The 121,896-nt window shown below is 42.5% G+C and overlaps 1 protein-coding gene and 2 long non-coding RNA genes across 4 annotated transcripts; 1 reads left to right on the forward strand and 2 right to left on the reverse strand.

Annotated features, from left to right (window-relative positions):
• Positions 1–12,800: 12,800 nt before the first annotated feature.
• Positions 12,801–14,564, reverse strand: LOC120740132. Its single transcript, XR_005697322.1, has 3 exons — positions 14,420–14,564; positions 13,424–13,539; positions 12,801–12,876 (listed from the first exon to the last, which is right to left on the reverse strand). It is a non-coding gene; the product is annotated as an uncharacterized LOC120740132 (long non-coding RNA).
• Positions 14,565–38,439: 23,875 nt separating this feature from the next.
• On the forward strand, positions 38,440–53,401 carry LOC120738458. Its single transcript, XR_005696981.1, has 4 exons — positions 38,440–38,529; positions 38,676–38,740; positions 39,710–39,756; positions 50,944–53,401. It is a non-coding gene; the product is annotated as an uncharacterized LOC120738458 (long non-coding RNA).
• On the reverse strand, positions 42,443–114,282 carry grin2ca (glutamate receptor, ionotropic, N-methyl D-aspartate 2Ca). Of its 2 annotated transcripts, XM_040039558.1 has the most exons (13): positions 112,447–114,282; positions 91,904–92,345; positions 76,865–77,466; positions 72,470–72,584; positions 65,562–65,773; positions 55,837–56,005; positions 54,091–54,244; positions 53,274–53,399; positions 50,929–51,158; positions 47,401–47,561; positions 47,096–47,283; positions 45,069–45,301; positions 42,613–44,235 (listed from the first exon to the last, which is right to left on the reverse strand). In XM_040039558.1, exons 2-13 carry the CDS (start codon positions 92,327–92,329, stop codon positions 42,613–42,615), a joined length of 4,239 nt encoding a protein of 1,412 aa, XP_039895492.1. In that variant the 5' UTR covers positions 92,330–92,345; positions 112,447–114,282. The 2 variants fall into 2 exon arrangements, with proteins under 2 accessions (XP_039895501.1, XP_039895492.1); XM_040039567.1 differs by lacking the exon at positions 112,447–114,282 and having other exon boundaries at positions 42,443–44,235; positions 91,904–92,329.
• Between the last annotated feature and the right edge of the window lie 7,614 nt (positions 114,283–121,896).

The raw sequence follows: 121,896 nt of genomic DNA on the forward strand, positions 1-121,896 counted from the left end.
AGACACATGACACAATATTTGTCCCCCTGTCTCCTGCCTCTGAAAGTGTCCTCAGATTTACACTTGTCCTTCTCCTCTGGCTACCTTGTTTCTCTCACGGGCGAATCGTCTCCCCCCTCTGAGGGACGCAGGGAACAGCGTGGTTAAATCTCCGTTAATGCGTCTTGACATATATGAGACTCTTTTTTTCCTTTCATGGCCGTGAGAACATTGGTGCTCAGCTGCAGGTTGGACGACTTCTGGATTCAACCTGAGCTTTTTTAACTCCCCTTGTTCATACTGACTCCTAATTGGTGTTGGACGCCGTCTTTGGTCACCAATTAAAAAGGGCGAGAATAGCACCGGAAGGTGGGCAGATTAGTCGGGAAGTGTGGGAACATTTTCCCAGCACTGTCAGAGCATAAACAAAAATCCCGACAGAGATCATTACCTGCATCTTCTGGATGCAGGATTTATGAAGTTTAACGGAGTCTGAAGCTAGCAGGAAGTTAGCTCGCTAATTTCCACCTAAACATGATGTAGCATGTTCTGACTGAGAGATTTATGAAAAAATTCAAACGTACAGCTCTGCTACCACTTCCAACATAAATGAAGACAGAAAAATAAACTGCAGTGACGTTTGTAAGATTACTGAAGTTGGACTAGCTGGTATATAATGATGTGCTACGTGCTGGCTAGCTAGCAGCTATGTTAGCATGATATAAACAGTGAAGCTGGAGGATGAACGCTAACTTTTTTCCACTCGATAAAAGTTAACGTGAGGGTTCCCGATGGTTAGGGACAAATGCAATTGCATGGCAGGATGCTGTAAATGGACCAAACTTCAGTCAGGAGAACAACTGAGATAACCGACTCACAATACCAGGTAAGTCATTAATATACTGCTGCAGGGGCTGGGCTGTAGTTACATCGGAAGGTTTTAGGCGCCCCAGGGCAGCTGTGGCTACAATGTAGCTTACCATCACCAGTGTGTGAATGGGTGGATGACTGAATGTGTAAAGCGCTTTGGGGTCCTTAGGGACTATGTAAAGCGCTATACAAATACAGGCCATTTACCATTTACAGGCCATTTAAAAATTGAGCTTTAAAATGAACAGTGGTAATAAAAACAGAGGGAGGCTGACAGTGATCACTGACTGTTTTTAGGGGCTTGTTCAGATTAAATAGAACAAGATACAAAGACCGGACTGTCACTATACAGATGTATTCACTATCCGGTTGTTCAGTCTGACGTCACTAGCCGTGTCTGGACCTAAACTCCGCTGCAGGTCCATATATCAAACGATCACTATGGCATTACTGAGAGTTGAAAAACTGTCTAAAGTCTTTCATCTTTAATAAAATGATCAGCGTTCTGCTCTACCAGGTGTAACAATTGAGTTTAACATCCAGGCATCCATGAAAACGGAATTTATGACATTTAACGGAGTTAGAAGTTAGCAGGGAGTTAGCTCGCTAGCTTCTATCTAAATACAATATAGCATGTCCTGACTGCAGGGTTTTGGAAACAAATTAAAACGTACAGCTCTGTTATCACTTCCAACATAAATGAAGACAGAAAACTAAACAGCAGTGACGTTTGTAGGGTTACTGAAGTTTGGCTAGCTGGTATATAATGATGTGCTACGTGACCGCTAGCGACACAGCTATGTTAGCATAATATAAACAAGCTAACTTTTTTTCCACTTGATAAAAGTTAACGTGAGTGTTCTCGGTGGTCAGGAACAAATGTAATCACATGGCAGGATGCTGTAAAAGGACCAAACTTCAGCCAGGAGAACAACTGAGATAATCCATCCACAATACGAGGTTAGTCATTCATATACTGCTGCATGGGCTGGGCTGTAGTTACATCCTAAGGTTTTAAAAACTGAGCTTAAATAAATGATTAGCGGTAATAAAAGCTGAGGGAGGTCAACAGTGATCACTGACTGTTTTAGGAGCTTTTTGAGATTAAATAGAAGAAAATACAAAACATTAAACATGTTAACAACACAAAAACCATATTAAACGCAGACTACTTTAGGCCCGGAAGTAGGATTCGTCATGTCATCACTTAACATCCGAATACTGAATCAGGATTATATCGCAGGCTGCAAAGTGAGGCCAGCAGCAAAAACTGTTAGACTCCTTGGACAATGTTCAGGATTTTCTACGAGTCTGTTGTGGCCAGTACGATCCTCTATGCCGTTGCATGCTGGGGGAGCAGGCTGAGGGTCGCTGATGCCAACAGACTCCATAAACTGATCTGTAAGGCCAGTAATGTTGTGGGGATGGAGCTGGACTCCCTTAAGGTGGTGTCGGAGAAGCGGATGTTGTCCAAAATAAAGACAATGTTGGATAATGCCTCCCACCCACTCCATGACACACTGGTCAGTCACAGGAGCACGTTCAGTGAGAGACTGAGATTACCAAAAAGCACCACTGAACGACACAGGACATCATTCCTGCCTCATCCACTTAGCACACTGTATACTGCAATAGCTACACCCTTTTTGCACACGCTCTCCTCTTATTCAGCTATTTATCAATAAGTGACTTATATGTATATAAGTCATGTACATATTGTGTCTATTTCTTACTTAGTGTATTGTCTGTCTTTGTTACTGTTTATACTGGAGCACTGTAACCAAAATAATTTCCCTTAGGGATCAATAAAGTATTCTGATTCTGATTCAAACATGTTAGCACAACAATAGTAAATATTAAAGGACACCTGATGGATGAACTGAGTTTTTATATCATAGTGTCTGCTTTACCGAAGTTTTAAAGTTGCACAAAAAGACTCAAATGATTTCAAAATAAAATAAATTTTCAGTTTTATTTTGAAATCACTGGTTTTATCGTTGGTTTTTGTTGCATGCCAGTTGTTTGTAGCTGTCGTGGTAATTAAGCCTTTTACTTGTTTTTGGATTTTTGGCTCGTTCACATGTTTGCACTGTAGTTTTTAACCTGGGTTAACACTTTCAGAGTTTGGATCCTCATCCTTTTTAATTTGTGACACGGAGTGAAGATAATAACTGATCGCGTGATATTTAAATTTTGCTCCACACGGACAAATGTTGTTTTTAGTAAAGCTACTAAATAATATGAATGATTCAAAGTGTTACCGTGAACCACAGATGTCTCTGTAACAGCCATTTACTCTCTTTTTTCTTTGTTGTAATGCACATTTAGACACTAGGGGGCAGTGGGCTTTTCAAGTCTACACTTTAAAAAATCCACACAGTGCAGGTGAAGTATCAGAGGCACCACAGACTGTATAAGAAAAAATAATTGGTGAAATCCTGTTTGATTTGAAGCCTTGATTTTACTGCTTTAGCTGTCACCATTTTTAAAAATAATAATTGTAATAAAAGGCAACGACAGCACAGAGGTGAAGCCTAGCAAACAGTTAGCAGCTGTGTTAGCACACACGTGACATTCAACGTGAATGGATAAAAACAAATTCTGCTCTAAGCAGTTATCATGAAGTAAATGAGCCACGGCGGTCGTTGTAGCAGCCTCTAAACACCGGACTCTTTGGGAAGTGATTCTCCTTTGGAGCCAAAAGCACAGGTTGTTACGAACATATAACAATAATAATAATAACAATAATAATAATAATAACGCCTGAAATTTTATTCCACATCTGCTCGCCCACCACGAGCTCTAAATCCACTGTATTGTTCTGCTAATAGCCGGAGGAGGACCGTCATTAGGGCTGCTTGGAATGGCTCATCGCTCCGCTAACTGACCGAAGTCATTTGGAAAAAGAACAAAAGACAAACAAATTATTTCCTTTCAGTTTAAACCGAGTGAAGGAAAACCTGTGAAACACACGGTGCCTCTCATCGAACCGTCACAGCTCCCGGTGGTTAAACTGCTGATCTGCAGGAATGTGACAGATGCGAGCCTCTAATTTACTGGGAGAGCGATCACTGTGGGACAAACATCCACTGGTGCTAAGTGGGATTCATTAAGGCTGTGATTGGTATCATCAGCTGCTTCAACCAGGTAGCGTCATGCTGTAATGATCAATGCTAATGTATGACTGGACCCCGGTCTGTGCAGTAATTATGGGATATTTGCCCAGCACGTTATGGATGAGCACATTAATGCTCGTCTTGTTTGTGTTCCTCATCCGTTCTCTCGCAGGCATGTGAGCATCACACATGCAGGAAACTCTGCCCAGAGGACCGGGCTGTCGAGAGGCGTCTCCACTTGGCTCAAACTAGTCGTGCAAATTGAACACGACGATGAATCGAGAGCTGTTCGGTTGTCATGAGGATAATGTGCAAATTGCTCCTTTGTTTAAACAATATTGGTGTGGCTAAAAGCGAAGATGGATACGAGGAAGCCAGCAGCTTCCTTCACCCTCACCTCCCAGTCTGAACACCGAGCAGCAGAAGTGTCCTTAACCAAATGTGGGCTTTCCAGGTTTGTGTTATAATAAAGCTACTTAACTTCAGTAAGGATGATCTCCATTCCTTTTCTTCACCTTCTCCAGTCCGATGAGCTCTTAGCTCCTGCTCTGTAAATGCTTCGTGCTCTGCCACGCTGCCTTTCAGCCCCTCCATCATTGTTCCTTCACGGTGTGATTACAAGCAAAGTCTGCAACCTGCTTCTAGACTTCAGGAAGGTCCTGTCACCATCTCTTCCCTTCATCTGCAGGTTTGCTCCATTATTTTGCTTCTCAGTGGAGTCTAGCTGTTTGTATGTTTTGCTCTTTTCATAAAAAAATATGTATCTATGAGAAAAGACAAAAAAATCTGTAGCTACCTAAAGTGACGATAAAGATTATTGTTTATAAATTACTACATAAACGTGTGTTAAAAACAGTATATATATATGTAAGAATAGGACTGATACAGAAAGGTTTTCTGTGATGAAGTGGTATCCAGTGCTTTGAGAAGTTCTGACAAACTGAATCTATTGTTTCTGTCCTCGTGTTTGGAGACGGTTTGCATCCCCGGGCCCTCGGGAGCAGCTCGGTTTGTTAGCTGCTGGCTCTGGAAGCGCGTCTGCCTGGTGTTTTGAGGCTACACAGCAGCAGAAACAGAGGGAAGAAACTACTGTGCACGAGTGTTCGTCATCCTGGACGGAGCGGGGAGCAGACAGACGGCAGCACAGCGCTGTCGAGCCTCCGCTGGGAGCTTTGGCGCTAATTGTGTAGGAGAAGAAGATTGTTTTGGCTGTAATGAAGGATCTGTTTGTTAACCCTGTGCCCTTGCAGTAGATTGTGAGTCTGTCCACTCACTGTGCTCATGCCAGCTGAACGCTGTTTAGCACTACGAGTGTTTACAGCTCTGATTATGGAGAGAGCAACCTTGAATAAATGTAAATGCGGCCTGTGTGAGCCACATTAGTAGGCTTATGGATTTTCTAATGTTGTAGTAGAAGCAGTTATCACTGTTAGTGTTTTTTCATCATTGCCTCTTGGATTGGAAATGAGGCTGAAGAGCATCTGTGATGATCCCAGCGTCAGGGTTTCCACTTCCACAAATCCTTCGTCCATGCATATGCAGTCGGACCTGCAGGTAAATAATAATTCTTCCTCCAGGTCCTCCATCATGGAATCATTTGCGGAAGCAGCATCCAAGCTTCAGTGCCGAGCTTTGACACAAACAAACGTTTGAGAGTTTGAGATATGTTTTCATGTTTACATTTGAATTCAATTTTAGATAAGAAGACGAAGCAGCGAAGGCTGTAAGCTCCTTAAAGTGGGACTGAGAGGTCACGATCACACAGGTCCACAGACGGGTTTGCAAACATCTGGCAACTATTGGTTGTAAAACAAAACCAAGTGTATTCCCACACCGCTATAGCAGCACATGAAGCTTCCTGATGTAGATGTTGGCATTTCCTGCTTCCTGAAGGTCGGTCTTAATTTTAATGAATGAATTTTGCTTTTACTGGAAGTTGTAGATAATCTTATTTTATTTTTGCATGTGAATGCATGGCTCATTACAGCCTTCCATTAATTTTATTATATATGTAAATTCCAGTTTGCATGCACAAGGAGTGACTCTATCAGCGTCTATTAGCGCCTCTCTGACTGTTCGTCTCCACGCACTACATGAAATAAAAAGCAAGAGAGTCCCGGAGCTCTGAGGAAGCAGAGTGTGTAAATCTGAGCAAACCGGCTAAACGAGCACACGGGAAAATGTGGCAGGAAGCTTCAGGGAAGTTCACCGTGACAAGAATAAAACTAATATGAGTCTTTGGGGCTGAGAGAGACAGACTCATTCCCAGCTGATAAAACGGCCATTCCTGCTCGCTGCTCTCAGCTGTCCTTTTTATTGCATCACATAAAGCAGCACAAAAAAGTGTTTCCGGGAGAGCAGAGGAGCGGGCGTCTCATTTTTATTGGCCATTAGTTTATTTTTTCCACTCATCCAAAATTACTCTTTACTTCTGCTTGCTTGCCTCCCGTCTCCCTCCTTCCTCTCCTCCTCTCCTCATCCTCCCACACCTCCATCTCCTTTGCTCAGCGTCTTTGACATTCCAGGAATTACACTGGATCAATATGATGTTATTTATCTGTCTGTGTTTTGTAAGGAGTGAAATGTAGCCGCCCTCCTACGCAGCCATCAAAACCCAGCGCTCTCGTCACACTGGATGTCATAATTTATGACACGCTGGCATCATTTTTAGTCACAGCAGGCCGTCTGCGTGTGGAGAAGAATAACGTCACGTGATTTCATGACTTGCTGCACAAACGATCCCTTTGTGCTACTTTCATGTAAGTGCATGAAATCTTTCACATTATTAGTTCTTAATTGCAATAAAATAACATTGTTCAACTTTCTGAAGCACAGTTAACGTCAGATTGAACAGATCTGCCCAAAATCTGTTACTATAAGAGACAGACGTAGCCACTCTGACATCACATTAGTTATTAGTGGATCTGCATTATTTTCATTCTTATTAAGCTTCAGCTTCTTCCACCACAGAGACAGTGGAGGGCCAGCTTGGTGTGCTGCATGAATACCTGCTAATTATTAGCAAACCCTAATGACTTGAACCACATCTGGACTCAACTGCAACCACCAGAATAAAAATTTAACACATTTACTGCAGTTCTGACTGAATTAGCAGGCAAAAATGCAAAAATGCAGAGTTTTGTTTTCATTTTTCTCCGCAGGTTTCAGACATGAGGGAGGCATCTGCACACGAGAAGAACAGGATCCACGAGCAAATACACAAACACAAGGAAAACAACAAGAAGCACCACCAGTGCACAGCGGGGGAACTTTAAGTAGCAGGTAAGCGATTGTTTCCAGTAGGAGCAGGAACGCTGGAGGAAGCTCCGCCTCTGAAACACACAAGCCGGCCAGGTGAAAAGAAAAGAAGTCTGCACAGGAGGTCACATGATGCATGCAAATAAAACACTAGACTTCAAGCAGCAGCACGGTGACGCTACTCAGATTACCGCTCACGTGCAGAAATCATCAGCTTACATCTCGAAACCTTAAAAAATTATGTGAGCTACACAAAAACAGGCTGCGAACATGTTGATTTCTGCCTTAACATGCGAGTCTGCCAGGATTGATCCACCTCTGAAGTCACCCCCATGTGGTCATTAGAGGAACTACAGTTTTGGTTTCAGCAAAGGTCTTTTGGTAGTGAGAGCAGGTGCACTCATTTTCTATCAGACACATGTCCACAGGTGAAAGATTGTACAGCAAACTTTCTTTAAATGCACTTGAGGTGACTTCAGCCATTATCTACGTCGTAAACTACTTTCTGCTGTTAGTCACAAAATGTGCCACTAATCAGAGTATCACACTTACAGATAGGAGTTTGGAGACAAGCCCACGAGTCTTTGCAATAAGAGGAGCCGGTCAAGGTTGTTTGGGGCACCTTTGGAGGTTTTCTGCACGCGCTTAACTGGACAGAAACTTTGAGGCAGACCTACAATATGCTGGAGAGCTTATACATCTCATTCGGCTCGGTAACTGTTCGGGATTCCCCGAAGAGGGACTACCTTACTTACCCTTCTGCCGCGAGCTCAGGCTCCAGATAAGCAACAGAAAACAGATGAATCAGAGCGGCACAGAATACAGCGGAGTGGTACACAAGCACAAAACACATCTTTCACCGGCAGATAAGCAAAAGGCTTCCCAGAGTCAGCGATATAATGTGGTCCCTAAGGACAAAACACATACTGTACAAGGGAAAAGCACAAGCATATATGGGAAAAAGCTTCAAATGTTTAAAATGCAACAAGTAAAAATGCAAACAGAGAAAAGCACATGCAAAGAGAATGACGCTTCAAAGGTGGGAGTGATGGTTGGTGTGGGGAAAAGATTTTAACATAAGCTTCACATATCAAACCGAGCAGGCAGAGACCAAACACAGCGTTTCATATCAAAGGAACATGTTGGTTACTTCATGAGTGTGACCCTGACAGTGAGATCAGCTCTCTCAGCCGTCCCTGTTCCCAGCATAAAGCTGATCCTGCAGATCGTGCACGACTCCTCCACAACCTTCACTTTAGCTCTATTTATGACTGTTATTCATGCTTTTATTTTGAAGTATCCCACATTTCTGTATTCATTAGATGTAGATCCACTTTATTTTTAGTTTTTAATTCCACCTCGTTGAAATCTACACGAGCGTTTTCTGTTAATCGTGTTAACCCTATTTTTAAATGTTGTTTTTTTTGCAGACAAAGTCATCATTAATGATCCCAAATCTGCAGTGTACACGCACTCAGGTGCATCATGTCCTGCTCCAAATCAAGCGCTTGAGGTGAACCTCGTATATTCGGTCTTGCAGATGATCGTCTCTTGTCTCTGACCTTATGAAGTAATCATTACTGTCCTTTTAAATCTCCTTAGCCTCAGACCTCACCGTTCTGACTGCATGCATGCAAACACAGTTATTCGATTGATTGTGTTACATTTCAGTCCCTGTCCCTGCGTAGCACTGTGACGACTCTGCACTGTGATGCACACACAACGCATAATAAAGACATATGAATATGTATTCATCATCGTGATTACACTCGTGGCATGTAGTCTTTGAAATAGATGTAACTTATTAAGTCTGTGCACTTAATCAGAGTTTTTCCTTCTGCACAAATTCACAACTAGACTGAAATTATTTTCTTATTTTAATCAACACAAGGTCAGTGTAGATTAGAATTACATATTAGTCGTTTGATTTGCTTGGGAGGATTTTCTAACCCCTGATTAGAGTACGGCTCTTTGGTTTAAATTTGGTTGGCTGAATATTGGGGAAGTTGGTTGCATGTAAGAGGCGTTTTCTCCTTTAGGAGCGCCTCTTTTGCTATTTTTACCCTCAAGTTAACCAGATGACCCCAGCGCTGCTCAGGAGGGTGACTGACGCCGTGGAGTCGATAAGATCGATGACCTGAAATGTTATAAAAAGAGTCAAAGGTCAGTTCTCCTTCCTGTTAAACACGACTGGGGTAATTAGATATTGGAAGCAGACCTCCTCCTCATTGGTCCATGAAGATGTAATTTGGTGACGGATGGATGAACGAGAGGCCAATTTCCTGTGGAACTTTCCGTCTTCATTGACCAACAAGCTTCATCTTCTCCGGTGATTGCTTTTCAGCAGAAAAAGATCTGCTTCATGGGCAGTGAATTGATGAGGTAACAAGTCACGGCAGGAATCATTAGACGGGTGCCGGACACTGTACCAGAGGACAAACACGAGACACCGTACAGTAACCTCACAGCGGCAAAGACAGAATCCAAACTAATGTTTACCAAAAGAAGAACTTTAAATGTTCAAGTTAAACCAATTATTTACTTTTAAATTATGAACCTGAATCATATCACCTGTCGTGGATACGCCTGCGTGTTTGTTTTTTCTCTCCTTCTTTTCTACCATTTGACACAAGCGTGGCCTTCCTGTGTTTCCTGCTCTCTGCCTGCTGACACACGTGCAATCCATCTTAGCCCAAACTTATCCGCCCGGTCGTCTTCGTTCCTCTTGTGTGGTAGTGATGCTCAGCTTTAGATCCTATTCTGTGTTGTTGACTTCGACTGGCCTTGTTTTTCTTCCCTTCCGTCGCAGAGTCGCCCCCGTGTTCGTCTTCAGTGGCTTTTCGAATCCCACTCCCCCTCTCTCACTGCTGAATGTTTACCTTTGCGATATCTACCTGCATCCTTCTGTTGCATATTCCCTGCCCTTTGTAAATAAACCTTTTTACCTGTTGTTACATTCTGTGGGCGCTGATGTTTTAAAATATACACTATATTCATTCTGCTGTCTAATTATTGTCTAGCTCAGTGGGGGGGGGGGACGAGGAATACAGAGTTCGTCGCACAACGTCAAATGTGCCTTTTTTCACGTCACGCTGTGGCCACGTTATTGTTTACATGAGATGAATTGCAGAATGGCAGATAGAGACAAAATACTGTTAATCTGACTGTCTGCAGGTTTTACACGCAGTTACTGTCCCTCCATTTACAAAGGCAGAGGCGTCACGGTGTCATTATTTTACTGTATGTGTAATAATATTCAACATTGCTGTCAATGCATTTTTCAAAAAATGCCTCTCTGTGCAAAATGGGTCCAAAAACATGAACAGCTGTGGGATCCTGTTTGTCCGTGGTTTAAACAGCCCAGCGCTGCTCCCGACGCAGGGGAAACCAGTCCTGCAGGGGGACCTACCTCGGCACTTGTGCAGGTGAAACCAAAGGGAAGATTTGCTTCACCATATTTTCTAGTCTTTGGCTTAGAATGAAGCTGGTTTGGAAACATATTCAGTGATGCTTCATCTCCTGCTTTGCGTTTGTGTGGGCGCCCCGTGCTAGCAGTGTCCAAGCGTTTGTTTGTTCCCCCCCCCTGCAATGGCTGTGCCCCACACTTTGGGAAGCTCTGGTCTAGCTGAACATGAGTTAATACACTGTAACAGCCTGAGGACCTTTTCATCTTTGCTCTGTGAACAAAGAAACTACATGTTTACATGTTTCCTGATGATTCAGCAGCTATGAAATGAACTGGCCCTCTACTGACCAATCAGTTCTCCAGAAAAGTAGCCTCATCATTCCTGGACACTCCTTGAGCCTTTGTGTGCAGACAGTAAAGGGGTCTAAAGTTTGTCACTTGTATCTGAAGTGTTTGTGTTTCCCTGCTGAGCATCAGTACGAAATGCAGATTCTTATTCTGCAAACAATTTTACAACAGTTTATTGTTCTCTAAGTATTAGTATATGACCTTAAAGCAGGACACCTAGTTGTACTAAGTGTTACGTTCTTTCCTGGCTTCATGTATGTTTATTGATGTAGTAACTCTTTCCCAGTCTTTCTGGCCAAAGCAGTTAAAGTGCTCACATATTACCGTACAGAGTTTTTTCTCTCTGCTTAATTTTCTGCAGCAGCTGCTCTAAGACTGTGTTCTTTTTTCAACCTCTTCATATTTTTCTCATGGTACATTTTTATCTTATCTAAGGTGCAGAAAACCAGCGCTTCCTGTACGCCTCACAGATATCCATAAATCTGATTGGTCAGAGGCTGCTGGGCCGTCCCTCTAATGTGAACCCAGTTTGCTAAGTTAACCACGGGAAACGCTGGTTAACTTGGAGAACTGATAACCAGCTATATGTCCTGATGTAGAGAGGATGTCTGCACTGTTTTGTGCGGCGGTCTTTCTTCTGCTCTTCCATCTGTGTAGATGGATGTGTGGCGAGGTGACAGGACACTAACTGCACGTCTAATGGCCACTTTAAGCTTCCAAAGTGAGTGAAGTTTACAGCAGAAATAAACATTTTTATAACCTGGTACAAAACCTTAAAAACCATACAGGGTGAATATTTTCACAACTTATATATTTAACTTGCCAAATGTCTTCAAGTGGTCTCCAAAGTGTCCGTACTCGACCTCCAGATTTGAAACACTTTTTAGTGTTTCTATATGACAGCTCAGTCATCCGCTCTGTAGTTAATTGTTAAAAACATATCTATGAGTCTGTGTAGGTGTTTGTGTTTCTGCACAACAGTCTGTGGATGTCGCTAGCATTAGCTGATACCTGATCACATGACCCTCTGCTCCAAAACCCAAACAAGAAGCTTCAGCATTCTTCTACCACAGAGGCACCTTGTCTCCGTCCTCTTCAGATAATACCGATCCCACTTTGCAGTCTGACTTTTATGAGCGGGAAGTTGCATTCAGGGACTTCCATCCAGCTTTTAATCAAAGCAGCAGCTGTGGTTAGTTTGTGGAGGAGGGAGGGCAGGTCTGGGCTTCCCCTGGGTAATCAGTTTGCAAAGGCAGATGCTCAGCGGGGCACAAACTTCTGTGGCTTACAACAGCTGTTCAAAGAAATACTTATCACGAAACAGTCTTTCTTTTTCTGGTATCATTTATCATTTATTCACAGTGAAAGTCACAAACACCAGCAAAGGTCAGGATGGCATATTAATGACAGATTAGCCCAGTGCATCGCTGCATAATTCAACACATATTTGTAGCTGTTGCTCTATTATAATTTGCAGCTATTAGCCTGCACCTTGCGCCTTCATCTGGTTCTCTTGCAGATGAGCTTAGGCGCCTGAAGTCCATTTCTCATGCCGCACCTCCAGTTATTGGACAGGTGGAGACAGATGGCGCGATGCTGGCGGCCAGTCAGAAAAAGTTTCCTGGATCTTGGACACTGATGAATGAAGCAAACAAAGCATCTGCAAGCGAACAGAAGAATCCGCGGCTTCATCAAAGAGTCAAAGAGGGAGCGCCGAGGAACAAGAAGTCAAGTCATTAGAGTAAATGACCAGATTTAATGTGCTGAAACATTCATCAGCACACAGAGGGCCATCTGTCCGTACCTGTGTGACACTCCAGCGCCTCACATCCCTCCAGCTCCCCGTTTACCAGGCTGAAGCGCCACTTTTACGCTGTTTCATTACACTCAGTTTAGAAACTGATGAAGTAAAACAAAAAAGAAAGAAAAAAAGCAATTATGGAATGTGTTGGAATTTAAATAAGGCATTAAATCTCAGGATGACCTCATGAATTTTGTTGTACTTTGTATTATTTAAGAAAAGGATTAATCTACCTGTTATTTGAATATCTTGATAAATAGCTGTTGTTTAATGTTAATGGCAAACCCTTTTACTTTATTCTGTTTCTATTCTTAGAATAGAAACAGGAGTGCAGGGGAAGGGGCTGAAAGACTTTCTATGAGCCCATAGAAGTGGGCTGTAGGGGCTTTGCAGGACGATCACTCTGCAAAGTCCTCGGCCGGCTGGGCAGCCAAGAAGAGGGCCATCCAGGCTGTGAGTGAAGCGGCAGAGAAAGCCACATGGTGGCTGTGGATGAAGAGGGCTGATCCGTGGGTAGCTACTGGTGCGCAAGTCGGGGCCTGATCACCCCCGGCTGGGTCGCCTTTGTGATTCATAGCTCTAAATGATCTTTATTTATCTCACTGTGTGTGAAACGAGCCATTTAAGGCCTCCCATTAAACATACTTGCATCAGATTGGCTGCCGCTCCCAGAAGGCTTGAACAGGAGGTGGGAGGGGCTTCACAGCCAGAGCTGAGTACTAAGGATGACCATATTAGGGATATCCCCTCTCTGCAACGTACTGAAGAGCCAATAGTAGAAAAAACTGTATGAGAGTGATGCAGAGATTACCTGTACAGACAGTGACCTCATTATTTGAAACCTGAAAATAAATAAATAAAAATAATACATGTAACATGTAAATGTACTGAAGAATTTCTGATGGGCAGGCCATAAACAGGGAGACAAGGGTGTAGACCAGGGGTGGGCAATCGCAGTCCACGAGGGCCGGTGTCCTGCAGGTTTTCGATCTCACCTTGGGTCAACACACCTGAATCAAATGATAAGTTCATTACCAGGCCTCTGGAGAACTTCAAGACATGTTGAGGAGGTAATTTAGCCATTTAAATCAGCTGTGTTGGTTCGAGGACACATCTAAAACCTGCAGGGACACCGGCCCTCGAGGCCTGGAGTTGCCCACCCCTGGTGTAGACTATTAGTTACTAAATAAAAGGGATTAAATAAGCTCAGTCTCCTTCCCACTCCTGTTTGAACATGTAAGTAATTTATAATTATTATTGCTTTGTTTTCCTTTTGCTTTGCTTTGTTTATTTGTCTCTTTTTTCTCTGTTGTTGTTTTTATTCTATTTTAACGCGTTCAAAGATTCAACACAATTACAAGATGCAGCACTAAAATAATGTGAAGTTTAAAACAGTTCTTGTGAGAATAAACTCTGATCAGCTGGCAAAGTGAGCAACGGTGGGCTCGCCTCTTCGTTAACGCAACACAGCGTAACCGCGGCAACAACACCGTGTGACTGTGTGTTCATATGATGTGTTTTTGAACATGAGGACGGCCTGCATGATCTTAATCCGGTTATTTGACTGTTGTGGCAGATTGGTGTTCGTTTGCATTTAAAAGGAAGCGTTCACACCGTCAAACTTTCGCTCTGCTTGCTCACCTTCCTGCTCTCGTTTGTTGCCTCTGTTTGTTGGTGTCTGTGCCTTCTGGATTGTCGGTGATGTAACAGCGTTCGTTGTTGTCTGCGGTGCTAATTGTCTGCTCGATAATGTCCTGCATCAGTTGCACACGTTGTACTCGTTCATGCTTGGACTCCTGTTTTGGTTTGCCTTCTTGTGTACTAATAAAAACGCCGCAGCTTTATTGTTGTTTTAATGTTTCAACATCTGGCCAAGCGGGGGGGAATTAGAACATTTGCAGTTTACTGTTGATTAATGTTCATTGTCCCTGAAAAATAAATGAAGGAAAACTATCTGCACTGAGTAAGAAAACAACTAATTTATACCAAGAACACTCAGATATGGATGTTTGAGTTTGCAAATCATCTCTTGAGTAGATCAAAGCTGCACGGTACATTTGCTCTTAACTCAGATCCTCTAATATACTGTTAGAAAGCTGAGTACATGCCTTTCCTCAGAGTACCCATGCAGAAACTGTTAAAATTAGTCATCCTATTGCTATTTTAATGTGACCCCTCCTTGTTAGCCTGCTTGGTAACTGCAGATAACTCTCCTGGGTTGCAGGGAGCGAGCAGGACTCAGGAGAATTATCTTTGCGTTCTCTAAAAAGTAAAAATCCTCAGAGTTTTGTGACGCGATATAAAGAAAACCTCTGACCTCGTCTGCAGTGACTTTCAAATGTTTCTACTTCCTCTGCAAAAAATAAATAATGAATAAAATCCGAGTTAGTGGGGAAAGAGTCAAGAGGGCGAGCGAGGAGGGAAGGAATTTGTGTAGAAAGAAAGACCTGTGGGACCGAAGGTGCAGCAGAGGGCAAAGTGTCAGGACACACTCGGCTGCTTTTGTCAGAGGACGCACACACACACAAACAAACAAATGCACACACCGACACCAGAGATCTATTTAAGTGTCAGCCCCACAAGATGGAGATTAAACACCCAGCTCCTCTGTTTGCTGATAAAAAAAACCCTCGCTCTTTCAGTCTCTCCCTCCTCATTCTGCTGAGGGAAATTGCTGTTTGAGTGCTTATTGTTTTGCTCATTGAGCTGTCTGCTTCCCTTATCTGTCTGCTGACCACTCTGAGAGGTAAACAGAAACACTGACTGCAGTGTCTTCCTCTATCGGATCATCGCCGGGACTCAGTGTTAACCGAACCCATTACTGAACTTTAAGTTGTCGACACAACACTAAGTGCTGCGGTACTTGTGCAGAAGTTCCATCCGACTGATGGGGAAGTATATTTAACAGAACACGTGCACGTCAGGATAATAACGATTTTTGTTTACCCTGATCTAGGGAAGAATTTGTGTTGTAAGGAGCTGTTGTGTTATGTGCATGTGTGTATAGTTCCTATGTGTATATGTGAAAGTGTAAAGATCACTGACCCCAGGAAGAACAGATGCTACATGGCTGCATTTAATGGGTACCTTAACCCTTTAAGACCTACCATAGAACCAAGTCCGCCAGAGCTTATATTATATTTTTACATGCTGTAGTGCCAAGTTGCTATACATCAATACAACCATTACAGCCTAAATTATAATAATATGTCTGCATTAAGTGCATAGTAATTACATAAATTGCAAAAAAGTGCAATAAATTACAAAAAAGTCGTTTTTGCTTTTTTAACATATATTTCTAGTTAGAGAAATTTAAGAGGCTTATCCCTCAAAACTGTAAATACAAAAAAGTTGCACAAAATAGTTTCCCACCACAGGAAATTTATTTTGAGTGTCTTCATAGTTTTATTTCTGAAATACACCAATTTTTTATACACTGCAGGAAAAATGAAAATAAATATTATAATGCAGATTTGCAAAAAAGCAGCATATGCATCAAAATAAACTATTTCCAGCTGTGCAATATGAGTCCTAAGCATCCCAGAAACTATTCAGAAAAGCATAAAGTCAAAGATAACTTTTAAAAACACCAGAATAGGCTCATAAGGCCCTGATGGTAAAAAAAAAAAAAAAAAAAAAACTACATTTCCGCTAAAATGACGTCACTTCCGGTTTCGAGCAGGTAATGGCGGACATGCAAAAGTTCGCGCTGACGTCTATTCCAACGTAGGAAGTGTTATGAACAGCTGATCGGATCGGCAAAGCATGTTTCTGGAATATTATGTTTTTGTTGCTGCAAGTGCTTTTTATGCAGTTTTTGCAAAGCTGTACGTGGAAGGAAACTGTGACCGAGGACAAGCTGATGGCATAAGATGTAAGTACAACTCCTCTGGTTTCATATGCAAAAAAAATTATTGCGCTAGCTTAAGTGGTTGCAGAGCTACCAGGATTTAAAAATAGTTGCAAAACAGAGCGTGCCCGCTCTGACCGGCTTTAAAGGTTGGCTTGTGAACCACTTACAGTTAAAGATATCAGCCAGTAAGGCCACCAGCTGGTTGGTGAGTGAAATCAGTTTAACTGGATGCTGCACCAAAAACCTTCCTTTCATTATCATGACAGCAGCAGATTGGTTTGCATGGAAGATGTCAGCTTGCCTGTAAACACCATCACCAAATAACCAACGAGCAGAGGAACTCAAACCAGAAATGGAAACTGTTTGCTTAAAAAATAAAAGCTCTGTTTTCCTGCTGAAACCAACACATTTTAAAAGGTGGATTTGACGGGCAGGTGGGTGCAGCTGGCTGTCAGCTGTTGGTGATATTTGGAGAAGTTTCTCACAATTATCTGTCAAAAAAATCTGGTTAGCTGTTCGATCATCTGTCTTCTCGTTTTTGTCTGTAAAATTCTAATATTATTCTCTGACGGGCTAACTAGCATTAGCTGATAATTTAGGGGGACATCCTCCACGTCTGGCCTAAAAAAATAAAATAAAAATCCCACTAACAGAACATTTCAGAGTTGTTACTGCCATCTTTTATATACAGCCTATGATGGTGTGGTGGCATGAGGCAATTGCACTGTGCTGCAAGAGGCAAACCAGCGATGTAATATAACATTTTAATATAAATAATGTAAAAGTTTTCCTCCAAATAGCTACTTCGTACCACTAAAACAAACTTTGCAAGCTCCTGCACGGACATATCTACAAACTCTGTTTACAAACACAAATTTATTTAAAATGTTTTAATTTGTTTCCAGTTTCGACGCCGATTAAATGCGACACTCTAATTAAACAACATCCAGAGAACAATTTACGCCTCGGGGGCTCTACAGCCAAACAACACAAAGTGAAAAAATCACTGTGTTTGGAAATAATGTGTTGTTTTCTCAGATTATTATTGTAAAGCATAACAGATCAGCAGGTAATCTGTGCAGTCGCAGTAAGAGCCTGGCTGTGTGCAAACTTTCTACAAGTAAATGAGGAAACAATTTGCTCTGTGTTTCACTTTAAATAAAAGGAGCTAGATTTATTTACTGTTTTATGCTTTACACTCATGGATGCCCTCTTACTTATTGACTCGGGGTTGGGTTTTGAGGGTGTGGGCTCTCTTTTGCCTGTGACAGTTTGTTTTTCCCCAGAACATCATGGCTCATATCATTCTCCGATGCTTGAGCTCGCTCCACTTTTATATCCAGCACAAAATGGGCTGCAAATTGAAAGGCTTTACAGGTAGTGTGTGGTGAAGGTCAGGGTACCTGAGCTCTCAGAGATGTGGGGGTTTGTACGGGATAATTTCTTTGCAATAGGGAGGACTGAACACATAAATGGTTTCTACTTTCTCGCTGATTTCCTCTGGGGAAATTTCCACTTCAGAGAAGAGTGGCCATAAACCTACAACTCCTTACCTCTCTCGTGCAAACTATTCATCTCTGGTTTGATGTGTGGGCGTCTTTTTATGTGTTTTTTCTTTTTGCTGTTGTTGCTTTTTTGTATTTTATTGTTTCTTTTGTTGCACACAGTAATGTGAAGCATGTGATGTACAGCATAAATGTATGCTTTTCTTTTCTGTGTGAGGAAGAAGATTAATGTTTGCCCTTGGAGAAGAAGGTTGGCCGTTTGGGGTGAATTTTACAGCAAGCATAAAGGAGAAACCATTTAAATGTTTTATGCAAATGTAAGCAGGGGAAACTGTTTTCTTCTTAGAAACAAGATCACACAGTAGTCCAGAGATAAACGACACAAAAAAGCCGTGCTTGTTCTTTTATACTGTTTTATTTTATGCAACAAATGCAATATTATAAATAAAACCACGACAATCAGATGAGCCAGAGCATTCTCATTCCCGACACGTAACACACCAACGATTTGTCACGTCCCGAGGTGTCCCATGGAAATGCAAAAGGTAACCTTCCACGTCCCCATGATACGCCCGATTGTGGATGGAATCCAATAGAATGACGCTCCCGGCGGTAACACGCATTCCAGCCGTGTATTCGAGCCCTAACCTTAATCCCAACCTTAACCACAACCTTAATTGTGTTAGATTTGTGCTTTCCAAAGCGATTCATAATGAGAACGTAAAATAAATGTACGTGTGTAGATTCAGTCCAAACGGTTCTCATGTTTCCTCCTGTTTCCGAACGCATAACATAGGAAAGTGTTGGGTGGCCAAAAGCGTAACATACTGACAATTTGTCACATAGCACATATGTTACACTTTGGGGGTAAGAACATGTTGGATGAGCCCATATGAGCAAGCGCTTTGGCGACAGTGGAAAGGAAAAACTCCCTTTTAACAGGAAGAAAACATTTTGGTCCCAGAATGAAATAAATGATAAAGCAGGGTATGATTTAAGGCAGGGGTCCCCCAATCCCAGTCCACGAGGGCCGGTGTCCCTGCAGGTTTTAGACATGTCCTTGATCCATCACAGCTGATTTAAATGGATAAATGACCTTCTCAACATGTCTTGAAGTTCTCCAGAGGCCTGGTAATGAACTAATCATGTGATGCAGGTGTGTTGACCCAGGGTGAGATCTAAAACCTGCAGGGACACCGGCCCTCGTGGACTGAGATTGGGGACCCCTGATTTAAGGTGTGGCTGTATTGGATACTCCCCCCTCACTTTTCATGTCGAGCTTTAAAAATCCAAGATGGCCACAAACGAATGGGTGACATGACTGTACCTATGTCTTTTAGCCTATGGTTGCAAATTTTGCTGATTTCCAGGGAAAATTAGGAAATGATGTTGCTTTTGTGGTGAAGGGAAATATTAAAGTAAAGTAATCAGAAATATCAATTATAAACCTGCCGTGTCGTTTTTAGTCTGAATCTACTTTTTGAAGCAGCTTTGCCTGAAACTGTCTGAAGGAACCTCGCTGGCTGTTTGAAGCAGACCAAATACTTCGTCCTGCATGAATCACAACGGATTTATGTGGTCATTTTTCCTGTGTCTTGGCTGCACCGCATTTGGCCTTGTAAAAAAGAAAAAAATCAATAACAAAAATGATCAGGAGTCAACCATCTGTAATGTGTGTGATGGTGAAATCCATCGGCGAGCATCGGGATGAGTCGATTCCTTGTTGCCAGACTGCGGCCTCATTAACTCGGAAGTAGAAAACAATTCATGGATCAAGCCCTGCTGATGGATGACTTTGTCTGGAGGCAGAGGAAGCTGAGAATATGCTTTATGACATAAGTACTTTAACTACATTTTCTGGCCTTGGAGATGGTTTTGAGATGTTGCGGGTACTTTATGATGTTGACACAAAGCGGCTGATGGATATCTGCTGAAATGACTGTTGTTGGTTCACGTTCCGCTTTGTTTATCAAGGGAAGATTTGCTGAGCTTGAATGAGCTTTTTTAGCAAACACAAACAGTCACACTGCCACAAAGTCACACAGATACATGCAGACACATCTGGGATCTGTCAGTTTGACTGTAGTGTGTGAGTGGTGATTCTGTAAGAGCGAGAGGGAAATACGGTCTTGACTTTATCAGGAGGGGATTTCAATGGACTTATAGATTGCTTGTGGATTTTACTACTACTACTGTTTCCTCCCACAGTCCAAAGACATGCACTTATTTGGTTTGGTTAACCATTGGTGATTCTATATTGCCCACACAGTGTGATGGCTTGCCGGTCTCTCTGCATTGGCCCTGCTACAAACCGCCGACCTGTCCTCTTGTCCTGGGATAGGCCCCCTGGAGTCTGCATTTAAACAAACTGGACTGCCTACAGATTGCAGGTTTAAGCACATGAGCACTTTGTTTGACCACATGAGTGTGTGGACTAAGTAGAAAATGATTCTTTTAGATTATTTACCCACTTAAATCTTAGACTTCGAACTTTTAGGACTAACACGATGAATGCATGAAGAGTGGTGGCTGGGCTCATCACAAGGGTTTTTTTCTATTGATTAAAGCGGCAGCTGGCTAAACTGCAAACACATCTGGATCCATTAACAGTGCTTACCTCGTGTGCATCTGCATTGATTTTAGTTGCAGCCAGGCTGGTCACACGGTTACTTAGACTGATTTGAAATGAGCTTGAGCATTCAGACCAACAATGATTAGCACTGATTATGGGGCTTTGGGGGCGATTTAGGTTGATCAGTGGGGTATTTGATTGATTAGAACAGATCTTTGGGAGGTCGGGGGATTTGGAGCAGGACTTTTTAGAATGATAGAAAGGAAACCTAAGCTTTCCACAAGGGGCACCTGGACTGACAAAGTAATTTAGGCTGCCTGTAAGGACACTTCGGTATTTGGGTAACTTTGGGAAACTTGGATTGATTAAAGGGACAAAGCCAAGATCAGAGGAATGGACAGAAAGGAAACTAATGTGTGACAAGAAGGGGATTTAGGATGACTGGTGAAAGAGGGAACCACAGTTGTCTGGGACCAGCATCACTGCAGAAAGTTTAAAGTTTGAAGAGCAGATCTGTCTTTGACAAAGAGGCAAAGCGGTTATCTTTCACCATCCTGTCTGATATGAGCACCAAACCAGGACTGTTTGTTTAGCCTCACCTTTCATGTCATCACTGCCCTTGTCAGTCTTTTGCAGATAGAAGAAACGTGTCATATCATTCATGCATGTTCAGCGATTGGTAGATTCACTTTCTGCAGAGCGATCCTTTAAAAACTGAGGCGGAGGCTGTGAGGAAGCGGACGAGCATGTTGATATTAGACTTTCTTCGAGGGACATTAAGGTTGTATTGATTTTACCTTGATTACTTACAGACTTCTCGGTGTGCACACAAACACAGTCTCAACAATGTTCCTGAAAATGAAGAAAAGGCAAACGAGTGAAATGGAAACAGGATTTTCTCTTTTTTTTAACTTGACCTTGGCTCTGTCTTAATACCAAAAAGGAAATAGCTCTCTTTAATGATCCGCCCCGTCCTTCTTTCATGTCTCTCTCATAGACACGGGAAATGAAATGGAGGAGGTAGGGAGGACCCCATTAAAGCACTCCCATTGCCCTTGAACTAGTCATTACCAAAGAGATCAGCACATGATGAGAGAAAGCATGTGACAGGTGATATTGATCAGCTGATATGTTCAAAAAAAGCCAATATCCTCTCTACTGATCACCGACCCCGCCCACGATTTAGAGCTCATGCAGGCGGGCGGTGTATTCGGCATTGTGTCCGGCACTCGACAGTCAGGCTTTTCTTGCTGCTGTTTGTTTGAAGATCCTTCGTTAACCTCACACAGTACCACGAAAATCCAACTGAGATTCCAAAGAATCCAGTGCCATCAAGTTATCAGTCATTTTAGCGACTACATTTAACTAATAATTTATTCTCTGCAGACCATATTAACACTCGGCTCACATACGGAAACCTCAGTACAAACAAAGTCCTTTTCACAGCCCACTGACTTTTCATCCAATTAGCGTTGGCAGTTTAGCAGAGGGTATAATTCCATGACTTCTGTGCTTAGTTTAATTCGTGATTGAGCAATCTATTATTCAACTTTAGCGACACAAATAAATTCAAAAACCAACAAGCGTCCAACCGAAGTCAGGAAAACAATTTTCATGTGAATGCGTCACATGTGCACAGTGAACTGAGGCTGAAAGGAAGAAATTTAATGAAGTCAAAGTCTCATTATTGGCTCAGAGAAAACACACAAGCAGAAAAGGAATGAAGGAAAATTCCAAAAGCTGCGATTCCTTGAGGCTCCAAAGTGAGCTGTTTTCATTTAAAGTCACTTTTAGCTAAAAAAGAAAGAAAGCCTATATGGGCGAGGTGTCAAAAGTGCCCCCACGAAAAACAGGTACTTATTCAATTCAATTCAATTTTATTTACACAGCGCCAAATCACAACAACAGTCGCCTCAAGGAGCTTTATATTGTGAGGTAGACCCTACAATAATCATACAGAGAAAAACCCAACAATCATATGACCCCCTATGAGCGACCGTGGGAAGGAAAAACTCCCTTTTAACAGGAAGAAACCTCCAGCAGAACCAGGCTCAGGGAGGGGCGGGGCCATCTGCCATGGGAGAAAGAAGGAAGACAGGATAAAAGACACGCTGTGGAAAAACTTCATGGTGGAAGGAACTTTATGGTTACCACATCGATGTGTTGGATGCACTGGTTGTGGTTTAGACACAAACAAAGTTCAGACAGACCTAAAATTTGAAAACGGTGTGAAATACAAAACAATAAACAATAAGTACTGATAAACAAATAACAGCAAGTGATGACAAAGATGATGATCAGAATATAAAAGAGGACAGTCTGTAAAAACATGTTTTAGGAAGTGGCTCAAAGGAAGTTGTTCCAGCAACACCTTTAGACTTTCGTCTATGAAATACTTTGAATGGTCTCCAAATTAATATGACGTGCTCCTTGGCACAAGACCCAAGCGTGCTTTAAAAGTGACTCTGAAAAATCAATTTTAAAACCTACAGGAAAGCAGCGGAGGGAAGCCAGAACCGAGGTGCTGTGATGCCATCTGCTAAAACCAGTAAGAAGATGAGCTGCTGGTTTCTGGACCAGTTGGCAGGACCTTCTAATTCAATCAAAACCCTGTAATCATTTCCAAATGATTTTTAAATGTCTCTTTTATGTTGTAGTATAACTACAATATTAACCACCACACAAATGTCTGTTCGGACACTCTTCTTTCTCATCTGTTGAACTCGGTCTCCTCATTTCTGTCCATCCTCAGCTCTCCAACACCTACCCTGGCCTCACTCTGGCTCTTGGCATCTGGGAAAGTTTATGAAGTGTGAGGCGATTTATTCAAAGAGTGGAAGGCCTGAGAATCCATTTATGGAGTCACTTTATGGACGAGCACAAGACTCAGGAGGGCAGTAAGATGACGTGTGTGTACACAGTTATACACCTTCACGTGTCTGGAGGGTGTTCAGATGCAACAAAAAGAAAAATATAGTTTTCATACACCACTGACTCCATGCATCCATCCATACGTATCACAAAGGCAGCAGTCTGAGCAGAAAAGACAAGCCTAGGGTCATCCCGGCCACCTCTTCTAGCTTCGAGCCCTCAGGCTACGTCCACACTAGCCCGGATAAATTTGAAAACGGCGTTTTCGTCTGAAAACGCTCCGCGTCCACACTATCGTTTTCAGTCGTTTTCACAGAGTTGTGCGTTGACATTGAAACGGCCGAAAACGCTTACGTGCCAGTCCAGCGCATGCGTGAAACGCAAAACGTCGCGGCAAAATGTCGAGGAAAAGCACCGAGTTTTTTAAATGGACTAACAATGAGGTGGAGTTGTTGCTGCGAGTAACACAAAAGTACAAAGTTGCAAAAGCGAGTGAGAGTTAAAGAATTTGAAGAAAAGCTAGTCTGGTCACATGACTAAAATGTGTCATCATTTTCGAAAAGGCTCCGGGTTCGCTGTCCACACTGAAAACGGCGTTTTCAAATGTATCCGCTTTGGAGAGCATTTTCAAAACGCTGCGTTTTCCTTGAGCCAAAACTGAGAGAAAAAGATGCGTTTCAAACGAAAACGTATAAGTGTGGACGTGGCCTGAGTCTGCGCTGAAGCCTCATCCCAGTTCGACGTGCCTGACATACGTCTTGGTCCGTCGCTCGAACCGTCTCCACTGGCTCCTTTCGCTGTGGAGTCCCTCTCAAACCGACTACTGACTGTATAAACTTGATGCTGCAGAGCAAATAGATGCCATGATGTTAGTGAATATGACTAAAAAGGAGGAGGGAGGAAAATTATCCTAGGACATTAAAATCAATCATGTTTGTAACCGGTCTCGATTCGCTGCATCTTCACTGTTAATTGATCAGACTGTGGCGTAATTAATGGCATGCCACTTTAAAGGAGAATAAAAGCTCATCAGTGTCACAAGGTAGCAAAGCCGCCTCATTGGCAGATACATGTGGTATTTTTTAAACAGATCACAAAGAAATTGATTATTAAACAGCATCTTTAGCAGATTCTGTTTGAATCATCGAGCTGATGGCATCATCGCCACCTTCACAGTGCAAAGATGTGCTTGTAAACAGCAGGTGACTGGTCTGAAAGCCTGAGCCAGATGGCAAAATGTGGCTGGAGAAAGTGAATGATCAATGGTAGACCACAGAGGAAAGGCACGCGGGGCTGAGTGCGATCACATTTTCAAGGGTACACGTGTCACATACCAGGGCTTAAAGGTCAGCTAGTACCAGTTTGTCCTCGAGGTGCAAGCTATTATTCAAAGAGCAGAGACGACACATTAAAGATAAACATGCATAACAAACAAGCACAAGCTTTAACAAGCATTAAAAGCTTGGGTAAAAAGAATGTGAGATGTGATTCACAGTAATGCGGAACATCAGTAAATATTAAAGCTTTTCTAAAAATAAATCAGTTTCATTTTTCTTCCTATCTGTTTTCATGGCTGCGCGGCAGCAGCTGCACAGGATGATGGGGCGGCTTCTTCAGACCTGGAGGTGCAGTGGAGGGTCTCCACATCCAGTAAGCGGTGAGGAAATGAAATGCATGAATATTTTATACCTTAATACGTCGACCGTCCAAATAACGTGTCCTAATAACTTGTGTTGACTTATGGCTTTGGGAGATTTTCAGGTTTTAACAGTAGCGGTCAAAACAGTAAGAAAACGAAGTGTAAGGTCAGCAAAGCTTTCAGTATGGTTGGCTGCTATAGACTGTATATAAAAGATGGTTGAATCCAGAGGAGAGTCATTTCACTTCCTTTTTTTCCCCATTTGTAGAACCAAGTCCTCTAGAGCTTATCTTTACATGTTTACCTGCTGTAGTGACATTTTTAGAGCATTTCTAGATGCTATACATTAATACAACCATTATATCCCAAATTTTAATAATATGAATGCATTCAGTTCATAGTAACTACATAAAGTGCAACAAACTGCAAAGAAACTGAACATCATTTTTGTTTTGTTTTGGGGGTTTTTACACATTTTTCTATTTACAGAAATTTCAGAGATATCTCTCAACAGAGATGGGCAGTAACGCGTTACTTGTAACGTAAAAAAGTAAAAATGTAATCTGATTACTTTTTTCAAGTAACGAGTAAAGTAAGGGATTACTGTTGCAAAAACGGTAATTAGATTACTGTTACTTTCCCGTAGGAACGCTGCGTTACTGCGTTACTAAAACCGTGATTTTTTTTTTTGCGAGAATGTCTCATGACAATGACGTAAGCGAGTGCGACGTTCGTGACAACAGCTGTGTGCAGATCAACAATGGATCATATATCGCTTATACTCTCTCCCGCATATATCGAGTGCGGGAGAGAGTATGAGCGTGCAGCATTTAAAACGTGGAAGTACTGACCTTACTTTGAGTTTGATTCCATAAAAAGTGACAAAAACATTAGTGTCCGTTGTGCGTGGGAAGAAAACTTCTTTTTACACCGAAAAAATCCCTAAACAAGCTCCGAGTAGCAACGACGTAATGGGAACCTCACAGAGAAACTCGCGAATTCTTCCACTGACCGCCGCGGCACACCTGCACCAGGGTAAACCTCCGCCTGCCCCACTCCTGCTTTACAGGTGAAAATAGAGCAACAGGACCGCTGAGTCTTTGACTTTATTTATTTTCTGCTGTGTTTTACTTGCATCTATTTGAAAGACTGAGTGTAAACACACAAATATTTTATTTTATGTGCTGGAATGTGCAGAAAATAGCTTTAAATGTTAAACTAATTTATTCCAGTCAGTGAATGTTGCATATAATTAAATTTTTGCTTGATGCATAAAGTTAAAAGATTAAAACTAATAAAACAAGTTTTAAAAAGGGACTTTTCCATTTGATTACATTTTGTATGATGGATTATGTAGAAAAAGTAGAATTGGGCTGAAAGATCTATCGCTTATCACCTATTCAGGTTGTAAATCGTGTTTTGAAAAAGTAACTATGTAATTAATTACTTTTGAAAATAAGTAATCAGTAAAGTAACAGGATTACTTTTTTGGGGAAGTAATCAGTAATTAGTTACTGATTACTGTTTTCAAGTAACTTGACCAACACTGTCTCTCAAAACTGTAAATGTTGAACTAAATGCAAGAAAATTGGACAAAATAGTTTCCAACCAGAGGAAATTTATTTTTGAGTGTCTTCATGACACTCCCAACAAACATTAGTAGTATTGCCAAAAGAAAAATGTTTACCCCTTGAAATTTACATTCTGGTGCTACAGCTCCAGAGAGCAGCATTATTACCTCCGTCTCCCTCTGAAACCTGAATTTTGACAGTTTGGTCGCTGCCATCTTGTTTCTTTGGAGCCAAAATGGATCATATGTGGTTTGACTGCTGTACTGTGGAGGACAAGAGAAAAGTGCAGCGGGTGGTGAGGGCGGCAGACCCCCCTCAGAGACATTTATACTGGCAGAAGTATCATCATCACCCTCGCACCCTGGACACTCACTTTTCTTAAACGCTGCAGGTCGATCAGGTCAAAGACAAACAGCCTCAATAAAAGTTTCTACCCACAGGCTGTCAAACATGCCTCCACCCCCACCTCCACCCTTCACTGTGCTGTTAACATTTATGGACATTTTCACTGTATTTATAAACCGTATTTATTATAATAGCAACCAGCCTACCTGTAGCCCTGCCTCCTATTCATTGTGCGCTACCACCGATCACTAGGTCCTCATATTGCACCTGCTCCTTTATACGGCATATATAACTGTAACTTGTACATATCTGTGTAGATACATACATACATACATACATACACACACTCTCAGTGTAGGCACCTCTTTAACTTTAAGTCTATTTTTTTGGTTTCTCTTTTTTTTCCCTCTTATTCTGAAGGAATTTTAATGTAAAAGTCTACAAGCTGCTAACAGAGAGAAACTGTGTTTCATTGTTCTTGTAACAATGACAATAAAAATCTATTCTATCAAGAGGATGTTGTGCTACGTTATCAGGAAGTCTCATTAGCTTAGTCGGCAGTTAAACTCAGCTCAAGCTTGTTATATATTCACTACTATATTCATAAAATAAAATCAGCATCAGAATGCTTTATTGATCCCTGGGGGAAATTATTTTTTTGTTACATTACATACATAACATTTTGATTGAGCATACATGCAAACACACAAGGACTCTTTTGATCTGCTGTTCTGAGTATCGCACAATTCAGTGCCTCCAAAACCACTGAGTGGTAATAAGGAGAAAGTTGGAGTAGATTTTTATGCCTGAGCATGAAATCACAGAGCAGAGCAGCAGGTGGAGGTAGGCGACAGTCATCTCAGAGTCGCCGTGGTGTGGTGATGGCTGTGAAGGAGACGGATGCAGGCTTCAGATGAGATCCTCGCACAGCCTGAAAGAGCGCAGGCCTGAAAGGCAAAGCGTCAGAATTACAGTGAAATAAAAGACAAAGTCAGGGAGTGCTTGGCTCGCAGAAAGCAGGCAGATGGATCGTTGGACAAAAACCGTGATGAGGAAATTATTATCGAGGTGATTCTGACGGCACCAGAAAACCAGAGTGACAAAGAGAACTGAGCAGAGATAAAGCAGGGGCGCAGCTTCCTTATGGAACACGGTCATACGCTTCATTTATAACTGGATGTTGATGAAGAAAAACTATTCCACACGAGATAAGAGCCCCGTCGAACAGATTACATAATCTAATCTCAGCATGCATACCAGCACTGTCTGAGAGTGACAATGTTTCTGTGTCCATCATCTCATTCGCCTGCTGTCTTGGCACCACAGACCCTCACATGTGGCCCACCATCTTTTCCTGAGAGTACGCTTCAGAGGAAGGCCCCTGTGGGACGGTGGCTTATCTGCAGGCCTTGGCTAACGAATGATGAAAAACAGGCACCATCACGGCCACCAATCTGCTCCAGTGCTCCTGGCCTGGGTACAGATGCCAAGGCATCTGCCACAAATAAAAGACCCAGGCAGACTGACGCCCGCAGGCCAAACAACCAGAGGCTGGTAATAGCGCGTCCCTGACGGGCTTACGGATCCATCCTCTGCAGACAGAAACAGAGTTAGTTGATTGTGGCGTGACCACATTAGTAAATGACATAAGAGGACATGAGGACATCATTCAAAACTGTTTTGTTTTGACAAATGCTTGAATAATTCGTCATGTTTCACTCATGTTAAGGTAAAAGTGCACTCCACTGTTAATGTTCGTTTACAGATTGCAGGTGGAGCATCATACGAACACTTTCAGTCAGATAGAACAACAAAAACACATTCATAGTGACATTTCAGTCAATTGTAAATATACTTGTATGTATTTTGGGTTTCTGTTCTTCCACCTCCTGTTTCATTTTGCAATCCCAGCTTCTCATTCATTCCTTTACTTCCCCTGTTTGTTCCCTCTGGTTTTCTGCAACACCACTAGCAATAAGACAACCCCTCACCCCAGCATTTACACTCCCCCGCTTCTCTTTGTGCGTTTGCTGGATTGCTTTGTTTTTTTCCCTTGCAGTTCCTACACTGTATGCCTCCTGATTTCTTTTGATTCCAGTTCAGCTGTTTTCTTACTCTCCACACGTCTCTATCGACTCTCCTCCCGTTTGACCTTTTTGATTGTTCTTTAAACGTTGCCCTTTGCCTGGCGCTTGTTAATGCTGTTCGCCGAGATGAGTGGAAACCTGTACATGACTCCAAACGTGCCAGTTAAGGTTAAGATTTTGGACTATGAAGTTTGCTGCCATGCATTTGATTTCTGTGAACCGTTACAGACAGAGCTAACTAGTCTCCCACGCCTCCTTTGGGCTCTGTTCTTTAAGACTTACGAAAATGAACCTGATGACAGGAGACTTTGGCCGTTTGAGGGCTTTTTCACCTGCAGGGTGGGGTTTGAATCCCATGTGAAACCAATAAAAGAGCTGGGTTGGTGCATATGCTCATGTTTTCTCTGAGGGGAGAGCTGCAGACGACGGCTCTATTTACAGATTCTGGCAGTTTTTATTTAGATTTCTGACGCCTGCAGGTTTAATAATAAGAATGCATATGAACATAGAGAGCACTTTGTGAACTATAAGAGACAAAAACAGTTGTATTTTGGCCCTGTGATGATCTTAATGTTGAATAAAAAGCTCTGAAATACTGATCAGTGAGCGAACGCCATTCCTTTGATCCATACCTTTCTGCACCGTTGCATATTTTGTGCGTCCATTAGCCTGATTTACTGCACACTCTGACCTCATGTCAGCAGCTCACCCTGGCTTCGTCCCCTGGGAAGCACACAGTTAATAATGTTTATGGAGTGTATCCTGATGAAGTGACTCCACTCCATTATCACAGCTCCTTCCTGATGGCTGTCAAAGTCTGTCAGTCACGTGTCACGTAATCCATCAGTAAGGTAATTAAGAAAAGTAATAAATATGGTAATGTGAAATTAACCACCAAGTCATCATAGGGGAAAAACCGAACCCGACCCCGGGCCTGTATCTTGGAGACGGGACCAAAACTGCCTTTAAAAACCAAAAAAGGAAATTTTCTCATGCTGGAATTATTATTTCCTTTGTTCTCTGTTTGTCAAAATCACATATGTTAATGTTAGGGTCAGGGTTTGGGTCATTTCGATGGTGAATTAGACCTCAGAGGGTTAATATGGTTTGCGTAATTTCAGCGTGCAGTATAAACATATTTATTGAGATCAGAACATATCTTAAGACTGTTGTGAAGCTGTGAGTGTTTTCACTGTCACGATCTTGTGATGACGGAGTGTAGGAACAGTGTGGAGCATGCTCACCTTAAAACACCCATCATCTTATCCTTTTTATTGTAATAAAGACCTCAATTTAAAACACAATCATCATGTTCTATTAAATTAAATTTGAACTCATGAACTAATCAGTAAGGTGTTTACTGACAGCCAGGCAGCTGGGGGCCGTTATCTATGAGATCCTGTTACAGAGAAAGCAGGTTTCAGACACTCCTGCAGGGACTTCACTTTCCTGAGCTTTGCAGACTTTTTGCAGTGTTTGCTCTCATTCTAACCTTTATTAACATTTTTGGATTTTTACAAATTCATATTTCTTACCTAAGCTTTATTAGTATTAGTCTTTCATGACCCATGCACGAGGGAGTTTGTTTCCACAGTTAAGTCATCCTGTGTTTGACTGATACACCTGCAGTGCAGCACCGACTGTTTGCACCTTGGAGCTCAGTTGCATCATTTCTCTTTGAATACTTTCATATTAAAAGGTGATGATTACCAGGCATCTTTTAAAGGTGACACATCTGACTTCCCCGCATTGATAACTTGGGAGGTGTGATGTGGTTAGATAAAAGCTCAGATATCTTTTTTTTATGTGCCGTTTCTGTTATTTTGTCCACCCCCCCACGCTCTGTGGCTTTGTGTTTCCATCCACAGAGCTGTCATGCCTGCAGTGGAAGGGGAGTTCAAGGATTCATCAAACAAACAGCAGGCCTGAGGTCTCTGCAGAAACTGGCTCAGCTGGTCAGCTCGGGTCCACACATCACGGCTAAGCTAATGAGAAGGGCCTGGATGGGTCGTGTGTGTGTGTGTGTGTGTGTGTGTGTGTGTGTGTGTGTGTGTGTGTGAAGCCTGGCCATCTTCCAGCTCTTACACATCCAGGTGGTTTGATTAAACACATCACTAACACATTGTCTGTGGGTTGATCAGAAGGGTCTGGGAGGAAAACCGTGAAGGGTAAAGTAGATGCAGTAGAAACAAGCAAAGCAGAACCGAAACAGTGTGACCGACATTCTCTACCTTGTTGTGGACTCTTTTCCTTTACGGATGCAAAACTAGAAACTAAAAAGTGACTTTTTCTTTGCCGTCTTCTCGGCTCTGGTGTCTCGTGAGCTTGTTAAAGTGCCGTTTGTGTCCCAGCAGAACTCATTTGGTCATTGCGCACCATCAGATCTGATCTGATCTCTCAATAAGTTTCAACCATTATGGCCTTCGTTACTTCCTCCTCTCTTTCATTGTGACAAATCCTTGTTTGTTCTTTGTGCTAATTCAAGCTGAGGGATAGCACCACAGGTTGCTCCTCCGTCGTGCCTCCTGACCGCCGCTGTGCCTGACCGGATCGGTACTGGCGGCATTAGTCTCAGGATTATCAGCCAAGACCTTGTTTGGCCCTTTGTTTGTTGTGATTGAATCTGCATTTTTTTCAGTTGCTGCTTTATTTGATTTTCACTGCTTTTTCATACTTTTACATTTAACCAACTGAACTATTTTGATTTTTGGTTAGAATTCAGAAAATATTGTGGTTTGGGTTGAAATAAGCCTCCTTCATCAGTAACCCGTCTCATTGAGAGCGACAGCTCCATCTCACTAGTGCTTCAGCTCAGTCACATGCTCCACTGCCAAAAGACACCGTGCTTCACGAGATGAGGGGCGAACGTAACTGACCTACAGGGAAACGGAGCAACAGAAAGTCCACGCTAGAGACTCGTGTTAATCCTGCTCTCGAGTGATCGTTAGCTTCTGCTTTTCATTCTTTCTGCCATCATAAGAGACATGACGGGACGTAGAACTCAAAGAGCCTAAAACAGAATGCTAGATCGTCCCGGCTCTGCCACCAACAGCTTCCCAATGAGTGCGATGTTTCACTAACATGGGTGAAGCCGAGGTCCAGCACAGCTTCAACATATCCGCTTGTTTCTGGTTTAAAGTGTCCATGAGGTCGGCTGGCCTGGCACTTATTCAGTGCTGTGGTGGGATGAGCAGAGATTATGATTGGCCTCTGGGCCACAAAGGAAACATATTTTTCTTCGTTTTAAACCTTTTATAATAGGTCATTTTTCTAAAAGCTCTAAAACTTTATTGTTGTTGTTTTTAATCCTCTAATTTTTCTGTCTGGCGACGATTAAAATTACAGCGAAGCCTATCTGCTAGGCTAGACTGTTTGGGTTAATGAGGTTTGGCCTTAACTGCTTTGAGGTGTTGCTGATATAGCAGCCAAGTGGACTTGCTTCTGGAAAGACTTTGATCAAGAGTGTAGACTATTCTCAGAGCGATCCTTTCCCTCTGTTGGATTGCAGGCAGACGGGACGCTTCAGTGACTCATTATATCTATAAAAGAGGACAGAGCTAGCTGGTTAGCATGCAAACCTAAGATACATTTATTATTCCAATACGTAGATGTCTTTGCCTGTCATGCCGTCGGAGTCTGCTAATACATTTTGTTATTTGTTCAATGTTTTAAATGAAAAATATAAAATATTTTGCACCTTTATTTGGTTCATCCTTCATGCAAATAACCAAATGGAGTCACAGTGTGAAATTAATTGCTCGGTGATAGGACATCAGCACAGTGCCTGAGGCCTTTAGTCAACTTTTCTCTCACTGTGGATGCACATCAGCAGCTCAGATGTACCTGTGACTGTCTAATTTCAATATTTCCAATATGCAGAGGGAATCAAGAGTGAAATCGTATTCATAAACAATCCCCTGACACTAGATGTAATCTTGTCCAGTATTTATGTGATAAAAATTGGGAAATAAATCGTCTTGCATGGCTCATCTTTGTACACCCACCTTCTATGAGTTCATACATTTTAAATGGGAGTGAGAGGCAATGAATTTGTCACCAATTAAAGCACAGATCACAGAATTACTCAGTAATTACCGGCTCAGCTGAATGAATGCTGGCCAGTTCAAATACGTGCCTGTAGAGATTTACATTAAAGTTCCACCGAATGAGTTTATTCAGCCGAGACTCGATTCTCACACTTATTAAGTGCTTATGGCATTAATCTGTCTTTGTCCAATCAGAAGTCACGTTTCTATATGATACCGAGCCACAGTGAAAAGCACTCATCAGCCAGTGATATCAGTGAACAGCTCCCATTAGTGAGCACGGCATGCTGAGACGCAGCTATGCGGAGCATTTAACCCAGAAACCACTTTCAAATATAATCAAAGCTTTTCTTTGGATACGCAGGAAACACATTATGGGGATATCTGCTGAAAATGAGGAATAGAAATCAGGGGATCCTGCAGCTTATTACTATACTGCACGTCCTAATCACACAACACGAGGCTGCCTGTCTGTCAGGTGAAGTTCTGACACAGTTCTCTTCTGCTCCAGAGCCACAGATCGATTGCTCTCAAAGATTGGCGTTTCTACGTGTAATTGATCTAACTGTTACCTCCTTAAAATCCCATTTCTTTTATTTCTGTACTGTGAACACTAGTTTTCATTACTGTGAATGATTTCTGTGGCTCTGCAGACTGATTACTCACTGAAAATTCAGAAAGCCTGGTGCACTCTGCAGGGAACTCTAGGAACCACGAATAAACAGAATTTTCTGCTCAAAGATTTTCAGAGGATAAACAGGCCCAGAGCACACAAATTAATTCTCTTTAATTCTTCTCTAATTATGCACAATTAAAGGCTGTGAATTAATCAGTGCGCTTAATCGGCTTGCTGTCTTTGAGCTGAAATGCACCTGATTTAGAAGCTGCTGGAAGATTCTCAGAGAAACGGCGACTTTATTGGATTCTGTGGAGAAGCAGTTGACATTTAGCGGTTTCACTCGATGAGAGGTCTGATCTCACCTTTGGGACAGGGATTCATCCTCTGGAAAATGTGCGAGAGGCTTCAGGGAGGGTGGCGGAGTGAGCGTCTGCCTGAATGGCGGGGTGTTTGAAAGGAAATCCAGGAGTGATGTTGGAAAGGAGGGCCAGCAGGTGAGTGGTTGCCTTCTCCAGGAATGAGTTTGTAAGCAGGCTTGGTGAATTTTATCAATAGTGGCCAGGAGATTGCACTGCAGGTGAGTCTAATCAGAGGCGAGAGAACTGGGGACACAAAGAGACAAGGGTAAGTACGAGGCAAGAGACACGAGAGGCGTAGTTACCACTGTGAGGAAGCTGATAGACTGTCAAAGACTGGAGGACTGAGCTGGCCTTAAAAGCCCCTCTGCTGGGCGAACACAGGAAACCACAGGACCCACACAGGAAAAACACCAGACACTCAGATCATGGCACCTTTGGTCCTGAAATCCATGTGTGATGTGTACCACCTTTGTAAACGAAGGACTGGAGCCCATTGCCGCTGTCGCAGGATGAATGGTAGGGTAGACCACGGGTGTGATGCAGGGCTACTGCAAATTTAGACCTACTGTCAATTAGAGGTGGGAATCACCATACATCCCACGATACGATATTATCACAATATTTAACTCACGATACGATATTATTGCAAAATTTAAAAATATTTTGCGATATTCAGATTCTGTACATAAAGGTAAACTTTATCAATATTCATTTTATCTAATATCAAAGTCTCACACTCAGTCTTTCTCTCATTTCAGTCAGTTTTATTGTTGACAAACTGAACGGTTTGTATTACAGTCTAGTCCAACTTAACTGAATGCAACCATCTGGTACAATTATAGCTATTCTGAACTATGCAATTTATGAAAACTATGCAGCCCCTTCAGCAACTGAAGAATTTGAAAGTAAATTAAAACAAAATATAATTTTACATTAAATAAAAAAGTTTTAAACTTAATTAAAATAAAACATGTCTTAAATTAAAATAAGTAAACTGTCATGTTTATTGCTGCCAAAAAAAAGTTAAACACATTTGGACAGTGTCAGGATTCTTGCTCAGAAAAAGGATCAACATGCTCTGAAGTCAGAGCACATTGATCCTTTTTTTGTAACAAAATATCGATTTCTGCTGTCCCTGTATCGATACATTATTAGCAAACAAAATATCACGATACTACACAGTATCAATTTTTTCCCCCCACCCCTACTGTCAATTTAGAATTACTCGTTAATCCAACATAAATGAATCTAACATACATTGTCTGGACTGTGGAGTATGGGCAGCAGAGAGCCATACTGATAAGGGTCACACATTGGACAGTTGAAGTGAAACACAGCACACACTGTGCTGAATTATGTCAAAGTCCATGAATGATGTATGTGGATGATTATTTTGTGGACTGAACACCTGAGTCTTTGTTTCACACAGATATTTAGTTCAAACACAGGTTTTTGTTGTTTAGTATTTTTTTTTAGCATAACTCATTTCAAGTCTTTTTCATTTGACAAGTTTGCAGTGAAACTGTTTTTGTCATGTTAACTATATGATTGTATTTATTAATATAATGTATTCTTGTCACTTGTGTAAATGTTTCACACTTGACTGCTAATGTGAGTAATCAGTGATGATGATAGTGTTCTCTTCCAGGGTGGTAACTCTGAAAACAGCGTTGCTGTTTTAAAATAGTTTTCACCATCTTCAGCAGCTCGCGGGTCAGGACTGCTACAGCGCACGTGAGTGGATATTCTGGACAAAGCGAATTGCTGGTCATATTTTACGTGCATGTGTAGAATCATTTATCAACTGCACTGCAATCAGCCAGCCCTCACATCAATTCCGCAGGTCTCAGAGAGCGGTGCAGAATACATAAACGCCTCATCGCTGCACCATTATATCGCTGTTTGTCTTGGAGCCAAGATGAAAACACACGAGAGCCCGAGGCATGAGACGCAGAGATATGAATTTTGCATCAATATGGGCCACAGACTGCACTCATGGCTTTGACTTTTTCTTTCTACGTTTGAGTAAATCAGAGCGATTAGGGCCAGCGGACTCCTTTACAATGTGCTGACGTGGCACATATGTTAAATCAAGCACTGTGAGCTGTAATATTTCAAACAGTATCAGAAAGACACTCAGTGGGACATAGTGTAGTGTTAGGCTTTTATGTTTGGCTTTGCGATAAAGCTTGTGTTTGGATAGGATTAAGAACTGAGTGTGGCTTTCAGCCCCGCTCAGCAATTGGTGTAAACACTGAAATAATGTCAGGGTGAAAATAAAGTTTGTCTGAAGGCTTTTAACGTGTGTTCGCCAGCAAATCAAACTTCTTTTTTGCAGTATTTTCCTGCAGATTTGGAAAATTTTGTTTTAATGCCCCACACAGTGCGGCAGCTCTCCCCGCAGACCGACAGCGCAGGGGCCCATCCAACTTTATTTCAAATTCTAGTGAAAAGTTGGAAAGATCTGCAGTAACTGATGCACAGTATATCTCTGATATGTCCATTTGATGGATGATACATCCTGAAAAACATAGGACTCTTGGCTGTGAACACTCAGTGTAAACATCGCTTCAATTAAAGCTGAAATAAGCTGATACAGGATATATGTGATGCTGTCAGCTGGTGCGAAATAAGGTGATTTTTCAAACTGTAATGTTTTTTCAAAGCGAAGCATAAGCAGAAAAATGAAATTTAATACAGAGCTGATGTCCGGTTCCTCCATCAAAAGGAAATAGAGACATTCCAGAAACATATTTATTTGTGCATTTTGCTCTATGTGTCACATGTAGTAAAACTCAGATTTGCATTACTCAGCGTTTGATTTTGACTAACACTTTTTAAACCAATAATTCACATATGTGTGTCTGACAAATCAGAAACTACATTTAGAACAATTTCTTTTTTCAATATAAGAGGTCCGACCCCCCTTTCCCTTTGTGTTCACTTCACTCCATTGGTAATATTTTTTTATTTTTTTATTATACCAGCTGTATAATATACCTCAGTAACAATCTCATTTTATTGGGTGCTCTGCTTTTATAGATCTGTTTCCAACAAGTTGTGACATAAAAGGAGAAAGAAGAAAAAATATCAAGAATATGCTTAAACCTTATAGTCAAATAAAATTGTTACAAGACATAGTAGAAAGCAGTAAAACATTTTTTTGTGTTCTCTGTATCTCTTGTATGCTTGTTACTACAAAATGAATAAAAGCAAAACAAGAATAAAATTATAAAATACTTTATTGTTCAGACTTATAGAGCAAAGGTTAATTTAGCTACTTGATTCCACTTCCACTTATAAATTTCACTTCATTACTTAAATCACGCTGCTGTTATTGTGTATATATTTATTTATATTTCTTCATACATTCTTATATAGTTCTATATTGTGTATTTTGTTGTACAGTTATTTTATTTTCAACTTTAATTTATATATTTTATCTTATTCTCCCAGTTAAATTTACCCTTCATTCTAATTTGTGTTGTACAGTTATTTCATTTTTAACCTTAATTTATATTTTATTCCTTCCTAGTTAAATTTACCCTTTTTAATTTTTCATATTTATTTCCTATCTTATTCATAGCCTTTTCCTTTTTTGTTTTCTTTGTTTTCTTTAGGTCACGAGCAGTTGTCCAAGCATTTCACTACATATCGTACTGTGTATGACTGTGTACGTGACAAATAAAATTTGAATTTGAATTTGAAATTAATAATTTTTACTCAGGCAGGAGTCTAAATTGACTATGCTGTTCACAGACAACACTGTGTTCTGTAGCAAGAGTAGGGAGCAGGTGGAGGGGAGCCTGGATAGGTGGAGGTATGCACTGGAGAGAAGAGGAATGAAAGTCAGTCGAAGTGAGACAGAATACGTGTGTGAATGAGAGGAAGACAGGTGGAAGGGTGAACATGCAAGGAGGGCAAGTGGTGAAGGTGGATGAGTTTAAATACCTGTGGTCAACCATCCACAAACACGCCAGCGCACAAGAGAGGTGAAGAAGAGCGTGCAGACGGGGTGGAGTGGGTGGAGATGAGAGTCAGGGGTGATTTGTGACAGAAGGAAAGCAGTGAGAGTGAAAGGGAAGGTTTATTAGATGGTAGTGAGACCTGTGATGGTGCATGTTTTAAACGGAAAAAAGCCAGGAGGCTGAGCTGGAGGTGTTGAGTGAGAAATAAGTGGAGCAGAGAGGCAGCTCGGGATACACAGGTGTGGTTTGGACATGCGCAGAGGAGGGAGAGTGGACATGATGGGCGTGACAGAGTATAGGATAGGGTGAGATGGAGGTAGATGACCCCTAAATGGGTTTATTCACTGCCATGTATTCAAGCCCGATTCTATTAACTATTAAATGTTTTATTTATTTATTTTTTACTAATAATATATTAAATTATTTTGGATTTTTAACTTAGTTTTCACTGTTTTCTGTCAGTAGGAGCAGCGCCCTCTGCTGGTGTCTCCAGACTTGGACCGCGGTTTCTCCTCCTGTTTGCTTCGGTACGTTCGTCTGTGTTAAACTCGTATAAATCCTTTAAATATGAGATTATTTCTGCTGTTAAACGTTGTGTTGTTTGTAATTTTCATGTGACAGTAGCCCTCCAGCGGTCAGTGTAACTCTGTCGGGCACAGGTGATCTCGGCTAGCGTAATTGATTAGCTCTAAGAGCCGAGCTTGCTAGCTAACAGTCAGGCTAAATGATTTCTTCCAATAAATAAATAAATAATAGGGTGGCCAACGTTTTGTGCTTGTTGACTTGTAAAAGCCTATATGACATTTGAATTTCGCCATTCATTAACCACACAGAGAAGGCATCGTTTAAATATGTTAACAATGTTTTTATAAACAAACAGTATTATTAAAGTTCTTCATGATTGGGCCAAGTGTCCTCTTTTTTTGGAAGTCAAAATATGCTCACCCTATAAATAATAAAGAAAGAAGTTCATCCAATAGAAATTTGCTGGGGTTGTATCTGTCACTGAAATAAGGAAAGACTGGTCCATAAATACATACAGTAATAATGTATTTGCACTAGTTTAATTTCAGCTCAGTGTGAGAGTCTTTACTGCCTGTTCTTAGTTTAAAGAGCGTCTAATTTCTCCGCTTTCAAGTCACATATGAAGTCAAATAATATTAATGAAGTTCAGAACATGTTAACATAAACAAGATGCCAGCTTCCTGTTTTTGTTTTGTTTTGTTTTTTTCATTTTACCTTTTTGCTTTTATTCTAATACTGCCGTTTTACCTGTTTACAGTATTTTTATTGGATTACTGTTTCTTATACATGATGCCTGCTGCTAATGCATAGTAAGTTCTGAGCTTGAGGATGGAGAAGTGTTATGGACCAGATGTCATGTATTTATTTTCAATCTTGCATTTTTTTATTTCTTTTCTCATCATTTTTATGTGTTTTCAGGTTCTCTTTTTCATTTTCTTTATTTGCAATTCTTTTACTTCCTGTCTGTGCAGGGTGGAAGAGAAGACTGACAGCTGACACCCAGATGAACATCAGCCAGGTCAGGCCGGCTATCATGTTTACTGTAAATGTCCAGTTGTGTCTTAGTTCCATACTTCTCAGAGTTGTTATTTAATGAAAACGAATGCCTCATAGACACAAACACACAGATCAAATCTTAACCTCCTAAGACCCGAACTCTTCCACGGCATGCATTTTTAATTTCTCTTTGATATTTGGGCTGATTGGGACCTGATGAATGTTAAAAACAAAGAATTACTAATTTTTTTTAAATTTTAATTTTAATTTTTTTTTACCTAGTTTTGGTTTCTGAGAAAAATGAGAACCACTTATGAGGATATTTGATTAAAATTTTGATAGAACAGTAGCAGTATAATGTCCTCGTAAGTGGATATCAGGCCCTTGTAGAGCAAAATTGAATATTTTGGTCTAAATAACCCAAAATGTGATGTCCACATATGTGGACGCCAGGTCCTAGGAGGTTAATTTCTGACTTCTTTAGCAGAATCACATGGAGAATGTGTAGCATTGAACATGGGACACAGTTTGCCTGTCTTCTGTGTTATTTTGCTTCTGGATAAGCCGGTGATGGTTACATGCTGTAATTTGGCTTTAGGCATGTAAATATCAGAAATATTCATTGCTGCTTTGAGTATGGGAACCCTCGGCACGATAAATGTTTACTGCCTCTGCTAACAGGTGAGTTTCTGCCGGGGCTCTGTTTAATTGCTGTTCTGAAGTGCGCCTGCTGACGCTGCTGGCTGTTTTCGTTGCTCTCTGCAGATCTGCTCCTGGCTGATTGTTCTGGTATCTGTTGGCTGAAGCTTTGAGCGTTCATACTGCTGTGTGCGGTGTTTGTTTTAACTCTTTGTAAACTTTTATTCTGCTGGCTGAGCTGCAGTCATTTCCCTTTTGCTTTTTGCTTGGCACATGCAGTTGGTGCTTTGTGAACAACATGGAGTGTGAACACAGGTTATTTGAGCCATCAGTCGGGTTATTTTTTGTTGTGTCAGTTCGCAGGAAAAGCTACCAGGCCAAATTTCATGACAGTTTGTGGAGATGTGCAGCTTATGATTAAATATTGGTGAATTAACACATTAAATATTAGCATAGACATAGATCTGTCCTAATCAACCAATGGATTATTTGGATTGACATCTCCGCAGACAAATTCCTACTCTCGTTTTTTAAAAATGTGGTAATATTTACCATCTCAGCTCAAATGCCTCATTTCCCTCTTACTTACAGTGCTTCTGATTTTTATACTGCCTTTGCTTTTCGTTTTATTTCGAGTGCGGCCTTTCTCTGCGGCTGCAGGGGCAGCTCTCTGTGTTTAGAGATTGGCAGCCAGATACAACAGCAGCACCCTGACTGAGCTGTTTGCACACGACTGTTGTGTGAATGAGTGTTGATCTTATGGTTTGTTACCCAGACGGATGCTGTGAGCTGTGTGAAGGGATGTTCTGTTGTTTGCAACTTTCTCATTTTACATTTTTTTACATCTTTTTACATGTTACTGTAGCTGAAACCAAAACGCCATGGCTTTTGAGCCTACAGTTAATATTTAAACACATCTAAGATCAAGTCAGGACAGATATGGAAGTGAAGTTAACTCTGCTTTGGGCAGTTGTCAGGGCTGTACCTCTTGTACAGCAATATTTTTTGTAGGGATTTTATCATTTGAACAATAATAACAACAATGTTGACTGATATGTGAATGTGAATCAGTTGTTTTATCTACTAAAACATTGACTGAACATTAGAAAATATGAGATTCGGCTTACAGAAAGATATTTCTTAAGCTCTGCAACTCTTTGAACCCTCTGTTGCTCCTTTGGGAATTCAGACTTTTCAGTGACAACATAAAAATACAGATTTTGTTGTTGTAAATGGATAAACATCCCTCTCTTTTCTTTTCCCAGGTGAAATAATTTCCTTGTCTTTCTGTATTAGTTACCATATGTACTGATCTTCAGGGTCATTTAGGAAAAACCGCTTGTTTGATTTGACCAAGTCTTGTTTAAATGTCTGTAGATTATAAGTGATCTGTGGAATAGCAGACCCTAGGCTGCTTCACTGAAAAATGGTTCCACTATACTGTATTTATTCTTTCTGTATGATTCGATGGACTGTGTGCATAATACAACTCAAGTTTAAATGAGAGAACCACTTTCTTTATATGTCCTTTGAATATGAGAGGACACAGATGAAGAGGACAGAGGATGATCCCAAAAGACCCTTGATGGCCTTGTTCTTTATTAAAGGGTAGTGTGACAATGGAAATACATGATACTTTATATGGTTTTCCCTTTTTAAAATCTCAGTCAAATTACATTAATGACCAGTGGAGCAGAAAGTCTCAGAACAACGGTGCGCCCAAGGTCGTGGACTTAGAAATTTTCGGAAGACATGTCAGTGGTTTGATCACAAAATCATATCGATAATTTATCACTCAATCGAAATGGTGGGAAACTGAAGATAATAATTTGTAGGAAATGAGAGCAGAAAATCACAAGTTGTAATCAGATCGAGAGGCTACAGTATATTGTCTCCCAGTATTCGTTCACATAGCAACACAGCATTTAAAAATCGTTTAAATAACAATCAACGGGTTAAATTCTTATGTATTAAATACTTTTCAACATTGCCTTTTTTTAAAATTTGTATTTCAGTTTGGCTTATAAAGTCCCAGCAGTAACTTGTTTTTGAGTGTCTTCTCCTTTTACATATCACTGCCCAAGATATTATTGCACTGATAATTGAGAGTCAATGCTCTCAAATACACTGTTGGTGTAGAGTTTTATTTTTGCTTTAACCAGAGGCTGAGGGGAGAACCTCCAGGCATTCCTTGGGGCTCAGTCACAGAGCCTAATGGAGGACTGTTAAGGATGGTGGTTCAGACCTCAGACTCCAGGCTTGAAACCCTACCCCAGGGCTTTGGCACATAGGGACTGTTGACTCTTCGCGCAACCAACACCTGCCTCCGGTCTCTAGGCCCAGAGCCTGGGTCTTCCCTGTTTCCTGTGCCATCGTAGGCCCCAAACATATTGTTGTGGTAAACCATCTGCCTGTCACTCATACGAGGCAGCATTGCTGCATTGTCTGGGCAGTGGCTTGTACAGGGAAACAAGTGGCACATGTCCTTGGAACTGTTGTAGAACTGGGACGGTCCCTGAGCCAGTGGCCCCACGTACACGGGTAAGTCTGTGTACGAGTTCAGGTAGGTGGAATAGTGTCTGTGCACCACTGTGGAGGAAGAACGGCGCAGGGCGGCTGCGTTCTGCAGAATGGCTTCCCTGTAAGAGGGTAGCCGGGTGGACTCGGAGTACTTGAGCTTTTGCTTGTAGGGGTAGGAGCCCATGTGGGCTGGGTCCAAGTAGGCTGGCTCAGCAGCCAAAGGGTAGCAGGACAGGTTGTGCCCCAGACTGCCATATAGCTTGTGGGGTTTGGGGTTAGCCACTACCACCCGTGGAAACAGGTCAGGCATGTCTCCTCTGGTCGGGGGAGATGTGGATGTCGAAGGCTTTGTTTCATCTACCTGATGGATCCTGTCATTGCCCCATGTGGCTTTGAGGAATGAGGCGCGGCGGTTCAGCTTGTCCTTTCCGAGGAGTGGTATGTCGTCCATGTCGGGTTCCAGGTAGGACTTCATGCAGGAGTTGCAGCTGGTGCTGCCACTAGGGTAGTGTCCTGCGGTGCAAGGCATGGCAGCTGCATTGGAGGCGTGGTTGCTTAGGAGGTGATTTGCTCTCAGCTCGGCGAGGCAGGTTTGAGGTCCATCGTAATCACCTCTTACTCTCGGGTCTGCAGCATCAAACACATAGCTATGGGACCTCCTCCTGCGGCTCACACAGTCAGGGGGGTAGCTGAACTTCCTCCTCAGGGGTGCTCTGTGTTCCATGTAGATATCTGGCATCTGGAAGTCCCTGTAAGTGGCAAAAGGAGAGATGGGGTGACGGGCTTGGTTCTCCACATACAGCCTGCTGCTGGGATGGGGGTTTGACGGTCCGGCAGGAGAAGGATCCCTTATGGCGATGTGAGGGCTGCTGAGACTGGAGATGGGCAGAGTCCTCTCTAAGATGTGCTGACTGCTGCGGGCGGGCAGCGTGTACCGGAGTGGGGTTGGTCGAGTTACCACCCGGGGCTTATCCAGGAGGGTTTGGGATGAAGAATCCCCATAATGAATGGGAAAGGTGGGTGTAATGGCCCTCTGAGGGTACGGAGAATGGTTGTCTGTGATGCTTGAGATGTAGGGCAGGCGTCCGTGAGTCATGTCTGTGGTGGTAACTCTGGGTGGCAGGGCAGCTCGCACATTGTCGGCCCCCCGCCTGCTCCAGTTCTCTATTGTTTTGGTGGCATTATCCAAAGAGTTCTCCACTCTTGCAGAGGACACCATGTCCTTGGCTGTTTTAAGCATCTTTAGCATATTGGCTTGTGTATAGTTAGAAGTGACGTCTGGACTCTGTATGCTCCCGTTGTGGTCAGCGGACTCTACCCCATTGAAGCAGCTGTAGATGCCCTGCGGAGAGGTGGAAAGTTAATATTAATATGTGTAAACTTCATTAGATACCAGAATGACCGGCAATTTCATCAACTGAGTGGGATTAAAAAAAAAAGAGATTTTATTGACATGCTGACCTAGTAAAGTGGAAAAAAATGACAGAAAGCTGTAACTGCAGAAGGAGAGTCGTTATTGTTTTGATGGTTTATGTGCGTGTTGCTGTGATTGAAATGTTGTTTGGACACAGCTTCATCTCAGGAATATAAATGAGCGATTTGCTGATCGTGCACTTACCATATTAGTTTTTCCACTTTTATCCCATCAGCTATATTTTACATCCACATTGCATATCTCTTTGGAATACTTAATCTCATTTTTGACTACACTAGACACACAGATGAAGTTTTTTTTTTTTGTTTTTTTTTTAATGGGGCAATTTAGATTCAGTTTCACCAGCAGCACGACTGCCACTTTATTCCAGTATCCCTGAAGTCCCTTCATTGCTTTAAGCTCACTGTATTTTACAGTCTTGCTTTTATGGATTGCTACCCTTGAACTTTTGTGGTTGTGTTACTCACCTACTGGATTTCCGATGTCTTTTAATGCTCTACTTTGAAGGAGACCTCACAAAGGATACAGCATTTTTTTACAATTGTGAATTTTTGTGCCGTTAGTTTGCGTAAACATGAGCACTGAATCTGTTTGGGTGAATTTTCCTTGTTGGGAACTTATTATTATTATTATTATTATTATTATTATAGATTGTTTTTTAGATTTTACTGACAGCACATGAATGCACTTTTTAAAGCTACGTGGCTGATGAAAGTAACATAAACCACTTGGGTACTTACTCTGCTGATAGCTAGGAGGAAGTCCAAGCGCTCTGATTTGTGGACTGAATGTCGTAGTTTCCAGTAGAGGAGATGTTCCCAAGCAAAAACCAGCAGGCTCAGGCCCATGGCAACAAGCAGCATGTAGAAGACCCCCGCCATATTGTCAATGTCCAGCTTACTGCTCATGACTTCTTTCTTTTCATTACGGCAGATGCCAGTGAGCCAGACGGTCTGCAGCTTTTGTGTGTCACCTGTGAGCGAGGAGCACAGAATACAGGCTTAAGCTCTATTTGCATAACACTAGCAGTATTTTTAGGGAGTAATAGAACACCCTCCAATCTCCTTTGGACATCATTCACATGGGATAATGAAATTCTTTCAGATAATCAGTACCCCAGATAAAACGGAGTAAAGTTGTTGTTTTTTTGCAAATTGAAAAATCCTGGGCAGACAGCGGTTGTTTGTCTAAAACAAGGGGTCTCAAACTGCAGCCCCACAGACCAGGTGGGGGCATGGGTAACATTTACCTGGCTGCAAGAAGGAAATGCACCTCTGTAAATTTAATTCATGCAAAGTCCATATTGAACTAAGCAGAAAACAAGACCAAGGTAGCGTTTCTTTTCAGTTTCAGGATCACCTTTATTATAGTCATTTAGGTTTGTGCAGATGCAGACAACAATCTGAGGGGGCAGACTCAGTGCAAGTAAGGCATTACAAGCCTATTATCCATCTTGCTATGTTATGCGATATCTCCACATGTTGCCGACAACTGCGACTTGGACTTGTCTTGGTGCACGCATGCATGCACACACAAGCCCTTGCACGCACTTCTGCTTCCTTTGGAATAAATGTGCATGTGTGGAATGGCTGCACTGGTGCATCTCAAAATGAGAGAAAACGCAAGGATGGTTTCATTTTTAAATTAGAGCTTAACAGCCTCTACTACATACTACGTATGTATGCAGAGGTCATGGCGGACACTAGAGGAGAACCAGGTGAGATTTTTCCCATATGAAAAAACACTGGAGGACTCAGAACGACCTTAAATAATTAAATAATTAATTAATTACAAAAAAGATCCAGGCAACTGATCAAATGATAACTTTCAACTTATTCTCACTAATTACAGTGTCTAAATCATGCTTTTTTTTTGTGCTGTATAAATGACTCTCTCCAACTGCTGCAGCGTCTCTCGTAATGTTGGATAAGGGAAGTGCTCTCTGGTGTGTGTATTTCAGCTGTAGTGCTCTGTTTGTTTTGTTCGATCAGTACAGTATGCATTACAGAGGGTGGAAAGTGCTACCTTAACAAGTGAACTTTAACCCCCAGCCCCTGTATGTCCTGCACCGATGCCATTGGTTATTTGGGATTTCTCAGGGGGACGATACGATGATCCAGTGATGGAGACCATCGCCCAGCCTTATGGCTATTATTGCAAAGAAAGCTTTCACATCGCTGGCTCTAGCAAACATGTTAGCAGCGATATCAGTAAAAATAAAGCTACAAATCAAAAGAAACATAAACCACCATCCGGATCATCTGAAAACATTTGTTGGCAACACCAACAGTGTTGGCTCAGTCATTTGTTTGCTTCCTAAACTGCCTCCACAAAAACTGTGAGATCTTTATGTTTACGACAGCTGTTGTCTTCCTCTTCTTCCCTCTAGAATAAAAATCTTCCTGCCTAAATCGTGTGCCTTTGCTGCTGATCTGAGCAGTGATAAGTCTGACAGTGTGCTTTATTATCCAAATGTTTACCTACTGCATATTCTGCCAAAGGTTATGGGGATTTTGCCCGAGGCTTTGCAATATTTTGCCTAAGGACCTAATGAATCACATTTGATCTTATCTCATGAAAGTTTCTTTATTGCTTTTATGATCTTTCATTCTCTCATTCAGATACATTTTACTGTAATAATATTGTGTGGCCCTTTTATTACAACAGTATAGGTTTTGCTTTCAATCATTAGAATTTTTTCTTATTCAGCTTTGTGGGAATACTGCAAATACAAATATTAAAGCAATCTATTAAATGCAGAATTTACCATCAGCCAGGAACTGGAGCAGGGCCAGGTCGATGGGTCGTTTCCAGCGTGAATCCTTCTGGAGTGCAATGCCATAACCAGTGGTAGCAAACACTTTGCCACTGCCAATTGTCACCAGCTTACAGCCTTCATCTTTGCCAGCCATGTAATTCAACACAGCAGCGTCATAGATAAAAGCATCCAGTTTCCTAGCAGGGTAAAGAAAAGGATTTTTACTCAAATGGCCATCGTGTAATTGTCTGGCTCTTCTTTCAGTCACACGTCTGCTGTGAGGAGACTTTTTACGATTCCTGGCAGACACTTACCCTGTTTTGAGGCTGTTAAGGGCATCCTCCACTCCCTTCTGGTTGTATTTGACCATGTGGGCATGCATCTCGGGATAGTTACTCCTTATGTTGCGCTCTGTGCTGCCATTTGGGACGGTACCAAAGCGGAATGGAGGATACTGCTCCTGCGGCTTTTGAAACTGGAAGTAGAATAACAATTTTTAATGACAAAAATAATGCTGTTGATCGAATAAGTGTCTCAGGAGAGACGATGGCATATAGACATAGATTATTCAATCACTCTGATGTTTTATGAGGAAGCACTTTTCCTCATGTGAAAGAGAAATAAGAACAAGAAGGCTCAAGGAAAAACTGAAATGTGATGATTACAATTTCCATTAAAAAAAACTTGATATTTGGATCCAATATTGTCTGTTTTCAGACAAAATAATTCACAGCATGCCGAAGTTTTTTTGTTTGTTTGTTTTGTTTTGTTTTTTCATTGAAGGAAGTCTTTCTAAATTGAATACAACTAAACAATACAACTAAGCTCCACAATGCTGGTTGGTGGCTTCTGTATTGTGGTGTTTAGCGTCTAGATGTAGCTCTTGTAGGCTGTTCTGTTGGAGCTGATTGTGTCTGATTACAAGCTGAACATCCGGTTACTTTGTATAAAATTTGTGCATCTCAGAAAGACAGAGCGCTCGTGAACAGACTGAGATTAAACACAAATCGTCAGCTGTTAAAATAAAGAAACCGAAGTAGCAGAGTACAGGTTACAGTGTTGGCATTATGAGGAACACCAGTGCAGTCTCCACCCGTAACGTATCCCGTCTTCATATTTAGAAATGAAATATCAATATTGTGACAAAATGCACAGAGATTGATATGTAAATAAATTATATTTGTTTGTACAGTTATGCGTTTCGTCACCTCGTTGCTCAAAAAACAAAGTTATTAATTTAACCAGTCCCGTTATCTGTTTTTTAATTTTCTCTAGGATTCATAATAATATAATCATTGTGATTTGTTTTTTCAAATTCTACTATGACTGTCTAATCATATTACAGTGAAAATCTGATAATGTGACAGATAATATGAGAAAACAGAGAAATGACATTTGCTGCAGTCTGCATGGCAGAAGCTAACACTTCTGGAGGAAATCACATCAGCTGCAGCACAGGCTGCTGACATCAGCCCAGGATCAGCGTTATTAATGGTCAGTCGGGGCCCTGTGGTACGAAGCAAGTACAACATACCCAGGATATCATTTCACCTCACTTACTCCAACACTGGCAATCAGGGTAAGCAGTCACACAAAGGTGGTTATCAACTCAATAAATCAACCCAGGGCTTTCAATCATGTCCTCATGACTGAGATGTCATTGGCATCATCTGACCACAAATAAGACTCCCCCAAAGGAACATGAAACTATATTATCTTAAAAATAAGAGGCTACACTGACTATACAGACTGAAACCAACACAGCTGCTACAGAAAAACCGCCTGTATGAGTGACTGAAAGTCAGTGTGCAGTAGTGTAGTATCGCCTATCTGAAGCCAAGATGAAAAGGGCTGAACTATTAATGCTAGTATTAGCGCTCTGTCATTAAGGCACCAATTAATTATTTTATTTTATTAAATTTTAGATGTGCGGAAGATTTTTAGTTTTCATTTTTTTCATCTGCAGAATGATCAACAAAATCCAACCAAGGATGTCAAACATACGGCCCAGGGGCCAGAATCTGCCCAGCAACGGAAAAGCATTTTGGCCCACTAGAGGTTTTTTCACTAATAAAGACTTCCCACATGGTCATTCTTGGTACACTGAAGTAATTAAGTAATAGAAAAACATTTAAATGACAGAAAAGTTCTCGTCTGCTATAAAAACATTTGGATCTACAGTAAAAAAAAAACAAACCAAAAAACAGTGCTAGGCTGTGAGCTAACCGATGTTTTTCTGTAATTTTACACATTTATTTCTTACAGTTTAAGCCCAAAGAGTCGCGCTGATAGATTTCTTTCATTTACTGAAGCAACATTTATTTACCTTGGAGAAAAACTGAGACGTTCTGTTGAAATCGCAAGTGTAGTTGAACTCCTTTACACTGACAGACGGGAGCTTCAGGGGAGTGGGCCGTATGTAGTCCACGGGGTAAAATGTGTTGGACATGCCTGGCTTAGACAGCGTGGAAATTTGATAAGGTCCGCAGGTACAAATGGACGTCCTGCTTTAGGGTTTTATATTAAGGAGCATAAACAATAAAATTGTTGTGAAATTGTTTGCAGCCAACAGAAGAAATGTAAAGGACTAAAGCTGCAAATAAGAATCTTTAGACCCTCCTGGTAGCCACACAGAGGTCCCAGGGATCTTCCAGGGTGACGCTATTGTCTCAAGAACTGATTGGTCAGTAGGTGCTGATCTGATACCTGTTGATCTTTACAATTCAAGCCATCAGACATGAACTTCTGAACATCTGCATTGTCCAAAAGTCAAAAATGAACAAATATACGACACAGTATTCCTGATGTTTATCAGTATCAGACTGATTCAGACCCTGAATCCACCTGGATGAAGATTTTGCAGAAAGCCATCAGAATAATGAATATTTTTCACCATCAACTCTGAAGAAAAAGCATGGCATGAACTGTGGTTTTGGAGAATTATTACACCCCTACTTTAAAGGTTAGAGATGCAGTGCCAAAAGAAGTTCGGGGTAGCGACGTGTTACCGACTTCCGACTTGCAAAAAGTTGTTGTGTAAGTGAAGTGCCTTTTCTGGACAAACGAGGTAATCATCTCCCTCAACACTGCAGTGTCTTGAAAGTAGCTGAGCTTGTCTCTATCACTCTCCTCTGATACAAGGTCACGTTCTGTGGTGTCTTCTTGTACCTCATTTACATTTACTTAACCTAAGGGGTTCGGCACAGCTGGACCAACAGCAGTTGAGCGCTCACTTCCCACCATGCTGCCATGCAGAATTCCCTTTAATAATCTATGGGCTCACTGTCAGACTGATTCTGTTTCCTTCGCTGCATGGCAGAGTTAATGTATGATGAAACTGGAATTGTAAATGACTTTGCTAGACTCGTAATGAGCGGCGGACTGCTTGGTCTTTTCCTCAAATGCCTCTTTAATCCCTTCAGTTGCCTGCAAGCAAAAAGTCTGCAAATCATTTTTTGTGCTGATGGTTTAACATGGATTTCCTCGTCAATATTCCTATAAAACACATCCCCGGGCCAGACAAATATGCATAAGATAATACCAGAAAAATATAATCGCCGTCTACCCAGAAAATCCACTTGTGTATTATGTTTCACAGGCTTTCCGTTGACATCACCTTCCAAAGAGTCTGGCTGTGTAATTCAATTTCCCCACTTACTGTGTGAACCCTTTAGTGTTTTGCAGGGAAAGTGGAAAGTCACAGCTATGACATTGGCATTTCTGGATGTTTACACTTCATAGCTCTGCCACATGTTGTTTGCACTCCTAAAATAGAGCACTTTCCTAAGCTGTACACTAAACACAGCAACACGCTCAGGACGGTCAATGACAGAGGTCTGTACCTTTTTGTCACTCAGTCCGGACACTGTGTCGATGTACTGCTCCTGGATCATGAAGGCTGCCAGGTTGGCTGTGTAGGAAGCCAGGAAGATGACGGCAAAGAAAGCCCAGACCAGGACCATGATCTTGCTAGTGGTACCCTTTGGATTCTCAACAGGGACAGAGTTATTGAAGACAATTCCCCACAGCAGCCACACAGACTTCCCGATGGTAAAGGTGGGACCTCCGGGATCTAGAAAGGATGAAGTAAAGAGGGGACGATTTAGTACCGACCAAGACGATGACCCAAGTATCTGTGAAATCTAACACGTTTAAAATATTTATTTGTTAATTAATATCTTGACGTGTTTTTTGGTAACATATTAGTGATAGAGAAAACTTTAGGGATGAACAAACATAGTTATACTTATTGTTCAGTCTTTCACTTCTGATGATAATTGAGTTTTTCCCCTAATGGCTCAATCACAGTAAACTAGAAATAGGAAGGCAACATCCTTGAGAATTGGTAGTTGCCTAGTAGTTTGGTGATTGCACAGCTTGGCTGGTGGGAGGCAACCAGTCTCCAAACGGTTACTGTACAAATTAGATCGACTGCAGTCACTCTGAGATGGACCGGTGAAGATTTGTGGATTATCTCAGTCAGTTTGCGCCATCTGTGATGTGACTCTTTGCAATTTGAGAACACACCGGCTGCAACTGGTATTTGATTAGATAAGTATATACAAAAGAACGTTGTCCAAGTTTGCCTATGTCAGCTTTCATTTAACTCTTTATTACCCAAATATTACTGACTGGACTTGAGTTATTGGTGTAGTATTTCAGTCTAAATCAAACTGACTTATGCAGCAATAATATGTAACTGAATGTGCTGATGGTCACAAAGACACCAGTTGGGTAAATCTCAAGTTACATGTCAAAAAGAACATGATTGGTGTTTTATTATTTATTGTTATTGTTTTATTGTTTATATTGTTACCTTTGTGACATCATATATGTCGTACTTTATAGAATATATAAAAATAAAGACTGCTGTAATAAAGATTAAATGGGTTTAACCCATATGTCCTTCATCCATTATAGAATACTTCATAGACCCACATGGCTCTGAGACGCTGCAGTTTAATCTCAATCTACCAGGCATCGATCCAACATGTGGCCACTGTAAACAGGATTGGATATGAAACCTTTAACAAGTCAGGTCTGCCATGTTTTAAATCAGTTTTTAAAATTACATTAAAATGGTATTTTGCTGCTGAATACTGGAAAAAAGTTTGTTTGCTAGTTTAAAATGGAAAATGTATATCTTGATCAATATTTTCTGCATGGATTAAATTCCGCTTTAAACTTTCCGAGAATGTTTGCGAATTCAGAAAAAATAAAAATGTAAAATGGTTTTGTGGGTGCAAAGATTTTAAGAAGATTTTCATGGATACAAATAACCAAAGTCCAAAATGACCCTCACTGAGCCCTAAATGCAGGTTCATTTTCCATTAGAGAAAAGCTCATTACGGTACCCAACACAGTATTTGGTAAATGTTGCTACCAATATATCATTTAATTTAAACAAAAGATGATTTTTTTTCTATCCCCTGGCAAACATTCACCTTAAAGAAGAAATGAATCCTTGACAACTAAGAGTCTGAGGCTTTTAGCCGGATTAAATCATTATTCATCTCATGAGTTTACAAAACCTTTTAATTATATTTAATGGCAAAACACACCAATTACTGCAATATCTTTTCATTGCTTTAGATGACGGTTTGCAGTAGCCACCACAGAAGGACCGGCCAAAACAGATTGAGTAGCTCATTCCTGAACGAGGGGCTACCACTGCGGCAGGGACGTGGTTCGGTTATGAAAAGTATGCAAATTATGCAGCAAACCAATCCACCTCAGACACATCAAACCTCCTCTGCTACGTACACAATAATCACGTAAAAGAGTGTGGAGAGAGTTCATTGATGGGAAGTAAAAAGAACCGTCAGGTGCTCAAAATAAACCTTAGACTCAAACGTTAGAACAGGCTTTTCCCTGCAAGGCACCATCTAATGAAGACCCACGAAGATCATAGCGGCCATTACAACGTATCTCTATCAATATAATGTTTTGTGCATCGGTCAAAACACTCGACTTGAGGTACACAACGCGCAGCGTAAAACAAGCTGCCTCACAACGAGTGTCGGGTCAAAGTCTTGGAGGAAATTGGAGGAAAATTGCACTATTTTAATAGATCATGAGCCCCAATTAGCAGGTATCTGTGTCCTTGTAATGCTTGCATGAAGTTTCTGTTTGGTTAATTGTTCGAGGGCTGAGGCGCTGATGGACTGGACCGGGTTAGGAGACTCACCTTTGGCACTGACCAGGCTGCGGTTATACCCAACTGGACTGCAGTATTCAAAGACAAAGACTGTGATGGCCACAACTGTGAGACACATGACGAACATCATCACCCACACGGCTGGACTGTAGGGTTCTGCGGGGACAGAGAGCACAGCCAATCGAGTGCACATGTTTGCAGATATATGCAAATATGAGTGTTTTATAGATGTTCAGGTACTTTACGTCTGTAGACCACGAGGTCACACTACAATAAACTGATAATTCGTAATGTGTCAATATTTGCAAAAGACATAGATGGTATACTTTATTGCTATCATTTGAAGTTCTGTTACTTTACGCTTTTCTTCAGTGAAGCTGTGACTAATAACATTACTACAGTGTGTCGGTTGGTGGTGCTGCCATCTGCCACAGGTCCACTGACCGTGGATCCAAACCTCGCACGGCCCCACTTCAAAGAGACTTGAAATATCCCCAGCCGTGCGAAATCATTTTACCCAGTACAAAGGTAATTATTGCAAACATCAATAAAATAGGTAGAAAAGTTTCAAAAGGTTTCCTGTGAAACTGCAGCAGCTCCTGACTGAGAAACCAAAACCTTGTAATGTTTTATTTTTGCATTTTTATATAACGATAAAGTGACTTTAAATGAAAGCGGTTGTGATGCCTCACATATTGCATGTCAGCCTAAAAAAGTCGAGATATGAGTTTATTTTATTATATTTATTATTATTTTATTATATTATCTTTATTTTCGCGTGTTTTCCGGCCTTTTGCACAGTGATGCTTTGATGTTAGTTAAAATGCTTCTAGGAAACATTCCTCACCTAAAAAAGCAGAAGGAGAGACCGTCCCATTACTCCGAGCCACCATCACGCTGATCCCCGTCTCCACAAACGGCACCGAGAAGTCAATAATCTCTGAGCGCTCTTCATTTATGGTCAGCGAACCGATGGCCATGTCGGCCCGTTTGTAGAACACCTGTGGCAGAAGAAGAGTCTCGATTTTATGTTTTTTATTTGATTCTTTTTTTGGTTGGTTGGGGTTGGATGTAGGTACAAACAGATAGCAGATGTTTGTATGATGTGATCATAAATCAAAGTCTTTGTAGCTACATAATACAGGACATCCTCTGCTGATGTTTGAGATAAATCTCATTTATCAGTGAAGTCGACACACTGGGCCTCTGCCCCTGAGGGTGATATACTTCCTGCTTCTTCCAGAGCTCAGCTAGCAGCCAGATGGACGCAGCTCAAAAGCAACTGCCAGTGTTATCCTGCCTTTTTTTTTTCCTCCAGTGCATTGTAACACATGATTTGCCATCTAATCCGTCTCTAATCCATCATAATGTATTGGAGCATATAGTATAATACCTATTACATAAAGCCACACTTACCAAATGTTAGAAGCTGGAAATGGAACAAGTGACTGAAGACTGCAGGCTCTGGATGGTGTGGCTGAAAAATGCTGATGCTATTTTTTTCTGATGTTTGAACCACAGCAGTGCAGTTCAAATTCCACTGTGACTTTGCAACCCTCCTTTTTTTGTTTCTATATAACACCACTGTTTATCATGCTGATGGAGAGCCGGTAGATTTACAGTCCAGACACTCATGCAAGCCATTAGCTCTCCTGCGGAGGTCGATGCCTCATTGAGCACAATAGCCTTCCTGTTTTTGATAAAAAAGGGTGTGTGTGTGTGTGGGGAGGGGGGTCCTACTAATGTTGTATCCTGCAACAACTCAGGAGAAGGGCCGGTCAGAGGAATCTGAAAGTACATCATTCACAAGGACACTTGCGCCTCCTTCTTGTGTTGACCCAGTCGACCTTGTCATACACATTTTCAATCAGAGACCAGACTTTTGTCTTCTTCAGGGTTTTTATTCTTATTTATTGTTGCCTGACACTCAGCATCATAATGAACAATCCGACTTCTAGTTTCACTGTGCTTTCAGTTTCAGGCGTGTTTTCTGGGTGACTTTTATCAAGCTCTCTTTATGCCTGCGTTACCGGGTACTCAGGCTACATCCACAGTCTGAGGACATGCATGTTGGTTATTGCTAGACGTAGATGCGAATGCAAATTTGAGTGGTTGTCTGTCTCTGTGCATGTCCTTGCGATAGACTGGTGGCCCGTCCAGGGTGTACCCCGCCTCTCACCTTGGCTTACTGTGACCCTGAATTGGTTGTGCGGAACAACTTGGTTGGATAATTTCAGTGTTTTTTATGGATATTGTTGTCACCCTGCCCGGCAGGTGGGCAGCATGGCCTTTAGGAAGGCTTTTCTACACACCGTGGTTGTAATGAGCAGTTATTTGAGTTCCTGTTACCTTCCTATCAGCTTGAAGCAGTCAGGCCTCATCTCGTATAACTCCAGTCCTGTGGGATAGTTTACTCTCTGTAAACCCTAAAGATGGTTTTGTTTAAAAATCCCAGTAGACCAAGTTTCAGTTTCTGAAACATTCAGACCTGGATTTTTATGATGTAGATTTTCTTTCTTGTTTTTTTATAAAAGAGGGGGGAAAAAGATTTTGTATCTTGAAACAAAACTAAACTAGCTGCTTTTGCTCATACCTCTCCGATCATCCCGTTCCAGATTCCTCGAACCAGCTTGCCGTGCTTGCCGTTGGTGACCAGGTAGAGGTCGTAGGAGAACTTTATGGTGCGGGACAGTTTCTTCAGGATGTCTATGCAGAAACCTTTACAGCACAGCTTTGTGTATGGCTCAGTGTGGCCTACGATACTGAAAGGGAACGAGAAAGGAAAAAGAGATCGGAACGCTGGGATATTGAATCTTTTTAACATGTTTTCTTTGAGAAACTGCAGAAACAAACTATCTAAAACTGGAAGTTTTCTTCTTCTTCCTGTTTTGTAGACCCAACACATAGTCAGGTCATTTTTACAAATGATTTGAGAAATGAGGAATGATTGACTGGAGTGGGATGAAGAGGTAATGAACAGCCATCTCTTCATCGTCAAAGCTGCGGTGGATGTTGGGGGGAAATTGTGAGCCACTCTACAGGCGTGCACGTGATGTCTTGGTCCCAACAGATGGATGAACAGCTGGGTGGAACAAAACAATACATACAGACATAGTTAATGACACACAAACAATAGCAGACAGGAAACTCATTGGAGGATTATCTGGGCTGGATGATGGTGTTTTTGTGGGATGGGATGCTAAGGATATGGCGATACGTTGGTAAGGTTTATGGTGAGGAGGGCCGTTGCCTGTGGTTCCATCAGTCAGTCTTTCAAGTTCACCTATAAACAAACTGGTTGGAATGAACTGTGTATTAGTTTCCGTTTAAATGCCTTGTGAAAATCCCTGCCACTCTTAGGCTCAGTCACTTCGGTAATGAAGATAAACTTTAATGCGTTTGTCACACAGTGCTGCTCTAACAGCGTAACGACTGCCTCTTTCTGTGTTAGAACAGCATATAAAACGTAGCATTAAGGCTGGCAGGCGGCCACGTTTCTCGCCAATCGTTTCATCTTTTATTATTCAACTACCGCTGCAAAGCTTTTAATGCTGCATTAAAAATGCTATATTGTTCCTTGCAGCCATATCTTCTTCAGACTCATGCATACAACAGTTTGTCCTCTGACCCGGGCTGATTGTCTCTGCTACAGTTTTAATGAAATATACCGGTGTAGTAGCGAGCACAAACCCAGCTGTCTGGGCCACAAAACAGACACAGCATGCCTTCTTAAATATTCTGCTGATCTTCAGACAGAGCAGGCAGCAGAAGCCCAGTGGACAGTTTCAGGCTTTGCATACTAAGTAAAATGGGCTGACGTAAGGTTTGAAATCAATTCTCCCTCTGCTTATCAGCAGGATTATGAGGAACGTGGCGATGAAAATGCCCTTCAGTTTCACACTAAGAAGATGACAGCAGCGATGTGAGCCAGGGAGAAGGACGGGAACACAAAGTCCTGTCTTGTAAAACACTTTGCTGTGATTTGGAGAAAAATGTGTCAGGGAGTCTGCATTCCTCTCTCCCTCCCTGTGCTGCGAACTTGGATCAGAATGTAAATATGAAGGCTTATTTCTGAGCGATTTTATTTACATAAAGCTATTAATTTAATGACTTTTGATTTTCTCCGTAGCGGTCACTGTCTATCACTCACAGGTAGGTTTTGTCCTGTCCAAGTCCAGCCTCAGAGAAAGTTACTCAGACACAGAAACATTCTGCAGTCTGATCCTGACAGTTAAAGCAAAATGTGTGGCGCTTATTTAAATTTGTACATTTTTAGTGATTTGTATTCAGAAGTTTAAGCTGCGTTTGAAGATTAATTATCAAGAATCTCGACTTTAAAGCAGATTATGTTCCTGTTTAAGACACAGAGCAAATCAAACGTTCTGAATCTACACTGAAAATGGTGCAATGACACGTAAAGGATCAGGATGCAGTGCAGTGGTGGTGTCGGTGACCAGTGTTGGTCAAGTTACTTGAAAATAGTAATTAGTTACTGATTACCTCTCCAAAAAAGTATACCTGTCTACTGATTACTCATTTCCAAAAGTAATTAGTTACTTAGTTACTTTTCAAAAACGTGATACACAACCTGACAACGTAATAAAGCAATAAACCTTTCAGCCTAATGCTATTTTTATGCATAATCCATCATATAAAACTGCATCAAATGGAAAGCCTCTTTTTAAATTATTGGTTTTAATCTTTTATCTTTATGCACATTGCATCAAGCAAAAATTAAATTAAATGCAACAGTCTGTGACTGGAAGAAATTTAAACCTATTTCCTACATATTCCAGTAATAAAATAATGTTTTGTGTTTACACTCTTTCAAGTAGATGCAAGTAAAACACAGCAGAAAATAAATAAAATCAAAGCCTCAGCAGCTCTGAGTCCTGTCGCTCTTAAATCTGTTGTCACCTGTTCAGCAGGAGTGGGGCGGGTGGAGGTTTGCCCACAGCGGTCATGTCAGTGGGAGGATCCGGGGGTTTCCCTGTGAATGTCACATTCCCGTGGCAGCGCGCTCGGTGCTCAGATTTGAAGTTTAATTTTTTGCTGTAGAAAGACGTTTTCTTCCAACGCAGAGTGAACAGCGCACGCTAATGTTTTTGTCACTTTTTAGGGACTAAAACTTCAAGTAGTATAAATACGTCCACGCTTTAAACGCTGCATGGTCGTACTCTCTCCTGCACTCCATGTTATCCATGTTGATCTGCACACGTCTGCCGCTGCCACAGACGTGTGCAGCGCTTACGTCATTGTCATGAGACACTCTCACAAACAAAACCACGACTGTTTATAACGCCGTAACACAGCGTGCTTACGGGGAAGTAACATTAATCTAATCGCTGTTTTTGGAATAGTAATTCCTTACATTACTTCTTGAAGTAAGTCATCAGTTTACACGTTACTGCCCATCTCTGTTGGTGACAAAACTGCAAACTGGTTATTACCCATCCACATGACCTGTTATCTTCAGTTTCACTGGACGCTTGGAGGCCTGATCATGCCAGCACTGTTTGCATCCATCCATCCATTTTCTCCCACTTATTCAGAAGAAAATAACACATAACTTGTGTTGCTAATTTTATTATTTACCTAGACTAACTGCTGCTAAATAAGCTACATAAAATGACCCCAACTGGTGAAGTCGTTTTCCACTCAACAGTTTTGTAATCCAGTCGTCTAAATTCCCAATCCGGATCTCTCCTGACGACCTGTTTCGTCCACATTTTTCTGTTTTGTGGGTGTAAATCTGCCTGCCTTTGTTGTGCCCTTATTGATGGAAACACTCAAAAACCAAGTGCTTGCTAAACTAGTGGTGCGAAGATATTAGAAGAAAAAGATGAAGTCAAACTAAAACGAATGAATGTTGAAGGGTTTGCTGATGCCGCTGTGCTCGCTAACAGGATTTTCCTGGATCCTTTATTATTGTGCGTGTTTGATAGTGCTTCTGAAAAAGAGGCATTTGTGAAAAAGCTGCCAACAATTGAGTCACAGTTGTGGGGGTAGGATCTGTTTCTAATTGTTCTGAGTGAAACTGGCCGTTTGGGAGATAATTTCAGACAAACTTGATCCATTTTGTGTTATTTGGTGTTGGAGAATGTGGCGTTCTACCATCAAATGATTATTTCCTTCAGTGAGCAATCCCGTATGGTGCATGAGGTGGGCAGTGTGAGATAATGTGGCTGCAAAGTAGTGAGCCATGGGTGCAATGCAGAGAGCACTAATGACACATCACCCCTAACCTCCCCCAGACCTTCAGTCTAATGGACTCTGCACCCACACATCAGGACGGGGAGTCAATGAGACGAAAAGGCGAGGCTGCGAGGAGGAGCAGAGCCACGACAAACAGAAACAAACAAACACTTTAGAGGGAAACGAGGCTGCCACAGTACACCCCGAGTAAACACAGCGCTCCCAACATCCCTCGTCTCACCAGCTGCCAGGGTTCAGGGCTGGGCCTTAAATCAGCTGCCAGTCGCATTAAAATGGGTCTTTGGGAATCATTGCGTGTGTGTGTGTGTGTGTCTGTGTGTGTGTGAGAGAGAGACAGAGGTAATTTATTCCTTGTGGACATTCTTGGAATATTGTTTTGATGGTGCTCTATGGATGGTGACAGTATGTGCCATTTTTTCCCCGTGTGCACGTTCATTTCCATCCGTATCCCCTTCTTGAGAAAATTAAACTCATCACTCTCATTGAGAACCTCTTCAAGTCTTCACCTCTTAAAGGAGCTGTAAATTTGCACCAGGTGATTTTTTTCTTAAATATTGGGCTAAATTAGATTAGTTTGCAGAGCTTTTGGTGATGTTGAATCTGCTTTTTTGAGGAAACAGGACAAAATATCTGAGGATTTGTGAAGTGAGATAATGGAGAGGAAAGAACAGACAGAAACATGTCCATGCTCGGTTTTTCCCCCACACACGGACTTTTACATACAGTATATGTGGAGGTTTAATCGGTTTACTAATGGACTGTCCCCTCACTTATATTTTTAAAAGTTTAACCAGTTAGCCCGGCACTTCCTGTCTCGTTTGCATCCTGGTGAGCACATCCTGTGACAGTGTCACTGTCTTTGACTCCACCTGGCAGCACCTTACTAACAGAATCCGCATCTATGGAAAACACCGGTGCACAATTATTGTATAGTTGTTGTTTAAATTTCCAGATTAATAGTGGAAGATTTTAAGTGCAGATTATTGTTGTTTTCTGCATTTTTAATGTAATTTTTTACATTAAAAATGTAAATGTCTTTTTTTCTGTAGGGGGATCAGTGGGGATTGGTGGAAACTAATAGTAAAGATAGAGAGAGGAGAAACACGGCAGCAGTTTTCCAGCTGAAATTGATTTTGGGGGATGATGAAACACAGCGGTTTTAGGTGTAGGTGATCTTTAAATAGCCTGATACACCCATTCATGAACCAGGCTGCCTGTCATTTGTACACATGGATTTGCTGACCATTCCGCTGGAACTGTAACACTTCCAACATGGAAGTCGGACAGCTGCAGCTGAGTCAGGAAGCCTCACTAAGTGCACATCGATCCTCTTCTAACATCTTTATTTTCCCCGTGTCCCGCCCAAAAAATCTGTTTTTGAAGCACTGATTGGTTAATAGACACCTTATGAACCTTTAATAAAGAGAATAAATGGTAAATGGCCTGTATTTGTATAGCGCTTTACTTGTCCCTAAGGACCCCAAAGCGCTTTACATCCAGTCACACACACATTCACACACACATTCACACACTGGTGATGGCAGCTACATTGTAGCCACAGCCACCCTGGGGCGCACTGACAGAGGCGAGGCTGCCGGACACTGGCGCCACCGGGCCCTCTGACCACCACCAGTAGGCGGTAGGTGAAGTGTCTTGCCCAAGGACACAACGACCGAGACTGTCCGAGCCGGGGCTCGAACCGGCAACCTTCCGATTACAAGGCGAACTCCCAACTCTTGAGCCACGATCGCCATAATAAGGATGATAGTAATCTGAAGACAACAATAAGACATAATTGATATATCCCAGAAGTTGGGAAATTGCATCACAGCGGTCGACACATAAATAAATAACAGAGTATAATTTTGATACAGTTTATCACGGGCTGAAGGTGCAGAAGCAGCAAAGCAAACTTTGGAAAAACGCTTGTATTTTTAAGGAGCTTGGAAAGAAAGCGACTGGACCTTTTACCTCTCATCTGACAAGTTTCTTCTTCACTCTTATTTTTAATTCCTTTACATCTGTACGTCAAGTTATTTTGCCTTTACTGAAATGTCTTTTAGGCTTATTGGACAGTACTTTGAAATAGCCTTTCACTTTATGAATACACCTGCATTACCCTCCCCAAAAATTCGATTATGGTTGGGGTTCCCTGTGGAAGGAGTGAGCGAGCTCTAATCTGTTTTATATCACTGAATAGATAAAGGTGCTTTATGGACTCGTGGGCCACAAAGAGGAAACAAACAGAAAAGCACGTATTGAGATGCAGCGATGAAACAAGCCTTCCGCTTTTTAGAGTTCATTAAGTTGTAGAAAAACAAACGTGATTGTCATTTAATATCCTAAATTTGGAGTTTTTGGAGCTTTTTTAATGAAGGTGGAGGGTTAAGGAAGCAGGTCAGGTTTCCTGGTGGTCTTTGGGGGTTTTTACCTTTCAGTAAGACATCTCAACAACCTCATGGGGCAGCTCTGTTCATGACAAGGACTCCTACTGTGACTGAGCAGTGAGCTGGTAAACACACTGTATATATGAGGGAGTGCTGAGACTACACTATCCTCTGAGACCATCAATGTGTAAATTTACTTAGTGCAACTTTCTAGTACTGCGTATAGATCGTTTGGCTCTCAGGCTCCGGGAGCGCATCTGCTGCTGCACTCAGTCTCAGCTTTAATGAAATCATCTTATCATCTAACTCCCATCGAATGCAGCTAATGTGTGATGACATTATCTTCTCAGGTCAATACTACCCTTCACCAGGGCATTAACTCTGAATTAGTCTTTGCCAGAGTGCTTTGAGGTAGAACCAGCTCCCTGCTGTTCAAAGACAGCGAGGAAGCGAGATTTTTCTGATCCGACAGGAGAACGTGCACGACTCAAAGGGAAGAGCTCGTGGTAACTGCTGCGAGCTGCTTTAGCCAAGTCCAAGCCGGACGCCGGTGTCTGTTTGTCAGGCCTCTCCGAGGACGCGTGAGTGAATCACACAGATGGTCTGCTTGGCAAGCTGTGTGCATGGCCCAGGGGTTGAGGGATTGAAACGGAGAATCTGCATGACCAGTGGCTTCTCATTTAGAAAGCACTGACATGGGTCTGAGTTGTAATCATGTTTAGTGCTGAAGGGGAATTTGGAACTGTTGTGGAGATTCAGATAAAGAAAGATGGTGCTTTCAAGAGGCTGAGGGGGAAATTGGCCGACCACTATCGGGAATGCATATTAAAATGTGTGTAACCTGCAGGTACTAAAAGTGTCTTCTCATACAGAGAAGTGTATGAAAATAAGTTAACTCCAGTTGGTCAGTATTTTACACAGATGTAGATTTTCTGTTTGAGGGGTTAGAGATTATACACACGTAAATACATGTGTGTCAGAGATGACCGAACAATGCAATCAGTTGAGGATATCTGTGGAGAAGCAGCTCTCCTCCACAATCCTCCACAATCTCAGACTGCAGGTGCTGACTGTAGTCCTCGCTCTGCTCTGCAGCCTCGATGTTTAATTGCATTATGGATTTATTCTTCTAGGATAGGCGGGAACGTCTCAGATCAGTCTAACTCTAGACTTACTTATTCCAAATTTTTACTTATCCCTAGAGTCTAAATCCTTTCCACGTATAAATGTATTCCTGCATAGTTTTGTAGTTGAAGTGGACATCTGATAGTTTAGGCCAGGCCTCGAGGGCCAGTGTCCTGCAGGTTTTAGATCTCACCTAAATCAAATGATTAGTTCATTACCAGGCCTCTGGAGAACTTGAAGACACGTTGAAGAGGTCATTAAGCCATTTAAATCAGCTGTGATGGATAAAAGACACATCACACGTCACAATGATGGCTACATTGTTGCCATTCCCTTTCCAAATACTCCATGAATATAAGCGCATGCTGCTTTGCTCTGTCTTTTGTTAGTGTTGCAAAGGGATTACTTTTGAATTGGCAGAACAGGCAATCTGAAGACATCACTCAGGTGGCCACTCTCACCAGTCTCTGACAATTCAGACTAAATGAATGATAAATAAAACCTATAGATGAAGCCCTCAGTGTGTCTGTACTCAAGGATCCATCACAGTCCATCTAGTCACCCTTCATTGGTGCCGGGTGCTTCGTTGGACCCCTCTTTGCCTCAGTCTTCTTTTTCCTTGGATTTTTGTTCGGCTCTGTGAAAACGTTTCATTGTTTGACAAGAGGAATTACGCTCTTTCTGTACTGGCAGGATGATTTGGTCAGCATGAGCGATTAAGCACTCCAGCGCTTCATAACACTGAAGGGACGTGATCTTCATCTTCCATCCCCTTCATGTCGTTAACGCCATTGTCAGTAATGGATAATAGCCTGTGCTTCTCCCCCCCCACTAATGAACACCAATATCAGTCTCTAGGTGTTCGGGATTGATGACATGGCCTAATCGTCCCATCTAATTGATACCCCTCCATGCAGCGCGTACATTTCCCTGATTGGGTCACAGAGTGATCTCCGGGATATTGCACTCTGGCCAAGCAGCCTAATGAGCATCTCACCATTGAGTGATAAGAAGTCATGCATGCGCTAATGGCAGAGGAAGAGCCTCTTAATCTCACACCTAATGGCACTCTCAAGTTAGTCACAGAATCAATTAAAATGGGCACGTTAACATGTGAGTGTGCATGTGGGACTGTGCGGTAAAGTGGGTTCACATAAGACGTGTGTGTGGCTGAGATGATCAACACATGTTGAAATGACCTGACCAGCTCTTGCTGTATATTCAGGGAGACCAAATGGCACCTGAAGATAAAGACACAACAGCAGCTGCCTAGCAAATTGATAACAAACCAACAGCATGTTTAAAAAGTATGTTAGCGCTTTGAGTTGAAACCCTCATGTAAGAACCGGTCCATTTATCTCTTTCTAGTAATAAACATGTGGAGTCACCGATGACTTCTACACAAGATCAAAGTTAACGAGCTCAAATCTGTACAATGGAATGAAAATATAAACCTTGTCTTGGACTTTATTTTAGACGTTTTCACCTTCATCCTGCCAACATATTTAACATACATGGAGTAGAATAATTTACTGTAAGAATCAATCAAAGTTGCCCAAAATTGTTGGTGGAATTGCCCATAAAGAAACAGAAAACATTTAATATACAGCACTGTGCAAAAGTTTTAGGCTGGTGTGAAAAAATGCTGTAAACAAAGAAAGTTTTCAGAAGTGTAAATGATCGTTTATTGGCCCCAAATGTTTTCTGCAGCAGGACAACGACCCCGACCGTACAGCCAAAGTCATTAAGAACTATCTGCAGCATAAAGAAGAACAAGTAGTACTGAAAGTGATGGTACGGCCCCCCACAGAGCCCTGATCTCAACATCATCGAGTGTGTCAGGATTACATGACATCTACAGAAGATCTGTGGTTAGTTCTCCAAGATGTCTGGAACAAGCTACCAGCCGAGTTCCTTCAAAAACTGTGTGCAAGTGTACCTAGAAGAAGGCAAAGGGTGGTCACAGCAAACATTCCTCTTTTGTTCATTCGCTGCATTTTGTTGATTGATGAAAATAAAAGATGAACACTTTGTTTACAGCATTTTTTCCTCACCTGCATAAATCTTTTGCACAGTGCTGTCTGTGGCATCGTTAGAAGGAAGCCGATTGTAAAAAAAATAAAATAAAATCGGGAAGATAAATAAAAAAATCTGTAAAGTATGATATTGTTCTCTGCACAGACCCCAGTCGACGGGGTGACGACTAAAGTACAAATTGACTTCAGCTAATTAAAATGTATTTCACATGTAACTTTGCCATAAGGCCAAGGTTAAACTTGGCTGTTAGCTTAATGCGCTCTGCAAGCTGTTGTCCGAACTCGTACTCTGTTGGTCAGCGATATTCTTATTACAAACTCCATTCCCCATCTGCTACATTAGCCTCCTGTCCCAGTGGTTACACCCTGTAGTGTTTGGAGTAATTGGCTTGTAAAACAACTGAATGTGAAATATGTGATGCTATTCATCTAATTTTCAGCTTTTAACTCCATCCTGTGAGCGTTAATTAGGATAGCACTGAAAATGCAACATCTGTCTCGTCAGCCAGCAAAATGAAAGATTTAATAGGAATCTTTGGAGTCACTTCACTTACGTCTCGGTCTTATTGGACTGTCGTCGGCAGGGCACGGTGTTGCTAACACAGGTACCAGTCACGGGGTCCACTGCCTCCACAATGACAAAGGGCCGCTCCTCCAGCGTGGCCACTGTGAGGTGCCTGTAATCTGACACGGGCTCTAAGTAGCTGCCAAACCGCGGCCAGACGGGGTATCTCATCTGCAGGATCCCCATTTCATAGGTGCCCACCTGAAGGTACAGAGAGAGGAGGGGGGTGGATTAATGTGAAGCAGTGAAAAATCCCTGCACCAAACTCCAGATGGCTTCTGTGGTTCTGATTTGTTACAGCAGCGAGGCACAGAAATAAACATGGATTTGGGGGAACAGCCACATAAATAAACTCCAGAGGATTCTGGAAATCTGTTTAGCCGAGCCACAAAACTACATAAAAATAATTGTATAATATTGAGAAAATAAGCCCCTCATGCATCTGTGAGGACAGAAGTGCGTAACCCCGTCTATCTCAGTCTCCACTCTTAATACACTTGTCCTCAATCCTCTAACTGTATGTGCTGTTTTGACATGTTGCGATTTGAGCGTCTGGTCCCGGCGCAGAGAGCAGAGTTTTAGTTCCTGGACAGTTTAGAGGAAATTGATTTTTTGTCACTGGGGATGTAGAGAGCACAATTATACATCTAATGCAATGAAAGCAATTCCACCCCCGCTTTATTACCAGGGAGCTAATTTTAATTGGATGTTGTGGGGAAATGAGCATTCACGAGCAAGCTGAATACATAATAAAGATCAGAAATTAAACATTTCAGTCTCACTTATTTAAAGAAGCCGTGACCTGTTCAGCTCCACTGATTGGCCCTTCTGACTCACCCTCCTTTAATCAGCCTCACAAATAAGGAGTGAATGTTGCGTTGGACCGGTTGGTCCCAGTGTACCACAAACACTGACACGTCAGATTGATTTTTTAAATGCTGTTTTTCGTGCCACAGTGTAGTAAATGAATGGCAAACAGACTTTCACAGTTTCACAGGTACAGGCAGCTGCAGTTAGTTTACTCCCAGAGAAGCATGACCTCTCTGAGGGTTGGACCAGAAACCCAAATGTAAACAGGCGCTACTTTAAAACATTTTAAACATCCATCCATTTATTTTTCCCTCTCTCCCTCCCAGCTGTCATTGGACCAGAGTACACCCCGTGGCCAGTGTAGAGGATCAGCAGCGGTGAAATATTTCCGTTTCACTCTGGCAACATGAAAACATGAAGAGTGAGTCAAGTCCAGAAACACCAGCGTTCAATCCAGAGCATGTTCTACGTCTGCTAAATTGTAGTGTGGCTCCCTGTCTCGTTTGCAACAGTTTTGGCTAAAACCTTTGAAGAATATTCTATCCTAGCGTCAAACAGAAAACAACAACGACATTTGAACAGGGATTGCTGCAGATTCACGGAGATGATGGCAGCGCAGACAAATCTGGTAACAAACTCGGCACCAGTGCGGAGTCATCTGGCAAACTCCAGCATTGCAAACGCATGCAGGTCCTGGTAGATTTGGCAACAAATGATGTTCAGAAGCAAAGACAAAGTCATACACAAAACTGAACATGGTCATTAAGATTTGTTCTGAAAGTGCTACATGCAACTTTTCCCAGTGTTTGAGCAGATTGACTTGGAAAATGAGACCTTTCCCAACGTTCTTGCTTCGGTGAAAATCCAAAGTGAGCAACAATAAATTACCGGGAGGTAGAAATGGAGTCCATTACTCACTAATTAAACGAATGACCGCCTCCCAGCACAACACAGACTCCAGCACAAATGCTACAAGCAGGTCAAAATGAAAACTGATGTGGCTTCAGGTTAATGGCTAATGACGTTGTTAGCAGGCAAGTGAGCTAAGGTTAGTGAAATTCAGCAACGCCCAATGCTAGCCAGTGATAGCCGTGTAAATCCATCTCCTGTTGCAAAACACTGACTTGTGTGGATGTGGTCGGCTAACCAGACAGACCAGAGTCATCATCCAGCCCTCACAGACCCTGGTCTGGATGATCACATCTCAAATACAAAGGACCAAGTGAAAGAAAATGACCACCAAGACGAGTTTTGATCTGTTTAAACAAAGCAGCGGCTTTGAGGGATGTTTCTTTGTCACAATGAATGATTTTCCTGCCCCCTTATGACTCAGTTACTCTAGACCAGGGGTGTCCAACTCCAGGCCTCAAGGGCCGGTGTCCTGCAGGTTTTAGATCTCACCCTGGGTCAACACACCTGAATCAAATGATTAGTTCATTACCAGGCTCTGGAGAACTTCAAGACATGTTGAGGAGATAATTTAGCCATTTAAATCAGCTGTGATGGATCAAGGAAACGTCTAAAACCTGCAGGACACCGGCCCTCGGGGCCTGGAGTTGGAGACCCCCTGCCCTAGACTAATGGCACAAAACAGGACAAATCTCATTCAGAGATGTTGGCACATGTTTGCAAATTGTTGCTCGATTTGCAGATACTTCACAGTCAGTCTGATCCAGTCTGCACCATGAACACAATCCATCTGCGTTGCGTCTCCTTGCGACATGAAACTCGACTCAACTTTTTGTGGTTCTCACATAAAAGCATTTCTCAGTTAAATCGCAGTCCTTCAGGAGTTATGTCACTATTTGTGGAGGAGTTATTGAATTTCTGGACTCTTTACCACTTTATGTAACTGCCAACTTAATATAATTTAATAAGCCAACTAACCGCAGATTAACTCCGTGTTATTGCTTCGAAGACGGCAGCTGACTGCGAACACTCGCAGACCCGATCACCGTCTTTAAAGCACCCGTTTCAAAGGCAGCGAGACTGTAAAATTATTGCACGTGGTTGCAATTATTTTGTATTTCTGCCCGTTTAAAACAGTAAACCTAATACTTGAGTGTAGTGTAGCAATGTATCTCGGTTGTCTCCATCTACATCAATCACCTAGACACATTTTTAAAATAGTCGGCGCCTTTTTGTTTCGTGTAGATGAAACGATTCCACTTGAGTTTTACTTCTGGCAGTGAGGTATTTGGGACAAATGTGAGCTTATTGATATTTAAACAAAATTCTTTCTAGTTCACTTGACTGTGCTTCTGTAAATGTCATCAACTTCCTGGAGAGCTAAAAAAAAAAAAAGCGCCAGTCTGAACACAATGTTTTTCCTCCCACATAATCTCTGCTGTTTATGCAGGAAGGGGGGCAATCCTATCTCATCATGCCAGTCAGTAAAGCCTGTCACAGTGAAATGGAAAAAAACTGAACGTCGACAGAAAAGTGCAAATATCTCAGGTCTCCCTGGACCTCACAGTTATTCTTCTTTCCTGCCAGTCATATCGATCAGTCCACTGTTATAGTATCATCCCACTCTTGGGCATTTAGTCACTCAGAATTTCAATTTACAAGAGAACGTACTGAGATGAGTGAAACAAAAAAAGAAAGTCTTTTGCCTGTGGCTGCTTAGACTGTGAAATCTTCATTGTTCATTCATCTGAGACATCGGTAAAAAGACGTTTGTGTTTCACGCAGCACCTAAGCAAGAATAAGGAATGGGAAACTTAATTTGTAGCAAACACTGTCATGAGAGTTTTAATTCTATAATTAATTGTCTGGAAAGAGAACTGGTTGTTTATATCACAGAAAATCAGTCGGGAAAGTGCAACTGGATCCATCTTTCCAGTTAAATCCTTTTCAGTGGTGAGGTTCTACTTTCAGGGTTTGTAAGTGTTGCATGCAGCTAAAAAATTGCAGATAACGGCAATGACAGGAACACTTCTCGTCATTCTCAGGGCCCTTTTCTTTCCGTCTCCACTTTCTTTTGTCATGCTCTCTCTCACTCTCTCTCTTGCTCTTTCCAAATGACTTTGAGTTGTACATCTGTGGAAACAGCTGAACAATGACTCTTGGCAAGTTCCATATTAGGCCTGGCCGATAAGAGCGTTGTAGTGATGTAGGGTTTTTTTAATAAGTTAAAAAATATGAGGTGTGTAATGCCAGGCAGCAGCCTAAAAACTGTGAGGCTGCTTGTACAGAGATGATGTATGAATGCAACAGGCCGGCTGCCTCTGCATGTGTACAATACAAAGGCTGGTAAAAAGGAAATCAAAAGGTGGAATTGATTTTCAGCTTTCAGAGAATAGAGGCAACAGAAAGTGGAGCACACGAAATGGATTGCCTCACACTTCTTAGACAAAATTTTGTGAAATGAGCGCAGTGTTGTTCTTCCAGGGAACGGGAGAAATGTATTTTTCCTCCCCAGAAAGGTTTATGTAAAGGTCAGCACGCCGGGAATGAGCAGTGCTGGAGTCGGGGGGTGATTGGGAGGACACATGTAAGTCTGTCGCCCACATTTCATATTTTATGTGAAAGTGTTTCTGAGTCAATACGACTAACGTCTTATGCTAAACTCAGCTGAGCTGCTTGTCACATGACCTATCCAGTTCCTGTTAACATCAGTGAATTCAATTTAGATTCAGTCTTCTATTGTTAGCATTGTGTTTACATATTAGAGGAGACAGAGTTACACTTCCAGGAAGTTTTCTGTTGGTCGTTACTTTAAAAAAAAAAAAAAAGAAAAGAGCATGGAACGATTTGGAAAAAGTAGTCGGACACCGCGATGTGACTAAAATTATTGCAGCTGTGTGCTGTGAACTTGTGATCTCATTTTCTCGTTGCTATGCAGACGGGGCACCAGGTCTAGCTGCTAACTTCAAAGTGACTTTGGTCCATCAAGACGGGAATAAATAGGCAATAAAATGGAGTCTGTTTGCTATGAGTCTGCTGTCAGTTTGTGATTGAATTGGGTCACGTCGACAGTTACTTGCAATCTGTCTGTGAGATGGAGATCAACTGTGATAAAACCTAAAAACATCACAAGTCCGTTGCCTTCTACACAGACAGAAATGGACATTAAACATAAATTCATTAGCTGCTTGCATTCAGAGTATCGCCACAAACTCGTAGTTCTGAAACAGAAATTCCTCCACAAATCGTGATCCTGTTGCTGCAGGACGGCAATTTAACTGCAACTTTACATAGGTGTCAGCAACCTTGGTTTTATACAGGAGTATAATCAGAATACAACTAGTTGAGTCGTCTTTGGCAAAGAGGCATGCCACAGATGAGTTGTGTTCATCAGCATAGACTGAGCCCGACTGATTGCATTGTGTTGGCAATTTGAATGCGTGTATAAATTTGACAGCATTATTTGCAAACCTTCACCTTAAAAATTGGAGTCAGGAGTTGGATCGCAATTGTTTGGAGACAAGTTGCCTAGTTGGAGGCAACCTGTGCAGCTGCCTACAGTCAGAAGTTGTTTCCTAGAGATTGAGGGTGTTGCATGCTTGTGCGTTCAACCTGTGCATGACCGATTGCACAGAAACTGCAGCTTCTTCTTCTTCTTGTTTTTCGATTGCAAACAAATTCAATGAAAACACGGAGCAACCCCCCCACGCCCCTCCCTCTAGTTTCAAGGAGGTTGCTGTCCTATTTTCTAGTGTGACTGACCCATAATGAATAATGCACCAGGACAAGATACCAAGGAAAGACTTGTCTGTTCAGAAAGAAATGGCATATAAAGAAAATAAGATGGATAGAGACACAAAAATAACAATCTTTTAGTGATCGTTTATTAAAAAACTTTCCAAAAATAAAACGTGTTTAAAGATAATATACCAGATAATCTCCAGATCTAGTTTTTAAATGTGCAAATTGCTGCTTTTTCTTAAATATTTATATATATTTTGAATGTGCACAATCCACAGTTAGTTGCGCTGGAGGTACATCAGCTGATCTCGATAGCAGACCAGATCAGCGTCCAGTCGGCTGATCTCACAGGCTGTCCTGTTTAGGCTGCTCTAACTTTCCTACAGTTGGTTTGTGCCTGCAAGCCACTTTGTAACCCACTTACAACCCGGCAGCTCCTTCCATGCGTTGCCTCACTTAATCAGTGCCGTGTCTGCTGTTTTGGATGACTGCGCTGTTCTGTGCTGGGTTTGTTTGATGGAAATATGAAGCTATGCCACCAATTATTAAATTTTTCTTTTCTATACTGATCCAGACTAAAACAGTTTTAGGCCTCTGCACTCTAGAAGCTTTAAAATTCTGTGATGACTCTAGTAGAAGTATTCAACCGTAATGATTTTAAACTATTTTCTGATTGTTTTTTTTTACAGTTGATTAATTGGAATTGATTGACTGTTAACATTTGATTGTCTCATGTACACAAAAGTCATTTAGGCAACAGTCAAAAGTCAATAGTGTTTGGTGTAGTGTTGAATGATGCACAAAACGCCTTCAGTCTCCTTCCATATCCACAAATTGTTTGTTTACGTTGCCATTACAGCTTCCCATTTTCTCACAGTCCCAATAACATATTGGAAGTTACAGGAAGTAACATCTTAAAACATTAAAATCACATAATTAGCTTTGAACTGCTGGTGTCTCTTCATTTTGTGCATAATGTGAAATTAAGCACTTTCTGTTGAACCTGATGAGGAAGTGAACTCCCTCCAGTCTAGTGTTACATCAGATTCACCCTCTGGTTTAATGAATGTTTCGATCTCAATGAGGCAGCTTGCGGAAGCAAAGTTTCCCGAGTGTGTGGGTTTTACTTTAATATCCTTCGAAGAAGTGTAGGGTGGGATCAGTGGGGGAGGGGTGTGAATGTGCTGCGTGTGATTAGGAGGCGATCCTTCATTATTTCATTGGTATCAGTGGGGCTTTGATTCCGCTAACTAGTCTATACAAAGAGACCGGCGATGTATGAAATCACTCTGCTGTTAGCATGCAGAGAAAGACATCAGTGTCCTGTAAACACTCCTCATTGTGTGAGCTCAACTGTTAGTTTATCCACTCAGAAATAATCAGACACACATTTAAAAAGCCATTTGGTGTGAAGTCGAGCAGCTGCCGCCATCTTACCTTGTCCCACTGTCGCTCTCTGTCCAGAGTGATGATTATCATGGCTGGATTCACCAGGTAACCATGAGTGTTGAAGGAGAAGTCATTGTGTTCCCATGTTACATTCAACATGTGCCTGAAACAGAAACCCCAGAACAAGATGATCAGTGAGTTGAACTTGTAATATGTTTGTGCAGTCGTAACATTTTTTTACAGCATTTAAACATGTATGTGTGTAACAATATAACAACACATGCAAATAAAATTGCTACAGAAGCCGTGTTTTTAAATCACATCTTAAAACATATATATTTACCTTGGCTTTCAGCACAGCAGGACTTGTTGATGACTTTTAATGTTGCTTATTAATTACATTATTTTTATTTTTAAGATATTCTATATGCAATTTTCTCTTTGTTTTATATTTGTAGCACTTTGGCCAACGTTGTTGGATGTAAAGTGCGTTATAAATAAAGATGCTAAAAAAGTGAATTCACATGTGGTGCCAACTAACTGCCACCTTATAACCACAACTGTGCAGCAGTCGAACAGTTCCCAGTGGATCCACAGTTTTTGAGATGTCTTCCAACGCTACAGCGACCCAGACTAAGTGTGGCTCTTGGTGAAGAACTTACTCTGCAAGACCAAAGTGAATGTTATTAACTGGCTGAAGACCAAGGTACATGCTAATGGATAAAACTCAAATGAGAATTTGCAGGATCCTGAGAGATTTGTTAAAGAGGAATGGGCTGACATTGTTCAGGAGGCACATGTGACAGTTGCTGAAAACTATAATACTTGGCAAAAAAGTCAACTGGGTGGTGTTAATTTTCACCCTGATACTTTTTTTTTACCCCGTCAGGTGTAGAAGGGTGGTTAATCGTAAACATGCTACAAGACTGAAAGAGTTTGAATTCTTTGATTTAACAAATCATCTGACCTGAGAGGCAGGGATAAAGTAATGTTTGACATCTGTTGCTTGCCAAGATAATTGCCAATAATTTTACTGTTGATTGACTCAGTGATTAATAAACCAGTTATTTTAGTCCTAACTCTCAGGTGTAGGAGGAGCATACATGTAGCTTTTGGGATTATTAAAGCCTTTGAACACTGCTTGGGTAATCTGAGAACGCCCGCGACAATGGTTCCCTGCTCCTTCGGCTTCCGCATCCTCTGTCACATTAGACCTGTGGTGCTGCTTTCTCACACTCCAGCAGAGGTGACGAAGGCCCGCTGAGAGGAGAACAGGTCTATGCGAAAAGCCTCTTTAATCTGGTATCGTGCAATAATCTCATTAACAGGTGAGCCGACTCATTATCAAAAGCCTGTTTCCAACTCCAGCGATGTGTGGAGGAATCTGGGAGGAGAGGCCGTCGTTCGTGTTTGATCTGGCTGGAAACACGAGGTGACAGAAGTGCTTTGTTCTCTCTCGCCGACCTTCACGTTACTGCCGCTATTCAAATCATGCCTGCTGGGTTTAGCGAGTTTAAACGGACGGGTTTGTACATTATCAAAGCCTGTTCTCAATTTTCCGCTCTTTTATGGACGGTTTGGGTTTACAAAAGGAAAAGTTGTCCCCCCCAAGGCTCTGAAGACTCTGTAAGATAAACGACTTCTGACATGAGAGGGAGAGAGTGATGTTTCATAATGCAAGGCGAGTGTCTGGTGACGCTTGTGTCCCGTTCGGTGCCCCATGGTGACCATCTAAACCTGCACATATAAACATTTACACGCAAAACGCCCTCAGTCTCTCCCTGAATGACCTTGGCTTACATGAGCCAAAAGCTGTTGCTGGGGCAGTTTTTTCCTAGCGCTACCCTTTTGCTGATTAAAACATTTTCCCAATAAAATAGGATTTCCTGTGTGCTCAACGGCACAGATGGTGTCAGATTACTCTTTTGGTGATGCGAAACCACGCCCCTTACCCGGCGTTACCAACACCCTGCCCGCCAACTAAATTACCCTGCGGCCTCCAGGAGATACAGCAGAGCGCTCAGTGCTGGAGAGACGAGGAGATAGATGGCAGCGGGGCAGAGGACACAGTTTGGGAGAGTGACAGTCGCCATAAAATGTGCTCCACAGCATCAAACAGATGGGCAGTCATGAATAAATAAGTGGTTGTTGACCTCAATCTTGCCATGTCCCACAGATGTAAGACGGAGCCATTACCGTTCTTATCTTTGATATATCAAAAATGAAAGAATACTCACTGTGTGATCTCTGACCACCAGGGAGCAATTTAACCTAATTTATTATAATAACTCCAAATATTGACTTCTCTGTGAAATATCGTCACTGCTTCCAATCAGTGGCAGAGCTCAACTCCACCCAAAATAAATACAGAAATAAGTAAAAAATATAGACACAGGAAGAGTGAGCAAGCAGGTTTTTTCTATCTGCAACATAAAAATGATAAAATGGTATAAAAGACGATAAATGTCGGTGTGTTAAAGTGTTAATTTGTTTGTCCTGAAGACGTCTCGCAGTTGTTTGAGCTCCTCTTGTGCAGCTGCTGTAACAGCTGGTACATTTTTGAGTGCGTTTCCAAAACTCTGGGGTTCAATTTAAATTTAAAGCGCTGTCCTTAGAGTCTAGTGTCCAATTAAACACGACAAGCTAGACATTATAAAGTACAGAGTTCATATCTCATGCTCACAATCAGCTCCATTAACGCCAAACTGCGGCACTCGCGGCATTTACGAGGACTGGCCCGGTAACCAGTTTTTCCCAGTGGAGAAACTCGTGTTCAGCGTTTATCTGCCAGCAAGTTTAAACAATAACCACTCTGAGTTTTATGAAACTTGGTAGAGAGGGGAAGCACGGGCAAGCTCGACTCTGGCACCTCTGTGTGCACCTTTAGTTTCTAAATGTGAGATACTGTCATAAAAGAGACGTTTCATAGGTCTCTCTGCAGTCCACCCCTGCGTTCAGTAGCTTGTAGAACCACCACGTGAACAATGCGAGGCTCTGCGTCTCTCTAGAATCTGCTATTTAGTGGTTTTTATGTACTTTAGAATTCTATTCTATTCTATTGGGCAGCAATAACTGGACGTTGTAACGTTGTAACGTTGTAACATTGTAACGTTGTAACGTCCACTTTGCTCTGCAACATAGTTTCAGTTCATTGGGGCCTTTGCAGCCATTCATTTATTCACAGCTGTCTCAGCACTTCAGTCAGATGCAGGTGGGGACTCTGACTGGGACTTTCTTCAATCTTTCCTTTTTCAGCCATTCTGTTGGAGACAGATGGTCTCACGATTGATTCTAGAATATTTTAGTATCCAGAGGACTTTATGGCTTGATGACTGCACAGGCGCCCACGTCCTGTAGCTCCAAAATGAGCCCAAAACATCAGGTCTCCACCACCGTGCTGACAGTTGGTACTGTATGATGTGTTTGTGCTGTTTGGTTTTCTCCAGACTTGGTCTATGTTTTATAACCAAACATTGGCACTTTGGACTTTGCTCTAAAGGTGCGGTGTTTTGTTCAGATGCAGACCTGAGCAAGTAAGCTGCCATGGTTTTTTTTCTCTCTTTTTCTAGTCGTGCTGTCATGATGTCACATTTAACATTACTTCGAGGTCCTAGGAGGATTGTGTAGTTGTGGTAACACACACCTGCAAACTGCTAGCCAGTAAAATCTAATACTTCCTGCTCTTTTTTCCCCAGGCTTTCCTGTGATGCTCCTCATTAGGAGGCTTATTAAACTGAGTTTAGTTGTTAAAAGTTTTTAGTCACATTATTGTGAGAATTTCCACAGCTGTGACAGAGTATACCTGCATGTCTGCACCAAATCACATTTAACCTTGTTATCACGCAAGTGATGAATGAATTGAACTTTTTCACAGTTTGAATAAACCTGTATATTTTAAAACAGATGAGATATAATGGCTAATTTATTAGTGGTTCAAAAGTCTTAAAAAATATATTAAAATGTGTAAATTTAAGCTAAATAAATTGGATTTTTCTTCCTGTTTCTGTTCTGTGGGGAGTTTATGTTCACTTCGAGTGCAAGTTTAGTCTTAAATGTCATTGAAGTGATTTTAAGCAGTCTGAGGAGTAATCTTTTTATACCTGTACCTGTAGATGGAGCTTAATAAAATAAAATAAATTCTTCTCCTGAAGGTAAGTATATGAATTTGAATTTATCTACAGATAAATTAGACACCGGGGTGAACTTTTGTTATGGCAACTTTACCTGACAGAGTGTCCATGTGACCTCTTTTAATTAATATATTTTTTTCTTGTAAACTTAAACTGTGTCACACAGTTTGAGGCCGGTAGCACTGCTTCATTAGCAGTTTACTTATCATATTATAAAGAATTTTATTCTTTTACATTAAGGATATGTAACAGCAGACCCGACAGAAACAGTTGGTAGTAAAGTAAAGGCGCGGCCCGCAACATCGTAGCTTACCTGAACAGGGTGTCATTGGTAGCTAACGCCTTGACAGGGTTGTGACAGTCGCTGTGGCCCTCGGGAACGAAGCCTCTTTGTTTTCGAAAACTCTGGACACCTTTCACGACGATAGCCACCCCGTCGCGCACCCTTTTCCTCAGGCTCATCCTCCACCGGTCCGTAATGATGCTGATGAGCCCCACCGGGAAGCTGTCGGGTGGAGGGATGTCTGGGTTTCCCACAGCCAGGCTCGGGATAATCCAGATGTAGTCTGGTCCCACTAATCCGACCTCTCCTGCCATGGCAAACAGGTACTGGGCCTCTTCGTGGGAGCAGTAGACCAGCAGCACCTGGGCGTCTATCTGCTGTAGCAGCCTCCGCGCTCGTATGTCGTTCGTGATGTCAGTGGACATGTCGAAGGTCAGAACATCCTGCAGATCCCATATGAAGTAGCTGGTGTCAGTAAAGGACTTGATGTAATCCACGTAGGCTTCGTAACCCGGGTAGAGGCTGGTTATGACCACAAAGCTGTCCCAGTTGTATTCCTCCATCACCTTGAACATACCGTTGATCTGCTGCTCGATGGAGGAGCCCAGCTGGAGGAAGTTGGAGCCCTCACCCTGGAGGGAGAGCACAATATGGTGTGACGTTGGGGAAACACCTTCATGCTTTGTTGGCACACACTACACAATTTGTTGCTGATTAAAAAGCAAATGATTATCTCGATTCAGTTTGGAAAATGTGCAGCAACATCTCTGGAGGACCCCCCTCATACCAATAAGACTGCACACACACATAATTCATCCTCGGACACCTGGAAGAGAGTCGCCCAACCAGTCTGCAGTGCAGCTTTGACAAGAGCTAAGTGGTTCTGTTTTATTTTGCTCCACCAGGAGCTGCAGACTCATTCATCACTTAAACCCACGTGTCTTATTTTTGCCGTACAAACAGTGGATGCCATCCATACTTGCAAATGCAGAGGGATGGCCAGAACCTGCGCCGTTTCACCTGTCTCCTCTGAAAATGCACTGACCTTGAGGGGAGGAATAAAGATGGGTTTTCTGTTAAGTGTATTATCAGGAAAAAGCGGTGGAGTGGTGAGAAAATAGCTTGTATGATCTCGTGGTATGAGACACAGCCCCACCTCTTTATTTTAATGCAACTTTTCTGGTGAAGCGAAGCTTTGTTAGCTGCGGCAGCTGTGATTGGGTTTTGACTGAGATTCAACCGAAAAGCCGTTTTTCTTTTTCTTTACTGTGATTTAGTTGATTTAGTGATGAGCTACCATTTAAACCCGCTGTCTGAAACATTTAACGGCAATGAATCAGCACAGAATTAAAGACAAAGTGGCTGTAAATTATCCTTGGTAAGATGTGTTAAAGTCTTTCTGGCACAAAGGAATACTTTCTTAAAGTGGCAGTAGAGACACTTTCTACTGAAACAAAAGTAACATTTGTGTTTAATGATTGGTTTATTGCAATGAATGAAGCATCCTCTATAGGTCAGGTGGACACTGTTACTTAAAATAGACAACTTATTAAAACATAGACATAATTAATCACTAAGTGATATTTTAAGACTGACTTATTTCACAAGACTTGTCTTATGAGACAGTAGAAAACTATGAGGCTGTTGCAAATGATGATAGCATCACTTCTCAGAAATGATAGCAGGGTATCACAGTTAATGTGAGAGCGATTGAGATGAAGGATTATTGATCGATTCGTCAGCAGATCCCAATCATTCTGTATCATTTGTACTGTACCGCACTGCTCAGCAAAACAAACGCCGCCATCAGACCGTGAATCATTTGGAGCGGCGTGACATTAGCGTGAGTGAGTGCACAAAGTTTTGTTGTGAATACATTTTGTTTTCTTCTGGAGGTTTAATGATGATGGATAATTTTTATCAACACGATTAATCTTAGTTGTTTGTCTTTAATGCATCGTTCCAAAATTGTGAAAAGTGTAACTTTGAACTCGGTTGTGTTCTTGCTCTAATAAAAGCCTTTTTTGCCACCCTCAGGCTGATAGGTAGGTGGCCCCACTTTTGACCCTCTATCACTCCGGGGAAAAACCACTTCATCCTGAGCAGCGCGCCCTCAGAGCTCAAAAAAAAGGAGGCGTCGTGTATCCTCAGACGGGCCTCTGAGCTTATTCATTCTGTTTCCTCGTCGTCCTTGAGAGAAGTGTAGCGGTTTTGTGATGTGTGAGGTTTCTTACGGTTTCAGACGTCATGGTTAAATCCACTGACTTTGTGCCTGCGACTGCACTCTGCCCGCAGCTATGAAAATATTTTCCTTTTCTGTTGACTTGCTTCGCTTGCCACTGCCCTTGTTTCCTCACACTCGTCCCTGAACAGGGAAGAAGCGTGATAAAAGTCGTTCATGCATGGGTGGACAAACATGCAGCTGCAATGAATGCTAATATGGTTTTGTTTAAATGTGTTACAGATTAATATTTGCATAAGTTACATTGGTTCTCTGGACCTTTTGGGAAACTCTGTGTGTAACATCCTGCTGTGGATTAAGATGGATTAGACTGTTCTGGATGCCGGTTGTCTATACACATCTATACTGGGTGCAGGGTCTTTATGCAGGTTGGTCACGGGGGAGCTGAAGAATCTCTCCTTGAATCATATAAATCTACTAATTTACCTCACCGCACAGCAAATCTGTCAGCGTTATTGCCTCACCCCTACAAGTGTGACCCTGACAGGTGCCGAGGAGCCATCGAGTGTCTGGGCAGGTGTGCGTCTGTGTGTACGGGCTTGTGTTTCTGTATGCTTTGTAGATGGTTGCTAGCCCACGGGTGTGTCAGATTAAAGCTGCCTGCAAACTACAGTCTCAACGCCTCAATTAGCAGAGAGCAGACTGGTAGTGCAGCCAGAGTGAGCCTGGGGCATTACCACAGGCTCAGCTGCAGTTTAAAGCCTGAAGTCACGACCGCCTTGTCAGTGTGCACAGCATGCAGAGTACTGTCCAGTGCATGTGGTATGGAAGGGAACCGGTCGTCACCAGTCATTTCCATATAATGTTAAATGAATTCTCCACCTTTTAGGCATAAAATGCAGATTTAAATCTTGAAATGGGTCAAATTAAATTTGGCGTAAAGGCAGAAAGGTTTGCACGAGCCCAAAAGGACAGAAATATTGTGTCTGCTTTGTTTTGTTCTTTGAAATAGATCACAAGCAGTCTCTAAATTGCTTTTTCTGACTTGCAGTTGTCTCTAATGAGTAGCTTGAATACTATACATACAAACTGCTGTCCGTGACTCTGTTTGCGCAGTAAGCTGTACTTCCACAGTGTCACAGTAATGGTCCACAGTCCCAAAGAAGATTACAGCCATTGAGTGAAAAGCTTAGCATCTGAAGGCTGAGATTACATTCAGAAGTTTAAAATATGCTAAACTGATATCTGTTTACAAACATAGTTTTAGAAATCGTGCATAAGTGCAGACAGACAAAAACCCTCTAAGAGTTTTCAGAACAAGTCCTGATGATGGTCTTAAATGTCCACGTGGAGACGTTCTTTGCAGCCTGACACTTTCTTTGTAAAGGTTTGAAAACCTTACAGAGTTTAGATGATCTATTGTGATTATCTCCAACACTAAAAGTTGTGTCTGTGTGTCTCCTTGATAATTTCAGTGCATCTTTGTGTATCGATGGATACACTGATGTTTTGTACACGCTTGTTTTTATTGACGATGTTGTTAATGTTGGGCGATAAACTGCAGTCTGTGGTGTGGTTTTCAGGTTGTGTTGCTTTGCAGTTCAGACCCACATCTTTGTGTATGATTTGTGTTAGTTAACTTTCCCCATATCAAGATTATCTCTAACAACGGACCAGACCGTTTAATTTTGTTGTAGATCTGTTGTCTCACAGTTTGTTCTTTCTTCATTCTGGAGACTTCAGGCTGTGCGGTGCAGGAACAGCTGTTATTGGCACACAGAGCCGTGTGGTCATTTAGCAAGCGTTTGATTGGGGTTTGCTTTGATTTCTATTTGGCAGAGCAGTTTTATTGTTGCTTAATTATATTTAGTTAACTGTGGGAAGCCAGAAATTTAAGATTGAGACTCAAATTTTATCAATTGTGCAGCCCTAGTTTCTATGTTTGGCGAAACGAGGCGCTGCCTGTCGCAAATCAGGTCCAAAAATCTTGGTTATTTTAACTTTTTGCTTGTTGTTTGCACAGGTTTTGTTTTCAGGACAATTATGTTTCAACCTTTTCTCCACTTGAGAATTATTGAGATTGCAATGACGATGATTAATCAAAGTCCGGACACCATTGTGTTTTATGTGTTTCATGTTGCTACACAGCACAGAAAGGGCAAACTCAAATCCATCACAAGAGCAAAACCTCCGAGGATGATGGGTTGGATGACGTCCAACATTGTAACAGACCTTTAGCTGTCTTTTTAAATGGCTGTTTAATTTATTTTATTTATTAAAACATGTATTGAAGGATATATATTAAATTTAATAGTTAAAAATACACAATAACTGACCTTTACGGGCTCAGAAATATCCTAGCTCATAGCTGAAGGTTATTTGAATGACTCAGGTGGGTGATATCTATTGATAGGCTTGGACTGGATCCAACAATCTAAAGAAAATAAGATATTTGAGTCAGGGATCAAGGACACACTGACGGGTGATTTGTGATAGAAAGATAGCAGCAAGAGAATGTTTGCAAGATGATGGAGAGAGACGTGCTGAGATGGACGGTTCAGAGACGGTGACGCTGAGAACAAGACAGGAGACCAGAAATGAGTCCATCAGAGGGACAGATGTGAGTCCGAGAGGCTGAGAGGGTTTGGACATGGAGCTGCCAGAGGAAGACCTCAAAGAAGATCCGTCGATGTAGTGAAGAAGGAGGTACAGAGGGTTGGTGTGACAGAGGAGCATGCTGGGATAGGACCACGATGAAAGGATGTACTGAGGTAAATGTGTTGTGGCAGTGAGTGAAATTTGGCACTAAAGATATGGAACACAAAGCGGTGTATGGCTCCCCTGATCACATGACTCAACTGCAGCCATCTCCCCTTCCTCTCCCTCTGTCCCTCTATGAAGAGTGACTTCTGGCCACGGCGCTTTGCTGCGACATATGTCTGCCTCCGCCGCGCAGCAGGAAGCGCCCTGGCACTGTCTTCCTGTGCTGCTGACGTCACGTAGATCCTGCAATTTGACCAGGGACAGACACATGGCTCCCTGTGGCATTTATCACAAAACAGGACTGTATAGGTGGCGTGCAGCGACACTGAAATAACGCACATCCGAGCACAGAAGCTAATTCTGCACTAAGTCACCGAAACCATTAATTCTGTGTTACCAAGAATGAAGACGCCTCAAAGCCCGTCCTTTGTGAAACGTCCCACTACTTCCACGTTTCAGCACCAACACGGGTCTATAAATATCGACAGAGGCAGACTTACAGTTTACACGCTCAGTTCTCGTGGTGCACAGAGCTCGCTGTGAGCGGTTGTTAATGACACTCATCGGTAAATGTTGCCTAATCTTGGTTTGACAAAATGTTAACCGGGGATGAAGTTGTTTGTTGCTTCGGTCTGTTTAACTTTTATTAAATCCCTCCATCAGTAAGCGAGTCAGTCGCAGACACAGGACTTCATTAAATATCAGTTATTCTTGACGTGGAGAGGATCGGTCGGTGCGAATGGTAAATGAGGGTTAGAGTTAGAGAGAAGTCGAGCTGTCACACAGTTTTACCGTTTCATGATTTAGTGATGCAGCATATAGGGCTGCTCGATTATGGCAAAAATGATAATCACGATTATTTTCACTGAAATTGAGATCTCGATTATTTGACGATATTTATTTAACAATAACAATGTGTTGAATAATGACTTTAAAGTCAAAAAATAATATAAAATAGTGTGCAAATACTGATAACAGTGCAAATGTTTGCAATATAAGAAATAAATGAAAAATGTAAACATCTGTTTAGTGAACTTTGCAGTGTTGCTCTGTGGTGCAGCTACGACACTGTAGCAAAGTTTACACACTGTGTCTACTTGATCCACGTCTGACTGAACCCATAATGTTTCCACACCACTGAAGTTTTTTACCTCTTTTCAACCAACGGCAGTCACTCTCCTCTCCAAATAACTTCTGCTTAGCTTTCTGAGCTTCCCTCGGGTCCTCTAAATCAGCGGTCCCCAACCCCCGGGCCTCGGACCGGTCCGTGAGTCATTTGGTACCGGGCCGCGAGAGTTGAGGCTCAGGTGTGAAATGTCTGGTTTTCAGGGTTTTTATCGGTTTTCAGCGTTATTTTGTTATCGTTTTTATCGTTTACTCTGTTTTCCTGGGTCTTTTCATGTGTGTTATGAATAAATCTTCTTTTTTTCGGTACCGGTACTAGTTTTATTTTGTTGTATTTATCCGCGACACCATAAAGGCTGGTCCGTGAAAATATTGTCGGGCATAAACCGGTCCGTGGCGCAAAAAAGGTTGGGGACCGCTGCTCTTAATCGTTGTGACACGTGTTCGAAATGCAGAGAGGTGCGCTCGATTTGCCACACGGAGCAGCGCGAGAGTAAAGCACGAGGGAGGGGCTAATAATCGGCTCAGTCATTTTTAATGATCGTTGAAAGCCCAGATCGTAATCGTGATTAAAATTCGATCAATTGAGCAGCCCTAGCAGCATACGTCCTCATGTTCACATGTTCAGAGCGTTTATATATTTTAGATAAAAAGACTTCCAAAGTGATTAATGTGACAGATTAGTGTTATAAATTATAATTAGGTAGGTTTGCAGTGTCATCAATTTAATCTTAGTTGTCATGAGCTGGTTGAGATGAGCCATAGTTGCACGTGAACATAAAATTGGAAAATCATCAATAAACTAATAAATATCAGGGATTTGAGCTGATAAATACTTTTTAAAAAAATACACACGGGCATCTCTGGACCCGACCTAATGAATCTCACTGGAGCTGATAGCTGAACGTGACGCTGCATATACACATGTACTGCCTCTGCTAACACTTGTCCTTTTTACCGCTGGCTGCTTTCTGTGACCGTTCAGGAGTCGGTCTGCTTCAGTCTAGACAGGTTATCCTCTTATTTCTGTGAGTTTTGACATGCAGGACTTGAAAAGTGGGCACAAGTGAGTTCCAAAAGTAGACACGGCAGAGTCTGGAAAAAAAAGAAGTGCTCTAGTTTTGAGAAAAGCCTCGGGCTCTTGTTCTTGCAAAGACAATCAGGGTTTTTTGGTCCTTTCTGTCATACATTTTGTACACTTTGTGCAGACGGTCTTGCTCGGAGGATGTGATCTGTCACACTACAGAATGGATGCTTCAAAGAGTACTTTGGATTTTAGGTCAGGATATTGAACTAAATGGATAATGAGAGAAAAGTTGAATTTATGCTCCCCTGTTCAGCGAAATTACATCAGACACGTCGAGAATGTGTAGCCACACTGTTGCCAAGTGCTTGTTCAAAGGGGGACGTTTGAATGTTTGGGTTTTCTCTCTATTATTATTAAAAATAAAACTGAATTAAGTTCATCCATCAAAAACATCAAGTCTCCTCACATAGGTGGTGTCCGGGGGGCATCTTGGTCAGATGCCTGAATGCTTTCAGATGCTCTTTTGATGGTGATGTAGTGGCTCCACCCTCAGCCTCTCTCAAATTACCCAGCTCCTCAGCCTCTCTCTTCGAGTAGATGACGAAATTAAGAACCTGACTTCTAACACTTGTATCTGCCATCTTGTTTTTTAGTCACTAGGTTCTGACATAAACGGTAGTAACCAGACCGAAAAGCAGCGCACATTTCGGTGCTTTATTTCGGTGCTTTTTTTTCCTGAGCTGTGATACACTTTAGATTCTAGCCAATCATTTTACGTTTCCGAGGATAGTAGGCGGGTCCTGGTACGTACGTTCTTTTAGAGCAGAGCTACAGATTAAAAATGCCCAAGGCGAAGCGGTCAAAAGTCTGGCTGTACTTCACAGCAAAAGATGCAAACTCAGCAGCCTGCAACAAGTGCTTTAAGCTGATACTGTGATACTGTCAAAGGAGGTAACTCCTCAAATCTGATGAAACACCTGGCGACGCATAGCGTTTTTTTAAAAGCCGAGAAATGCGCCGTATTTGATAGCTTGCTGCGAGACCTCACACCGAGCACATCTACTGCGGGTGTGGTGCCTGTTATCGGACCCGGAGTTAGCAACATCCCCCAAAAACCCGAAGAGGAGAGTCCTGGCCCCTAGCCCTGCCAGTGTAGCAGAAATGATGAGGATGATGATGCAGCAGCAGCCGTTCTTCTCTGCGTGAGTAGCTTAATGTTGTTCGTGTATAATTTACGTTGAGTAGGCTAACCACGTTACTAAATTAATGCATGTAAGGTGAACTAGCAAACACCATCATAGCTACATGCGGCTGTCTTCTTGTTTGATGGCAGATGCTCCCTTCACCCTGGCCAAAAAGGCTAAAATGACCAAAGAAAAAGAGGGAAACAGCTGAACATGAGAGGTTTTTGGACAAAGTTTGTGTTTTTCCCATTGTTTAAGCACTTCTTCCAGCCAAGAGTGATACCATATATGCCCCATAGCTGCAGAAGAGGCTAACATTGTTATCTTTTTACAAAAAAACAGCTGAACATGAGAGGTTTTTGGACCAATTTTGTGTTCTCCATTCTTTAAGCACCGGTTTGAGCACCGTTTAAGCACCGGCACAGTTTCAAAAGTACCGGTTTGGCACCGGTCTCGGATAAAACCTAAACGATACCCATCCCTAGTCACTATCCACAAACGTAGAACGACCAGCTTCACATTCAGCTTCATCACAGCAGACTATACAGAATCCACGTTACTGCAGATGGTGGATCAATCCTTCCTGCCCTCACTTACAGATAATACCCCCCAAAATACTTCTCGTACCGTTTTATGACAACGTCACTAAAATAAAAACTCCACCAAGAACTATTATTCATTTCCAACTAGAGTCATTTGACTAAACTATGTTGTTTTTCTGGATATGATGACTCTGTGTCTGTGGCAGTTTAAGGATCTTTTCTAGCAATGATAAGCGACTTTTGTTGTCACTGGTTGACCGAATAAAAGGTTGTGATCCACATTCAGCGTTGTAGCTGCAGCAGGCGGCAGCAGGCGTGAAGCATGCAGCTCAACCAGCACAGAGAGTAACGCCACAAACACAGATTTTAGATACCTGAAAGAATCCGTATCAGTTGAAGTCTACCCCTCGAGTTTGGAAAGACGGAAGTGGCTACGGCCGCCTCCACCGCCAAACACAGTAACTCGTCCGAAACACAGCAGGTGTTTGTCTTCGGCTGACTCGAGCGGTTGTGAGTTTGTGTAATTGTGGCACTTTGATGTTGGAATAGTTTATTTCAAGTCTCTAGTGTATCAAATTAAATAAAAGCAAGTAGACCTGCTAATCTTGTCCTCTGTTTTCTTTCTTTGGAGTCTGATGGTTCTTGTACCTCTTGAAAGTTGATGCGTTTGTTCCTTGTTTGACCAGCTTTACCAGGTGCGCGTTCTTCGGGCTTCCCAAACCTGTCGGTGATTTGTGTCAGCCGTGATTATTGATATTGATTTTATCCAGTGTTTAGACACTGAGGAGGCTCCTGGGAACTGATTGATCTAAAGCTTCCCTTGGTCAGCTGATCCTGACGTGACTGCTAGCTGAATGAGTTCCAATACTATAATTACACGAAAAAGCAATATTCTTAATTGAGTCTTCGGCCCAGCATTAGTTTTTTAATGGCTGTTTGTGATAGGAATAGAAAATGAGGCGTATAATGGCACGTCAGCTCTGATGTTGCCAATCGACAAACAGAAATGTCCTGAGGATAGCAATCGGTTTATCACCTAATTTCATGCTGTCGCTTTCATAGGGCTCAAACTCTGTGCTTTCAGTGATATGTATGAAAAATGAATGAGCTCCATTGCCTTGTTGACTACCCTTGACAGCACCCCATAAATCAATTGGTGAATGGCATTCCTGATTAAGGGGAAACTCAAAGAAGGTTAGACCAAAATCATCTCTGTGCAGCTCGTTCATTACTGTTTGCACATTTTTACCTTTTCAGCGATCAAATATTAAAATGCTACTGAATAAAGCATAAATTATGGCACTTTTGCTGTCTAAAAACAGTGCTTTTTGGTGTTTTATTTGGTCTATAACAGTCTGACAGACAATTACAGATCTTCTTCTTCTTCCTTCAGGTAATTTATAATCTTTATGACATATTTTATATCAGTCGCTCTAAAAGTTTTTGTTGTTTTTTTGAACTTCCAGCTTTGCTTTTATCTGTAAAACCTTTATTTATAATGTTGTCTGACTCTTTCCCCCTAGATTATAAAGTTCTCCACATTTTTGCACGTTATTATTTTATTAATCATTTACTTTGACTTCTTTTGGAGGATTTTAATGTTCAGAGCCGTTAACTTTTATCCCTTGAGAATATTTAGACGATTTAGGGTGCACTGCCTTGCCTGAGGATATTTTGAGAAATGGTCAGCAGGGACAGATTTAATGTTTCCTATCAACTGAGCTACAGCTACCCCACATCTCTAACCTCTGAGGCATGCATTCGTTTTAATTTAAAGAGACGTGGCAGTGCGGACTGAGAGGTTCACTTTAGAGCGGGATAAAATGCCACATTCACATTATTCTTTTTATGACTACATTTATCTGTTGTCTGTTACGTTTTCCTTGTCCTTGCCACCAGAGAGATTATCAACACATGAGCCAGTCATTTATAGATTGATGCACAATTGAGTATCAATCTGTTTGCCACTTATCACAGCCCAGGTCACAGGTTCAGGCTGAAAAACCCAGACCTCCCTCTCCCCAGGCACCTCCTCCAGCTCATCTGTGGGAACACCGAGGCATTCCCAGCCCAGCTGAGAGATATAACCTCTCCAGCGTGTTGTGGGTCTTCCCTGGAACCTCTACCCAGTAGGTCCAGTCCCCCCTTTTCACCTGTTTGCTTTATTGGGCGTATCTATTCATTATTCTCTCATTATATGGTTATAAAGATTCTTCTTTGGTGAATCTATAACGTGAACTTGCTCAGTTCTCTGCTGGGATGAGCTGAGATAGCGGTCAGCTGTAATGTGTGTATGCAGAGTAGAATTACAACTTTTGACCGAAATTAATTTGAACCTTATTTTGGGAAAAAATGTATCAATTTTATAAAATCAAATTAACTGATTACATGGATGTAGTTTTTCTTTTGTCTCAGTGACGACTGCAAAAGTTACGGATTTTATTTGATAGAAGTTCAACAGCGCTGCCCAGATATGTGCCTGGAAGCAGTGCAAAGATGGATACGAGTGGACAGACGTGTAATATAGAGTAAAGAAGGATTTTGTGATTGCTCGTTTCTGCAATAAGCACATTTTTCATTTGTGGGTTTGGTTTAATTTTCTACAAGTTATTAGCTTCTTAAAATGTTCACTCAAACAAACTGGCCGACCTGAAATTTGAATGCGTTGAAGCAGCAACATTTTTTGCTTCATAACCGTTATTGGGCTCAGTTTGAAGGTCGCGTGTTCTTCTACTTGGAAGCAGGTGAAGTTTGAGAAGGTCTAAGCATGCTCCATGTTTTTTATGCTTTTGAAATGTTTAGTAATAACCAAAATCTTTGGTATTTGTGGTATGGATTAAGTACAAGTGGACCCAAGGCTGCGGGAAACTATTTGCATGCAAATAGCAAATCATGCAGGGCAGGCATGTGTGCATATGTCACTCAGAGACCCGGTGCCTCAGTGGGTAGATTATGGTTGGTTTCCAGCTGGGACCATCCATATTAATAATGCATGCACTCACTGCTCTGAAAGGCAAGTATAATGGCTTCACTAAATGTCATAAATTAATGGTCCCAACTAATTGCTGATGAAAAGCAATCATTCATTTTCACACTAGCCTTTGTCAAAGAGCTTATTTCTTATTACATGTGTTTATTCTGTAATTTACTGTGATTGATTTGCTGTTTCTGTCCTCAGGTTTGAATGGTTAAAGTGTAAATGAGCAGCAGGAGGCATTAACTGCTGCATGACATCTCTTTTATTACCCTGGACGCCATGCGGAGGGCGAGATCACGCTGCATGTTTTCTGAAATGGATGTTGTTGACAGGGGAGCTGTCTACAGGCCCGTGTGAATGATGCAAATTACTGGAGTCTTGTTAGTGTCTCCTTGCTTATGGAAAGCCTCGAGAGTCAAATGGAAAAGGCCAATCTGGGGCTTCGAATGAAGAACCATATTCTTATCCAAAGCACTGAAAGAGTTCACTGATGCTGTAGGTGAAAAGATGAATTCAGTGCCGTGAGATTACAGCCTCAGGCTCGTGCTGTTAGATGCTGTGATGGTTAAAACCTCTTGTGCATCTTTCGTATTAGCATTTTTCCACTGATCTGATCGTTGCAAAGGATCACCATCATTTGTAAATAAAGAGACCAATTCTTTTTAACTGCAAAAGTAGCTTTAGCTTATTATTGTAGCTCATGGCTAAAAACACATCTCAAAATCCCCTGTGCTGAGACCTGGTAGGGGGTCAGTTTAGGCCTGGCAGGCCTGCAGTTTGCTGATGGAAACCTTGAAGATGGTGATGAAGAAAAAGGCCTAAAAGCTGCTTATTCTTCAGACTAATGAAATGGGAAGATTTGAGTTTACTGAGAAATCGCTAATACTTAAAATAGCTTTAGGGCAGCAATGACACTTTTCACATTATTAAACACATTTTAACACTTTTAAGAAACTTTGATTGTACCTTAACTTAGATTTTACACTCACATCCGTGTGTTTGGTTTTAGATTTCATCGGAAGGAGTAAACCGGTCTTGAAAAGTCTAAAGGTGAATGTGAGGCAGGCTGATAGGGGTGCAGAGCATTTGTATGCTTGCATTAATCCTAGTAATAACAAACAAAACATCTTTTTAGCTTTGAAAAATAATAAATGCTTCTGATCTAATTTCGACTCCCCGAAAGCTGCTGTGTGGTAATATTTAATTAGAACTTAAATAGTGGTTTAAAATAAATCTTTAATGACATTTTAAATCCTTTTCTCATAGACTTTGATTGTATTTTATGTGGTACGGGCACAAATATATAACATTTGTTTAATATATTATAAAAAAATGTATTAAAAGTCCATCTGACTGTGGGTTGAGAGAACATCTGGGAAGCAGCTAAATGGCGTTGAGGACGGCCACAAGTTTTTACGTGTGTGAAACATAAATAGCTGTGCAGCATGCATCATTCAAGAAACCAAGCATAATGTGCACCACCACCAAGTCGTACAGAGTCATCAAGTGAAAGAATCGTTTTTCAGGGCTTCAGACTGCGGCTGTCGACGTGTGATGCTATCCCAGCTCCGCCAAAGTGTTTCTTGTAGAAATGTCACCAGAGAAAAGATTATAGTCTCTGTTGCTGGTATTTGTGCTTGTTTAGATCGATCGTTGCAGCTAAACCAGCTTCAACTCAGATGTGGTTTAAATGCTCGTTTGAGCCACAAACTTGTCTCCTGTAGTTGACCTCACCTCAGTGTAGCAGCATGTGGCACTAACATCGTGTAACGCAACCTCGACATACAACATCTGCATGAAAATGTTCAAAAGAGTTGGAGCTCTAGTTTTTCTTATTAATAAAATTAGAAGTTGCACTAAATGTTGACATAACAATAAATCATATCACTTCCTCTTGCAATAGATTATCAGCATGCTGGTGCCAGATGTTGTTAGTCTTATATAAACTGTTTCCTTCACCCATTTGACTTGGAGCCAGTACCTCATGATACACTTGGGTACCAAAATTCAGCGTCTTGCATTGAGGAAGGATGGCTCACATCTGGAAAGTTAATCAGGGAGCTAATATTAACTACAAGATAAAAACACACTGACACCACAGTACAGTGAAGAAATGCACCAACCCTTTTCTCCTTCACTTGCACAGATTCGTGCAATGTAATGAGCATCTGAGACGGCGTGGTGGTGATACCAGCGTTATCATGGGCATCTTACTGGGAAATGGGCAGATGTATTGCATTGTTTTGCCAGTCAGAGCAGATGTCAATCGTTTGTACTGATTATTTATGCAGCATGAGTGCTCCAACAATAAATCAGCTGGCAAATCTGTGGAGCAAATGAAAGTCTGGATATTTTTGGTGTTGTTATTCACTCGTTTTCAAATAGCACAACTTCATCATTTGACATGATGGGTTTTGTTATGCAAAAATTATGTGTGAAGCATATCCGTTAGACTGTGGCTCAGATAGTGGAGTGGCATTATGATACATGGTTGATGCTTTGAAACTTGAACAAGACACTGAACCCAAAGTTGCTTCCAGCTGGAGCAACAGTAGAATGCTTTGAAGGCCGTAGATCAGGCAGTAAAGGTCATATATGTGTATTAAAAACTGAGGATTTGAATAAAAGGTATATTCTTTGTATCTGACTTTGAAATAGTAACATTTTCTTTTCATGAATTGTGTGAAACAATAATGCAAATGTGCAATTTGGTCATTACTAATATCCATCGATTTTCTTTTTCTCTTCTTTTTTTTTGCTCGCTTTAAAGTGACGTATTATACGTCCTTCAGTGTTCATTAAGCTGATGTAATTAGCGCTCGGATTCCTGTTTTTTTTCCTAATGGCTTCTTTGTCATTATTTAACTACTCTCAAGAAAATGAATCAGCACCTTAAGCAGAATTGTGATTGAAATGATTTCTCTTTTTGCTACGAGGACTATAATTACCACGAGTCACGCTGCAGACTGAAGTGATTAAGTAAATGTCTAAATACTGAATGAAGCTGTTATCTAACTTCAATAAGAGTAAGGAGTTCTTAATACCTGACAGACCAAAAGGAAAAACAGAAACTTTGTCCAGGAATGAGATTGACCCCAACAATTGATTTCATAGAGCGCCTATCTCCTTTGTTTAATGAAATATTATTATAGCTGGTCCTGTGGTGTTGGTGTATTCTGGATAAAAAGAAAAACTGAAAGATCAGCGGCGGTGGAATAAAAACAAAGGCTTTTGTGTGTGTGAGGTGGAGTAATTGATGACGAGCTGACCTTGTGTGGCAGGACGACAGCAGAGCCTCCACTGATGCCCACGATTGGCACGGCCGTCTGAGTGGAAATGAAGTCCAAGATCTGCGCCACGGCCTCTGAGCCCACGTTGTCCTCGAACACCACGCCATGGACACGGTTGGTGGAGAGAGTGTCGCAGATGCGGGTTAGCAGCGCCCGAGGGTTAGTGTTGTTGACCAGCACAGTGATAGGGTTCACCTCCAAGGGAAGATCCATGAAGTTTTCCCGACTCAAACGCCCCTTGATCTCCGTCTGGTAGGCCGTGCCGCTGAACACCACCGCCACATTCACAGAGGGCGTGGGGATCCCAAACGGCCGGCCCGAACAGCCAGGGATGGCGCAGAATAGCAGCAGCAGCAGCGGCGGCCACCACGGGGAGTCGCTCCAGCAGCCTAGACGAACGCCCATCTCAGTCACCTACTGCCTGGTGGGGTGGATAGAAGAGATCGACATGTTAGACAGGAAGATCTTTTTATTGTGTTTGTTTTTACGTTTTGATAAATATAAATGACCTTCTGGCTTCATCTCGGCTCAGCGTGCCGGCCCGCTCGCTGTAATCAGACGTGTAAGAGCCCATTAACGGAGCCCAGAGCAGTATTTTTAGTGTTTGTCAGCGTGCAGCACGAGGCTGTGGCCAGGCTGTTGCGTCTTAGGATGGCAGCTGCCACCCTGCTGCTGTTGGATTCTGCGGTACAACCCAGCAGATGGTGTCCAGCGTTTAATGCAACAAATGGAGAACAAGAGGATTTATAATTTTTCTCTCGTGACATTACTTTTGATGCTATTACTTAATTTCTTTTTTAGCAGCCCAAGGCATTCAGGCTTAATCTGCTGCAGATCTGCATGCATAGTTTTGACGATCATGTGGCATCCACAGTGTCAGAATAATGTTCATTAGCATACGTTTCAACATATCAAAAGGAAAAAACCTTTATTCACAAATGCCTTTAATCCTCTGGTGATAAAATCCTTGCTCCTTGTGCAACACTGCCTCTCTAATGGACTGCAATGCAAGCACTAACTCTCAGCCGTACTATCTTAATTACTTCCAATTGTTGTGCTTTCTGCCCTCTGGAAGGTAATGCAGGAGAAATGCCATAGTTGGGACTCTGCGATGTCAAACCCTGTAATGTTAGTTTAACATTCACATTGTAAGCAGACAGCGGTTTGTGTTGAGCTGTCAGACAGAGTTAGGCTCGTTGTCAAATCTTTCACAGCAGTGTTTGTGGCCCTCGGGGAGTGCTGCACACTGGGCCCCTGTCACAGAGATCTGATCCACCATGTGATGGAATCCCAGTGGGGTGAATATATTGTAATCCCTTGGTAATCCCAACCAGGCGTCATGGCCTGCGGCTTGATTGTAGTGTATAAACTTATCAAGAGATTTGGCTAGTGCACGGAGCACGGTGCAGCTCTGTGCTGCGTTTTTCTCTCCGTTCTACATCCTGTGTCGGACCGAGCTGTGAGCTCCTCTGGAAAACACTGCAGAACAAGCATGCAGTGCATGACGGCCGGGCCGGTTCATCTCTAGAATACTTATGAAGGAATTGGGGTTTTTGTCATGTTGCATGCACAGACTCTGAGAAAACACATCACGCATGCATGGGAAGCTGTTCGTGACGTGTCCTGCATGTGCAACTCGACTCTACATCCTGTTCAGTGACATCAGCCGTGTTTCAGCTGACAGCAGTAGAGACGTTTAGGCTTAATGTCGTGAGATTAACATTCATGGAAGAAATACGTGAAGACCTCCTGTATATTTAATGAAACCGTAAAACAGCTGAGGCGCATGAATGAAGGCTGAACGCTCAGGTGGTAAAAATGTCATTAAAGCAAAAATGGAGTCATCAGTACCTTTGTGACATGATTTTAATATATTTATTTATATTTTATATTGTATAACCACCACCGCAACAGCTATGGTTCAATTAATTAAGACAAAGCAACGCTTTTTTGAATCCGGTGATAAGGCAGGGAAACTTCTGGCCTATCAAGCCCGTGCCGAAGCAACCTCCAAACTAATTCCAAAGGTCAAGTCTGCCGCTGGTGACATAATATCGGACCCAGAGGGAATTAATGAAGTATTTGTTCGTTTCTATTCCAATCTGTACACTTCAAGCTCTCCCCCTCTATCAGAAGAAACTCTCCAAAATATACAGGCACTCATATGACAATTCAAGACGCCTCTTGAATATTATCCACACATCATGCAACTCAATTCCAGAGGTTGTGGTATCTCTTGACACGGAGAAAGCCTTCGACCGCGTCGAGTGGCGCTTCCTCTATGAGGTGATGGATAGGTTTGACTTAGGGTTGACTTTATTCTCTGGGTTAAGCTACTATATTCTTCGCCATCCACCTGTATTCGTACTAACAACAACTTGTCTTCGCCTTTTCCACTTGAGAGGGGCACTAGGCAAGGGTGCTCTCTCTCACCCTTCCTATTCGCCATTGCTATCGAGCCTCTTGCAATATGGCTGCGTTCAGAGGATAGATTTAAAGGCATTAAAAGGTTCAGTGTGACCCACAAACTCTCCCTTTATGCAGACGACTTGCTCCTGTACATTTCTGACCCTCTAAACTCATTCCCGGTGCTTTTTAACATACTGGACCAATATGGTACACTGTCAGGATATAAGCTCAATTATCAAAAAAGCGAGATGCAACCCCTCAGCTCGCTGGCCAGAGCTCTTCCCCACTCAATAGTGCCCTTTAAGTGGACAGAAACCGGATTTAGATATCTGGGGGGTTATATTTCCTCTTCTATACCTAAAATGATGAGGGAGAACTTTCTGTCCCTACTAGACAATGTTGGGAAAGGTTGTGACCGTTGGACTTCACTACCATTGTCAGTGGCAGGGAGAGTTAATCTGATAAAGATGAGTGTCCTCCCCAAATTCTTGTATCTTTTTCAACATGTCCCAGTTCTTCTTACTAAGGCATTTTTGACAAGTTAGAAAAGACTCTGTCACATTTCATATGGGGAAGGAAACAAGCTAGAATTCGCAAGTCTATTCTTCAGTCCTCTAAAGCTGACGGTGGTCTTGGTCTGCCCAATTTTAGACACTACTATTGGGCAGCTAACATACACAAACTCTTACATTGGGTTCGCAACGACCCCCCTGTACCAGCCTGGGTACAAATGGAAACTGCATCTAGTATTATCATCAATACTCAGCTCACCACTCCCTTTCTCTCCAACCCTTGTTGGGGATAATCGAATAATTGGCGACAGTTCAGAAAATACTTCGGGCTACTTGGACCTTTGCTAACACCTTTATTTAAAAAATTGTAATTTTGCACCTTCAAACATTGATGCGGCCTTTGGCAGTTGGAAAGATAAAGGTCTTAGGACTGTTAAGGACTTGTACAGTCAGGACACCTTTCTATCTTTTGCTGACCTATCGTCTAAATACGACCTGCCTAATTCCAATTTTTTTCGTTATCTTCAGACTAGAGATTTTGTAAAAACGTAGTTCCCTCACTTTGCCAATCGGCCTCCAGAAACAAATCTGGATATCATCCTGCAGACGAACCCTCATCAAAACAGACTGATATCAGCCTTGTATAAAATACTAGATACTTCGGTCCCCAAATCCATTTCTCATACTAAGCTGAGATGGAAGAGCTACCAGAACAGCAGTGGGATTCTGCTTTGAAATTGATTCACTCGTCCTCAATTTGTGCTCATCATGCTTTGATTCAGTGCAAGGTGGTCTATAAAGTACATCATACAAACGCAAAATTATCTAAAATCTATCCAACCATTAGTGATGCCTGTAGCAGATGCAGACTATCACCTGCCAACCATTTCCACATGTTTTGGTCTTGTTCGAAACTGAGTGCATTTTGGAGGAATATATTCGACACACTTAGCCAAGCACATGGCCAGACCGTCCCTCCTAACCCACTCTCCGCAATTTTTGGCATTCCTCCCGACTTGAACTTATCTGGCCCCCTCAAACAGGCCCTAGCCTTTACCACTTTACTAGCTCGGAGGCTTATTCTGTTGAAGTGGAAGCTTCCCCAACTCATGATTATTGGGTGAGAGATGTACTCTTTAACTTAAAGTTGGAAAAACTTCGATTCTCTCTAAAAGAATAAAGAAATAGGAAATTTAACAAAATCTGGAAATCATTTCTCTTACTAGTGGACACCATCACTTTATTTCCTGAGTCTGAAGTGAACTGAGTGAAGCTACATTATAAAGTTTGGATTTTTTTTTTAAATCTCATTTTTACTTTATTTATTTGTTTATCCTTTTGTTTTGTTTGGTCCCTTTTTTGTTGTTGTTTGTTTGGGGTTATGCTTGTTATGTGTATGGGTCTTGAGATGTTTTTGTGTGTGTGTGGGCAGAGACTGGCTCTCTGTGGTGTCTTGTCTAGTGTGGACCTGGTAGGGGGAGAATTCGGGATGGGGGGGTTGGAGGGTACAATGGACACACAACTGTTCTGAAATCAAGATCGACTTTGCTGTTGCTAACTTTGTTGCTAACGTTATCGTTGAAATCAATAAAACAAAGTTGGAATATATTTTATATTGTATGTTGAGATCCATGGAGGCTATCGTATCTCAGTTTCTATTTACCGTTCAGATCTGGAGGAAACAGCCTTCAAAGATTCATGATGCAGATACATTACAGCTTGTGACCGTACGTTTGCTGGGTGCCGACCCCCGAACCTCTAAAGCCAGCCGAATCCTTAAACTGCACTGATACATAAAGGAAAGAGGATTTTCATCTGTCCTTTGGCTAAATCCTCTCAAACCGCTCCTGTGTATACAGGCTCCACTCAGATGTTGAGGATCAAAAGTCACCGTGGACATCCATTGGTCGTAGAGATTTTAGATTTATTACAAAGCAGAGACAATTTCGGCTCCAAAGCAGTCACAAGGTACATACTGTAGTTTGAGCCATGAGCCGGAGACAGGTTGCCTTTTGCGTCATGACGCTGCTGCAAACTGGATTCAGAATGAGTCATACTGTACTTGGTGACCCACAGAGTGCAACCAGTCACTGCCCAGTTATACTTGATTACGTCTGCATGTAAGCTTCTTATGAAAGTACTCCATTGTTATCTAATAACATTTAAATATTTCAGCAGAAAACGAGCTGGTTCTTATGTCAGCATGGAGTTCATTTATTATTAGCTTATGTAATATTGATTTGAAAGATCTTTCATAATTAAAAAATGTCTGAATGAACAGGTCAGAGTTTCAGCATGGTGCTGTGATATGATAGCACTACTGCAACAAGTCAGGTCAGTGACACAGAGTGCTGAGGTGTGTTAGTGCATTTAAATGGCCAACGCTCGGCTGGCAAAGAGTTCTAAAACGCCTTCAGGCATTAACATCGGCATACAAACTGTGTGCTGGGAGCTTCATGGCATCAGGGTTTCCATGCCTGAACATGTGGAGGTGGCCTCGTACTTTGTGGATAGCTCTGTAGTAAATAAATTTGGGTGGTAGATGATGATTGGCCCACTAAAGACATCTGCAGTGTTATGATTCAGAAAAAAGAAGAGCTGAAATCCTGCAGCTGTAATGGGAAACATGTTTCTTTCTAAACTACAGTGATGGGCTCCTCAGTTTCTAATGCGTTGCTTGCAAGTTGCATAAATATGTGAGATAACTTGTCCCAACTTTAAATTTGCGTAAAAAAAGGGAAACCTTTTCCTTTTCAGTGTTTTACATGTTGTCTTTGTACTGTGAGATTAAATAAATAAAGTAGACCACAGTATGTTTAACCTATATAGAGTATAACAACATGGAGCGCTGCATGCTGTACATATGGTACAGACGGCACATTAACGGTTATTCCATACCCACATGAAGAACCCGAACTTTTCCCTGTTAATTGCAAACTTTCTTCAGCAAGAATGCAAGAAGTCAGATATTTAAGGTTACACGTAGAGATGATGGTTTGGGAGGTTAGTCCCCATTACAGGATTAATGTAAGCACACACACTCCTCTGTCCTATTTATTTCTTACTGCCTCTCTTGGAAAGCTGTCGCCAAAGTCCGTTCTTGTCAAAGGGATTATGGAAAAGCAACGTGACTTAAATAAGTTGCTTCAGAGCAGCACATACCAGCCACTTTCCTGTTTCCTCTTCTTTTGACAGCTGAACTGTGTAAACAGGCCACCGCTGAGAATTATCTAACATCTGATGAGAGATTAGATTTTAAAAAGCGGACGAGAGACCGAACTTTCAAAGTTAAACGGTGCCGATCGGCAGTATCGTCCCACCAATCGACAGTGTTGGTATTCTCTGTCCTCAGTTAGTTAGAGTTTGACTAACAAACATTTAAGATGTGCTTATCCCCCTCTAGTGGGTGACATACGGAGGAAGCAGTGTCTTTACTGAACGAGCTGAGAAATGCAGACTGATTAAAAATAGCTGCTGGGGCTCTATCGTACAACGACGTTATTTACTTTTAGTCTGTTGTGCTTCCACACTGCTGACACTTGGACATTTTGTTAAGTTGAACAGGTAAATAATGCAAACATCCACATCTGCATGTTCAGCTCATACACATGTTATCTGCTCCCAGAAATTGAGTATTGCTGATAAGGCAAATTGGATTTTCTGCACACGGCGACACATACACAGACTCGGTGATGAGAATGTGAGTACATCTGGTTCATGCATATTGAAGTCTTGTACAGTGCGGTTTATTTCCCCTTCTAATGCAGTGTATGTTTCCATGTGAACCCTTCACCTTTTTCAGCACTGTCTCAACCAAAAGCAGCAGTTTATTTTCACATTTTTAAAAAATATCATTTTGTCATATTGGAGGGAACCTGTTTTGTTCATTTCCAGGTTCAGATTTTTATTGTTGGACTCTAAGTAATCCTTAATTTTCTTATGAGGGGGTGGAAGGTTCAACAAGCACCTCTGGCATCTCCCTTCCTCTCCTTTTGACCCAGCTTTCTTCTGATTGGCTGCTCCTTGCAAACAAAGAGCTTGAACAGCTGGTGGGTGGGGCATCTCACAGCCAAAGAATGACCACATAAGGAGATCCCCCATCTGTGGCAACATACAAAGACACAAGTAAAAAAGAAGCTGTCTGAAACAGAGTGTTTAGAGCAGCCTGAAGCCTGATCCTTTGGCTTAGAGGGATTATTTGTGCATACACCGACCTCATTATTTGGAAATTTGGCCTTGTTTAATATGAGCATCCACCACTGTAACAGTGCACATGACAGACAATGAGGATTAGCGCAATCAGTGCCCTTTAATTACTTTTGCAACAGCCGTCCTGCCCCACAGTGGGTATTGAAATCTCATCTTTGCATCCTGCAAACTGCATCCATTCTTCCAAAGTTGTCCACTCTCTGTTTTCTCTGATATAGACCATATGAGTTATGAAACCACATGAAAGAAAACAACCTGCCATTTATCGATGAGATGCTGCAAAGGTCCTCCAAGTGATTCCTGATCCAGCTCATTAACGTGAAGCTGCAGCAGTAAATACATCTGGGTGAGAAGTGTGGTGCAGTGTTTAATGACTCCCTTTATATTCTGGGCACGACACCCCTGCTGCAGCTGTTTAACAATGTGCACCTGTCCCGTCTCCCGCTACTTAATCAATACACTCATCCATGGATCCGCAGCCTGCTGCGTCTGTGTTTCACCTGCTGATAACAGTCCAGCAGCTTCCTCTTGATCCAGCGCTGTCAGAACTCCATGATCAAGCAGATCTATGACTTTTATGGGACTCGTATGAACGTTAGGGCTTCCCTATCGTTGCACCGGGTAGGCAAACACTACTTAAATTAGCTCTATTGTTCCTCTTGTGACCAGTTCTTCCCAAAATAGTGAAATACACCATCTTTAGCAAAGAAAGAAGACGTCCACTAGGTTTGTAGGAACATAATTAGCTTTTTAGTAAAATAAATAAAATAAATCTCTGAGCTCAGTTTGACACGGCAGAGGCAGAACTTCTTACTGAATCACTTTATCACAGTATCACTTTATAGATGAAATCAAATCAGTGGTATATCCTGGGTGTGATCAGTGAGCGCCAATCCACCAAATCAAAAAGAATGAGCTAATTAATGAGACTTTTTAGTGAAACTAAGAGATGTAGGTACTCCAAATCAAGACTTTTTAAAGGTAACCAGATAGCATAGATATAAATGATGTCAGATTATTCCACCACAGGTTAAAGTGTGTTCAACAACTTTTTGTCTTGGCATGAAAAGTAAAATATCTTTTATTTATTTATTTCTTACTCATTTCTTAAGTAAAAGCCAATCTTCATCAGCATCTATTCATATACATATATATATAATTTTAGAGGTAAATAAATAACTTTTACTTTGAAGGTGTTTTTTCTTCACATTTTTTAACCTTTGGAAAGTTTGACTACCCCGTTAGTTGGCGAGCGTTTGCAGACAAATTGAAATCTTTCATGGAAACCACGACAACTCACAGGGAGGTTTTTAGTGCAGCACCATCACCCTGCAACTGCTCGCTAACCGGTCAGGAAATCCACATCTTTATTTCATCTTCGGCTTTAACTGTTTAAATGTAAGTATTACTGTACAGGAATAGAGCGTTCCCAGTTTATTGGATGTACCTTAGCTTGCTAATCTTGTCGGGGACTGTAGGAACATGTTTCACTCCAGAACTACGAAAACAAAATCTTCAAAAAACTTCAGAAATGTTGGAAGTGTGTCGCAGCTTTTGAGCTTTCTGTTTTTTCTCAGTTTGGTCTACGTCACTGCTCGCTGTGGGTATCCTGCAGACAGGATCGGTGCTTTCCAGGCTTGAAAGAGGTTTCTTTAATAGAATTTAATAAATGCAACCACCCAGCAAACACAAGCCACAGTTTGACCTTCTCTGTTACAAAGAGTCAGGACTCATTTACCACCAGATGATTACACCTGTATGAATATGTTGAACTAATCTCTGATTAAAAAATACAGCCACGCTAATCTCTTTAAATCTGCACCCATTTAACTAATCTGTAGAATCATCATCCTCATAAGTACAGTGGGAGCGGGGTGAGGTGAGAGGCAAAAAAAGGAAAAACATCGGCATCTAAAAATATCCACGGTATGACATAGTTGGCGAGTGTCCGCGTTTTTTGGTTGGAGCCCAAATGAAAAGTGTTTTTGTAAACATTTCCTATACAGGCTGTACTGCAGTCAGACGTTCTACAGCGCGAGCTTTGCTAAATGTGATCAATCCTCGATATCTTCTGACTGATCTCAAATAAACTAAATATCTGGAGCCAGATCTCTGGATATATCTGTGACCCAGGACAGCCTACCACTAAGACCGCTGTGCAGGTCCTGACCGAACCTTTGAATCAGACTCAAGGTTTCCTATCCCTTTCTGATCTGTGTACTTTTACACAGAATACAGAAAAGCTAAGACAGACCGAGTCTGTGCCAAATCCTGTCCTCAGTTTGTAGTTTCTCTCTGACTGTTGGCTGCTCTAAGCTGCTCCAGTTAAACAGCTTATATCATTAATTATAGGCCACTGAAAAACCACAGCATGGCAGTAAATACACTGTTAGCTCTGTTAGAGTTGTATTCAAACACATTAAGACAATAACTGCTCTTTGTTTCCGTGGGACCGAGTCTGGCACGGCTCCACATCGTCTGGCGCTTGAGTTAATTAACAAACCAACACCAGTTCCTCAGCTGCAGTTTACCAGATAACAAATATTAGACTGTGCTGTATTCAGCTGTTCTACACTTTTTTACTCATGTATTCAAATAATGATGAGATTCAGATAAATGTAATTGATGATCTTGTGCATCTGACCTGCTAACTCTGGTACAATGCATTGAATGTTTATTGTACGTGGTCCTTTTTCAAAATGAATTAACAATAATAAAAATTGACCTCTAAGTAGAGCTTGGCAGTGGTTCGCTTGTTCACAGTGTCCACAATTATATTTATAGTCCGTTCTAATAATGGGTGAGATTTTATAGTCAGTAAACTTTATAAAGTTTATTTATTATAAAATAGGTCACCAATTGTTTAACAGCATGTTTGAGTTTTGCAGGCCACTCGAAGCAGCTTAAACTGCAAACCACATATTTGCTGCCAGTAGACTGAACCATGTTTGTAACTGATCATATAGCAGCACTGTTGTGCCTTATATGTGAATGCACTCAGTGGTCACTTTATTGTCCCCAGTTGGAAATTGAGTTGCAGTATGTCCACACATCAAACAACACCAAAAGAAAGAGAACATGGTTTAGTGTTATTAAGCACGATGATAGCAGCAGGTATAAACGGCACTTTATACCGACAACCTGAAGGAAGCAGCTGAAAGTCGTTTAAGAGAGGATGACAGAGGTCGCCTTCCTCAGCACCTGCCTGTTATAAAAGTCCGCAAGCTGGACCTGAGACCTCCCTGAAGTCTTACCAGCCACTTTAACAAGGTTACCAAGTCTGATCTTATTGGACTCTGTGGTGGGGCGTGGTCGGCGGTGCACGAGCAGGAGTGGGAATCCTCCCAGACTGTCGGCCGGTCTGACCAGCAAGCCTGAGGTCGGCGTGCTGGTCAGACTGGCCTCACCTCCACCACAGGCCTGAGCCGGAGCTCACGACTCCGTCTGTGGTGCTGTGTCCATGGGCGACCACCTGAACTTGCACCTCCCTGTTGCTGAGCGACCGATCTTTAGGCTTGTTGTGACCTAAAGGTCTAGGACTAATAATAATAATATATGTTTATTCAGTGAGACCTTTCTGTGAACCTTTATCTTCAAATAAACATGATGTAAAATTGCACACGTTATGACACTAAAGCCGAAGCTGAATTTAATAAATAGCATAAACAACAAGTACATTTATGCAACTAACCTTGGAAATATCAAATCAAATTAATTATTGTGCAAAAACGGGCTGTAACTGCTCGCTGCCCTCAAGCTGCACAATTTGTGTTCATCCTAGCGTGCAGGAAACATCTTTTTGTTTGGTTTTTCAGTCTCCTCGAGTGTGTTTGTTAAATCTCTTGTCTTTTTTCATCCTTTCTAATCGTGCTTATTTAATTTGGTTCTCTTTAGGCTCGTTTGTTTAGAAGATCAATCGTGAAACTACAGATTAATGCTAAAATCAGTGGATTGTTTGATATTAATCAGAACTTTGACTTGTGCCACAAAGATTAAGATTCACGGCCTCTCAGTTTCACTGAAGCTTCACTGAAGCATGTGCGTAACTGGCCACCTTTATGGAAGAGTGAAAAGAAATGTGTAGATAAAGCAATGGAGGCGACTGAGAATAAATTAAAGACAAAACCGGTTAACAAAGGAACTGTGGATGTTTGAATTACCATATCTCCTGAGGCAGGTGCTCGTCGCTGCAGGGACTCTGACTGCAAATGCCACATCAGCAGTGACGAAGTGTTAGACATCTGACAAAATGGCCTGAAAACAGCCATCTTCACCTGCTGTGACTGCTTTATGCAAACATAATTTGATAAAGTGGAGTTTTTCTGTTGGATCATGCTGGACTTGTTTATGTCGAGTGTAATAACGCAGATAGCTGCTGTGCTGCCGATTGACCCCCAACAAGCCAATCTGCAGTTAGCCAGTGATGATGCTGTGACGTTTGTGGATCACGGTCATAAGGCTGTGAATATTTCTGTATTTATTATTTTAGTAAATACATAGATGAGGATCTTATCTGTATTTTGTTTTGATCAGTATATTGATAACAAGAATCAGAACAGAATTTGTTCAGTGTTCTCGTGGAGGACTCAGAACCTGCAGTGATGTGCAACTCCAAAAAAATGAGAGGGCTTAAAATCAACATTTTAACTCTTTTTTTTTTTTTCTTTAAAGTTTGTTTTTTATTATTGCTGTTGTTGGTGGGAGGAGCTTTGTGGTGCATGCTGGGCAGAAACTGCACCACCTGCTTACTCGATGCTCGTAATCATATGATTCAAAAATTAATTTAATGCACAAATTAGCAGCCCACAAATGACCCTGTTTAGCAGAGCATGCAATCATTTGTGAAACATATACAGTGTTTACCATTCATCATAGCGTATTTACAAAATAGGATATCAGCTGTTAGAGGCTCCATCTCTGCATTCATGAGCAAATAGGTGATGAAAATACAACACAGACGCACCAAAATTAAGAGAGTATCTCAGTTATCATTCATCTATTTGCTTCTGGGGTTTAAAATCCATGTTACAGGTGTTTTCCCCTCCAAGTAACTGCCCAGAGGTGTTGCCAAATTGCTTGCGTAAGGACTTGCAGCACTGCAATAAATAAAACAAAACAAAACTGTGTGGCTCTTATGAAGTGAGAAATAAAGTTAACAAAATGCATAATCCATATCATGTTTTTGTGCTCATTTGTACAAAATATGGCTCCGTTTCCACGAAGGCCAGGATTTTCATTTTCTGCAGCGACAGACTCGTCAGCAGAGGGGCAGGGTCCCCCCTAAATCTGCCTGTTGATTTACGGCTCTGGTCTTTATGGGATGGGGTCGTGTATCGTGGCCGTGTGATAAACGGCAGCCAGCCCCGTGAAAAAGACCAAGTCGAGGTCCACCAGGGTTTCCTGCTGAAATGCACCCAAAGTGAAACCCCAGTGGAGGCTTTGAAGTCCAAACCAATAGCAATGAATCTGTTTCACGTGACCTCTGGAGACAGAGACGCATCAAACAGACTCACTCGGTGATATTAGTTTCTGTCGCGGACCCTTTGACTTCGCCTCTGCCGCCGGCACTGCAGACATATTTAAGACGCGCACGCCTCTACTGGAACTCTGCACTACGAGTGATTGATCTGCCACAGGGTGAAAACCTGTCTAGGTAAAGTCCTCATAAATCTGGTGAGATTTTTACTGTCGTCTCTGAACAAAGGTTCTGGGGTGGGAGAGGGGAGTAGTCAGGCGGCTGCTGGTATCTCTTTGCATTAAAGGATTTAAATATTCAGGAGGGAGATGGAGCAGAACTGAACAGTTGGATTTTCTGACTCTGTAGCATCAGAGGGGCCACGATCAGCAGGTTTTAAATGCCACAGCAGATGGAAAGCTATGTAGCCGGCTTTTATTACAGTTCCATCTTTGAAACCTCACGTAGCGATAAAGCAGCGCTCCCTCTGCAGCAAGTGTCGTATAACCTTGATCAGGTCATCGCCCAGCTTGAGCCTTTTGCATTAAACCTATAAAAAGAAAAGACTCCGTATTTTGGTCGTGCAATAAATGGATCAACCATAGTCGAGAAAAGATCATCATTTACTCCAAAGTGGGGGGAAAAATCCCCAAGGACAGAGGCCACGTGTTTGCTCGTCATTGGACAGATGTTTGATATATATCTCTCCTCTTTGCTTTGGCACATATATCGTCAGGGGACACTTCATCACCTGGTGTTGTCTTCGTCAGCACAGCGCGTAGTGAAATCGAACAGATTGTGACGCGTTTTGAGGGTAATAATCTCTGCGAGGCTGAAGATTACAATGGCAATGCAAATGTAATCCATTTTGCCTTTAACACATGGGCGGATGTTTGGCGAAGGCTTACGGGGCGCGACATCACACGCTGATATCCATACTCCTACTCTGACCCTGCGGGCTGACCTGGCTGTAAACCCGCGGCGGCAGGTAACACGGAGGGCGGCGGAAGCGTCCTCTGTCAGGCTTTGGCGGACCCCGCACTCGGCCTCATGTGCAGCCGTATGTAAAGCAGGGATCAGTGTAAGACCCTGGTTAAGCTGAAACTGGGGTTGCCCATGCAGAACCAGACCACCCCCCCTCCACCCCTGCCACCGGTGTCACCAGCTGTCACCAACCTGCTCTCCCAGTTGATATAGTGGCTGCACACAAATACAGCTGACCTCTGACACACACACACACACACACACACACACACACACACGCTCTAATCCACATATGAGCATATCACTTTGTTTTTAATCTGTGTGTGTGTGTGGCCTGTGCAGTCTTTCTCTCCTTTCCTATTTTGTGTGTAAAGCAGGAATGTGCAAGATAAACGCAACATAAGTCAGTTCTTCCAAATCACACACCCACAGAGGCATAAAGCTGGCAAGACCGTATTGATTTTTGTGTGCGGAGGCTTTGAAATACCAATTTTAAACCAATTTACTTTGTACTAAAGATAGAATTGAAATATTATATTTGAAAAACTCTTCAGCAACATCGCCGTATAGAAACATTGTGCTGGTTTCGGGGATAATCTTCAGGATCTGTCAAAGGCTTTCACACAGATGCTGATTCTTGGACAGCAAACTGGTTTAGTTTTTTCTCCCTGGATTCAGAGCTCAGTCATTAAATGCATACGTGGGTTTTACTTCAAGCAAACAGATTTTCAGTCATTTGGTGAGCTAATACAACTTAAACATGGTTCGAGGACTTCATGTCATTGTTGTATTTACATGTAAACCATAAATGAGGATGCAGACGAGGCTTGTTCGCCATTTGGTAAGAGTCAGCCTTTGCACCATGTCTGTGCTGCTGGTGCAAGAATAGCATTACTTATCCGGTCGTTCAGTCTGACGGCACTAGCCGTGTCTGGACCTAAACTCCGCTGCAGGTCCATATATCAAACGATCACTATGGCATTACTGAGAGTTGAAAAACTGTCTAAAGTCTTTCATCTTTAATAAAATGATCAGCGTTCTGCTCTACCAGGTGTAACAATTGAGTTTAACATCCAGGCATCCATGAAAACGGAATTTATGACATTTAACGGAGTTAGAAGTTAGCAGGGAGTTAGCTCGCTAGCTTCTATCTAAATACAATATAGCATGTCCTGACTGCGGGGTTTTGGAAACAAATTAAAACGTACAGCTCTGTTATCACTTCCAGCATAAATGAAGACAGAAAACTAAACAGCAGTGACGTTTGTAGGGTTACTGAAGTTGGGCTAGCTGCTATATAATGATGTGCTACGTGACCGCTAGCGACACAGCTATGTTAGCATAATATAAACAAGCTAACTTTTTTCCCACTCGATAAAAGTTAACGTGAGTGTTCTCGGTGGTCAGGAACAAATGTAATCGCATGGCAGGATGCTGTAAAAGGACCAAACTTCAGCCAGGAGAACAACTGAGATAATCCCTCCACAATACGAGGTTAGTCATTCATATACTGCTGCATGGGCTGGGCTGTAGTTACATCGTAAGGTTTTAAAATTGAGCTTAAATAAATGATTAGCGGTAATAAAAGCCGAGGGAGGTCAACAGTGATCACTGACTGTTTTAGGAGCTTTTTGAGATCAAATAGAAGAAAATACAAAACATTAAACATGTTAACAACACAAAAGCCATATTAAACGCAGACTACTTTAGGCCCGGAAGTAGGATTCGTCACGTCATCACTTAACGACCGGATAGCATGCTTGTAAGAATCCAGCTGCATCACAGGGTCACGTTAAATTCGGAAAGTGTCATCTGTCTTCACCGTGTTTGTTCTGGTTCGAGATGACTTGAAGGTCACTAGAGCAAAAACACTGCATAGATAGTAGAAATATTAGAATAATAATAGAACATTTGCATTTTTTTGGGCAGTTGTAACAGCTCACAGACATAAACCGAACCCTGCCCAGCAGAGGATGTACTCGACCTGCTGGTTCGGATCAGCTACCAGGACATAACAAAAACACTTGTTTGGCCCTCGATGTCTCCACGTGTAGCATGCTGTGAAAGTTCAACACATCCAGCAGACGCACATCTGCATCATCACCCAGTCTGAGCTGCGTTCAGCACATCAGTGTTGACTTTCTGCTCGGGTTCGGACTCCAAAGAAAAACATCTGTCATGTTTACCAAGTATCCACACAAAAAAACAGAATGAGCTGGAGCTTTGCAAAAACACTCTGCAGGACACTAAGTGTTATTAATTGGTTATTGAAAGGATACGTGGGAGAAATTTAATGTCAAAGGAAGCCGACAAAGAGATGGTTTTCTTTTGCTGTCTGGATGACTGCACGAGCTTTCGATTTGTCAGAATCTGTGAAAAGGTAGTGAGAGGTACAGCCTCAGTGCCTCTAATCGCAGCTCAAACATGTAAAACCACTCCATGGAAAGCAATCGGAGCATGTCATAAACAACTCTGGCTTTTATGGTTTTCTCCGGAGATGGCGTATTGATTTTTGCAACAATAAACAGCCTCCAGAAAAGTAAAAAACAATTCTTTATCTCTCAGGAAGTCACGAGTTGTGCCTTTTTTGCTCTGTTGAGCAGTTTGACTTTGTTAGGTGACGCTGAGAGTGACAAGAAGGACAGAGGAGGAGGAGACACGTGACAAAGCCCCAACCACGTCGTCATCACAAGCTGCCGAACCACCAGGACGCTGCGTGTCACTTTTTGTTAGACGGCAGTGGAAACGCTTCAGCCCGATTTCTTTAAACGCAGCTTTCTGCTTGGACGTCGTCTCACCGGCCTCCCTCGCTTTCCAGACCCTCCTTCTAAGGTTATCGCTGTCATCATCCCTCATCGAGACGCCCTCCCACCGCGTCACCCGCTCAGGGATAATTGTGAAAAATTAAGCGGGACACACGCAGCTGTGAATAGAAAGCGATTAGCTTAATCAATTTCCCGTACTACACAGCGCACATGCACCCACACGCGTCACACATGCACAAACGCTCAGGTTGGTGTCAGGATCCACAAGAGGCAGAAGAATGACAAGGAAAGGAGAGGCAAAGAAAGCCCCCCCTCCACCGCCCTCCCAACCCCACGGCGTGTCAGTTTTCCTTCTCAACAGGGACAGGACGTTAGACGAGGTGCAAGCGGCGCTGCGCCATGAATATAAATGGGCCCCGAGTCTCTGTTGTGCCCGTGAGTGCAGCCATAAACTCGAGAAGAGAGCAGCATAGCCTGCAAGCCTCATTCTGCCCGGATTTTGAGGTTTCACCACGCAGGCTGTGCAGTATGACAGCGCCCTGAGAACTTCTTCTTGCCCGGCGTCGCAGCACAGATCTGCGTTTGAACGTTTAACGGTGACCCGTACGGGTTTTAGAGATTGTCGAGAGAAGGTTTAGGGATGATGCCCGAGTTAAATCTACCCTCGTCTCTGATGACCTTGGATAGATTGATCTGATATCCTGTAACCTCCTTCCCTCCTCTGCAGTAAATGTTTTACTGTCTGGGATGCTTGTAACCGGCCGTCAATCAGAGCAGTTTCCATTTCAACCCGTTCCCCGTGCGGGCGAGCCGACTGGCGTTTCTGTTTTATGTCTTCTTCTTTTTCTTTTTTTTTGGGGGTCTGCTCTCTCAATCATCATTCTCCTCTTCCCGTCTTCCTCCCCTCCCTCGCCTCTCGCTTTGCAGAGACGTGAAGATGGGTGAGGTTTTGTGTCTTTAACATTTGATTAAGCAGATCGGCTCCGAGCGTGAGATGGGAGATCCGGACAGCTGACAAATCAGCCCGTGTCTGTGTGATACCAACCCGGAGGTTGTTTGTCAGTCTGCCCGCAGGCTGCAGGCTGCGAGCATGCGAGGCTTGCGTGACGATATAATTTAGCTCTGCAGTTGAAGAGCTCAGTAACTCAAGGCTACAGGAATGGTTGTTAAACTGGTGTTTGTGTAGCTGCTGTTGCTTTTCTCGCTGTCAGTCTCTGCGCTCACTGAGATCCAGCGCTGCGAAGGATGACGGCGTTCGTTGCTTTTAATATTGTTTCAATTATAAAAAGAGCAACAATGCTGCATCCATTTTAATTACCATACTCAGGCTGGTCCAGGCACAGCATCAGCACAGGGGAAGAGATTTCTTCACTCACTGGTTGATGTTTTATCAGCTGATAATCAACTGCTTCACATACTTAAGTGCAGCTGGCCAGGCCTCTCCTTACTCGGCTGCTAAAGCCTCATTCACACAGGCCTCATGGGGTCAACAGCTGCTTTCTGCAGGGGTCATCCCCATAATAACCCCTGGAAAACATGTGGATTCCACAACTGGTTTCTGACTCCAGCATCGTTCTTTGGTTGCTGCTATGTTGCTGTGGGGGTCAGTAGTTTGCTTGGAAGACGCCAATTTGTCTGCAAACACTTCACAACTGTAGAAATGAACTTTGCATTTCAGTCTTAGACTCTTTAGAAAAGCTTTGCATGATTCACAATTAAAAATGATATTACCAGCTGTCACCCTCTTGTCTGACTGTGTGCCTTACATGACCACAGATTCATATAAGAACCTTCCCTGTAATGTTTGAAGTCGTTACAGCTGCCTGGTGCTGCTGTAAGGTTCGTTCAGTGTCTGCTAACATGAAGGCTGATCCTCCCTGACAACCTGTAACTGATAGTGTTTAATAAGTCAGACATATTTGCTGCTGAGCGTGTTTTTGGTGCAGCCGGCAGAGTGACGATCATAGTAAAAACCCTCGTAACCATTTATTGAGTTAGGCAAGGTCCTCACGTGTGTTGAAGGGCAGGTGTGTGTGTGATGTAGTGAGATTGCATCATGTTGTGCGATGGGCTGAGGATCCTCCGGTTGGTTTCTGGTGCGCATGTACGTACAGGCTGTCTGTACTGAACTCACATACACGCACCCAATTACTGAAACTGGGATATGGTTGGTATAACATAATGAACAGCCATTTTTCACCTGCCTAACTGCTGCTGCACTGTCACACACTCTCACCACCCCCCACTCCCACTCTGCTCTGACTGCAGGAAAAACAGACTTTTACCTCCACCTGTGGACCTGCGATTTTACAACAAATAACCACGATTAACCGAAGACGTTTCATCCTCACTCCAACATCGCATGAATCTTAGGTTTGATTCAAAATAAATGAATTCTTGGAGCGTTTACTTCTATAGGCAGTGTAAATGAAAACTCTTTAATTGCATAAAAGCCCACGAGGAAACATAAGACCCAAATTTAGAGCCTGATAAATAAGAGGACATCTGCAAACTATGAAAAGGGACATAAAGCAGACTCATTTTCTTCCTAATGGATCTCAAACCAAAGTAACTGCGTGCCAAAGTGGAAATTATGCCCACTTCTTATCTAATCCCTGTTAAACTGGTTAATTTTAGAAGCCAGAATTCTTAAATGAGTATATTTTCTGGTCTGGACGTGTGTGGCTGTGTGTGCATTTAAATGACAGGCATCATTTCCAGGTTTGAAAAGTGAAACCAGTGGGGAAGTGGCTTAAATGTGCATTCCTTGTGGCAGCCAGCAGAGGGCGTCTCCTCTGGCTTGGATTGTGTAGAAGTCTATGGAAAAAACAGGCTTTTGTTCCCGTGATCTATAAGCTCATTAAAACCTTTGCCGATGAGTTTGTGTGACCTCGTCCTCTGTTTTCTTATCTAATTCAGCGTAGTGTTCCTTTTGTAATTCCCGATCACATCACGCATGCAGTGAAAGTGTCTCGGTCACACAAACACAGACAAACATGCTGTAGTCTGAGTCTGGCCCCTGTACAGGAAACACTGTTCCACAGGTTTCTGTAGGCGTTTAATAACCTGTGTGAGCCTTAAAAACAGATTAAAGTCAGTCTGTGTCACCAGCCATCCTTCGTGGCTGTGGTGTCCGGACAGCAGCAGCCTCGGCTCTCAAAGAAGTCGCGTCCAGCTCGGCAGAACGTCCCCGCGGATTCCCCCCCTCACCGTCGCCTCTCATTTAAACTGCCTCCCTTCCTCTGACCTCTTCACCGTCAAAGCCCCTTTTTCATATTCAGTTTCTGTCCACGCATTAAAATAAAACGACTTGAGTCGTGTTTAAGGCCTGTGACAGAAGAATCTGTTACTCTGAGCTAAAGAGACGTCCGTCAGTTATTCACTCAGGGATGGATAATGTGGCCGTTTGTTCCGGATGGACTCCTGCCTGTGTGTTGAGTTCCTGCTGCAGACATGCGTCTTGACACTATTACATTGTGGAGCTGATGGTGTTAGTGATCCTGGGGCACATGTCAGATAAAATATAGTTTGTTCCATGTTTGTTTTATCAGCAGCATTGTTTTCCTTGTATTTATTGGTCTGAGTGGGACAAATTTTCTTGGCTAACTTCTGAATAAATCTCTAATTTCGAGCCACAAGATTTGATTCGAAGGCGCCGCGTCTTCCTGGAGCCAAACCGCTAGAACGAATCCTTCGGTAATTGGAGCAAGCACACATTTTCTCACATCCTGTGAAGTCACTCTTCAGTGGCAGTTCAATTTCCCCTGCAGCAGTGGTATCTCAAGTCCGGCGGGCGTGTATCAAAAGGCCCTCTCAGCTGCTCTAACTGTTTACAATGACGCATCGATCCACTCTGCTTAATCCCCCCCCTCCCAGCAGCTCGGTGAGTTAAAGCAACAGTTACTGCCACCTACAAGAGGCGGAAAAAGCCCCGCGCAGCGTGTCGTCTGATCCCTCTGACAAGGATGCTGTCGAGTACCCCCTCTGATCTGATCCCCTCTGCGCTCTGATAATTCTGCTATTGACCCAAAGCAGAAAGCAGCAGGAGGAGGAAACTCTGCTCAACAAAACTACAAACAAAACTACTCCAAAGAAGCAGAAAGCATTTCCATACTTAACCAGGAGTGACTGCAAGCTGATCGGAGCACGCCGGTGCCTAAATAATGTGATCGACGAAGGTGATCTTACCTGTGTTGGCAATCCACATCCAGCCCAGGCTCGTCACCACTCATGCCGTGTGTGCAGCTTCAGCCGTCCTGTTCCCCGTTTTCTTTTTTTCCCCTCCTTCTCCTCCTCTCCTTTCTCTCCCCTTTGGCCCTCGTCTTCTCCTCCTCCTCCCTCCTTCGTATCTCCCTCCCCCTTTCGCTCTTCCTCTCCCTGCACTTGTTTGAGTCTATTTCAGTAGCAGCAACAGAGGAGCCCGCTGCGACGGTGGCATGGTTTCCAGCACTTTGGCAGAAGGTCACATTATCACTCGCTGGTAAAAGGGAGGGGGGGGGAAGAAGAGGAGCAGGAGGAGGATAGATGGAGTGACGGAGGGAGATCAAGGTGAACAGGTGCCAGAGGAGGAAAAGGAGAAGCAAAGCAAGTTGATATAATCTCAGCCGTCCACGGATGCGCTTTTGGTTTAGTTTTCCAACTTGTTGACAGGGACACCTCTGAAGACTGTTTTCAGGTAATGTGTCCCAGGAGGAGAAACTGAGGAGGAATTTAGGAGAAACCCGCGAGTGTGCATATCTGTGTGAAGCAGTAGCCTTTTTAAAGTCTTCACCAGCCGCGCACCTCTGGGGGAAAGATAATTCCTCTCTTGGCTGGAAAGTGAGTCTCTGGGAAAAAGAAAAAACTAACAAAGCTGCCAGAAACTTGCGCCAAAAGAAATCCTCAACCTTCAGCTCGTCACCCGCGTCCTTGATCGTCACTGCCCGGTTCGTGAAGACGCAGATCTACTCCGTCTCTGACACCTGTCCGCATCGCGTGTCCCCATCTATCGCAGGTCCTGCAGGGTGACCCTTCTCTTCATTTCCCAGACTCCCTCCTTCGTCCTCCTCTGGTGCGAGCGGTACTTTTACTGCCACTCCATCAAAATAAGGCTCTGAGAAATGATCCAGCTGCCCGGGACGAGGCCGTCGGCGGCCGGCGACAGATGGCCGGAACAGAGGTGCAGATGCAAACTGCTGGAGTTTGGAAATTCTTGGATCTTCCTCGTGACCTTTCTCCAAGCGCACCTTGCTTGCTCTAGCCTTCAGTTGGCTGCACTTGTTGTCCTGTATGCCTTGTTGTTTTTTGGGCTGTTCCTACCTGTGCCCCTCCTTCGCCCATCAGCAGAGCTTTCACTCTGGCTTCTCTGGCCGGCTGTAATCCTGACTCCTACACTCCATGTCACAGGAAGGGCTTGTGAGCTCTAATCATTATGTAGTAAGGATTTATCCTCTCGCTCTCCCTCCCGTCTCTCTCTTCCCTTCCCTCCACCCCTCCCGTTTATTTCCCTCCCTCTGCTCTTTGAGTACTGGCTGCCCTACAACTCTACAACATCCCCCCTTTTTCAACCACCACAGATTAATGCATCATCTCTCCTCACGCTTCCCTGGGACCCATTCGTTTGTCAACTCATTCATTTTTATTTTTTGCCTTCCCACCCGCTCGCTCGCTCCCCGTCTTGCCTCCTGTCTGCCCTGCCGCAGATCGCATCAACAGGTTTGCCCTTGAAATATTCTCTGGGACAGGCGGAGTCAGTGCCCACCGTTTCCTTCCCATCAGGAATGTGCTCGTCCCTTAAACTATAAGCTTTTAATCAGTGCACGCAGAGAACGCATCGATGGCAGTGTGTGCACATTTACAGTCTTTATATACTCTAACATAAATGTTGTACAATGTTCAAGTACACATCAGAGCCTGGCTCATTTTACTCCATCTAAGATGGGCTATGAACACACACACACACACACACACACACACACACACACACACACACACACACACACACAGTAGTGTAGTACTGTACAGAAATTTCCATTTGTTCGAGGTAATTTATACGCAGTGTTGTTGTAATGCGCTTTATCCACCAGGGAGCACTAACACATTTGTCCTGCTCAGTATGTATAACAAAGCCAAAGTGTGTGGACACCCCGGCATTACAGAGGCAGTAATCTGCTGCTGTCACAGCTTCACCCTGGATGAAGCCAGGGCTTTGTGTGGGTTTTCCTCACAGAAAACTTTTCCTTTATGGAGACACACTTTTCACACCGTTAAACTGGACCCTCCGAATCCCAGAATAATGTCAGGTTAGCTACATTTCTGGATGTAAAGCATGCCTTGTAGCAGTGGTTCTCAAACTGTGGGGTGAGTCCCACTGGTGCATGAACCTGTAACTTTGATGCTGACGTGAATCTTTAAGTCAAATTCTTTTCTGCCTCCTGAAGTGGGGCATGTCCGAACCACTGGGTGTGTATGAGAATCCACTTACAAGTTATTGGTCTGAGTGGGACCTTGTTCAGCTCAGCGAACCGGTTCTTCGCACACTTCATGCTTCAGCGTAACCTTCAGGTTCATAACTGGAGCAGAATAACCGCAGGACGAGGTCTGGGCCAAGCCAGCTGTTGGGCTGAGACGGGAGAAGCAGAAAACAAACTTTAAGAAAATTAAATAAATAAATAGAGTGCTAAAATGAATCCCAAACATACTTGCTGTTAACGTACCTGTTTGATGTGTGGGAAACAAGTAGCTTCTCCAGGTATACAGTGATGTTTCGCTCAGTATACTTTAAATATGCCTCATTTTTTCATGTCCTTTTAACAACCAGATAAAAAAAGATCTTTTGGAAATATGTTTGTAATTTATTTATTATTTAAATTAACACGTTTTGCAAATTTATATGACTTTGAGGTTACTTTTGTCCGTCTTTGAGCTGGAAGTCGTGCCTCCTATCTTTCTTTGAGCGATGCATTTTTCACAATGCTGTTGTTTGGAAATGATTTATATTTTTATATCTTGTCTCTTAGAATAGAATAATCCTTTAATTGTCCCACAAGGTGAAATTTGGTTGCAACAGCAGCCAGAAAGACACATATACAACAAACAAATCTCGTCTCTTGTAAAGTTAGATATATTTTCCATCCATCCGTCCTCTTTCGCAGGGTCGCAGTGAGGTTGGAGCCTGTCTCAGCTGTCACAAGGTGAAATGCAGGGTCAACCTATCACAGGCAGCTAAGAATCACCAGCTAACCTCACATGCATGTGTTCAGACGGGGCTGTCCGGAGAGAACCCGCGCGCACGCTGACTGACTTTCAGCATTTAGCTGAGATTTATCATCTGTTTTTACTCCCTGCTTGCAGAGCAGCAGGTCGATACTGTGCTGAGAGAGACGCAAACTGAGGGGTTGGCTGCACGTGAGAATCTGTGTCTCTTCGAGGCGAGCATCTGCAGGCTGTGGACGCTGTGGCGAGAGCGTAGTCTGTTGGCGAGGGAGGGAGGAGCGCTTGATGCACGTGTTCGGAGAGTTGCGTTCCCCTCCTGATGCTTGCTGTAATGGTCCCACTAAAACGCTAAAATGACCCCCCACACTGGGAAAGGTCCCGGTGCTCCCCGTGGGCAGTCTGCCAGCATGTTGAAATTGATCATTCCTGTTATGAAATGATTTTTGCACGTTTGATTCCACAGCTGATGTGAAAATACAGCTGCAGCTTTGACCTTGGTTGACCTTGGCCATCTCCCAGCAAACATGTTTCACTCCTCTGACCTCAGAGGCTCAGCGTTGTTGTGTCGAGTCTGCAGGAACTGCAAAGTAGAAATCTTTGAAAGGTCACGCTGGTGTTCTGGACATGAAACGGCACCGAGACAAACTCGACTTTAACAGACCGGCGCAGGCTGTCTGCAGGTGACTCATACTCGTCTCGAACGCACCACAAACACGCCGCCTGAAGCTGTTTTAGCTCCACGTTACTGATTTGATCAGGACACCAGCCCCCCCTAGAGTTCAGAGAGGAGAAATGCACCTGCTGATTTGCACGTGAAATTGCTGCTCAGAAACACTCTTACCTGTGAACTGCGTTGCACTTTGCCCTGTGTTTAAATATTTCAGCGTCTCAACCTGCACTCCACTTTCTCAGCCCCGAGCTGACTGTGAATGAGCTCAGAATCATTTTGATGACACACGTTTACACACTTCCAGGTCACATTTGCATATATTACATTGCCGAGCTGCAAACAATCTCCATCACAAAGACAATTGCAAACTGCTGTGGCACGCACAAGCCATTAATCTTAATTTCTTCCCTTGTGGATGAATCCTTGGAAAAATGAATCCTTTTTCTCGGGCAGAAGGACATCAGTCGGATTTTATGAGCCTGTCAGGGCGGCACTGAGAGCTGTGCCGGCGAGGCCGTGTTTGTTTCTCTGCGTACGATGCTGGAGGCTGAGCCCGCGACCCCGATCGATCACCGGACGATAATAAATATCCACGAATCCCCAGTTTGTAATCAAGAGCTCACAGGCTTTCCTCCACTGATATTTGATCAATAAGGCGAACAGATGGGACTGTAAAGCAACAATGAGGTGTTGGGTTGCTGCAGGAAGTCTTACCTGCCCGACGCGGGTACACCTTTTATTGTTTATTTTTAGTTTCTCTTTTCTCCATCAAAAGAAGCAGAAAACAAACCTGAGACTTTCTTTAATCTACAGTCACAACTTTTCTGTTTGTTGTTTTGAGCAAATAATTGCTCAGCACTCAGGATGATTTTGACCTTCATACCACAGGTGATCTCAAGTTTGACCTTGACTTTTAGTTTGAGGTCAAGTTTTGTGATTTTTATATTTATGCTGTTCATGCATCTGCTAAGAGGGAAGCCCTGGTGGCCTCCAGTATTTTCAGGAATAGGAAACACGTGTTAAGTTTCTTGTTTGACTGCTCCTGATTTATTATTTTTTTTAAACTACTTGACTACATTGTTTTTTATGTAGGATGATGACGCGCTGTTAAAGCACGTGTTAAAGGTTTGTACACTCTGACTGTGCGTGTGGCTCATCATCCACGCTCCAGTTTGCACATTCTTGGCTCGTCATCTTCCCGAACCGTCGGTTCTTTCCTTTTCCGGGCTTGTTCATAGAGGCTCACCTGACTGTTGGGGTGTCTCTGTATTATTGTAAGGTTGTACCTTATAGTATAAAGCACCTTGAGGCGATTGTTGCTGTGATTTGGTGCTTTGTATACATAAAATATCCAGATGTTCCACCCACTGGCTGGTGAAGTCTCCTTTTTAAACCTCTAACTGAGCTATTTTCTGAATTGCCATTGGCCAAACAGTGATTTCTGACTCTAATAATGACGATGATTTACCGAATCGAAAGTGTTTACTGAGGTCACAGACGAGGAGAGCTGAGCGCCGTGCATCTGCTGGCTATTCAGAAGCCTGCAGGTTAAGGTGCTTCCACTTTGGCTTCGCTCTTCAGGCACAGATGCTATGTCAGTCTTTTATACCAACCAACGGATTTTCTGATTTGGAAGCATAAGAAATGGATCTGATTTCAGAGCATCAGTTCAAATGACTTCAGCGAACTCTTTGATGAGCCTGATCTGTTCAGGCTGACACACTCTGTTGCTGTAGGCTGGCATTCGTGTAAACTGTAAGGCTTTGGCCGAGCAGGTGGGCTGAGCGAGGAGGAAGTAACACATGTCGGGGCAGCAGCAGAGGGAAAGGCAGACATATGCTCTTTCTCTGTGGCCTGGCCTTCCTGCTTCACCGGACAATATGGCAGCGAATCACAGCTGACCCAAAATATTATTTCCTCACAAACGGCAAACCAAACGTCATCTCGGGCGTCACCGTGGCATTTAGAAACAGAGCCTCTGCTTTTCTTCCTGGCAGCGCTCGGAGATATTTTCAGATGAGTCTGAGGTGAGGTCAAAGGGTAAGGTAGAAGGTAAAAGGCCACACTCGGCTGCTGTGGATCCCACGAGGGGGCGCACATTCATCCCACCTGTGACCGACACCAGCTCGACTTGTTTATGAGACTCCTGAATGAAAACGTTTCTGTAACGGCGCTGTTAACAGTGATGTCCCAGACTCATTTACTTTTGAGCCTGTGCTCTTTACACCAGCCAGTGGCCTGACTCCTGCAGCCTCAGCCGGCACGACGAGCTGCTCCCAAAGTCCGCTGGGTGTCTTGAGGCTGTTTGGCGTTTCCGTCCAGCAGCCAGCGGCGCTTCACTCGGGCCCGGAGAGCCCGGACGCAACCTGTCAAGCCGTTAAGCGTCTGTTCTCCCCAGAAGCTCGTGCCAAGCTGAGACCGGTCACCTGATGGATGATGCAGTGACTGTAAACAGGTCAACATCACTGCTCAGGCCACTCGCCACCAAAGAACAGGAAACAAACATGGATGCAGTATGCAGAAAATGACTTCCTGCTGCACGTTTATGGAGCGTGTCTGATAAACGAGTTCACGCGCTCACATATCTGTTACCTGCAGCTGAACTTGGCTTGGCACTGACTGTACAGAGCTGAAGCAGCTTAAAGTGTGAGCAAAGCTTTTCTCTTCTAAGCTCACCGTGTGTCCTGATAGCAGACACACAGCAGTGTAACGCAGGTGTTTGCATTTCTGGGCAGACAGGTGGGTACATTAACTTTACATCTTTTCAAACGGATGTCCATACCTCCCCTGAACATGTTTAACCTCCAGTGTTCTGTTTGGTTAGCCGACCTCAGCTAGCCTGGTTTTGCTATCTTACCTCTAAAGTGGACCCATCTGCTCCTCTGCAGCTCTTGACTCAGCTAGAGAAGCTTTGCATAAATCGCCTGTTAAACAAAGTGTATTTATGTGAAACCTGCCTTTGCTGTGCTCACTTCTTCACCTCCCTGACACTAGTAATTTTAGGCCCCGCCCCCTCCCCCTTTAGTTAATCCATTAAAAACATATAGAAGAGGGCGCCGGTTGGCCCGCCTCGTTGAAAACGATCCTGAATTAAATAATATCTGTGAACCTTGAGTAGTGACGTATGTAACGCATATAAAAGCTAGACTTGCATTTATTCTTTGACTTTTATTTAAAGCGGTGAGAGCTTTGGAGATCTGTAAGGTGCATTACTCTGCAGTGTAATGTCACAAAAGCACATGAAATCTAAGAAGCCTTTAATGTTTCACGTTCAGGCTGTGCACCGACGTCCTTTATTCTCCGTGTGCTGTGACAGGCTCTCGGGTCTGTTTGAGGACTTTCTCTGCAGGCGAGCGTCAATTGTTAGCACCACCCCGAGACTTCACACACACATGCAGAGACTGAGAAGTGTGTCCTCAGCACCTCTCCAGTCAGCTGCTCTCATCGCCGGTGTGCCAGCGCCCTCCACAGGCAGCTCACGCCACTCAAATCCCGTCTGTCTGGATTTTGCACCCAAAGCTTTGCCCTTTCGACAAAAACAAAGCAAAGCATTGGTGACAAATTGCTTTTATTTGCAAGGCGTCGCCAGTTCCCCTCTACTTTCCGTGCTCTATATTCAGGACGTCCACCTGCACGAGTCCCCGCTGGCTTTAGTTGCACGAGGGCGGCCTTGCCAAGCAGTCGTATAATCCACAGGGTGAATAAAAATGGATTTGGCTGCAACAGACGCCCGGTAAGCTGCCTTAAACCAACAGGCAGAATTGTGCACAACGCAGATTCTCTCATGTACATCCTCATTTTTCACAGGTCACACTGTTCCTGCTGATAACACTAATCTGCACGTCTGCAAATACACTTTTTGATCCCCCAAAATGTAATCTGAAATTAGATCATAACACAAAGACAAACACCCTCAGTTCAGCTAAGATGGCGTTAAACGCTTCATTTCATTGATCAGAATTAGTTTTTATTCCCGTCAGCACACGGGGTGAACGCTCTTCTTCACGAGCTGCGTGAATGATTCGCACCTCCCGATAAAGAGCTTTAGTCTCGAGAAAAGCCGCACGAGCGTACACGTTCGCCTGTCAGAGTGAGCGAGCGTTTCCTGGCACCGTGTCCTCTTCTCCCTCCGTCTCCAGAGGCCTCGGACAACAGACGGGTCACAGCGTAGCCACATTTTAAATCCGGTGTGCAGATGGACACCAGTGGTGGTTCTAAATCCTGAGCGCCTTGGCACCAGGCAAACGCAGAGAGAGAGAAGACAGCGATTCATCATCGGTTCGATTTTGTTTCCAGTGAAAACATGGTCCGAAGGAGCGATCATCCAGGCTCTTTGCTCGCGGAGCTTTGTTTTCGTTGCGTTAGATAATCAAGCAGACAGATTTTCAACTGATGTCAGTGCTTTGACTCCAATTAGGAACCAGCGGCGTTATAAATAATATGAATAAGCACAGTTACAGCGTCACAGATGGGCTCTAATTGTCTTACCAAGAGGCAGAAACGAAAAGCTTTTGTCTCCCACAAAGGTTTAAATGTTATTTCTTTCCAACTTCGTTCCAGAAAACGTCCCAAACTTGTTTTATTTCCTTTGCAGTTGTTCTCTTTATGCTTCTACTTCATGCATTTACGGAAAGAAAATGTTTCGAAATATGTTTTTTGCTTTGGGTTTGAAGCTCGACGCTGTTTTTTCACCCGTAAACTATTATTTTGGTAAATTCATGTCCCCATTAGTCACCCGAACACTGTCTTTTAGAGAAAAGTATGAAAAATAATGGGAATTATTTTTTGATGAATGATTAGTGTGTTGTATCCACCCTGCCGGGACACATTCTGACATATTACGATTGAAGTTTGGGGTAATTAAGACCTCAGATATTGGATATTAGATACAGTCATAACTTCCAAGCATCCATTCTCTTCCGCTTTTCCTTGTCAGGGTCGCTGGGGGGTGGAGCCTATCCTGTCTTAGGGCGAGAGGCAGGGTGCACCCTGGACAGGTCGCCAGTCTGTTGCATTGCTAACACACAGAGACAGACAACCATCTGCACTCACATTCACACATATGGGTAATTTAGAGTCACTAATGAACCTTTCCCCATTAACTGCATGTCTTTGGACTGTGGGAGGAAGCGGAGTACAGAACAGAACTCACGCAAACACGCAGAGAACATGCAAACTCCTACAGCCATAACTTATCAGATATAAACAGACGGGTTGGAGTTTACAAGATGCAGAACGACCAGAACGAGACCTTTTAATGGTTTCCACATAGTCTTATAATCAGAAATAATATTAAATCTCCCTCCACCCCTCTTCTGATAGTAACACGTCTTTCTCTCTGACAGACTTCACTTCTAAGCTCTTCTTGTAAAATTTGCAGTCCAGAAGTGCCGCTCATCCTCGGAGTTTCTAATTCTTTTGGCCGTAACAGATTGGGTTAATTGTGGAAAAGGATAAAATAAAAAAGATCACAGCAGGGGGCAAATTAAAGGGAACACACTTCTCTTTTTAGTTTTCTAATGAAGAAGAAGATAATTATGCCCGCTAGTTAGAGAGATAGACGTCTGCCTTATCCTAACTTCTGTAATGCTGCGTGCTTTCTCTGTGATGAGGCTTTCTGAAGATCTTCTGGAGTTTGTTGGTCGTATGATGAGACAAACGGGTGTCTGATGGGCCAGTGACACGTCTGTGTGTGCATTAGGGGAGAACATCATATCAGGGAGGCCCCGAGTACACGTGGTTTGATGGCAAGCTTAACCTAAAGGATCCTCTGG

This window comes from Simochromis diagramma, unplaced genomic scaffold, assembly GCF_900408965.1.
Source record: "Simochromis diagramma unplaced genomic scaffold, fSimDia1.1 OVJJ01000321.1, whole genome shotgun sequence".
NCBI classification, from domain to species: Eukaryota; Metazoa; Chordata; class Actinopteri; order Cichliformes; family Cichlidae; genus Simochromis; species Simochromis diagramma.

Bases quoted from the DNA above. Each gene is read 5' to 3' on its own strand.
- grin2ca (XM_040039567.1), bottom strand. From the start codon at position 92,329: ATGGGCGTTCGTCTAGGCTGCTGGAGCGACTCCCCGTGGTGGCCGCCG. The intron at 77,467-91,903 runs GTCAGCTCGTCA...CTCTCCCTCCAG, and splicing joins CTGTCGTCCTGCCACACAAG to GGTGAGGGCTCCAACTTCCT. The intron at 47,562-50,928 runs GTACAGACCTCT...TTCTACTTCCAG, and splicing joins CCGGACTGAGTGACAAAAAG to TTTCAAAAGCCGCAGGAGCA.